The sequence below is a fragment of the Panulirus ornatus genome, chromosome 34, assembly GCF_036320965.1.
Source record: "Panulirus ornatus isolate Po-2019 chromosome 34, ASM3632096v1, whole genome shotgun sequence".
Taxonomy (NCBI): Eukaryota; Metazoa; Arthropoda; class Malacostraca; order Decapoda; family Palinuridae; genus Panulirus; species Panulirus ornatus.
The window spans coordinates 1,712,388-1,852,387 of record NC_092257.1 but is presented as its reverse complement, the minus strand read 5'-3'; the positions used below and the strand labels follow the sequence as shown (position 1 = coordinate 1,852,387).

Below are 140,000 nucleotides of genomic sequence, written 5' to 3'. Positions count from 1 at the left end.
TACAACTTGATGTTATGAAGTCAAATCTTTCACAACCAGAACCTGGTGATGCCAGCACGTCTCGTGTTCGTCCATGTCGTACTCTGAATCATTCGTATAATTAGAGGAAGTTTTAGCGCTGTGGTCATGACACTGCCCGGGTGGGAGCACATCCCCGAGCTGGGTGGCGTATATGCGTATACTCTACAAATAATGTCTACATCCCCCCAGGGCTTCGTAAGTCCTGTACCGTCCTAACGTCTCTGTAATCATGTACGGAAGGAAGTGCCACCACCGCTGTGCAGAGGAAGATCTACAACCTGGAGTTGTTGTATAAGTACGTCAGGAAATACAACACAAGTTGTAGTTTCGTCTGGTTTAATAATCACGAGTCCTTCTTGCGCCATGTTGTAAACTGCAAACCTGGGAGGCCTCTCTCGTGGAGACGTAAACTGTAGACCGGGTAGATCTATCCACTGGAGATGTAAACAAGCGTCAGATATGGTTGTTTACATGTGTACTGTAAACACCTGAGGACGGCCGTACGATCCTATGTAGGGTATGACAGCCTGGCCTTCAATCTGACCCTAAGGGCCAAGTCATAGGGTCGGTCCGCCAGCAGACCAAGGGGTCATACGGCCATACTCAAGGGTCGGATTGTCTTCCTTATGGGTCGTGCCGTCGTGCCACACGGGTCGTACCGTCGTGCCAGACGGGTCGTACCGTCGTGCTGGGAGGTGTACGTGGCCATTCTTCAGGTGGGGCGGGAACATGTGGAGTCGTACGTCGTCAACATCACCAGGGGAACAATGTGGCGTCTCAGTGAGCCATTGTGTGACTCAGACAAAAGGTATATTTATGAAATTACGAAATGCCAGGTTGTGAGGCGCCGTGTCCTGCTGCCTCTCTGTACCGTCGCATGTGGCGCCCAAGTAAGGCCGACACTCCCATCTCTTGATGATGGTAATCTCGACACTATGGGTGATGTTCATGCAGCCGGGATACACCGAGACCTCCTCACTAATGTGTGTTCTATGTACTTCTGTATAATGAAAACGGGAGACATGTTCCTTCAATGGGCTCCGGGTCGCCGTCGTCTTTATATCACGTTTAGAATTATGGAAGAAATATTTTCAAAAGTTAACTCCCTCAGCCTCTGCTGTAACGTTCCTCCCATGCAGATGTGGCCCTCCCCCACACACCCCAGGACAATGACAGACGAGGCGGTAATGGATGTGAGGTGGTCCTACCTTCGCGCTCAGACACGTTCTACTGTCGTGCTCAGGGACTGTACACCTGGCACTGAAGCGTCGTGCTGTCGTGCGCAGGGACTGTACCGTTGATGACGTATACTCGTCCCCCACTGTACCGTTGATGACGTATACTCGTCCCCCACTGTACCGTTGATGACGTATACTCGTCCCCCACTGTACCACTGATGACGTATACTCGTCCCCCACTGTACCGTTGATGACGTATACTCGTCCCCCACTGTACCGTTGATGACGTATACTCGTCCCCCACTGTACCGTTGATGACGTATACTCGTCCCCCACTGTACCGTTGATGACGTATACTCGTCCCCCACTGTACCGTTGATGACGTATACTCGTCCCCCACTGTACCGTTGATGACGTATACTCGTCCCCCACTGTACCGTTGATGACGTATACTCGTCCCCCGAGTGATGTGGTCAACATCCCAGCGGCTGTAACAGTGGCACCTCCCCACACCTACATCACCAGCACAGTAGTACACACTATACGATGAATACTTAACTCTAATTGGCAATTAGAGATGATCAACAAGGCCTGCAGGCATGTTTTTTTTTCCCCTTGCCTTCAAAGATATGACCGATACACAAAGGGACAAACTTTATGTTGAAATATAAAGAAAATTATGAAACGGAAAAAAAAAAAAAGATAAGGGAAAGTATTTATGAATTTTTGAGAAAGTGAAAGACTTGTCTTTTGAAATGTGCCAAGTCGTAGTTACGCTGGTAATGACACATCATTAACGAACGTATTTTGCACTTATGTGTTTAAATGTTACCAACGAGGTGATTCTTGTTACACGGCAACCACATCTGGTTACGGGTCTTCACAAACAAGGTCGACAGGTTAAGGAAGCGACCGTCGGCAACCTGCAGTCACTATTCAAGGTCAACATTCAAGGTCAACATTCTTTCAAGGTCAACATTTTCTCAAGGTCAACATTTTCTCCCCCTGAAATGTGAAGGCCAAACGTGGGATCGAACGGGGCAACGTGAATCATGCGTTTACTTGTGGTTGGCCGTGATTGGGGCAATCCATCACCTTTGCCAAGCCTGATCACGGGTGGCTACACCGTAAGCACCAATCATTGGGTCGTTAGTGATGAATTGCCAATTACGGGTCGTTTGTCGGCTGGATAGGTGGCTGAAGACCTGTGGATGGTGTGTGCGTGCGGGTTGGCTCCTCTAGTGTATATGTCTGCGGGGTGTTCAGGGTCAAAACCATCGAGGGAACGTGTAAACACACATACAGCGGTTGACGTACACACACACACACACACACACACACACACACACACACACAGCCAGACACCGACATGTACACATATGTTGAGTGACGTGTGTCGCACCCACCGCCTGCAGACGTCACCACGTCAAGGACCACACCAGTCGAACACGTCTTCCCTCAAGTCACAGGTTCGGGCCTCTCCCTTGTGTACACCCCAGCCCTTCCTCACCCAACACCCTCCCTCCACACTGTACACCCCAGCCCTTCCTCACCCTCCACCCTCCCTCCACACTGTACACCCCGGCCCTTCCTCACCCTCCACCCTCCCTGGCAAGCAGGACTCACTCTTCCGCAAGCAACACTGCGGCAAACTCTACCTCTACAAGACTCTACTCCCATACTGGGCATCATGACCCTCACCCTACATGGCTGGGCTGGGAAGCGAGGTCAGGGAGGAGGGAGAGAGGTCAGAGACGGGAGACAGGTCTGGGAGAAGGGAGGGAGGTCAAGGACAAACATAAAAGGTCAGAGGAGACAGGGCAGGGCCAGGGAGGAGACAGGGCAGGGCCAGGGAGGAGACAGGGCAGGGCCAGGGAGGAGACAGGGCAGGGAGAAAGTATGGAGGTCAGGGAGGAGGGACATCCAGGTCAGGTCGGGTCAGGGGTCAAGACGGAGCATGGGTCATGTAGGCGGTACAACAAACAAGTACAAGGCCGGTGCAAGAGGAGACACCATGATGATCACCTCCATCAAAAATGCAGTATGGTCGCCATGCCCACCATTGATCGCGAGAAAAGCGACCATAAACACAAACGTTCCGTAGCAACCTTGTATTATAACATCACAAGAGGTCAACTGCTGACCTGACGAGTCAGGTCACTTGATGACCGGAAGCTAATTCGATTGATGATGAATTAATCCAAACGCTACTGCGATGACACCCGAATCCCGACACTGCTTCGGATGACTCCCGAACCCCGACACTGCTTCGGATGACACCCGAACCCCGACACAGCTTGGAATAAATGATACACAACCAGATAACCTTTCCCAGAGCGGCCAACTATCACCTCCCTGTGAGTTACAGCGTTAATTAATCGAGAGCAGATTAGCAGTAATGAGACTGAGTTGCACTGAAAACGAGTCAACTGGAATGGTTCTCGTTTGTTTGACCAGTTATTGTTTAACTGTTACGGTAAACACCGACTCTGATTACTGAAGAATGTTGAGGGAGTCGTCTTCATGATGGGTGGTGGTCAGCAGGGTTAAACTGAAACGAAGTATTGATTCCAACTGCAGTGTTAAGACACGATGGTACGACCCTTGAGCATGACGGTACGACCCCTGAGCACAACGGTATGACCTCTGTGCACAACGGTATGACCTCTGTGCACGACGGTACGACCTCTGTGCACGACGGTACGACCCCTGAGCACAACGGTATGACCTCTGTGCACGACGGTACGACCTCTGTGCACGACGGTACGACCTCTGTGCACGACGGTACAGCCCTTGAGCACGACGGTACGACCCTTGAGCATGACGGTACGACCTCTGAGCACGACGGTACGAGCCTTGAGCACGACGGTACGACCCTTTGAGCATGACAGTAGGGCCCTTGAGCACGACGATACGACCCCTGAGCACGACGGTACGACCCCTGAGTATATATATATATATATAAAGGTCCAGCCAGGCCTTTTCATACCCAACGGGTCGTAGCGTCGTTTTGAAGGGCGAGACCGTCGTGTTCAAGGGCCGTCCAGTCGCGTCGCGTCCACCACAGACTTGATCAAATCAACGAGCTGGGGTGATTAATCCCAAACTATTTTTGTTTCAAAAACTTCCTGCAGAATTATCGAAGAGTTCCTGCACAAATACTGGAACTCTCTGAAAATATCTTCTCTTTCCGGTGGCATGTCTCACCCAACTGAAAATGGAATCGTGTTATCTGGAGCACTTCCAGGTAAGTAAGACCGACCTACCCACCACAGTGTGGACCCAACACTTTCCTTCATCAGTTCATACATTGTATGCCGGGGTATGTGAAGTCATCCATCCACCCCATCCCACCTATCCATCATGGGGATATGGGTCACCACACATGCAATGGCGGAACATGTTCACATGGGAAACTCAAGATCTCTCTAGAATGGACACACACAAAAAAGATTATAATAAAATAAGTTTCTCCACATTTCTAACGAATTGGGCAAAACGTCTCTCTCTCTCTCTCTCTCTCTCTCTCTCTCTCTCTCTCTCTCTCTCTCTCTCTCTCTCTCTCTCTCTCTCTACTCTACTCTACTCTACTCTACTCTCTTGGCTTCTATTGAGAACACACCACTAGCTGCTGAAGCGACAGACACTCTGACGAGCTCCCTAATTAGAGATCTTTAATTGGCCTGTTTGGACTGCTCCCACCCACTCCCCTGGTCCACCCCCCCACCCCATCCCCCTACCTCACGGCCGAGGACTCTCTCTCTCTCTCTCTCTCTCTCTCTCTCTCTCTCTCTCTCTCTCTCTCTCTCTCTCTCTCTCTCTCGTGGGCAGGAATCAGACGAGTGGCACCCGGTCCTCTGGGCAACAAGTCCAGGTTGGGGAGCCCCGTGTGAGCCAGACATCCGCTCTCCACACACGGTCGACTGTTACCCCACCTGGGGAGGTGGAGGACACGACGCGCACGCACGTGTGCCCCGCCACCACCCGCGCCACAATCGTCAGCACACGCGGCTACACAACGTGTTCAACCCTGGCACCACACTTGAAGGAGAACAGGGAGTCCCTCAACACCAACACCACCACAGCTCCAACACCAACACCACCACCACAGCTCCAACACCAACACCACCACCACCACCACCACCACAGCTCCAACACCAACACCACCACCACCACCACCACAGCTCCAACACCAACACCACCACCACCACCACCACCACAGCTCCACCACCACCACACCAGACAGCATATCTCCCTGACTATCTTGTGTTCCTCCGTAGGATCCTAACCCTCGATGACCTTAGCATGCACTCCTACCACACACACACACACACACACACACACACACACACACACACACACACACCTCCCTCCGCCTCCTGAGGTCCTCCAGACTTGCCCAGGGCGCCTCCCTCACACCTCACAACCCTCCTGCCACCAACACTGCTGACTCCCGAGGTCAGTAGCGTCCCACGAGCCACGTCACTAACCCCGGGGTATCGAACGCGGGTGTCTGCCGTGTCGTGGAGGGAATGTGTGACGACCCGACCCCCAGCCTTCTCCTCGTTTACATATAACATTTACAAGAAAATGGAAGTACCAGTTTACTGACATTGACAGTGACCAAGTGTAAACGCTTCAATCCATTAGAATCAACTCGCTAATCAAGTAATTAGCAAGTTCTTCACGCCTTAACCATCCCTCCAGGTACACGTCCACCTCGTATGGATGATGATGATGGTGATGATGGTGATGATGAAGATGATGATGATGATGATGATGATGATGATGATGATGATGATACATCTCAGAAGAGCAGCGCCCCCCCCCCCACGTCCTGCACTGCAATGTGACTTCCAGAACTTTCCCACATGAAACTTGCATAAAAATGTTCCATTTTACTCGATTTCTGACTTTCGAAAGAGTCGGCAATCCGGCGTAAAGACTCATAATTTGTGTCTTTACTGCTAATTGAAAGGAGCGATGCTGTCTGTGCTCTTCCTAGCGCAGATGACAGCATGCGGGAGAGCGAGCGCTCTCTCTCTCTCTCTCTCTCTCTCTCTCTCTCTCTCTCTCTCTCTCTCTCTCTCTCTCTCTCTCTCTCTCTCATAGCAGTAACAATAGTAGAAGTGGTAAAATTGTACTAGTAGTAGTAGTAGTAGTAGTAGTAGTAGTAGTAGTAGTAGCAGCTGTAGTAGTAGTAGTAGTAGTAGTAGTAGTAGTAGTAGCAGCAGTAGTAGTAATAGTAGTGCTAGCGGTCGTGTCCCCTCAGATCAAGAGTTCAGGTGTTCACAATACATGGTGTGTTCAACGTGTTCAGCTGCTGGTGGTGGGTCAGGAAGCTTCAGCACGTAATGACGACAGTGTCCACCAGCCAGGGACGGCTAGCTACCATACGACAACAAACAGAACAACGGTACTGCGTCCACAACAGGAAGGAGAAAACAACAGACGAAGGCCCAAGGTAAACACAAGGGAATTACTGAAGCGTGGGACGGACTGCGAGGAGAGAGAGAGAGAGAGAGAGAGAGAGAGAGAGAGAGAGAGAGAGAGAGAGAGAGAGAGAGAGAGAGAGAGAGAGAACAAGACTTGGGTGTTATCAAATCTTCGTCAAGTTGTCTCACACACGCCATACCTTCGTTCAAAAGGTCCAGAACGCAACACAAATTTCCTAGATAGATTCTAATATTCGATACACTGGATGCTGCTGACGTTTTGATCTTAGTGAAACAGTTTCTGAACTTAGCTAAGGTCTTTTATTTATTTTCTATTCCGGGATACTTTTGTGGGCCTATAATTATCCGGGAGCTGATGCGGAGGGGTTTAATTATACACCGGAAATTACAGCTATTTAAACCGTGAGAGTAAGAGTGAGAGATGTTGTTAGCTTTTAAAACGTATACAATGGAGCCGTGTTGAGACGTGGGCGGTACAGGAGCCGTGTTGAGACGTGGGCGGTACAGGAGCCGTGTTGAGACGTGGGCGATACAGGAGCCGTGTTGAGACGTGGGCGGTACAGGAGCTATGTGAGACCCACACAATACAACACGTATGTGGGTAGTATTCTCGCCAGAATACAACAACCACAACAACAACAACATAGTCGACTACATCATCCTCCCTCACCCTCCTACTGTATCGTGTCCCCCACACACACAGACAGTAACGGTAGACGGGCTGAGGTGACAGTAGAAAGACAGTAAACCCACAGGTGAGTGTATGGCAGCAGAGGTGTGTGTGTGTGTGTGTGTGTGATCATCATGTCTGTGTGGCCCAGACCGTCTCCGAGAGAGTCAGCTGCCACATACTGACGGACTCTCTCCGTCTTCTGTCATGCAAATGACCTTGGTGCAGGTTATGTTAATCAGATGGGCTAATTACCTACGTTAATTACCATTTGAATGATTTAATTAAGATAATCCGTCCGAACGTGATGAAAGAATTTCCCGTCATTTGCATATGGTGATAACGGAGGGAAAACGTGAGTGTTGAAATGACATACGATAATATTTCTGAGCAAAAGAAAAAAAAAACGCGCGTCACACACACTCTATAAAAGCTGTGTGTCATGTTCCTAATAAACTCGACCATTTATAATTTCTTGTTTTCCTCTCTGACGTCCACGGCTTAACTCGCGCGGACACCAGTCCTCATCAAGGCCAGGGGACTTACCCGGAATATGAAGAGGATTTAGTGAGATAGAGATATAAAGAGAAGAGGAGGAGGAGGAGGAGGAGACGAACTGGGGGAAACCCTTCCCTCTGGAGCGAGAGTCGGATCTTGGGTCCTCGGGAAAGCTTAGCCGCGTGAGGAAAGAAACAGACATGGCAACGGCTCACCCCAGAGTGTTTACCGAGATCTAAATATACAAAACATACGATAAAAAAAAAACTTTTCTAAAATCATTATAACAAAAAAATCCTTAAAAGGTGTTAATACTGTTCAATTAATACTTTGTATTACTTTTATTCGGTAACATTTGTCGGCAGTTTACTCCTCTGCAGTCTGTACCGAACATAGTATTGCAAGATGATGTAAAAGGCTCCTGCAGCGCTCAGGAAGGTGGCCACGTCCGACGGTCGGCACCACAGGTCATACAGTGTTGTGATATGTGTGTGTGTGTGTGTGTGTGTGTGTGTGTGTCACTGTTTTGGTCTGGTGTTACCTCCTTCACCATCAACCGTTCTTCTTATCATTTTCCACAACTTCCTCCACCTCCTCCTCTTTATTCACCGTCTGTGTTTCTGTTCCTTCTCTCTCTCTCTCTCTCTCTCTCTCTCTCTCTCTCTCTCTCTCTCTCTCTCTCTCTCTCTCTCTCTCTCTCTCTCTCTCATCTCGATTTCCACATTCTTTCACCATAACTCCGTTTTCTTCGTCACCATATTCACGGTAAACTCCTCTGTTCCGCAAGAATCACCCGGAATCAAGTTAAAAGCTCGCCCACCCTCGACCCAACCACAGTCACCATCACTCTCTCACAACCTGCTCCACCAGGAGGGGGGAAAGAAAACGGTATGACGTCACCGGGACTTCCTGTCACTTGGAATCGTCCAGATGTGTGTGGCCTGTGCGGCCGTGGTCCTGTGTCGCTCCGACCAGGGACGAGAGGCGGTCGCACGGGACGACGTACAGCAGCAGCAGCCACGACGTGTCGTCCCCAGGATGGAGAGAGAGAGAGAGAGAGAGAGAGAGAGAGAGAGAGAGAGAGAGAGAGAGAGAGAGAGAGAGAGCAAAATGGAGACAAATTAGATCAGGAAGAGAGGAAATGCGTCCGAATAGGATGAGAGATAGGGTGAGACATACGACGAGAGACAGGATGAGAGACAGGAGACAGCACGGGGTAAAGAAACAGCAATATGATTAACGTTGACAGAAAACAGAGTGTGCGTGTGTGTGTATGTATGTGTGTGTGTGTGTGTGTGTGTGTGTGTGGCGGAAGGTATTGCTGGAGAGAGTGAAGAAAGAAGAGAAAGAGGAGAAAATACGATGAAGCCGATGAAACACACAACAGAAAAGAACATCAGGAAAACTCTAGGATAAAGGCCTGGCCTATGGAAGGGCCCGGGGGGGAGAGATAAGAAGAGATAAGGATGATGACCCAGGAGACGAGAGAGAGATAAGTCGAGGTAAGGGAGTGGAGATGGTCTCCAAGGTTACCCCCGGGAGGTAGAGTCCAACTGGTCCTGATTCCAAGTTTAATTGAAGACTGGTAATGAAGGTTTATTGAGGTGGGATAATTACTGTCATGAGATTCATCCATTAGGGGGAAGGCACTCGCCCACACCGCTCATGACCCCAGGCTGGGACTCGTTCATCAAAGGAAATTGGGATGGATTTAGTCCCAGTGTTGCAGTCACGTGGTGGTCCCAGTCCCACTTCCCCGTCTCCCACTTCCCGATGTCCCACTTCCCGGTGTCCCACTTCTCGGTGTCCCACTTCCCGGTGTCCCCGGGTCAAACCATGATGTCGTCCTCCTCGAGTCTCCCTGGTGGTGGAAGGGGTAAAGGCCTCCCCTGGTGACGTCTAACGATCGAGACATCACTGGCGGTAGTTACTGGCCAGCCCCTCGTTACGATGGTTAGACCACACACACACACACACACACACACACACACACAGAGTCGAACCCATGAACTCGTCCAGGTTTTAAAATATTAAGAAGCAACACTGAATCATGAGAATCACAGAGAGAAATGCACGTACGTAAGACCTCCACAACATGGTATGCACGTACGTAAGACCTCCACAACATGGTATGCACGTACGTAAGACCGCCACAACATGGTATGCACGTACATAAGACCTCCACAACACGATATGCACGTACGTAAGACCTCCACAACACGATATGCACGTACGTAAGACCTCCACAACAAGGCATGCACGTACGTAAGACCTCCACAACATGGTATGCACGTACGTAAGACCGCCACAACATGGTATGCACGTACATAAGACCTCCACAACACGATATGCACGTACGTAAGACCTCCACAACACGATATGCACGTACGTAAGACCTCCACAACATGGTATGCACGTACGTAAGACCTCCACAACACGATATGCACGTACGTAAGACCGCCACAACATGGTATGCACGTACATAAGACCTCCCCAACACGATATGCACGTACGTAAGACCTCCACAACATGGTATGCACGTACGTAAGACCTCCACAACAAGGCATGCACGTACGTAAGACCTCCACAACATGGTATGCACGTACGTAAGACCTCCACAACATGGTATGCACGTACGTAAGACCTCCACAACATGGTATGCACGTACGTAAGACCTCCACAACAAGGCATGCACGTACGTAAGACCTCCACAACATGGTATGCACGTACGTAAGACCTCCACAACATGAAGAACGTCATAAGAATGTTGGGTGATAACATCCGGTGATCTTCTGTCTTCCATCCTGTTTAACGCAAGAATGATGACGTCAGACATCCACCAGAAGAAAATTCTTCGTCAGACTTAACGATGGTGGAAATCCAGGCGCACACACAGCCCCGGAGAAAGAACTCTTAATCTAGTTTTAAATGTGAAGAGATTTGATGGGATTACAGGAGTTGGTTGCCGATGGAGGCTTTGACCTGCTGCAGGAGGTTGGGGGGGCAGGGATGAAGAGGAGAATGAAGACATGGACGGCCATGAAGGACAGAGAGACGGAAGGGAGGGGTGAAAGAAGGACTGATGGACAGAAAGAATAACAGATGAGTGAAAGTAAAACAGAGGAATTGGTAAGGGTCGTCACAACCAGAGATGGTCACGAGAAGGGAGGTTAGGGGATAGATAGATAGATAGATGGAATAAGATGGAAATGAAGGACAAGAGAGATAGAAAACAGGAGTAAATATCAGAAAGCGCGAGTGCCAGAAGACAGGAAAACACACAAAATATCCATGAAAGACAGACAAAACTAAAAGGAAAAAGGCGAAAGAATACGGTTTGTGGTTGGGTGTTACCCCTGTTTCCACGGCCTCCAACCTCAACCTCCATCCATCCACCAGACGAAGAATCCTCCACACCTTCCTCAAGTGTCGAGGATAATGATACAACCAGGTACACTGAGTACAGGACCATGGGGAATGGATCAGAAAAACGAAACTGTAAACCTCTTGAATTACTTGTTACTTGATAATAATTATAATGATAATACTACGCTAATCTTAAATGCTAGTGAGATTTAATTACATATCAGAAATGGGAACAAAGCGTGTGTAAACAATGACTCCAAACACGATTCGTCTCCAGTGTAATCTCAAACGTTACTCCCACTTGGCGTAGCCAGACATATGTGGCGTTAAACAAGGCTGAAGCGTAGCAGAATCGAAGCCTCTGTCTCGACAAGCATCTACGAGAGAGAGACTTCAGTACAGGGTCCGACCTTAACGAAGCAGTAACGAGCAATCTGTCTCCACAAGCTGAAATTAAAAGGGTTCGGTACATCTTCGAATTCAATGAAGCTGTGCCGACTCCTCTACTTCAACAAGACAGAAACAAAGAAATGTTCGATTTAGCTTCACCCTTAACCAAGTATTACCGATCACTCTGTCCTTGACACACTGAAACTACAGGGGATCGACGCGGCTTCGAACCTGACGAAGCTGCGCGGATCTCTCTGTATCAAACAGGATGAGACGAGAGAGAGGGGGAGCGGGGGTTCGGTTGCCGCTTCGAACACGGCGGAGACCCGAGGCTTCGGGCGTGTCCCCAGATTAAACTGCGAGGCTGAGTACACGCTTTACGACGCTCAGGTCTGGAAGTGTGTGTAAAGAAAGCAGAATGAATCCTCTCTCTCTCTCTCTCTCTCTCTCTCTCTCTCTCTCTCTCTCTCTCTCTCTCTCTCTCTCTCTCTCTCTCTCCCGGCCATAAACTGACCCCCTTTCATAAAGATAGTAATTGTTTGGCCGTAAATATCAGTTCATCCCTACGTCATTGCGGGGGAAGATAATGCGGCAAGAGTGCGGCAACCTGCCACAGGGTGCGGGAAAGTACGTCAGAGTGCGGCAAAGTGGTCTCTGTGTACACAGTCCGCAGTAAAATGTATGTGTATCAAAGTGCGGCAAATCTTATAAACCTTAATGTAACCAGTTTAATACAGATATATAAACCTTGGGTTAACGAGTCTAATCTACCCATATAGACCAGGGGTTAACGAGTCTAATCTACCCATATAAACCAGGGGTTAACGAGTCTAATCTACCCACATAAACCAGGGGTTAACGAGTATAATAGATCCATTTCAACTCTGGATGAATCAGAACTATGTACAATACTCTACACTGACTCTACTGACCGAGAATGCTCGTGCAACTAGGATGGTTATGCCAGTTGTGGTCACCTGACACGGGTTAGGTCACCAGCATCACAGTGACCTTGACCGCTAACAACACCCTGAGTCAGGCACTTCCTTCGGTGTGTCGTGAGTTCATGACCGGGTCAGAGGTCACGTTACGTCCTTAACGACCCCATCAATCATACCTCTCGACCCTACCTAGGATATTCCCTCAAAGGCTCAGTCCTCTGTTCTCAACGCTACCTCGCTAACGCGGGAAATGGCGAATAGGATGAACAATATATATATTGATATTTAGTGATGCTACCGGACTCCGCTTACATGTGGTAACGAAACGAAAGAAAAGTCGCCTTAAACGAGTCTAGCATCATCGTTAGCAGACAAGACCCAAAAGCGTACAGCAAGACTAAGGTGCCCACCTTACCCTGCTCCTACGTGAGGTACTGCCTGGGAACTGCCCGAGAATCGTGAGTGGTTTTGGGGCTGCCTAACAACCACAACAACAACAACAACCATACGGAGGAGGACTAACCACAGTCATGCACTTGTGGTGTCGTCCTCACCTGACCACAACCATGCACTCACAATAACAGGCCAGGCTCAACCTCACACACGCCTCCTCCTCAACCATCGTTAAGTACTTCATCATCATTATCATCACTTCTCTTCTTCCTCCTCCTCTTCTTCTTCTTCTTCTTCTTCTTCTTCTTCTTCTTCTTCCTTTTCTTCTTCTTCTTCTTCTTCGTCTTCTTCTTCTTCCTTTTCTTCTTCTTCTTCTTCTTCTTCTTCTTCTTCTTCTTCTTCTTCTTCTTCTTCTTCTTCTTCTTCTTCTTCCTTTTCTTCTTCTTCCTTTTCTTCTTCTTCTTCTTCTTCTTCTTCTTCCTTTTCTTCTTTTCTTCTTTCCTCTTCTTCTTCTTCTTCTTCTTTTCTTTTCTTCCTTTTCTTCTTCTTCCTTTTCTTCTTCTTCTTCTCTCTTCTTCTTCTTCTTGTTCAAGGGTCGTACCATCTTGTTCAAGGGTCGTACCATCTTCCTCATGGGTCGTGTAGTCGTGCTCACGGGTCGTACCATCTTCCTCATGGGTCGTGTAGTCGTGCTCACGGGTCGTACCATCTTCCTCATGGGTCGTGTAGTCGTGCTCACGGGTCGTACCATCTTGTTCAAGGGTCGTACCATCTTGTTCAAGGGTCGTACCATCTTGTTCAAGGGTCGTACCATCTTCCTCATGGGTCGTGTAGTCGTGCTCACGGGTCGTACCATCTTGTTCAAGGGTCGTACCATCTCCCTCATGGGTCGTGTAGTCGTGCTCACGGGTCGTACCATCTTGTTCAAGGGTCGTACCATCTCCCTCATGGGTCGTGTAGTCGTGCTCACGGGTCGTACCATCTTGTTCAAGGGTCGTACCATCTTGTTCAAGGGTCGTACCATCTCCCTCATGGGTCGTGTAGTCGTGCTCACGGGTCGTACCATCTTGTTCAAGGGTCGTACCATCTTCCTCATGGGTCGTGTAGTCGTGCTCACGGGTCGTACCATCTTGTTCAAGGGTCGTACCATCTCCCTCATGGGTCGTGTAGTCGTGCTCACGGGTCGTACCATCTTGTTCAAGGGTCGTACCATCTTCCTCATGGGTCGTGTAGTCGTGCTCACGGGTCGTACCATCTTCCTCATGGGTCGTGTAGTCGTGCTCACGGGTCGTACCATCTTGTTCAAGGGTCGTACCATCTTCCTCATGGGTCGTGTAGTCGTGCTCACGGGTCGTACCATCTTCCTCATGGGTCGTGTAGTCGTGCTCACGGGTCGTACCATCTTCCTCATGGGTCGTGTAGTCGTGCTCACGGGTCGTACCATCTCCCTCATGGGTCGTGTAGTCGTGCTCACGGGTCGTACCATCTCCCTCATGGGTCGTGTAGTCGTGCTCACGGGTCGTACCATCTCCCTCATGGGTCGTGTAGTCGTGCTCACGGGTCGTACCATCTCCCTCATGGGTCGTGTAGTCGTGCTCACGGGTCGTACCATCTCCCTCATGGGTCGTGTAGTCGTGCTCACGGGTCGTACCATCTTCCTCATGGGTCGTGTAGTCGTGCTCACGGGTCGTACCATCTCCCTCATGGGTCGTGTAGTCGTGCTCACGGGTCGTACCATCTTCCTCATGGGTCGTGTAGTCGTGCTCACGGGTCGTACCATCTTGTTCAAGGGTCGTACCATCTTCCTCATGGGTCGTGTAGTCGTGCTCACGGGTCGTACCATCTTGTTCAAGGGTCGTACCATCTTGTTCAAGGGTCGTACCATCTTGTTCAAGGGTCGTACCATCTCCCTCATGGGTCGTGTAGTCGTGCTCACGGGTCGTACCATCTCCCTCATGGGTCGTGTAGTCGTGCTCACGGGTCGTACCATCTCCCTCATGGGTCGTGTAGTCGTGCTCACGGGTCGTACCATCTTCCTCATGGGTCGTGTAGTCGTGCTCACGGGTCGTACCATCTTCCTCATGGGTCGTGTAGTCGTGCTCACGGGTCGTACCATCTTCCTCATGGGTCGTGTAGTCGTGCTCACGGGTCGTACCATCTTCCTCATGGGTCGTGTAGTCGTGCTCACGGGTCGTACCATCTTCCTCATGGGTCGTGTAGTCGTGCTCACGGGTCGTACCATCTCCCTCATGGGTCGTGTAGTCGTGCTCACGGGTCGTACCATCTCCCTCATGGGTCGTGTAGTCGTGCTCACGGGTCGTACCATCTCCCTCATGGGTCGTGTAGTCGTGCTCACGGGTCGTACCATCTTCCTCATGGGTCGTGTAGTCGTGCTCACGGGTCGTACCATCTTCCTCATGGGTCGTGTAGTCGTGCTCACGGGTCGTACCATCTCCCTCATGGGTCGTGTAGTCGTGCTCACGGGTCGTACCATCTTGTTCAAGGGTCGTACCATCTCCCTCATGGGTCGTGTAGTCGTGCTCACGGGTCGTACCATCTTCCTCATGGGTCGTGTAGTCGTGCTCACGGGTCGTACCATCTCCCTCATGGGTCGTGTAGTCGTGCTCACGGGTCGTACCATCTTGTTCAAGGGTCGTACCATCTCCCTCATGGGTCGTGTAGTCGTGCTCACGGGTCGTACCATCTTGTTCAAGGGTCGTACCATCTCCCTCATGGGTCGTGTAGTCGTGCTCACGGGTCGTACCATCTCCCTCATGGGTCGTGTAGTCGTGCTCACGGGTCGTACCATCTTGTTCAAGGGTCGTACCATCTTGTTCAAGGGTCGTACCATCTTCCTCATGGGTCGTGTAGTCGTGCTCACGGGTCGTACCATCTCCCTCATGGGTCGTGTAGTCGTGCTCACGGGTCGTACCATCTTCCTCATGGGTCGTGTAGTCGTGCTCACGGGTCGTACCATCTTCCTCATGGGTCGTGTAGTCGTGCTCACGGGTCGTACCATCTCCCTCATGGGTCGTGTAGTCGTGCTCACGGGTCGTACCATCTTCCTCATGGGTCGTGTAGTCGTGCTCACGGGTCGTACCATCTCCCTCATGGGTCGTGTAGTCGTGCTCACGGGTCGTACCATCTCCCTCATGGGTCGTGTAGTCGTGCTCACGGGTCGTACCATCTTCCTCATGGGTCGTGTAGTCGTGCTCACGGGTCGTACCATCTTCCTCATGGGTCGTGTAGTCGTGCTCACGGGTCGTACCATCTTCCTCATGGGTCGTGTAGTCGTGCTCACGGGTCGTACCATCTTCCTCATGGGTCGTGTAGTCGTGCTCACGGGTCGTACCATCTTCCTCATGGGTCGTGTAGTCGTGCTCACGGGTCGTACCATCTCCCTCATGGGTCGTGTAGTCGTGCTCACGGGTCGTACCATCTTCCTCATGGGTCGTGTAGTCGTGCTCACGGGTCGTACCATCTTCCTCATGGGTCGTGTAGTCGTGCTCACGGGTCGTACCATCTTGTTCAAGGGTCGTACCATCTCCCTCATGGGTCGTGTAGTCGTGCTCACGGGTCGTACCATCTTCCTCATGGGTCGTGTAGTCGTGCTCACGGGTCGTACCATCTCCCTCATGGGTCGTGTAGTCGTGCTCACGGGTCGTACCATCTCCCTCATGGGTCGTGTAGTCGTGCTCACGGGTCGTACCATCTCCCTCATGGGTCGTGTAGTCGTGCTCACGGGTCGTACCATCTTGTTCAAGGGTCGTACCATCTTGTTCAAGGGTCGTACCATCTTCCTCATGGGTCGTGTAGTCGTGCTCACGGGTCGTACCATCTCCCTCATGGGTCGTGTAGTCGTGCTCACGGGTCGTACCATCTTGTTCAAGGGTCGTACCATCTTGTTCAAGGGTCGTACCATCTTGTTCAAGGGTCGTACCATCTCCCTCATGGGTCGTGTAGTCGTGCTCACGGGTCGTACCATCTTGTTCAAGGGTCGTACCATCTTGTTCAAGGGTCGTACCATCCTGCTCATGGGGTCGTACCGTCTTGTTCAAGGGTCGTACCATCCTGCTCATGAGGTCGCACTATCGTACTCAAGGGTCGTACCATCTTCCTCATGGGTCGTGTAGTCGTGCTCACGGGTCGTACCATCCCCCTCATGGGTCGTGTAGTCGTGCTCACGGGTCGTACCATCTCCCTCATGGGTCGTGTTGTCGTGCTCACGGGTCGTACCATCTTCCTCATGGGTCGTGTAGTCGTGCTCACGGGTCGTACCATCTCCCTCATGGGTCGTGTAGTCGTGCTCACGGGTCGTACCCTTCCGATGAGAGTCGTCAAGTCGTGCTCGAGAATGACCTAGCCTCCTGCAGGGAGGTTAAACATGACCCATTCTCGTCACTCTGGGGTCATTCTCTGGGGGCCAAAGTAACCCATCGTATAACCTGCAATAAGATTCATATTTCTTCAACCGCGTTCCTAACTTCACAATTATACTGGGGATTTGCTTTCAAAATTAGTCCTTATGACACGAACAAACAGAGTCTCTTCTAGTACCAGGCATCCGCTCCATATCATCTGGAAATGACCCGTGCGCCAGGAGGCAATAAAGTAAAAGTTCCCGCGTTGAATCTAATCGCCCTAACTGTCAAGAGCAGCAAAAACAATCTTTATGCTCAGACACATTAAGCTTCATAATCCCCCACAGCCACCACCGCCTCCTACACGGTAGATGACCCAAGCCACACACACTTTGTAGCGTGTGGTAATAAAGTTTATAATCCTGTAATTAGCGTATACTCCCTCCCCACAACTAGATAATTAAGCCAGAATAACCCCCATATCGTCACGACATAAGCTCCATTTCCCCTGTTTTTCTCGTAGGATGGGGGGGGGGGTTTGGAAAAAAAAAAAAAAACATAAGGTGGCACCTCCGGCCGCCAGCCACCAAAGTTGCCAACTCGCTGAATTAATAAAAGAATAATTTTGCCCCGGCTCGCGGACCACGACGCCTGACTAATTCATTTATAAGATGACTAATTACCGACTCTCTCACGGGCCTCGCCATCTGACGAGTAACTATCATTGTTCTACCAGCCAGTGTGTGTGTGTGTGTGTGTGTGTGTGTGTGTGACCTTGTCTGACCCTCACTGATGACAGAAAACGGGAAGAAACTCTCCATCGAAAACAGGAGGCTATTACCGCCTTGTTATGATGGCGACGCCCCTGAGGGCGGAGTGGGGCCCTTCAGCACAGCGGTATGGACCTTGACCATAGAGGTATGGCCCTTTGAAAACGACGGAAGTCCTTAAGCACGACGGTACGACCCTTGAACACGACGGTACGACCCTTGAACACGACGGTACCACCTTTGAGTGTCAGGCCACCACACACACACACACACACAGACACACACACACGGGTCTCCATCACAGACATATATAATTTAAAAAAAAAGACAACGAAAAATCTATGAAATGAGTAATTTAATTAGTGTGCAGAATGTTAAACTATGCAAAAATCTGCATAAAACTTTCATTAGGAAAAAGCAGAATTTAATTCGTGAATGCAAGTAATGAGATGGGCTTTGTGTATGGCAGGGGTCAACCACGGGGTTACGTCCTTCTTACATCACTGCAGGGAAGCGAGGTCCATTGGGGTCATAAGGACCAAAATCCATGTGATTACGGGTCATTCCTCAAGTTGTCGTTGTACATAATCCCATCAGCTCGATGATATGACGGTACGACCCTCGAGTACGACGGTACGACCCTTGAGAATGACCGTACGACCCTCGAGGACGACGATGTGGTCCTTGAAAACGACAGAATGATCCATGAGTGCGATGACTTGGCATTTGACCTGGCATGACCCTACAGGGTCAAGTCAAACCCCAGGCCATCATACCCGGGGGTCGTGCCGTCGTGCTCAAGGGTCGTACCGTCGTGCTCAAGGGTCATACCGTCGTGCTCAAGGGTCATACCGTCGTACTCAAGGGTCGTACCGTCGTGCTCAAGGGTAGCACCGTCGTGCTCAAGGGTCGTACCGTCGTGTTCAAGGGTCGTCCCGTCGTGTTCAAGGGTCGTACCGTCGTGCTCAAGGGTCGTACCGTCATGCTCAAGGGTCGTGCCGTCGTGCTCAAGGGTCGTACCGTCGTGCTCAAGGGTCGTACCGTCGTGCTCAAGGGTCGTACCGTCATGCTCAAGGGTCGTACCGTCGTGCTCAAGGGTCGTACCGTCGTGCTCAAGGGTCGTACCGTCGTGCTCAAGGGTCGTACCGTCGTGCTGAAGGATCTACAACTACAAGTGAGTAGAGGGGCTGTCTACAAGTGACCTACTCATACAAATGACAGCGGAAGATAAACAGATATCATGTATCTACGATAGACAGATATATATACCGAACGTGAGACAGGTGTACCAAACACACAGCCACTGTCTATCATGTGTCTGGTGAAACCCAGGTAGGGAACCACAGTCTACCAGGAACTGCCTAAGTAGGGAGCCACCGTCTACCAGGTACCCCCCCAGGTAGGGGACCAGGTATCGCCCCAGGTAGTCAGCCAAGCCAGCAGGAGACTAGGGAGGGTGACAAGAGAAAGGGAGGAGCCAACACGGTTCCAGACGACCAGGATCACCAGCAACCTGGCCTGATGTGGGCCAGGTTGGGGAGGAGGGAGTATACACAGAGGGAGGAGAGTGGATGATGATGGCGTCTACAACCATGGTGGGGAGGAGGGAGTATACACAGAGGGAGGAGAGTGGATGATGCTGGCGTCTACAACCATGGTGGGGAGGAGGGAGTATACACAGAGGGAGGAGAGTGGATGATGATGGCGTCTACAACCATGGTGGGGAGGAGGGAGTATACACAGAGGGAGGAGAGTGGATGATGGTGATGATGAGACAGATGGAGTCGTCACTTTACCTCTCACAAGACGGAAGATGGTCTTAAGGTAGCCGTCTGGTACTTGAACCTCAACTGTGGTGGTGTGTGGTGGTGGGTGTGGTGTGTGGTGGTGTGGTGTGGTAGTGTGTGTGTAGTGGTGGTGGGTATGGTAGGGTGTGTGTGTGGTGGTGGTGGTGTGTGGTGGTGGTTTGTGGCGGGGTGGCGGTTGGTGTGTGGTGGTAGTGTGTGGTGGCGGTGGTGTGGTGGTAGTGTGTGGCGGTGGTGTGGTGTGTGGTGGGTGTGTTGGTGGTGACGCCAGAGGGAGACCAAGCATGGACTCATTACGTGCCCCGGGGGCCGGCCCTCCAGCACGGGGCCGGCCGGCCGGCCAGCGTCAGTCCGACCGGCTCTTCCAGCGGCCGCCAGATAATGACTTCGATCAAAATGGAAATTGTTGAAAGTTCCGGGGAAATTTTCGGGGCTCAGAAAAGTATTTTAGAATATGTGGACGCCACGGTATGCACCGGAGGTGAGGAAGAGGAGGGAGAGAGAGAGAGAGAGAGAGAGAGAGAGAGAGAGAGAGAGAGAGAGAGAGAGAGAGAGAGAGAGAGAGAGAGAGAGAGATATCTGTATGACCTGACGAACGGGGAAACTTTAGTGCCTTTTTTTAACCCCCAGTCGTTCTGAACAACATTATTCTCCTCTGAAATGGAATGACGAGTCACCCTACCAAGCAACATATGTATCTCTCTGTCTCTGTCTCTCTCTGTCTCTCTCTCTCAGAGGAGCCTCTACCACCTACGTGAGAGAGAGAGAGAGAAAAAAGGGGGGTGGGGTCGCGTGACGGAGACAACGCCTGACGCGTTAATGCAGGACGGTGGAAAATAACGCCGGGCAACTCAGGGTACGGCGTGACGTCACGAGTGTTTTTCCCTCGCGGGAGCGGGATGGGGGATTAGTAATGAGAAACTCAGAAACTCGTCCTGGGAACAAAGAAATAAACACACCTCCCCACCGTACCTGGAATACGACGGAGAGTCTGCACGTTGGACGTCCTGGGAAAATAATACGAACTGAACTGGGGGACGAACAGGATAATCGCGAGGCGCAATGGCTTGTTACCACAGCCAGGAGGGAGGGTGGCTGGCTGGCTGGCTGAGCCTGGAAGTGACCCACACAGTGAGGCCAGGAAACCCACCCTCATCCCTCACGAGGAACTTGAGACGAGGTGGAACTTGCGGGAGAACCTGGAAACCCCCACTGTAACTACGGGGAGGAGGGGGGGGGCACGATTAGAAGGGGTCAAAGGGAAGTCTGGAAAGGATATGTTGAGGTTCTGGAACCCGAAGAACATGCTGGAATATACCCAGGGGGTCTTGAGTGTGAGCCACTGGAACGTACCTGAGGCGAGGATCGACCTACACGTTAACCACAACGTACCTGAGGCAGATATGTTAACCTCCACCATATTAACATGACTGTTAAAACTCCATCATCCTCGACCACTTCCAGGAATAATAATGTACAAGATGTACGTGTGTACGATTGTGTACAGTACTACAACACGCACGACGGGAGGATGAACACAAACCTGAGGTCCATCACTATAAACCTTCCATCATGATCAGTTTCCATCACTATAAACCTTCCATCATGATCAGTTTCCATCACTATAAACCTTCCATCATGATCAGTTTCCATCACCATAAACCTTCCATCATGATCAGTTTCCATCACTATAAACCTTCCATCATGATCAGTTTCCATCACTATAAACCTTCCATCATGATCAGTTTCCATCACTATACAGACTTTGCCACAACTCTTAGAGGTGGAAAAGATTACAGGGTTGCAGTAATTAGAGCCACACAGTTTCAAAAAAGCTGAAATCACCGTGATAGCTCCATGCCGAAATGGTGAGAGATTACACATACAGCAATTACATAGTTAATAGATTTCATAAGCTTATATTACAGGGATTACAAAGTAATGGTGTGATTACAGATACCTGGGCTAAGGTACAGAAGCTGATAACGTTACAGGATTTGATAAAGTTACACTGACTGAGAAAGTTACAGTGACTAGAAAGTTACAGTGACTGAGAAAGTTACAGGACTTGATAAAGTTACAGGACGTGATAAAGTTACAGTGACTGAGAAAGTTACAGTGACTGAGAAAGTTAAAGAACTTGAGAAAGTTACAGGACTTCAGAAAGTTACAGTGACTGAGAAAGTTACAGGACGTGATAAAGTTACAGTGACTGAGAAAGCTAATATCAATCAGATTACAAACTAATGTACACAGAGTGCTAGGGTACAGCGAATACAGGATTCCATATAATACATCTAAGGTTACAAGTACCACAATGTAACAGAGACTTACCTACTGATTTGTTACAGTTTTTAGCATTACAGAAAATGAAGATTTATTGGTTTACGCATTACAGGAGCTAGATTACAAAGTACAGCCTCGACTTAATACTATCGGTAGTGCCAGACTGAATGGCTACAGCTGTAATATAGAGGACGACGTGTAGATAACGAAAGGCTGGTATGTAACATGGTTACATAACCACGGGTTTACAAGCTAAAGCAATACAAGGATACAGTCCCACACGGACTGTATCCCACAGTACGTCACCCTTAATAAGGTTCAAAAGCTTTAAAAAAATTACAGAATTAGATGGATAAGACTAGTATGTATCATTCCTGATGAGAAAGATTACAGAATGACATTAATACAGTGGATTACAGAAGGTGATTCCTTGCTCGCTTCAGCTTGGGCCTAAAGCAGAAGGAAAACAAGAGACAACAGAGTTGTAATCAAACAAACAAAATACACCGGATCACCTAAGCATATTAAAGGATTTCGGGATTGACTGGGATTACCTGGACTGGGATTACCTGGACTGGGATTACCTGGACTGGGATTACCTGGACTGGGATTACATGTCTTCATGTCGGACAGAAAGTAGACAACGAACGTCAGGTCAAAGGTACAAAAGAAGATAAGCCAATAGCGCAGTTACAGGCACGTGACGTAAAAGTTACAGAACCTGGGGGGTGAAAAATACAGCTGAAAAAGACGATCCCCGGTAGCTGGGACAAGCTAAGCTTGGTGGTCGACCAAGCTGGGGCAAGCTAAGCTGGGGCAAGCTAAGCTGGGGGCAGGCCAAGCTGAGGGGGGGTCACAGACGCACGATATTGAAATACGAGGCACCTGTGTTGCGCAATCTCCATCGAAGAGTTGAATATACGACAAAGAAAATATAGCTAACGACTTCGCTCATGATGGTACATGTGTGCTGTGTTTAACATGTATCTCTTGTGTAATACATGTATGTTATATACTTCAACTTCCCATCACACACAAGACTCTCTCGTCGTAGCGTTTACCAATACATCCAGTCTCTCCTCAATCATATATGCAAATCTAGGCAGCTACCTGTGGCAGAAGGTCATCACAATTGGTCACCTGTACACGTAGTGACCCTGGCTAGAATGTCATCACAATTGGTCACCTGTACAAGCAGTGACCCTGGCTTGAGTGCCGGGTTCCCATCGTGTATTGTTGTCATCGTGAAGACAAGATTGTTGTCACCAAGACAGACACACAGGGGTGGTGGACCACCTCAAAACGCCGGATGTTATGGCCAGATGTCAGGATGTGAGGGGGAGGGTGTGGCCTCCTGGGAGGCGGAGGCCAGGGCAAGATGAGGTCAAAGATGGGTTCACCCCTGATGATCTGGAGTGTGCCGACGTGTCTGAGTGGTGACGGTGGAGGCGCAGGCCCGCCAGCCGGCTGACTGTGGGGTGGAGGGGACTGTGGTAATGTGGGGGATTCCTACAACCATGGTGGGAACTGTGGGAGGAACTGTGGTTATCATGGGGGCTTGCTAGAGCCTGTGTAGGGAGTGTGGGAGGATTGTAATCACGAGGGACGCTTCCTTTACCGTGGGGGAGGGGAGGGAGTTGGTGTACTCCCAGAGGGATGTCGTGGACACTATCGCAACTGTGGAATGAGAGGGGAGACACAGCCAGCGAGCCGGGACGCTGCCACTGTGGGAGGCTGGGATGGGTGGACGACGCCCGTCCCCCACCCATCCCACACCATGGGAGGGAGGGAAGGGGGAGGGGAGGGGGGTGGACGGCACTGTGGACTCTAATATGAGGCTGTGGGCGGGGTGGGGAGGGGGGAGGGAGGTGGGGAGGTCAGATTCCATCAACACAAGACAGGAAGGCGCAGGTGAGAGTAGTGGGGGCCGGACGCGTAGGACAGGGACCTGGGAGAGGACGAGGGGACAGGGAGCAAGAGGAAAGGCAAAGGAAATGGATGAAGTGGGACGGAGGAGAGAGAGAGAGAGAGAGAGAGAGAGAGAGAGAGAGAGAGAGAGAGAGAGAGAGAGAGAGAGAGAGAGAGAGAGAGAGAGAGAGAGACCATAAAGCACGGGTGGAGGACCTGCTTCCAGAGGTGGCAGCATTAACACAGAAAGAGATTTTATGTTGGGCATTACCAGGTGCTGTGGTGTGCGGGCGGTAAAACTATACTGAGGTGTGTGTGGTGGTGGTGGTCTGGTCTGGTGTGGTGGTGGTGTGGTGTGGTGTGGTGTGGTGTGGTGTGATGAGGTGTGTGTGGTGTGGTGTGGTGTGGTGTGGTTTGTATCGTCATGAGAGCCATGTAGTGGCATGTTGATATGATGGTGGTGCGAGACATTGATACAACACACTACACACACACGCCACACCACTGCTGTAACACACCCCTCACACAATATGGTCATCACCGCCTCACTACACGAAATACTTACATGTAATTCAACATTCCCGTGTACCCAGAGAACACACGACCACTACCGGGGACGGGACGTGATGACGTGGTTGTGAACCAAGACGTAACCAAGATGGGATACGAACCTGGACTCGATGTTATCGACATGTGTGGAGACGTGAAAATAGCAGGAGTAACCGAGTTAGCAAGATGTTTGAAGTGAAGACTGGTAGAAAATGGTTAATGTTCCGAGAACCATGGAGGACACACGAGGCCAAGAGCAGGGACGCCAAGAAGGCTGTGGGTACGAGAACCACGGAGGACACACGAGGCCAAGCACAGGGGCACTAAGAAGGTAAACCAAAACTGTGGTGCGTCTCATGATCCACCTAGTTCTGGCTGGCCCAGCTACCAGGCAGAACAGAACCATGGTTCATGTTATGGTAACCATGATGAAAGTATACTGGCCATATGTACAAGACACCCATACCTGTTGGTCATGCTTCTTTTATCAAATACGATGAACTGTTATGTGATTTCCAGCGTCTAATGCTGGAGACTCCACCGTGCAATGCGTCCCAGCTGATGTTTGATAACTATTCCTTTTCGCAAGTTAGCAGGTAACTGGAGATGCCTGGCGGGGCCTGGTCTGGGGTATCAACACAGAGATCTTCTATACGAGAGAGTTGGTGTGGCTGATTCCTCCCCATGTTCCACTACACACCACCTCCACCAACGTCTTCAGTGGCAACAACTGGCCTACACCACCAACATGACTGGAGGTTTTGAGAATCAGCTTTTGCAAGTTCTAATCGCAATGTTACACCCAGGAAGATTAGATTTCCAATCCCCAGCCACTCCCTGGCGCTCAACATAATCGTAAACCAATCTTTGCATCTCGTCTCTTCACAGTCATCCCCAAATCCCAATCGTAAAAAATCACTGTAATTCCAAAAAAAAAAAAAAAGGAAGTTGTTAATCCTTAAACTTTCCTTCATCCCCGACATGTAGAACCCCCTCCCACCCCTGGGAGTGGGGGGGGGGGGGGGGAGAGGCGGTGGGAGGCTGCATCAAGTCATGACGTGAGGGGGACGGGAGGGGAGGGGGACTTGTCTGCTGGCGACGCTCCCAACGTCCATTAACTTCTTCATATCTGGTGGGCGAGGCGAGGCGTGGCCCTGGCACCTCCTCAGACCCTGTAAGAGGGCCTTTCAAGGGGGTCCTGGCCCCCTGGCGAGCACCACATCAAGTCATCTCAACACGGCAGTCTACACGATAACCACACACACACACACACACACACACACACACACACACACACACACACACACACACACACACACACACACACACACGTTACCTTCCTTTATTTACTAAAGATATAAGACAAACACATACACACCCATATACATATACACACATGTATGTATACATAATATACAACCAAGCACAAGACTACTACACACACACACATCTCACTGACCTACCATCATCACCATCTCGACCCCAGGCTGACCCTGTGAGAGGTGTGTGATGATGACCTGGCCTGACGCACACCACTGAAAGTTCCACAGACTCTCAATAGTTCCGTGGCATGAAGACCTGTTACCACACCCTCCCTCCCTCGTCACCTTCCTACACCTCATCGTTCACAACATTAAGAGAAACGCAAGACCTCTGTGGCTCTCACCTTTGTCGAACTCCGACAAGGCGTCCCTTACCTGGTCTTCCTTCCAGACCACACCACCACCAGCCACCACCACCATCACCACCACCACCACCATCACCACCACCACCACCACCATCACCACCATCACCAACAGCACCACCACACAAGGAAAACGACGGAGGGCAAAGAGCGGAAATGGAGACGCAAGATCATCGTCGGTCTCCATCTAACACCTATCATCATGAGCAGCTCAACACACAATGGTTCTCTCTCTCTCTCTCTCTCTCTCTCTCTCTCTCTCTCTCTCTCTCTCTCTCTCTCTCTCTCTCTCTCTCTCTAATCATCATTTGGAAATCATCCAACAGTTCGGCAAGAGGCTAAAAACAGCATTCCCGCCACCCTTACCTCCCCCACCCCCTGCCACTAGATATCCCTCGTCCCCGAGTTGCAGTTCGTCACCACAATCACATCAACCCCACTGCGGATCGTATTCATAGTGCGAGCCTCAAGTTATACTTTGAATCACTGAGGCGTTCATTAACAATATCATCATTATCAAAACACACACACACACACACACACACACACACACACACACACATAGCAGTCTCTCTGAAAAATGTCGTTCGTAAAGCACTGGAAACATAAACAGAAAGCAAATGGATGACTTCCTGCACAGGTGACGCTATCTTAAAGAGAGACAACACGAATTCTGGGACAGGAAGTCAGACGTAACAAACTTCTTGGACTTCCAAACAGAGAGTAAGCTCATATTTAGGATGGCTGGACTGTCTGTATTTGGACTGCCAGAAAGCATTTCATACTGGACCACAGAGGAAGTTGATGAAAATGCTGAAGGTTCTGCCAAGAATAAGGGGAAATCTCCCTCGGCACTCAGCCAGATAATTACTTTAGTGGGAGGGAACAAAACACGAATGTCAGACGAAATGGATTGGGGTGACCAGTGTTGTGCCACATGGCTCAGTCCTGCGACCATTACAGTAACAGAGATAGGGCCCCACGAGTGTACAACTCCCTCCCCGTACAGTACAAGACATGGGGCCCCACGAGTGTACAACTCCCTCCCCGTACAGTAACAGACATGGGGCCCCACGAGTGTTCAACTCCCTCCCCGTACAGTACAAGAGATGGGGCCCCACGAGTGTACAACTCCCTCCCCGTACAGTACAAGAGATGGGGCCCAACGAGTGTACAACTCCCTCCCCGTACAGTACAAGAGATGGGGCCCCACGAGTGTTCAACTCCCTCCCCGTACAGTACAAGAGATGGGGCCCCACGAGTGTACAACTCCCTCCCCGTACAGTACAAGACATGGGGCCCCACGAGTGTACAACTCCCTCCCCGTACAGTACAAGAGATGGGGCCCCACGACTGTACAACTCCCTCCTCGTACAGTACAAGTGATGGGGCCCCCACGAGTGCACAACTCCCTCCCCGTACAGTACAAGAGATGGGGCCCCACGAGTGTACAACTCCCTCCCCGTACAAGTGATGGGGCCCCACGAGTGCACAACTCCCTCCCCGTACAGTACAAGTGATGGGGCCCCCACGAGTGCACAACTCCCTCCCCGTACAGTACAAGAGATGGGGCCCCCACGAGTATACAACTCCCTCCCCGTACAGTACAAGAGATGGGCCCCCACGAGTGTACAACTCCCTCCCCGTACAGTACAAGAGATGGGGCCCCCACGAGTGTACAACTCCCTCCCCGTACAGTACAAGAGATGGGGCCCCCACGAGTGTACAACTCCCTCCTCGTACAGTACAAGTGATGGGGCCCCCACGAGTGTACAACTCCCTCCTCGTACAGTACAAGTGATGGGGCCCCCACGAGTGTACAACTCCCTCCCCGTACAGTGCAGGTGGGTGATCACACAGGAGGCGGTCTGTGGGAGTGCTTTCAAGGAGACTCAAAAAGAAGGGCAGACTAGTTTTTCCTGTCTGTTACAGGCATTAAGACAAGCGAAATCACTTGGCTTTCAACGATTTTTGGGTGCATGGCTGGCAGCTCGCGCTGGACGAACCGGGAATTTCGTGAGAGAGAGAGAGAGAGAGAGAGAGAGAGAGAGAGAGAGAGAGAGAGAGAGAGAGAGAGAGAGAGAGAGAGAGAGAGAGAGAGAGAAGGAGGGAGGGAGGACCAGAGAAAAAAAGACATATGAAGGTTGAGAGAGTCATAGTAAACTTACACAGCTGAAGTCCCCAAACAAACTCAGCCATGCCGGAGGTAAACAATCATATACTCAAGACCAGTAAACAATTGGGCCATCTCGCCCAAAGTGTAATTCCCTGAATGGACCCAAACGGCCATAACACTGACTACACACACACACACACACACTATCGGGTCCCCTTAACAGGCCCAGCAAGACTTGGCCACTGTGGACGCTAGGCGAGCTCTTCCTGGCCACGAACACCACCTCCTCATTGTCCCAGTAGCAGATAACCACAGGGTAAGTGAAACACGACAAGTTCCCAAGTGAACTTTCGTATAATGATCACATCATCAGGGGAGATACAAGATGTGATCATTACACGAAAGTGCACTTGGGAACTTGTCGCGTTTCATTTTCAGCACCACTGTAGCTAATATTAGTAGTAGTGTGACAGAGAAAGACACAGTAATAGTAAATGGAATAAACTGTTGACGAAGGGAGAACAATAAGAGAAAATGAAGGATTGCCTCTGACTGGAATACTGCATGAAGAGGGAGGTAGAAGAGAAGAAAGTTTGGAGTTAAATCCACGGAACTCGACCTGCAACAGTCAGGACAGCAAGGAAGGTAAATAACAGGTTGTGATGACCACGGACAATCATCACTTCAAACTTTGACCATCTGGATTGAAGAGCTCAGTGTTATGTTCCTGTTGATCTGAGCTCGGATCAAAGGACGTCTGTCTGTCTTGGCTCAGTTATGATCGCAAAGTCTCCCCAGTGCTGATCTTGGCTCGGCTCTGATCGCGAGAAGTCCCTCTACGCGTTGAACTTGGCTCGGCTCTGATCAAAGGACCTCTCTCTCTCTCTCTCTCTCTCTCTCTCTCTCTCTCTCTCTCTCTCTCTCTCTCTCTCTCTCTCTCTCTCTCTCTCTCTCTCTCTCCCTGATGTTGGCTCGCCTCTGACCATAGGAAAAGACACATGGTTGAGGAGGAGTTGAATGGCACAAGTTGAAGTCTGGCCAAGTTTTATAACGGAAGCATGAACTTTTAACGATCTGGCCTGCCTCCCTCTCTCCCTCTCTCTCTCTCTCTCTCTCTCTCTCTCTCTCTCTCTCTCTCTCTCTCCACCCCTGCCATCCTACACATCTTAAAAATTCTTCCCCGGAGTGCCGAGGTTGTGTCAAAACTTTCAAAAGTTTCCCTTTTAAATGAAGTCATTACTTGCTGTGTTTCTGGAAGAGTCTCACGGCACCCGCCGCTCATATGGGGTCTTCAGGGAAAAAAGGGTATGGGGGAATTGGGGGGGGGGGGATGAGCGTCTTTGAAACTCCTCCTGAGGGTCTTTAGAATTCTTGGATGGTGTTTTTCTGGAGGGTCTTTTCAGAGGCTTCCAGTGGGTCTATGGAGGGACTCCTGGCAAGTGTCTGGAAGGGCCTCTGGTGGGTGTTGTGATGGACAGACTGGTGAATTTCTTGCCGGGGTCTTTTACTCACGTTTAATGGGTCCTTTGTTCGGCCTTTGGCAGGTCTCCTTCAGGGTTCCTTAAAGACTCTCTGGTTCGGCCTTTGGCGAGTCTCTGATGGACGACTGGAGGGCGTAATGTTGACTGTTCTTGGATGGCTCTCCACAGCTCCTGATGGCTCTCCACAGCTCCTGATGGCTCTCAACAGTTCTTGGTGGATCTCCACAGCTCCTGGTGGCTCTCCACAGCTCCTGATGGCTCTCCACAGCCCCTGATGGCTCTCCACAGCCCCTGGTGGCTCTCCACAGCTCCTGATGGCTCTCCACAGCCCCTGATGGCTCTCCACAGCCCCTGATGGCTCTCCACAGCCCCTGATGGCTCTCCGCAGCTCCTGATGGCTCTCCACAGCCCCTGATGGCTCTCCACAGCCCCTGGTAGCTCTCCACAGCTCCTGATGGCCATCAAAGTTAGGACCCGCCTCAGTTGACCAAGTCGATCCTCTCCAGTAAAACTTGAACACAAATTTCTTTTCTTCTGTATTTCTTTTGTCTCGCCTTCTGTGATATATGCCATTTATCAAAGCTTGTTTTGAATCATCATAACATTTCTTTCCCAAAATCTTTAATGTTTCTTATTTCCTCCATCACTGCATTAACACTACCGGAACTGTCTTATTGTCCGAATGTTATATTCTTTTTTTTTTGTTATATGAACAGAAGGGAGAGACGGAGTAATTACTTGCGAGTGCTTAAGACGCAATTCCGCCAAAAGGCCGGGCGAGCACGTATCACTCAGAGAGAGAGAGAGAGAGAGAGAGAGAGAGAGAGAGAGAGAGAGAGAGAGAGAGAGAGAGAGAGAGAGATTCCGTCGTTACCCAAGACTGTGCAACATCCAAATTGTTTATGTAACATGAACATCATACATTAGTCACACAAGCATCACGACATCACTCGTTGTAACCACTGTAAACCTTACACTACGGAGTCATAGTACTGAATACACTCGAAGGCTCGTATGTAACATCTGCTTTTGAAGAGCCTATAGCGATCTTGTAACACACACACACACACACACACACACACACACACACACACACACACGTCATGACAAGAGCTATCCATGTTAGGTGTGCATCACATCAGTGTTGGTGATGGTGCCTCCACGTTCATGTGTACCACGTTATCAGGTCGAGACGTGTACGTGCGCTACACTCAAGGTGCCATAGTTATCCCAGACACCATTTGACCTGTAGTGTGGCGTTAGAGCCGTACATACACGTGTTGTACACGAGAGACGCGACAATTAGTAACATTTTATAGTCAAGACGGCACGGGCAACTGAAACCCAATTCAAGGCCATCTCATTAGACTGAGCCAGGTACCCGTTTGATAGAGCCACGCCCTAACGGGAGGAGGATCGTCGAGGACGAGCTCACTGAGACTGATAAGAAACTGACCATCCAGCACGGTGACCTGGCCAGCCACAGTGTCCGTCCTCAGCCACACACACACACACACACACACACACACACCACCAACACCAGCAGAAAAGCCAAGCATTCTAAATCCTTTAAAACGTTCACGACTTCCACAAGCTCAATAGCCAAACTTTCCTCCCCTCCTCCTGCTCCCTCCCTCCCTACCTCACCCACTTGCTCCCTCCCTTCCTTCTGCTCCCTCCCACCCTCCCTACCTCACCCTCCTGCTCCCTTCCTTCCCTCCCGCCCTCTGTTCCAGGTCACTGTTCCTGGGAGAGACATGAGGAGGTGATCATACGACTGAGTAATGTACGACTCAGGATCGTACAGACACGGCTCTCCCATCACCACACCTGCAGAACCCACCACCACCACACCTTCCCCACCACATCCACCACTACCAACACCACCACACATGCAGCCCCCAGCTCCATACCTGCAGCTCCAACATCACACCTGTTCCACCACCTGAAGCCAAACATCTGCCCACATTTCCTTTCACTTGCCACAGTAAGAGTACCTCAAACGTTGCCATGGCAACCACCCTCACCTTGCCACACGCCCTGTAACACGGCAACCAACCTCGCCAAATGGCACACACGGCCAATATCACCCTACTGCAGAAACCCAGGTTCTCTACCCTTAACAAAAGCCCGTTCTCTACCCTAGCTATACCTAGGTCCTCTACCCTAGCTCCATCTAGGTCTCAACCGTAAAGGCGATATTCCCTTCTCCTACCGCCGCTAATCACAAGCAAACATGGTATAGTCATCACTAATGATGGATGAGGGAACAGATATGACTGACTTTCATACAATCAATCAATAAATCCTGTAATGTTATCTGTACCATCGCAGGCGGGCGGGTCACTCATACTGCAACCACAGAAAACGTGTCGAGGGTAGGTCCGAGGGAGACAAACCAAAAGCAGAGGAAAGTAAGAGTTGATCAAGCAAGTGATCAAGTTTACTCTCAGCCAGTCACCACCACCTGGCCTTGATGACCTTACCCTACGACTATTCAAGGTCACACAGCAGCTGGTGTTTACCATATCCGAGATATTTCTAACACAAAGCCAGGGGAAGATACGGTAACTAAACACTGAAAACTGGCAAATGTCACCTCTATGTATAAAAGAAAGGAGACCAGAAAATGCGCCTTAAATCACGACTCAATTAGCACTACGTCAGTTTTTGATATAAAGACGGAGGAGAAAATACAGTAAGACAAAACAGGTAAATTTTCTAAGTCACAATAAAAAGACAAACTTGGTTAATTAATTTCATGTTACAATACAACGTTGTTCATCACTGGAACTGAAACATAGCTTCTATATCAGGGCGCCCCACTGGAACTGAAACATAGCTTCTATATCAGGGCGTCCCACTGGAACTGAAACATAGCTTCTATATCAGGGCGTCCCACTGGAACTGAAACATAGCTTCTATATCAGGGCGCCCCACTGGAACTGAAACATAGCTTCTATATCAGGGCGTCCCACTGGAACTGAAACATAGCTTCTATATCAGGGCGCCCCACTGGAACTGAAACATAGCTTCTATATCAGGGCGTCCCACTGGAACTGAAACATAGCTTCTATATCAGGGCGTCCCACTGGAACTGAAACATAGCTTCTATATCAGGGCGCCCCACTGGAACTGAAACATAGCTTCTATATCAGGGCCTCCCACTGGAACTGAAACATAGCTTCTATATCAGGGCGTCCCCAGTGGTGTCCCTGGTGTGGAGGTTAGCCTCCCTCACCGTGACGCGTTCACGGGCCCGCCCAGGGTCGAGCGCATAGGTTCCAATCCTGGTTGCGGCGGTCGGTCCGCAGTCAATGCAGCTGTTCATCCACCTCTTGGGGACTGGTCGATAAAATGGATACCTGCCTCAGGCTAGGATATATATATATATATATATATATATATATATATATATATATATATATATATATATATATATATATATATATAGCGTTCATGAGATGACACTGATTAGTGCCTCAGTGGCCCGCGCCTTCACAACATAAATAAAAGTTCAACCTACAAGATTGCTCTGTGTGTCAGATTCACGTGGAATAAGGAATAATCTGCGTACATGTGTGGGTCAGTGACTGGCTCAGGGACAAAGAGCCAAGTGTTTATATATACACATATAAACGCCGGTCGCCTCACAGTGGCTGACCGTGAGATGTGGCGTGCCACAGGGGTTCGCTCCTCGGCCCCATTCTCCCACAACACACACACACACACACACACACACACACACACACACACACACACACCATCTAAACTTGAACCCTGCGACCCATGACCTGTAATCACCCTCACCATGGTGAGGTTCCTGCCGCTCCTCCCCTATATAGCCACTCAACGAGCCCCCATCCCCCCATACCTCCCTCTCCCTCCATTAATAACCAGTCCCCACCACTCCCATTACGACAACCTTCCCTCCCCCCACCCCATCAAGACAATCAGCGTCTCCCTCCCCCTACTCAAGACAATCAACACCCCCCTCCCTCCCCCCCTCCACTGCTGAGCAAGACACGTCGTTAACACGTCCCAGAGATGAGAGGGTAAACTAATGCTGTACACACACACACACACACACAAGCGGTACAGCGAGAGAGACGTGGGGATAATGACTCAAGTTGCCTCCTTAGTGTCAAACTCCCCCACAACCAAAGCTGTTGACGAGGGAGAGAGAGAGAGAGAGAGAGAGAGAGAGAGAGAGAGAGAGAGAGAGAGAGAGAGAGAGAGAGAGAGAGAGAGAGGTGAGTCCAAACGTATGTTGTGAGTCATAAGGAAAAGATTCGCTCGGAGACAACGACACTACATGAGACCAAACTGATAAGGGAAGAGATGTCTTACCTGATAAGCAGACGGGATGAGACAGACCCTCCGTCCGTCCTCACGTCTCTCTGACGCAACACAAGGGTCGTCCGTCGCATCTCACATCATCATCTCACAACTGTCAAAAACACAAACCTGTCGTCAACACTTTAATCATCAACACAAACTACGATAATGAGTGTTGAGTCCACGGAAGGGCCACAGTGTTGAAGATCATCAACCTTCACTTACCAGGGTCATGCAACACGCCACCTGATCCATGCAACACAACAGGCAATCCATGATCCATGCAACACAACTGGCTATACATGATCCACGCAACACAACAGGCTATACATGATCCACGCAACACAACAGGCTATACATGATCCATGCAACACAACAGGCTATACATGATCCACGCAACACAACAGGCTATACATGATCCATGCAACACAACAGGCTATACATGATCCACGCAACACAACAGGCTATACATGATCCATGCAACACAACAGGCTATACATGATCCATGCAACACAACAGGCTATACATGATCCATGCAACACAACAGGCTATACAAGATCCATGCAACACAACAGGCTATACATGATCCATGCAACACAACAAGCTATACATGATCCATGCAACACAACAGGCTATACATGATCCATGCAACACAACAGGCTATACATGATCCATGCAACACAACAGGCTATACATGATCCATGCAACACAACAGGCTATACATGATCCATGCAACACAACAGGCTATACATGATCCATGCAACACAACAGGCTATACATGATCCATGCAACACAACAGGCTATACATGATCCATGCAACACAACAGGCTATACATGATCCATGCAACACAACAGGCTATACATGATCCATGCAACACAACAGGCTATACATGATCCATGCAACACAACAGGCTATACATGATCCATGCAACACAACAGGCTATACATGATCCATGCAACACAACAGGCTATACATGATCCATGCAACACAACAGGCTATACATGATCCATGCAACACAACAGGCTATACATGATCCATGCAACACAACAGGCTATACATGATCCATGCAACACAACAGGCTATACATGATCCATGCAACACAACAGGCTATACATGATCCATGCAACACAACAGGCTATACATGATCCATGCAACACAACAGGCTATACATGATCCATGCAACACAACAGGCTATACATGATCCATGCAACACAACAGGCTATACATGATCCATGCAACACAACAGGCTATACATGATCCATGCAACACAACAGGCTATACATGATCCATGCAACACAACAGGCTATACATGATCCATGCAACACAACAGGCTATACATGATCCATGCAACACAACAGGCTATACATGATCCATGCAGCACAACAGGCTATACATGATCCATGCAACACAACAGGCTATACATGATCCATGCAACACAACAGGCTATACATGATCCATGCAACACAACAGGCTATACATGATCCATGCAACACAACAGGCTATACATGATCCATGCAACATATGCTTCATGTGATCCGTGCAACACATGATTCATGTGATCCATGCAACATATGCTTCATGTGATCCGTGCAACACATGATTCATGTGATCATCCGTGCAACACATAATTCATGTGATCCATGCAACGCGTGCCTCATGTGATCTATGCAACCCAAAATGTTTCATGTGATCTATGCTACACAATGTACGTCATGTGATGCATGCAACACAATTCATTTGGTCCATACCTGGCAGTCTGCGTCTTGTGTCCCATGCAACACAAGCGTCCTGGGCACGAACTGAAATTCAAAAGTCATAATTACTCGTCATATAATTATGCAGGATTATAATTACCGTAATTATCTTTTATGTTCGCTCTTTTCTGTCCATGAATATCAAAATGGCCCTAAATTTTGATGGCAGAGGAAGCAAACCTCCCTCACCTCCCAGATATCTGGTGGATTGTACCCCTGCCTCACCCACACCTGCAGCGTGGCCAGGACCCGCCCAACACACACACACACACACACACACACACACACACCAGCTCCCTCCTACCCACACACTCCACCTGCCTGGAACACACTGTAGGCCTCCTCCAACGCACTCTAGCAGCCATACTCAATCTCTCTCTCTCTCTCTCTCTCTCTCTCTCTCTCTCTCTCTCTCTCTCTCTCTCTCTCTCTCTCTCTCCAAGCCACGCTTAGGAGGAGGGAGGAGGTAGCGGGCGTAAGTCGTCGCTGCCGACACAACATAATTCACAAAACCATTTCCTCTTCACGGCACGGGAGCAGCACCTCGCGGAGTGATGGCGCCTCCGCCCGCTCCCATCCACGCCCCAGCCAACCTGATTTCCAATCGAGCGAGTTCCAAACGCGCCATACTTCCCGCCAAAACCTGTGGCGGCTCCCCTCACCCACCCACCTGACACTTCTGTAGAGGGGGAAGGGAAGCGAGGGAGGGAAGGAGGGGAAGTGTCGATAAAAAGAGCAGACGGCCGACCAACACAGGGTTAGAGTCGGGTCGGCTGTGAACGGCATACCCGATGGTGTACCGGCGAGGGTGGTATAACAATATCCATAACCTCGGTATGCGTATGGTGTATACATACATACATACATACATACATGCCGCCAGAGATACTAACCCGTTGCGGGCGTAGTGCGTGAGGCCAGGTGTCCCACTAACACAGCGGAGAAGGAGCGTTTCCTACCCTGCTAACCCAAGCTTCACTCCTATTTCTTCCCCAACAGAAGAGGCTCCTTCCAGACCACATCCCCAACCCCGGCCCACTGCATGACGCCTGCAACTGACTGGCCCGCTAGCAACATGCTTGCGAGCACCATGCTTGCTGGATGAGCATGCTACAACACTGGTGCTTGGAGAGAGGACTGTCCTCGCCTCGCCACTGAATGGATGTTGGTGACTGGAAGCGACCGGCAGGTGTGGTCTGGAAATTACTGGACCGCTTCCAGGGCTGACCAGAATGGATGTTGTCAAGACTAGGTGACGGAAATGGTGTTGGAAGTGACTGGTAGCCATACTGAGATCGAGTGGATTACTTTTGGAAATACTGACTGGAATAGACTGTGTCGTCTTGCAAGAAATTTTCGTCTGGAATTGTGTTGCCACAAACTATAGTGACCAACCCTCCCGGGTTTGAGAGAGTCGTCCCGGGTTTTTGAGACTCGTCCCGGATTATCAAAGCACATTCCGGATTTTTAAGACCTTCCAAATTTCGAGATAGACGTCATGCGTAGCATTAGTGCTAATTTACACGTCTGAATGCATTAGCATCAATTTACAACCCTGAATGCATTTGTACCAGTTGACAGAGGTGAATGTATTAGCACCAGCGACACATGGAGGTTCTACATACGGAATATCAAAGAGCTGATCATCAATACATGAAAAATGCAATCTTGCACTACGTTACGTCACTGCCTGCACACACTGCTCATACCGGGACGGTGAAATGAAAACTCGTTCGTTAGACACTGAGGGTATTTGCAGTGACTGGCTTACTACAGAGAGAGAGAGAGAGAGAGAGAGAGAGAGAGAGAGAGAGAGAGAGAGAGAGGATTGGAACGTTGCCTGCTGCTGTCTTGAGTCTTTATCACCAGTGCTTGGAAATGATTAGACTGGTGGTGCTTGGAAATGATTGTTACTATTCTTACATGGTAGTTTCATACACACACACAAACACACACACACACACACACACACACACACACACACACACACACACAGAGTTCTTAGTATTCCTTCTCCTCTATATCTTATATCCTTATCTCTCACGTGTTTCCCTACACCCATGTGTATCACCAGTGTTCATATAACATTATTCCATAATGATATTGTACTTACGAACGTACATCATCGGCGTGTTATTCTCTCGTTCCTCCTAAACAACCATTCGCCATTCTAACCATATCTCCATTTTTTTTCATTTCCTCTCTCTGACCATTTCTCTGTCCATACTCACCATGGTCACTCATCACTTAGCAATCATCCCAGATCCTGGTACAATATGGGACTTACATTCATCCGTAATTCATATCAACTTTGATAGTTAACCCTCGTAACGAGATATTATCATGTCATTTAAGCACCATTACATGTTAATGGAGCCACAGACCATTACCTATACACAAATCCTACCCATCTTCTCTCACGTCTATAATTCGCTGACTTTCCATGTTCCTCACCAGGCAAGAACTAGTTCACCACACATCTACTACAGCTACTAGTGACCCATCACCTTCCGTTTTCTTCCCCGGGCAGTGAGTAATGACCTACCCACCACTGCCACGCCCCTCTCTGGCCACGACGACCCCCATCCTCCTGTGTCGGTACCAGGGGTCTCTCCTGCCACTCCCTGCTGCAGCAGTAGGAGCAGCAGCGGAAGGAGGAGGAGCAGCAGCAGAAGGAGGAGGAGGTACAGCAGGAGGAGGAGGAAGAGGAGGAGGAAACATTTAAGATGGTAAACGAGGAAGAAGAAAATAGTGGCAGTAGTAGTAGTAGTAGTAGTAGTGGTGGTGGTGGTGGTGGTGGTAGTAGTAATAGTAGTCGTAGTAGTAGTTGTAGTGGTAGTGGTAGTGGTGGTAGTGGTAAACGTGGTGGTAGTGGTGGTGGTAGTACTGGAAGTAGTAGTAGTAGTAGTAGTAGTAGTAGTAGTAGTAGTAGTAGAAGTAGTGGTGGTGGTGGTGGTGGTGGTGGTAGTGGTAAACATGGTGGAGGTGGTAGTGATGGGTAGTTTCCCCTTAAGACTGGAGATAATGGACACTATTGTGTTTAAGGTGTAGGTTACGTTCTTGTTTATTGTGTGTTCGTGTGTTTGTGTGTGTGTGTGTGTGTGTGTGTGTGTGTGTGTGCGTAAGATGTTATAATGTTTGTGTTCCTGTTGTGTTGCTCAGGATATGAGTTAGGACCTAGAGTGTTGTCTGGTGCCCAGGGATGTGTTTCTCTGTGTGACCCAAGCTGTGAGCCCGCTAGTGTGTGTTCTTACATGTACAAGGAAGTGTTTCTCTTGTGTTGCTTCAGCCTGGGCACAGCAGTGTGTGTGTTGCTATAATGTGCAGGGAAATATGTTTCTGTTGTGCTACGGAGAGATATCCTCATCTAAGCCAGGCCTTGAGGGAACGTAAATACAGAAATAAATATACAAATGAGAAATACGTAGAGAATGATTTCAAGATGTGTTAAAAACGTGGAAAAGTTACCTTATGAATATGGTCAAATACGAGATGTTTGAATACACGAAAGGTAAACACTCCTCATCCTTAGCAGTGTAGGGAAAGCTTAGCGGTGTGAGGCAAGCTTAACAGTGTAGGGTAAGCTTAACGGTGTGGGGAGGTGATACATCGTAACAGATAGTCCTCCAGCTGCCAACAGCCAGCCATACTGTCATGAGACGCACTGGTTCGTCATGCACTATACCGCTAACGACACATCGATCATCAGTTGGCATAAGTAATAAAGATGAACTGTAATTAGGGGGTCACCATGCCAGAAGCAGGACTACATCAACACTGTAACGGTCATACACTAACGAGACTATGATCATTAGGACTAATGGTAACACGGCCACGCATACGGTAACGGTAACAAAGTAACGCCAGTAACAGCCACGCGAGCCTTCACAATGGAGTGTAACAGGTCGACGTTATGACAGGGGGTAACAAAGCCATATCTACAGAGTGGACAATGGCCCCATCACGTACCACGGGAGTGGTCCATACCCAGCTGTACTCTGGACAGGTACACAATGCCAGGGGAAGGGTAAGGGAGGAACAGTAAAGGCAAAAGGAAATAGAAAATCAAGAATGGAGATGAGAGAGGAAACGGGACAAAAGAGAACAGATAATAACACGGGAAACACAGGGGAACGTGTGGAAACGTTACAAAAAATAAATGTATATCTATACACAACGAGAGACTGGCACTTTGGGAGTATATTCGCGACGGAGAACTGCTCAAATGATTGAATGTGAAAGATGAAAACAAATAATAATAAAACGGGAAACTGTGAAACTATTCACACAAAAATACAGATGATCCATTCATGGTGGAAAATAGTCATTGACGGGAAGGAAGGATAACCATTGAGAAACAGTTACATACAGTCAAGAGAAAAGAGGAAAAAGTAAGAATAAATGCAATCTTGCACAACGGTGAGACACGGCGGCAGAGACACAGGGAAATGGAAAAAAGGACGGTACGGGGCAAAACAGAGCCATCCCTCAGGAACGGCTGGAGGGCAATGAAATATATTCGCAAAAGCAATAAGGGCGACTTACCCGAGCTATCGCTTTGGTCACGCCAGCCTTGAGTTTCCAATCGTCGATATATAATAAAGTTTTACCGGCTCTCGTAACTGATACGGCAATTTGCGTCCTGGCAATTTAAAATATCATTTACATCATCAATTAAGCATTATCAGAGAGACGAGCCGGAAGTCATCACCGCCCGCCTGTATTATCACACTTTATCGTTATTTACGAATTTGTGGAATTCATTTGAAAGGACGAGTCTAATTCTGCTGTGGAATTTATATACTCCCACGCCAATCCTCTTTCCGTTATGATTATGTGATGAAGATTACGGTGATCAATGTAGAATTCATTGGCCCGCAAGTATAAGGTATCAACATATGACTGAATAAACTCTCAAATATTCCATGTCACAAACTGACATTAAACTATTTCAAGGGAGTGCATGAGAGACGAAATCTGTTCTAATGCCCAGATGAACTGGAATTAGGAATACGTGAAGCATTACATTTCTCACTGAGAGTAACAAGATGGTTGTATAGCTAGTAAAATCGTTGAATGAACAAATGCATATATAACTCTATATACATACATACATACATACATACATAATGTAACTACATGAACTTAGAGATAGCTTACTCCATCTTATATACGTATGTCAAGCTCAAACTAATGACGCCTACACTGGGAAAGTGAATTTCCTCCACCTAACTTCTATAAGTCTTCCGTTCACAGCTTATCTTAGTTTACCTTTCAGTTGATTCCTTGGCATGAATGTGCTAACCTTTCACTAACACCAACAACGACATATGGATAGACCAGAACATGAAAACTAATTCAATGATTCTTCTTCAAATTCCTTGTCACCAGCGGGAGGTAGTCGGGAATATATGATGGAATAAACCTTTATTGGAATGAATCATACTAAAGTAAACTGGAAAATGCTAATTCCCCAACGAAACTTACATAGGATAACATTACATACCATATGGGCATCATTCTACCACACGAGTTCCCGCTCCACACAAACCAAGTTAAACTACCAACTGGCTGTAACTTGTTTAACCTAATTTACTGTTTTACGTTATTGGACAAACTTTCGTCCAAACTAGTTACTGTAAGTTCATTTAATATTACGGTATATTACAGACGACTGCTGAATTCCCAGCTAGACTAAGCTACATAGAAGTAATTTCAGGAAAAACTCCCTGAATATTTCTCGTTACTGCACAAGCCTTGATGGTGATTGGTGCATCAGGTCAGGGAACTTGCATCAAGTGCCTCTACCCGAACTCAGCTCTTAACTGACGGACAGAAGACGTTAAAGTTAAGAAACTTCAACTCCCTCCATCACACGGATACATTATATCATCCACTGCACATTACGTGCTGCTAACCGATTACATTAAGTCTTTATTTGATGAATGTAACTCACATAAAGATATAACCTGGCTGCCTCGTTCTGTGTTCCTGGACATTTATATGTAAGATGATACACATTTCTGAGCAGCTAAACCGACTGTTCCAAGACAGAGAACACCTGGTGAATTTACCATATTGCAGCTACTGTAAATATAATATAAAACAAATCTTCATGGACATTAATCTCGCCCCATTCACGGATCACAACATCTGACCCATAACCACGATGATTACAACCTGGATAAGAGGCGAAAGTAAAATAAAGCCTTTAATTCCTCAAACCAAAACATGTAAACAATGTTGCTCACAGGACCAGCTCAGCTCATTTCCAATGATCATCTCACAGTTTTCCAATCTGGGTTTAATAATAAAAAAAAATAATCTCTTAATTACATTTTCTCGTGATGTGAGAGATACTACAGATTGTGGAAGGTCACTTATCTACGAAAAACAATTTGTAACAGCCATACTCACAACCCGACCCACTAGCGGGGGAGGGAACAAGCGTAGTGCTCATCGTGGCTCGTCAGCCAGGCGTCTGCGGTCCTCCACACACCGGCCACCAACACCCGCCACAATGGTCATCCAACATTACCTAAAACATTTCAAATCAAAGCTAGAGAACACGTGCACTTCATACGATACAGCAATGATAATATCTCATCTTATTTTCCTCGCCAAAGATACGAAGGACAGGACAAGGGAGGTATCTTGAAGAAAAAAAAAAGGGAGGTGTTATCTTTGAAGAGATTTCTCGACGGTAATCATCACTTGATAACTGCTAGTATCGGTGGTGCCACATTACATAGCGAAGAAGTGATGTTATTGGAGCAGTCAGCTACGTAATGTGGGGTTTGGACTACCTCATATCTACCCATCGACATCTGATATGATGGTAGGAATTATAGGTGTGTTTATCACACCGTATCTGACCTATTTCAGAATAATGTTCATCTTCAACCGCTCAAATGTGTTATTTAGACTTGCTTCTCCCCACACAACAAACACACTTTATAATTTAGGTGACATTACCTATGAAGCATGACTGATTACACTATTATACCAAGTTAAAAAAAAAAAAAGACGTTCGCTGTATAGATGACAACGCTTGATAGTGGCGCATTGTTAGTAATGACGTAATATCTTGCACGTCGACAATTCTTCATGGAAACTGTGATGCATTCCGCATATACATCTGCTTCTCGCTCGTGAAATACGACTTGGTTGTCTTCTATGATTTGTATCACAGTTTCAAGGAAAGTCTTAACATAATCTTGTGCTCTAATTAACTGGACAAACAAACACTCTGGTGTCACCACTGAATTTTTTCCAAGAAATGTGATTTACTGGCGACTTCATATAAATGTAGTTTAAGGAAATGAGAGAGAGAGAGAGAGAGAGAGAGAGAGAGAGAGAGAGAGAGAGAGAGAGAGAGAGAGAGAGAGACAGACAGACAGACAGACAGACAGACAGAGAGACTTGTATACCAAAGGTGTCTTAGTTCCACCTCATCTTTGTATATCAACTGACTGTTCTAAGTCTGCTATCTCATTCTTGTATCTCCCCTGATGATATGATCATTACATAAAAAAGCACTTGTGAACTTATCGGGTTATATTTTCCATTTGGTTATCAGCAAATGCTAGATTACGTGCACCACTGTGACCTACTGCAATATATATATATATATATATATATATATATATATATATATATATATATATATATATATATATATATATGTATATATATATATATATATTCAACATGAGGTTGGAATGAAACGTGTCCGTCTGTCGTTCCTTTGTACGTAATGAACTAATTAATGGCCGTCCTTCAGTCAGTATGCACTACGTCAGTCAGTCAAGTCCTCACAGTCACTAACATAGCAGGAAGATACCTCACACGGCAGCTCCAGTATCAACACTGGAGCGGACGGCACGAAACACTAGCGACACCATCTTGCGCTGAACACTATCTTAGAAGAGCGTCTCTTGTTTTTGGAACGTTTCGTAAACCTGTCGCTTTGCCTGACGTTAATTACGTACGAATAATGAGAGTTCTCTTAGTCTCTTGCCGTAGTCTGTCCACAAAACTACCGTAAACAAACGGGTCAGAAATCATGGCGTCGTCGATCCTCACTTTCCAGTTCCAATCAGAAAACGCGAAGTGGCGCAAGCTTGACGCCTTATCATGGTGGCGGAGTGAGCCACAAGTTGTCGTAGTCAGTATCGGCCAGACGACGTCAAGGCGTGATACCCGCCATGTTGCCTTTGACGTTCGGAATTCATGACGAACTGCGGAGCATTTTATTTCCCCAAGCGACACATTTACTGACATCAGGACAACTATATAATGCCACCTGTACTTGTTGGACCGCTTCGCTCGCCGGGGCACCGCATTTCTCCCTGTTATACTGTATCTCCCCGGATCTGTATATACGGTTCCTGGTGGTAAATATTCTAAGAACTCTACCGAATTTTCCCGTGTGGTATTTGAGTATTGTGAATATTGAGGACGAGCCCCAACAGCGGAAACTTTATATGTATCCACCGGGATCCAGACGTGGCAGAATTCTACTTATGAATTTTAGGGTTAGGTTGTGAAGCGGATGTTATAATTCGAGATATATAACCGGTTTGGGCAAGAAATGTTATACTCTTTGTGGAACCGACTGAGAAAGAGGTGATACTTTTCATATGTTTTATATAAAGATGGTGTGAGAAGTGTTTGTTTAACGGAGAGGTAGTGAGGATACAGCGGTATCGTAGCATGCAACGTTCGAAGTTTATCGTGTAACTGGCAACTCATGATAACCCACATTGTTGAGGGGAACGCTAATGGCCTTCAAAACATTAAAGTCGGACTTTACTGAGGCTCGATGTATCACTGTGATCATAGAGTTGATATGTATATAGGTTCTGGATGGTTCTATGGCTAGAATGACGCAGTATAACGGCTATGATTCAAGCTGGAGTTGCAACATTACCTTATCTTACGTAGTTCCCAATCCCAGGCACGTCAGTCGATACAACTGTACTGGGTGGAGTGATCGTGCACCAGGTCGTCCCAACTGTGTTGTGCTAATATTAACGTGTCTGTACATTTGTGAGTAGTTAATATTTTTTTCATAGTAGCTGAGACGGCACGGACAACTGACACCCTAATCAAAGTCATCCTATTAACGTTGTATATATAGACCCTAGCCTGAGCCAGGTATCCACTTCATCGACCAACCCTTAGGGGTGGATGAACAGCCGGGTTGACTATGGACCGAACTGCCGCAACCAGGATTCGAACCCATGCGCTCAACCCTGGGCGACCCGTGAATGCGTCATGGTCAGAAACGCAAACCGCTACACCACGGAGGTCCATTCATCCACAAACCTATACAGATAAGTCGTAATTACTCGCGATCACCACGAGGAAAACTGAAGCACAGCAAGTCCTGAGCCACACACATGTGAACGGTCACACCACATTTCAAGGATGTAAAGTGATGATGTAATACACGAAAGTGCACTCGGGAGTTGCTGTGTTTCATCATTCCTCGTGATCTGTGATTTGTATGCATATAAGAGTCTACTTTTGTCTGAGGCTTGACTTGAATGTGGTTTTCGTGATATGAAATATTTGTAAGTTATCAAAACAACACCGACCAAGCAAGGGTGATGGTAAGTGACTACCCTGAACCCCTGTGACCCTACCCAACGCCTAGAGTCTTGGGTCAAGGCAGAAGTGACCCAGTGGTTTCGCGAGCTGAGCCGCCACAAGAGTCACCATGACGTAAGTACTGTGAGAGATCTAGCGATCACCACTTCTAGCGATCACCACCTGGCGTTTGTTGTGTGGCATTTTTAACTCTTCCGAGTCGTACGTTCGTAAATGGTGTCTTACGTACTTAACCAATCTTTTCTGATGGAGTTTTGTACAGAATTATGGATCAAGATTTATACAGAGTGGACTCTGTGATCAAAGTGGGAGTGAAATGCGTGACCAGGATCGACCATTGCACACTTGTCTCAAGGCTTGAGGGATCCCGGACTGTGTACGCAGGATTCGAATCTGCTCAGCAGAGTTGAGGATATTTATTGGGTTTACTGAAAGCCTTTTTGCCTCCAGGGAAGGCCCCGTTCAACTTTACCCACTGTATCTTAACGGTCGTTAGCCGGCCCGTTGTCCAATATCATTCTTTATGTACAAAATGATGATAAATGTGTGTGTCACACAATCAAGAAAATTAGGGTGTCCATTTTGACGGAAATGCGTGTAAACATATGGGGGTTGGTGACCTGACTTGTTAATGTCAGGTTAAAAGCTATGGACGAAGCCAGGTCTGACTGGCTCGGTAAACCCAAGAGTCAAAGCGATTTGCTCGAGATTTGAATCACGAGATATATTTAGATAAGCCTCCTGGTGTTTTACATCAATCGTAAAGGTCATTTGAAAGGTCAGGTCATCACACTCACGGGTCGTACCGTCGCACTCAAGGAGTAAAGTTTGTATTACGACACGACTACTGAACGTTCAACATCTCTCTCGTGTTGATCAATACAAAGTCAAGTGACGTATTACGAACGAGCAAACTGCTCATCATTCTGATTGGTGGGTTGGGTCACGTAACATGGATGAATTAATGAACCAGGAGCCTAATTATAATTACCACTGATATTTACTTCCTGTCCCAGGAGAGGTGGGGGTGTACCCACTACCATGACGTAGTTCATGCATTACCCAGGAAGCTGACCCTTTACTGGATCCGACCATACACACACCTTGGCTATAGTGGCGTGACCTTTGACCTGACCGTTAAAGTTTAGGGGCCAAAGGTCAAGCCAAACCGAAGGGTCGTACCGTATGGGTCAGAGGTAGTAGTATCGTCGTGCTCCATGGGTCAAGGAAATCAATGTAGGACAACATTTAAATGTCTGCCGCTCGGGGTCAGCACAATTAGATCCTTGATGGCATTCAACCGCGTGGGGTCAGTACAATTAGACCCTTGATGGCATTCAACACCATCATCAGTGCAGACTCTCTGATCGCTTCCGGTGTCTGGCCGGCCTAGCTAGCCAGACTTCCTCGCGCTCGACCGTCGTGTGTGAAGGGCAAGTGCTTAATGCAGAAGGCAGGGAAGGGAGAGAAGCTTCACTACCCTACACGTTCCACGGACAGACGGACGGACGGACCCCTACGAGGCTTCCATTCGCTCCAGATAATAAATACATGACGTGTGTGGGTCAACCTACAGTTACAGCCCTTCCCAGACCTACGCTGTGTCGGTATGTACCAAGACCCTGTGTTTACCAGAGGATCCTGCTGCTCTGTGATTGCGCTACGCTCTGTAGCAGGGAAGAGATGGACTCCTTCTAAAAGCGAGGATTTCTTTGACGTGACAACTCTTGCTTCGTCAAATGGCGAATAATACAAGCTTCTCCAACGATAGCTAATCCTTTTTCTCTACGTTGGTTAAGTTAGGTCAGGTTTTGAAGTTTAAGTAGGTTAGGTTAGGTTTTTAAGTTAAGGGAGGTTGGGTTAGATTAGGTTACGTTTTAAAGTTTAGGTAGGTTAGGTTAGATTTTAAAGTTTAAGTAGGTTAGGTGAGGTTAGCTTAGGTTTTAAAGTTTAAGTAGGTTAGGTTAGGTTTTAAAGTTTAAGTAAGTTAGGTTAGGTGATTCAGTTTGAGTCATATGCTCAAATTTAGGTTCTGTTAGACTGGATGGTCGAGATTAGGTTAGATTAGGCGGTTATATTCCATTAGGTTAGATGGGTTGATGTCTGTTAGATTATGAGGGGGTTGTTTTTGTTCTGTTAGGTTAGAGGGCTTAAGTTAGATGGGGTAAGTTAGACGGGTTAAGTTAGCTGGGGTAAGTTAGACGTGTTAGGTTAGGGTAGGTATAAGGAGGTAAGTGTGGCGCCACCAGAATCCAGCACACTGGTCCACCTTCCCTCACGATATTTAAGAAAAAAAGAATATGAAAAGAAATACTTGGCTTCGTCAGAAACTCAGCCAGGCTTCAATGTGTGATAAGACGTGAATGGAAAATTTGATACGTGATCTTTTTTAGTTATAAAATTTTGAAGAAATTTATAGCTTTTCTCTCACTGAGGAACAACTGGTTCATAACTTGGTTGTGACTACATTAACAACTCTTGAGACTAAATTAGAGGACATGTATGAAACAGGGTCTGATCTTAGACTCATAAATGCAGACTTGGGCAATGTATTGTGATTGTTGCCTGGAGATGCCAGGCGTGCGTGTCCAAAGCGTCGTACGGCACAAGATAAAAAATGCACATCTTTGGCACGATTTACGATCACACAAGCGATGTTACGTTTGTAATAACGACGGGAGTTCTACCGGAAGGACGTAAATATTACCGGAACTTGTAAAACCAAGCTACGGGGAAAGCCTGCACACAATTCGTTCGGGGGAATTTCGGTTTGGCTAAAGGGTGTGTGTGTGTGTGTGTGTGTGTGTGTTGGAAGTTTACTGTGGTCGTTAGTGGTGGCTACGCTATGCGGTAAAACAAGAGAGCATCGCACCGCTGGCCCAGTTTATTACAGGCAAAAGGGCGCAGATATTTACCTGAGGCTCTGTCCCTGGACGGAAGATGTATAAAACATTGTATTATTGCTCGCCTGGAATAATACAATTTAGACGAACTTTTGTCTCATGTCCGTCTGGAATACAACATCCCCCCCCCCCCTTGTGCGCCCCCATTTTTCCGAAGGTCCCGGTCTGGGGAATTTTACTGACAAGAGCTTTTTTGATCAAAGCGTCTGGCATGTGTGCAATCTGTGTCAGTCACCGGTACAGATATGTAGCGCTGGGGGGGGGGGTCTTTTCCTTTCGTTCCCCTGCGAATTATTCGAACACACCAGGACGTAGGACTGTAGGGAGGAGCAGTAAGATACGGGGACGATAGATAGCAAGGTACGGGGGGGTGATAGATAGCAAGATACGGGGGGGCGATAGATAGCAAAATACGGGGGGGCGATAGATAGCAAGATACGGGTGCGATAGATAGCAAGATACGGGGGGGCCGATAGATAGCAAGATACGGGGGGGCGATAGATAGCAAGATACGGGGGGGCCGATAGATAGCAAGATACGGGGGGGGCGATAGATAGCAAGATACGGGGCGATAGATAGCAAGATACGGGGCGATAGATAGCAAGATACGGGGCGATAGATAGAAAGATACGGGGGCGTTAGATAGTAAGATAGACAGCTTGACGGAAGCCACATGAGGAGAAAACTGTTGCCGTGTGTGTGTGTGTGTGTGTGTGTGTGTGTGAGAAGCAGGGCATGTGGGAGCGCTGCCCGTTTTTTATATAACAGACATTGGTAGTGGGTCGGTGTCTGGATGATGGTGTGAACACGAGGGAGTGAGGGGCAACAACACTGGGTTAGTAGTAGTTAGGTCACAGGGTCGAGGTCAGGTCAGGTCAGGTCAGGTCAGGTCAGGCCTTCAGTAAATACCGCAGGTTCAGCCACCCACCCGATAATGCGTTCAGCGGACTGATGAACGAAAGCCAAAATGAGCAGCCTTAACTGAACGCACTTACCCAGCTGCTGCGCGGAGTGCGCCCTGATGACCCTATCGACCACACCGACGACGTTCTGTTTATTGTGAACGTGGAGAGTCCGGGACCCGTTTTCTTTAAGAACCGGGCAGCTGTGTCGTGGCGATCCGTCCAACGTTTTTTAGTGTCTAAATTACACCCACAACACAGGTTGCGGGAAGGTCACTTGTATAAGAAGGAAAGAGTAACAAGATGACTCACTCCCTCAGTAGAAAATGGAGGGCGTGACCCCCTCTCACCCACCACTACCACGAATATTCTCTTGGCAGCGAAGCCGAGCAGATTTCGGCCGGATAAGCAAGTATGAATTTTGAGCAAGATATATTTTCAAACTTGAGGAGTCTGAAAAATGGCTTTGAAATTGCTGCATGGACTGGAAACTTTACCCCCCAGGACCTGAAAAATGATCCAGAAGGTATATATATATATATATATATATATATATATATATATATATATATATATATATATATATATATATATATACATATATATATATATATATATATATATATATATATATATATATATATATATATATATATATATATATATATATATATATATAATCCCTGAAATGCATCATTTTAAATCATTTTAGTCTTGTGTACGTAAAATAAATTTTCTCTTACAGCTCCTCATCCTCAAATGGAGTACGTAAGGCAATACTACCACAAAAAAATCTCAATATATCTGAAAAGGTCTTTCCAAAAAAAAAAGGTCTGACCTTTGACCTTGCGATAGATGGAGGAAATGATCCTGAGGAACTGGATGAGAAGATGACCAAGCCAAACCACAGGATGGTAGGTCACTATATATCTCACATACGATCCTACGTGGCAGACACACAAGGCTGGTAGGTCATCAGATGTCTCACACACGATCCTACGTGGCAGACACACAAGGTAGTGTGTGTCTTACAATAACATGGTGTTGTGGGAAATAACATGGTGTTGTGGGACATAACATGGTGCTGTGGGAAATAACATGGTGTTGTGGGAAATAACATGGTGCTGTGGGAAATAACATGGTGTTGTGGGAAATAACATGGTGTTGTGGGAAATAACATGGTGTTGTGGGAAATAACATGGTGCTGTGGGAAATAACATGGTGTTGTGGGAAATATCATCATTGCCGTCGATAAGCCATATATCTTCAGGAATAATTCATGCGGTGTAGAAGATTAATGACGACATGAATACACTTAAGAACGTTTGGCTCAACTGCTCTCATGTGCAGCGGAATACTGAAGATAAGATGCCAGTGGAAAGATAAATTGTGCACAGATATATGTGTTGTGACTGATATCATGTTATCTGTCGTCTTATCGCGATGAGGGGAAAAAATGACTACGAAAAATCACGACTGATCAATACGTGGAAGCGAGAATGAAGATTTGTGAAGTTTTTTGGGGGGTAAATAGGAAACTATGTCTGTGAGAAGAGAGTGGTGGGAGTAATTGAGCTTGGAGAAGAGACTCGTGTGAAGGAAAATGAGGTGAGACTGAGTGTAGGATGGGAAAAGGTGAGAGCGAGACATGGACTATAGATAGGGTTGTGCGGAGGTGGGTGGATGTCTTGGAAATGAGATGTCTGATGACAATATGTGGTGTGAGGTGGTTTGATCAAGTACTAATGAAAGAGTAAGAGAGATGTGTGGTATATAAGAGTGTGGTTGAGAGAGCAGTAGAGGGTGTGTTGAAATGGTTTGGACATAAGGAGAGAATGAGTGAGGAATGGTTGAGTAAGAGGATATATGTGTCAGAGGTTGGGGGAACAAGGAGAAGCGGAAAACCAAATTGGAGGTGGAACGATGAATTGTAGAAGATTCTTAGCGATCGGGTTCTTAACAAGCAGGAGGGTGAAAGGCGTGCACGGGATGCGAGGGACTGATAGAATTGGAACGATGTGTTATACCGGGGTCGACGTCTTTTCAGTGGACTGAATCAATGCATGTGAAGAGTCCGGGGTAAACCATGGAAAGGTCTGTGTGGCCTGCTTGTGGATAGGAAGCAGTGGTTCCGGTGCATTACACATGCCAGCCAGAGAATGGATGTGAGCTGATGTGGTCTTTCAACGTCTGTTCCTGGCGCTAACGCGGGAAACAGCGATCAAGTGTGAAAATCTACACGTAATTATTAAGTGTTCACGTTCTCCTGGGATGGATCAAGTACGTACAGCCGGACTGCAGCTTTTATGGAAATTACTCTTGCAGAACCTGGGGAGGGGGGAGGTTCTCGTTCCCAGCCTGGCTGGAGGCAGGGATGTACTAGAGTAAATCCTCATTACATATATATCTCTGTAGCGAGGTAACTTCTCATGGCTGAAGCCTTGCTAATGCAAACGGTTACGTTATACCAACAATTCTCTGTTATCTTAATCTTCTGTGGCACGAGAACGTCATAAGATTCAAAAAGACAAGACACACAAAGTAAGAAATGGAAATGATTACTCATATATATATATATATATATATATATATATATATATATATATATATATATATATATATATATATATATATATATATATATATATATATAATTCTAGGATACAGTGTTTATGTGTCATAATGACAAACATGATCAATACTCTAGTAATGGCGCGAGGGCAATAACACACTTTATATTTCACACGAATTCGTTACCAGGTCATAAATATTCAAATTCACATCACTCCTTCTATTGTAAAAAAAAAAGAATTATTGTAATAATCAGGTTAGCTCAGTATTCATACTAAATTGGTATTTCAGTCGGTGGAAATATATAAATTCTTTTTCTTGACATCACAAACTGGCTACAGAAACGCAAATGGATTTGAATGTCCAGAACAGGGTTGTTGCTGTAACAGCTTTCGTGAAAGCAAGAAGCTTGGGAATGCGTGGGTTGAGAGAGAGAGAGGCAGGACTGGCAGAGAGGTCCTTCTTTTTGGTTAAGTAGCATAAAACTTAAAACTGAAAATATTGTGGGAATCGAGCGTTCTGTGGCGCCCTGGCAATGTACGAATCCTGCTTCGATTCTCATTAAATGGCAGCCACCCAGACCGCCAAATATAATCACACGGGTTGGTGGCCAAATACATTTTCTTGTTTTACTTCTCCTTTACTGAATTTTTCCCTCCCGTTGTTGTTTGGCCTAAAATATAACGAACACCAGAAAACGAACGAAGGATAGTGAAACGTTCGTTGGACGTCGCCAGCCCGGAATCAATATGTCTGTTTTCCCTTTCACCTCCTATTCGAATACGTTTAATCATTCCCACCATATTACTCTAAAGACATGCGTAAATAAAGAGACTTTATCATGCTCATAGTTGCATATATACATCTGTTTACTCATAAAACTTAAAAAAAAGTTTCATCGTAAGCGCAGTAATGGCGAGTCTTGTGATGTCATCGTGCCTCTGGCAGAGAAGACTAGCGTTCCTGGCTGCCAGTGATTCAGTTCAATGTTTATTGTCGTTTAGTGAGGAAGGACTGTTGGCCCTCGTCCATGGTAAAGACTTCAGTGGCACTTACTCCAACACTGCTCTTATGAAACTTAAGCTCTGATTTTGGTAAAGAAGTTGCTCCGGAAAGGACGTGGCTGCCAAGTGTGGTAGGTGAGGTGTGTTAAGCTGACTACGGCCCGACCGACCCAGCCTTGGTGCAGCCTCATGCTAGATCTGTGGACTGTACGCAGCTTCCACACCGCCTCCGTGGGCTCCAGGACAGTGCCACCGTGGCCCCAGGTCGTCCGGCAAGTGGAGGATGTAGTGAGGATACCCGGATACGAAAGACAGTAACATTACAGAAGGCAGAGACCAAGGACTGAGTTACCGACGAGCAGATTGGAGGACAAGATTGAAGACGCCTCTACAGATGAATTGTACATAATAACATTGAAGTAATGATGAATTTGTAAGACCGAAGGGTTAGTGAATTATTTCCCGCCATACATACCTGTGAAATAGATCCAATTTTTGGGTTTAAGAATATCGGGGATGATGTAGCTTTAGAAACGATGCTTCATGATTCATGTCCTCCGTTCACGACACTGTTGGTCGGGTCATTAAGACAGAGAACCACGCAAAATGAATTTACAGTGATGGACTTGGAGGGAGTCTTGCGATAGATAGATAGATGGCAGTGAACGTTCATGAACATCAGCCAAGAGGAGATAGATACAACATCGGCAGAAATACATGGTGGTATGAAGAAGGTCTTGAGGAACATGAGCTTCGTCTGAACGGAGGGAACGCCGTCTGTGAGCCTTTCTCCTGCCGTTCAGCACATCGTTACCATGGTGCAGGTGAGCAGGTGAACGTAACACATGGTGTGTGCTCCACTCGCATGGTGTGAGGAGCAAGTCGTATGGTGTATGTGCCCGATCATGCAAGCGTGAAACTAAATGTTCCATGGAGTTTTGTTCAATATGTGGTGCGTTAACTATTCCTGTTGTGTGTGAACCAGAAACATGGTTTATAGGGGATGGCACAGTCTGTGTGTGTGTGTGTGTGTGTGTGTGTGTGTGTGTGTGTGTGTGGGCGTGTGTGGGTGGGTATGAACTTTTGCATTTCAAGTTCAGGTGGTGTGCGAGCGACACATCCGATACATACTGTGTGGGCGGGGAGTAATGCCATGAATACAGCCTTGTATATGACCTGACACTTCATTTTTCCTGTGTTTCAGCGTGACACTGGCGTTAGTGTGATTTAAGACGTGCTGGGTTGAGAGTGTGGCGGCGGTATAGAGTGTGGAGGCGTGACAAATCATGATTATTGTGATTAATGGTGTCTGAGCATGGAAGTTGGTGACTGCCACACATGCCGTGGGAAGATCATGTGGTCCTTGTCCTAAGTTGTGAGGGATGGTAGCATTACAACATAGCTCTGTGTGAGACACACACAACATTTGGTGGACTTAAAACACTGATCTTTTTGCTGTGTTGGTTTCACGCCAGAGCTGCTGACCACATGATGCGGGTAAGTCGATGTGACTCAAGCTTACTACAGTGTGTGGTTGAGTGTCCCCTCGCCGCCTGGTTTATGGGCACGACACATTATGTAGCAGCTGCGTCGATTTGCCTTTAGTCTTCCCACAAGGTGCCACATATTCCTGGGGCTTGGTGTGTGTGTGTGTGTGTGTGTGTGTGTGTGTCATTCATAGTGTTCTGCATCACTCATGTTGAGGGGAAGTGTGTGGTGGTGGTGGTGGTGACATTACGTGCGTGTTTCCAAGAAGGTAGATGACCACCTTGGTCTAGAGAATGATCTACAAGGGTCAGGTCAAAGGTCAGGCCGTCGTCGTTCGTGACCGTCGTGGTTAAGGAGAGAGGGACAGTATATCAAGGCCAGAATGACGGAGAAAATTGCGAGGCTCTGTGTTGTGTACATCGGCTAAGCGAACTCTCGTCATCAACTCCGAGAGGATTACAACCTTCTGTGACCTGACCTCGTGTACCCAGTGTCTACCTGACAACTGTAGCTTCTCCCATGCTGGCCAATCTGGGGGGAGGGCACCCCACCTGGAACATCCCCTCTGCATTATCTTCACGTCGCTGTTCGAGCCACTCCCTCACACTCCAGTCTTCAGCTCCACTCCAAAAACCCACCATCATAATTCCTTAAGTCTCCACCTCCAAGACTTTGGCCATCTCCTCGCCTCACCCTCCTACGACACGAGCAACTTCCTCGCCCACCACTTACTTTAGGGCAGGGGAGACGTGGTATCCCCCGTAACACCACTTGCAAACCCATTTACTTGTCTCCGGACCTACGACTCGAAGCATTTTATCACCCTCGAGGGAGAGCTCCTGCCTCCACTCCCGCCTTCATTACCAGTCCAGCCACCCCACCCAAGCTTTCACATCTATAAACACTCCTTGATCCACCTCCCGTCTCCAGTCCCGGCATTTCGTTCGAAAATACTGAATGGCGGTTGTGGAGAAGCAGAAATAAGGCTTACTTTTCCTTACGTTTTGTGTGGTACAGAGACGAGAAACACTTGGTACTACTCGAGATCTTAGCCACTGAATGGTGAGGCCACCAGCCACACGAGGATGGACCGTGATGATGGTATGTGAGGCCACCAGCCACACGAGGATGGACCGTGATGATGGTATGTGAGGCCAGCCACACGAGGATGGACCGTGATGATGGTATGTGAGGCCAGCCACACGAGGATGGACCGTGATGATGGTATGTGAGGCCACCAGCCACACGAGGATGGACCGTGATGATGGTATGTGAGGCCAGCCACACGAGGATGGACCGTGATGATGGTATGTGAGGCCAGCCACACGAGGATGGACCGTGATGATGGTATGTGAGGCCAGCCACACGAGGACTGACCGTGATGATGGTGTCTGAGGCCACCAGCCACACGAGGACTGACCGTGATGATGGTGTGTGAGGCCACCAGCCACACGAGGACTGACCGTGATGATGGTGTGTGAGGCCAGCCACACGAGGATGGACCGTGATGATGCCTCTCTCTGTCCTCGAACATCGGAAATGGGGGATTCTCCTGCATGGTGTGCCTTTCCCCTCTTCCTCCAACCTTTCTACTTGCAAGACCCAGGTCTGCACACCTGAGCAACTAGATTCTTTTTTATAGTTTTATTTTCCTTTTCATAAAAGATGGTCATGAGAAGGACACGTTTCGTGGTCGTGTTGTGTCACCTTTATACACCCAATATAACAAAAGGACGCAAGTCACCTTTAAAAGCTAACAGTTGAGGACTGGTACATACATGCGAGGGAGAGATGTATGTAATGAATTCAGCGCGAGGGAAAGATGTGGTATTGGCGGCTAGTGTGTGTGTGTGCTGCTGGGGTGGTGGGGGAAAATAACGTGAGTTGGGGCATCGTTTATGCCGAGCTGAAAATTTATGCAAGCCATGGGAGGAAATGTGTTAGTGAGGAGAGATGTGCGTTAAGGAGGGAAGACACAGACGTGTGTGTGTGTGTGTGTGTGTGTGTGTGTGTGTGTGTGTGTGTGTGTGTGTGTGTGTGTGTGTGTGGGACGAGGGGGGAAAATGATTCTGTGTGAGTCGATGTGCTGTGCCTCGGGAAGGAATGTAATGTTAGGATGGGAACATACCAGGCAAGCACAGTTTGTGGCTGAATAGGAAAATGCGTGCTAAGTCGAGTGATATATATATATATATATATATATATATATATATATATATATATATATATATATATATATTTATTTTTTAATTTATTATACTTTGTCGCTGTCTCCCGCGTGCGCGCGAGGTAGTACTAGGAAGAGACAACAAAGGCCACATTCGCTCACATTCAGTCTCTAGCTGTCATGTATAATGTACCGAAACCACAGCTCCTTTTCCACATCCAGGCCCCACAGAACTTTCCATGGTTTACCCCAGACGCTTCACATGCCCTGGTTCAATCCATTGTCAGCATGTCGACCCCGGTATACCACATCGTTCCAATTCACTCTGTTCCTCGCACGCTGAGAATGGTGGAGGGTGGGAAATATGTATCAGAGGGAGAACATAAGCGGAGGGAGGGAGGAAATGTGAGGTAGGATAGGAAGTTTGTGAGGAAAGGAGGAACATATGGGTCTAGGAGGCGGCAGTCAGGAGGAGGGAGGAGGAGGAGGAGGAGGAGGAGGAGGGACGATATCGGAGGAGGTGGACAGCTTGTCCTCAGGAGGGACTTTAAGTATGGAGGGGAAAGGAAAGATTGGCAGGGGATGTGAACTATGAGTTACGGCTGCGCGCTTGGTCATGAGGGAAAGAAGAGGGAGGAGGTAAGGAAGGAAAGTATGAGGGAGGTTGAGGAGAGCATGTTCTGGTATCAGGGATGGTATGAGGAGGATGAGGGAGGTAGAGGAAATCATGTTCTGGTATCAGGGATGGTATGAGGAGGATGAGGGAGGTAGAGGAGAGCATGTTCTGGTATCAGGGATGGTATGAGGAGGATGAGGGAGGTAGAGGAGAGCATGTTCTGGTATCAGGGATGGTATGAGGAGGAGGATGAAAAACATGGGCTGGTATCAGGGAGAGGGGGCGGTGGGACCCCGCCAGCGTAATCCCCGCCCACGTACAATACAAATTGGTAATTACCTGAGAGAGAGAGAGAGAGGAGATAGCGAGTGTGCTGACGCTATAGCGAGTGTGCTGACGCTGTAGTGAGTGTGCTGACGCTGTACTAAGTGTGCTGACGCTGTAGTGAGTGTGCTGACGCTGTAGTGAGTGTGCTGACGCTGTAGCGAGTGTGCTGACGCTGTAGTAAGTGTGCTGACGCTGTAGCGAGTGTGCTGACGTTGCAGCGAGTGTGCTGACGTTGCAGCGAGTGTGCTGACGCTGTACTAAGTGTGCTGACGCTGTAGCGAGTGTGCTGACGTTGCAGCGAGTGTGCTGACGTTGCAGCGAGTGTGCTGACGCTGTAGTGAGTGTGCTGACGCTGTACTAAGTGTGCTGACGCTGTAGTGAGTGTGCTGACGCTGTAGTAAGTGTGCTGACGCTGTACTAAGTGTGCTGACGCTGTAGTGAGTGTGCTGACGCTATAGCGAGTGTGCTGACGCTATAGCGAGTGTGCTGACGCTGTAGCGAGTGTGCTGACGTTGCAGCGAGTGTGCTGACGCTATAGCGAGTGTGCTGACGCTATAGCGAGTGTGCTGACGTTGCAGCGAGTGTGCTGACGCTGTAGCGAGTGTGCTGACGCTATAGCGAGTGTGCTGACGCTGCAACGAGTGTGCTGACGCTGTACTAAGTGTGCTGACGCTGTAGTAAGTGTGCTGACGCTGTACTAAGTGTGCTGACGCTGTAGAGTGTGTGTTGACGTTGTAGCGAGTGTGCTGACGTTGCAGCGAGTGTGCTGACGCTGTACTAAGTGTGCTGACGCTGTAGTGAGTGTGCTGACGCTATAGCGAGTGTGCTGACGCTGTACTAAGTGTGCTGACGCTGTACTAAGTGTGCTGACGCTGCAACGAGTGTGCTGACGCTGCAACGAGTGTGCTGACGCTGTAGTGAGTGTGCTGACGCTATAGCGAGTGTGCTGACGCTATAGCGAGTGTGCTGACGCTATAGCGAGTGTGCTGACGCTGTAGTAAGTGTGCTGACGCTGCAACGAGTGTGCTGACGCTATAGCGAGTGTGCTGACGCTGTACTAAGTGTGCTGACGCTGTACTAAGTGTGCTGACGCTGTACTAAGTGTGCTGACGCTGTAGTAAGTGTGCTGACGCTGTAGTGAGTGTGCTGACGATGTAGCGAGTGTGCTGACGTTGCAGCGAGTGTGCTGACGTTGCAGCGAGTGTGCTGACGTTGCAGCGAGTGTGCTGACGCTGTACTAAGTGTGCTGACGCTGTACTAAGTGTGCTGACGCTGTAGAGTGTGTGTTGACGTTGTAGCGAGTGTGCTGACGCTGTAGTGAGTGTGCTGACGCTGCAACGAGTGTGCTGACGCTATAGCGAGTGTGCTGACGCTGCAACGAGTGTGCTGACGCTATAGCGAGTGTGCTGACGCTGTACTAAGTGTGCTGACGCTGTACTAAGTGTGCTGACGCTGTACTAAGTGTGCTGACGCTGTACTAAGTGTGCTGACGCTGTACTAAGTGTGCTGACGCTGTACTAAGTGTGCTGACGCTGTACTAAGTGTGCTGACGCTGTACTAAGTGTGCTGACGCTGTACTAAGTGTGCTGACGCTGTAGTGAGTGTGCTGACGCTGTAGCGAGTGTGCTGACGCTGTAGCGAGTGTGCTGACGCTATAGCGAGTGTGCTGACGCTGTAGTAAGTGTCCTGACAATGTAGTAAGTGTGCTGACGCTGTAGTAAGTGTGCTGACGCTGTAGTAAGTGTGCTGACGCTGTAGTAAGTGTCCTGACAATGTAGTAAGTGTGCTGACGCTGTACTAAGTGTGCTGACGCTGCAACGAGTGTGCTGACGCTGTAGCGAGTGTGCTGACGCTGTAGTAAGTGTGCTGACGCTGTACTAAGTGTGCTGACGCTGCAACGAGTGTGCTGACGCTGTACTAAGTGTGCTGACGCTGCAACGAGTGTGCTGACGCTATAGCGAGTGTGCTGACGCTGCAACGAGTGTGCTGACGCTATAGCGAGTGTGCTGACGCTATAGCGAGTGTGCTGACGCTGTACTAAGTGTGCTGACGCTGCAACGAGTGTGCTGACGCTGTACTAAGTGTGCTGACGCTGTAGCGAGTGTGCTGACGCTATAGCGAGTGTGCTGACGTTGCAGCGAGTGTGCTGACGTTGCAGCGAGTGTGCTGACGTTGCAGCGAGTGTGCTGACGTTGCAGCGAGTGTGCTGACGCTGTACTAAGTGTGCTGACGCTGTACTAAGTGTGCTGACGCTGCAACGAGTGTGCTGACGTTGCAGCGAGTGTGCTGACGCTGTACTAAGTGTGCTGACGCTGCAACGAGTGTGCTGACGCTGTAGTGAGTGTGCTGACGCTGTAGTAAGTGTGCTGACGCTGTACTAAGTGTGCTGACGCTGTAGTAAGTGTGCTGACGCTGTAGTAAGTGTGCTGACGCTGTAGTGAGTGTGCTGACGATGTAGCGAGTGTGCTGACGTTGCAGCGAGTGTGCTGACGCTGTAGCGAGTGTGCTGACGCTGCAACGAGTGTGCTGACGCTGTAGTGAGTGTGCTGACGCTATAGCGAGTGTGCTGACGCTGTACTAAGTGTGCTGACGCTGTAGCGAGTGTGCTGACGTTGCAGCGAGTGTGCTGACGCTGTAGTGAGTGTGCTGACGCTGTAGAGTGTGTGTTGACGTTGTAGCGAGTGTGCTGACGCTGTAGAGTGTGTGTTGACGTTGTAGCGAGTGTGCTGACGCTGCAACGAGTGTGCTGACGTTGCAGCGAGTGTGCTGACGCTGCAACGAGTGTGCTGACGCTGTACTAAGTGTGCTGACGCTGTACTAAGTGTGCTGACGTTGTAGTAAGTGTGCTGACACTGTAGTAAGTGTGCTGACGCTGTAGTGAGTGTGCTGACGATGTAGCGAGTGTGCTGATGCTGTAGTGAGTGTGCTGACGCTTTTGTAAGTGTTCTGACGCTGTAGCGAGTGTGCTGACGCTGCAACGAGTGTGCTGACGCTATAGCGAGTGTGCTGACGCTGTAGTAAGTGTCCTGACAATGTAGTAAGTGTGCTGACGCTGTAGTAAGTGTGCTGACGCTGTACTAAGTGTGCTGACGCTGTACTAAGTGTGCTGACGCTGTAGAGTGTGTGTTGACGTTGTAGCGAGTGTGCTGACGCTGTAGCGAGTGTGCTGACGTTGCAGCGAGTGTGCTGACACTGCAGTAAGAAGGCCAGCACGGTCGGACGTAACCCTGGGCGTGGTGTACATCTTCATCAGGGTCGGGAGTGTCACATTTGCATATCAGCGTTACGTACGGCGCATTATCTCTAGCGATGCCTTGCTGATGCTGGCCTGGGAGAATGTCCCCCGGCCACTGCCGTGAATACATTATATTGTATAAATACAGCAATGACTCTCCTGTCGTGACAGTTATGCTGTAGCCCTGCAGTAGTCGCCTTGTGTATGCGGAGGAGAGTCCCAGAGCAAGACACGAGTGGACTACGTCTGTGTGAGGAGAGTCACTCTTTTATGTGTAGAGTTCCGAGTGGAGGTTTTGTGAAGGTTTTATTTGGAAATGAGTTTTTACGATGCGGATATTGCTTCCTGATTTACCTACCGTGTGTGTGTGTGTGTGTGTGTGTGTGTGTGTGTGTGTGTGTGTGTGGTTGCCATAGTCCTGAGGGGACATGGATGTGCCTCGTCCCGCTAAACCAACTTCACTTTCATCCCACAACACAATTTCTCACACACAGTTTACCTTGGGAGAAAAAACTAATATTTTTTCATGTCCTTCTTTATGATTTCTAGTTTATTCATAAATTTCATGGCATAAATGTTGGATTTTTAGTTATATATCAACACAAATTCTGTATATATACGTATATATGTGTTTTATATTCCTGATATCATTTTCTTCATTTCATGACATTAATGTAGGATTTTCAGTGATATATCAACACAGATTCTGTCGATATATATATGTGTTTATATTCCTGATATCATTTTCTTCATCTATATTCGTATTTCTTCATTTACATTCGTATTTCATTATTTTTTTTCATAACGTTGAAGAACGTAGGCTCCTCACATTATTTCTATGAGGGTAACTTGATGTGCACAAGTTTTATCATAATCCGATCTTATACCTTATATCTAACCCACGTTAAGCTGGTTCTCATCTGATCTCACATGTTCTATAGACGGTGAGGTTACTCTCGTCTATACTGAGGTGACGTCACACACGATGACGGTCCAGAGTTCAGGTTTTGTGGGGAAATGTGGCAACACGCTACCACCAGAATGGGTCACGGGAGAGAGAGAGAGAGAGAGAGAGAGAGAGAGAGAGAGAGAGAGAGAGAGAGAGAGAGAGAGAGAGAGGCAGGCACGGGGAGAGGTAAGCCCCCTGGATGGAGGCTTCGAGAAGATAAAGTCAGAAATGTTAAGACAGTCAGGCTCACGTCACGGGGTCCCACAAGGGGGATTACTCCATGAAAACACAACTGGAAGAGGATGTGACCTTTGACCCGCTGAAGGGGTTGATGACGAGATTTCAAAGCCCCGGATGTTATCTAATGGTTAATTTGGTCGGTCCTGTTGTAACGGCATCTGTTTTTTCCGTACAATTAATTGCTTCATTGTGTTATAATTAGACAGTGGGTGTACGACTTATTTGGGATGCAATATCCAGATGGTTTGGTCCAACTGTTGAACGGAGAACTGGTTTTAGAAGTGGGGTCAAGTGATGACCTTGTGCTAGGAGAGGTAATGGTAGTTCACGGTCATATAACCGGCAGTTAGAATGAGTTAATGGCCTTTTACTTACACTTAAGACTTCCTTATGGCCATTCTGTTGACTTCTAATTACCTGACGACTATTTACTTAGGTTTTAATGTGTTAAATGGCCCCGTAGTTAAACATTCATTAAACGTCGGTCATTTACCGGGAACTGCAATTAGTTGCCGGCAATATATGAAAGAAAACGAAGTATGTGACACACGACTGGCTGGCCACCTGATGTGAAGCACGACTCGCTGAAGGACTTGATCATCACACGTAAACTGGTTCAGTAAGTAATACATCTTGCTGGAGTGCCGCTGAGAGAGAGAGAGAGAGAGAGAGAGAGAGAGAGAGAGAGAGAGAGAGAGAGAGAGAGGACAGAGACAGACAGAAAGAAAACGAGAGGAAGCCTGGACAGATAGAGAGAGAAAAAAAAAAAAAAGAAAACGAGAGAAGCGTGGATTCCCCCCCCCCCCCCCCCCCCACCTAAGCCCTGCAACCAATAAAAGAATTCAATTCTGTCGTCAGTCGTGTGGAATTGCGAAAGTCTATTCATCCAGAATTCCTTCTTAGTTATAGAAGATAAGATCATCTTGTCAACACTTTACTGGCGTTCCAGGTTCGAACCCTCTGGAAATGTTGCATTTTTTGGGGGAATGGCGGCCATTAGGATTTCCTGGAATTTCGATGATTGGATAAAATTTGAGGCAGAATATAGGTATTTTTTTTTGGGGGGGGGGGCTAGAACCGAAGGTGGTCCATCGTCACCACGACTCTTGAGCACGACGGTACGACCCCTGAGCACGACGGTACTACCCTTGAGCACGACGGTACGACCCTTGAGCACGACGGTACGACCCTTGAGCACGACGGTACGACCCTTGAGCACGACGGTACGACCCTTGAGCAAACTGTCTGCTGGTAAATATTACAATGGCCTTCGAGTACATGGATAAGGAAGTATTCATCAAGCCCTTGATATCCTACATACATCAAGTCAAAACTAAAATACGTATTTTGTGTGGTCACTGCACGCAGAGAGGCACACAGTGGTCATAAATGTGTAGAGGAAGGTAACAGAGATGGTGTAGGAATTAAGACTGCCGAGTTACAAGGAAAGATTACAAGCCTTGATTTCGCCCGCAATGAAAGAGGGAGGAGTGAGGGGTGACCTGATTACAACCTTCATGTTCTTAAAACAGACGATGAAGACAGTCGACAAATCCTTGGGAGAACCAGAGATGGCACAACCAGGGGACATAACATGAATTTAAGGAGAAGAAAGATGATGTGAGGAAGTAATTTTATGGTGTACAAGTGGTGGATGAATGGGAGAAAATGACTGAGGACATGGTTGATGTGAGGAGTGTACTTACACTGATGAAGTTACACGATTAAGGATGGTGGAGAGATGAGAGCCCAGATGTAGAACTCCCTCCCTGCTCACTACGAGTAAGTAATCACACGCACACGCACACACACACACACACACACACACACACACACACACACACACACACACCTGCAGACGAGGTTACCTTTCCACTTTATGGAGGTAATTCAAGTCAAGATTACCCCAGCCAGTGGGGCATTCTGGACCCAGACGTCAGGTGGCGTGGGGAGGGTTTGAACAGTGTCTTGGGACTCGTTCTCGAGACAACGGCTTGTTCTGAGCCAACACAAACAGCCTGATGGACCCGAGTTACGCTGATGTACGGATAATGGAGGAACTCCCTCGCCACCTCCTGAATGGGTCATTAACTGGGATAATAACTTGGTCTTGTAGCGTCGCACAATTTAGATCTTGTGTTCTCGATGATGTCTCCCTTCATCTCATTCAGTCGTCATTAATTACTCTTCCCTTCTACAAGGTACCTGTACTTGTACAAGGTACCTGTACTTGTTGACGATCATGGGTTGTGCACGAGTCTGTCTTACATACCGATACTTTCGCCTGGATTTGGGTCTCTTTCACGATCTACTTTTGTTACTTTTAAGACGGTTTAAAAGTAAATCTCTCTTCCCAATACGTATTTCAGGGCCCTCCTACGTACGCTCACTTATATAAATATCTTGTTGTGCAAAGAGACAACCGTAAATTTCATAACAGTGACGCTTCCTCTTATGACAGGGATCACATTCATGACCATAAAGGTGTTGTTCACTGTAGTGAGACACCCTCCCTCACAAGGCCGCCTACCAGCTTCGGACAAAGAAAAGAATCCCTGAAAATCCTTTTGAGAGCAAATGATCAGCTCCATCCTAAACTACGCCTCACCTCCCAGGTCATCCACTCTCTCAAAAGAGACTGCAAGCCACACACACACACACACACACACACACACACACACAGCACTCATAACAATCACGAGCTGTGGTGTTTGGCAACCATAATATGTACCTGCATAACGAAACAAAAAAGGCTTCCTGTACAGGAAGCCAAAGTACGTTGTTCTTTGAAAATAGTTACAATGATTTTCATATCCTTTTCATGTTAAAGTGCGTTAAATACCCACCAGGTTCTAGCGATTAACAAATTTCCCCCTTCCCCCCCCAAAAAAAAAAAAATCGTCCAATCATCATGCTTGGTAACTTGTCATTTGCAACCCTCCACTTCCAGAATCCACTCTATCACGAAGGACCAAACCCTGAGTAAGAAACTCCTCCTTGCCTCACGCATCAACAACATGCTTGCCACCTCCTCCTCCTCCTCCTCCTCCGCCTCGACACAAAACATTTAGACTATTGTCATGACGAGTAAGACACTGGACAACCGTCCCCTTAATCTCCTTGTTACAACTCCACTGCATCAGATATACACACATCTTAAACCTACCGCAGGGGAGGGGGTGTGTCTCATGCCCACGATGCAGCTCCACCCTGCAGCTGTAGTCTTCATGAGGGTACAAAAAAAAAAAAAAGAAAAAAAAAATAATCTTACCTCACTTCTTGATCTGTGGTTCCATTCGTTAGACATGGCAAGTTCTCTTCAGTGTTGTGGGAGACCCATAGAAAGGACTCGTGTGGCGGGGAAAGAAGATGAGGTATATAGTCTCTCTCTCTCTCTCTCTCTCTCTCTCTCTCTCTCTCTCTCTCTCTCTCTCTCTCTCTCTCTCTCTCTCTCTCTCAACAGTAAGCCAGTGCACGTTCTTCCTTCCCTCCCCCTCTGTGGAAAATTTACTTTTCATCTCTCGATCTTTGTGATGCGTACGCGACGCTCGCTCCTGTTGTTGCCTCCCGTTGCTGATATGCCGTTAGTCGCCAGACTTCCAGCGAGGAAATTCCCAACTGTTATAAACAGGAGGTGAGGAATGCAACATTTAATGAGTGTGAGATGAAACGTGAGGGCGCGAGGGACAGACAAATGGAGCGGACAGATGAAAGAGAACTTCATGAATAAAAAATAAGTTTAGAGGAAACTGATGAAAGACGTTAAGAATAATTGTGATAAACGTAGAGAAAGGTGAATTTGCAGAACAGTTAGGGAGAAGAATACAGGATGATTAAATTAAGGAACTAATTAGCAACAATTAACCACTCCTTCACCAATGTAATCTCAAGAAAATTATCTCAACTATAACACTGGGTCGTACCGTCTTGCTCAGTGGTCTTACCGTCGTGCTTAATGGTCGTACCGTCGTGTTCAATGGTCGTACCGTCGTGCTCAGTGGTCGTACCGTCGTGCTCAATGGTCTTACCGTCGTGCTCAAGGGTCGTACCGTCGTGCTCAAGGGTCGTACCGTCGTGTTCAAGAGTCGTACCGTCGTACTCAAGTCGTACCGTCGTGCTCAAGGGTCGTACCGTCGTGCTCAAGTCGTACCGTCGTGTTCAAGGGTCGTTCCGTCGTGTTCAAGAGTCGTACCGTCGTACCGTCGTGTTCAAGGGTCATACCGTCGTGTTCAAGGGTCGTACCGTCGTGTTCAAGGGTCGTACCGTCGTGTTCAAGGGTCGTACCTTCGTGCTCAATGGTCGTACCGTCGTGCTCAGTGGTGGTACCGTCGTTCTCAGTGGTCGTACCGTCGTGCTCAGTGGTCGTACCTTCGTGCTCAATGGTCGTACCGTCGTGCTCAGTGATCGTACCGTCGTGCTCAACGGTCGTACCGTCGTGCTCAGTGATCGTACCGTCGTTCTCAATGGTCGTACCGTCGTGCTCAACGAGTTTATAAGAAATAATTACTGAAGACGACACGGCTGAACGAAGTTGGTTAATTAAACAGATAATTTGTTTGTAATAATTAGAAGGCGAGGGAGAGAATCTTACAAGGGGGGTACAAGTTAGGTTAGGCTCCAATATTCTGTACCCGAGCATAACTCACATTTGATTATAATGATCTTTATGAATATCTTTGTGCTCACTGTACACACACACACACACACACACACATATATATATATATATATATATATATATATATATATATATATATATATATATATATATATATATATATATATATATATATATATATATATATATATATATATTAAATCAGCATTGGAGGACATTTCTGTCTGCGATCAAGAAGCAAAGACCTCATACGATGGCCTGTTCTACGAGCGAACATGGCCTGCGGTAAACACAGTTTCCTTACCTCCTCAATAAACCTTTTTACAGGATACAAAACTGTACCGATTTACAGTTTCCCTAAAAAATATATTTACAGCCTATATATATATATATATATATATATATATATATATATATATATATATATATATATATATATATATATCCCTGGGGATAGGGGAGAAAGAATACTTCCCACGTATTCCCTGCGTGTCGTAGAAGGCGACTAAATGGGGAGGGAGCGGGAGGCTGGAAATCCTCCCATATCTTTTTTAATTTTCCAAAAGAAGGAACAGAGAAGGGGGCCAAGTGAGGATATTCCCTCAAAGGCTCAGTCCTCTGTTCTTAACGCTACCTCGCTGACGCGGGAAATGGCAAGTAGTATGAACAATATATATATATATATATATATATATATATATATATATATATATATATATATATATATATATATATATATATATATATATATATGCGGTTGTTGGCAGAACATGCCGGGTGGGAAGGAGGAAAGTAACGGAGTCAGAAAAGTTTTTTATATTGACACGTTTTTCTGTTTTCTGGTGTTGAGAGAGCTTGGAAAACGTCGTGCTCAGGGGTCGTGCCGTCGTGCTCAAGAGTCGTACCGTCGTGCTCGAGTCGTACCGTCGTGTTCAAGAGTCGTACCGTCGTGCTCGAGTCGTACCGTCGTGCTCGAGTCGTACCGTCGTGTTCAAGAGTCGTACCGTCGTGCTCGAGTCGTACCGTCGTGCTCGAGTCGTACCGTCGTGCTCGAGTCGTACCGTCGTGTTCAAGAGTCGTACCGTCGTGCTCGAGTCGTACGTCGGCTCGGCGTCGAGTCGTACCGTCGTGCTCGAGTCGTACCGTCGTGCTCGAGTCGTACCGTCGTGTTCAAGAGTCGTACCGTCGTGCTCGAGTCGTACCGTCGTGCTCGAGTCGTACCGTCGTGCACCTGCTGAAGGTCAGCAGTGTTGTGACAGTAAGGAACCAACGTCTTAGACAGGGTTGCCAACAAGACCTGCAAGTCCTACAGGGCTGACAGCCAGATAAGCAGGGATGCCAACCTGCAGTCGGTGTCAGCAGGGCTGCTGACCATCAGCACTCACCCTCAACATGGCTACCAACTGCTGGTTCACCAGGGCTGCTCACTCCTGATCAGCAGGTGGGCAGCAGTAGGTACGAGCAGGTTTGCCCGCCACAACCCTCCTACTCAGCAGTGATGCTCAGCAGTAGCCTCCATGCTCAGCAGTGATGCTCAGCAGTAGCCTCCCTGCTCAGCAGTGATGCTCAGCAGTAGCCTCCCTGCTCAGCAGAGATGCCAATCACACCCCTTCAGTTCAGCAGCGTTGCCATCTACAGTGTTACCAGTCGTGTAGTAGGTAGCGGCAGTGTTGCCAACGGCGCTGTAGGTAGCGGCAGGGCTGCCAACGATGCAGTAGGTAGCGGCAGTGTTGCCAACTAGTACACATGTGGTGGCGGGCGGGCGGGCGGCCAGCAGACTGTCAGCCATGGTGTCCTTCCCTTTAGAGTATTGATATACCTTCACCATCCCTCCCTCCCACTCACTCCCTCACCATCCCTCACCTTCACCATCCCTCACTCCCACTCACTCCCTCACCTTCACCATCCCTCCCTCCCACTCACCATCCCTCACCTTCACCATCCCTCCCTCCCACTCACCATCCCTCACCTTCACCATCCCTCACTCCCTCACCATCCCTCACCTTCACCATCCCTCCCTCCCACTCACTCCCTCACCATCCCTCACCTTCACCATCCCTCCCTCCACTCACTCCCTCACCATCCCTCACCTTCACCATCCCTCCCTCCCACTCACTACCTCACCATCCCTCACCTTCACCATCCCTCCCTCCTACTCACTCCCTCACCTTCACCATCCCTCCCTCCCACTCACTCCCTCACCCTCACCATCCCTCCCTGATACTCCCTCACACATCTACCTCACCACACACACACACACGGGGCCTCACGGGCGTCAAGACTGGTCGTTACATATAAACAAGTGATTATAAGTAGTTAATTAATCACACACGCCTTCCTCAATCTATAATTGTTTCACAAACACAAAAGACACGAAACTAATTTGATCCATCTTTTCTTTTTCACATATCAAATTGTAAAACGTTTCTAGAATTATCACCTCTAATCTAACTTTACTCAAAGGAGATATTCCTTTACAGTCTTCCCACCAGTTCTACATCACAGTAAGCCTAAAGGCGCGAGAGCATACGGTCGATAGTCGAGTGCCTCGCGCAGTAATCATTCTACACTATCTTGAGCCCAAACAAGTGGGGACATACGGTCGACAATTGAGTGCGTGGTTTGACCAGGCACAAAAAGATAAAAATAAGTATACAAGGGAAAAAAAAAACACAAATGTTATGAGGGACAACAAAGAGGAGGTGAGCATGACTGTGTGTGAGTGACTGGGGAAGTAGTGACTGGGGAAGTAGTGACTGGGGAAGTAGTGACTGGGGAAGTAGTGACTGGGGAAGTATTGATAAGAGATTACGAGATAGGAACATGATAATGACGGGGGGGGGGGGGGAGGACAGGACGTTAACGAGAGAGGGAAAAGACAATAACACAGAAGTAGGAAAGGGGATGAGAGAAGATTGGAGGAAGAGAAGAGACAGGAAGGTGGGTGGTTATGGAAGACGGAAGGAGGTGATCGCACGGCGCTAGTTTGTATGTATGTAGTCGAGGTGGCTAGTGAGGCCTTAGACCAGGTTAGTGTGTCTTTACGGTCGTTAGCCAGCGGTGGTTCGTAAGGTAATTACAGTAGGTCAGTGGCATGTATGGCAGTTGGGTCATACTACAGGACGGGAGTCTTATATTATCGTAATGTTCCCCTACCTTCTAATATCTAAATCCCCTACATTCTAATCTCTAAATCCCCTACATTCTAATCTCTAAATCCCCTACATTCTAATCTCTAAATCCCCTACATTCTAATCTCTAAATCCCCTACATCCTAATCTCTTAATCAATGTTCCTTGCCTAACTTACCCTGTCTGAGAATGTATACAATTGGACAGCTCATTCCCAGCCAGTGTACGGTCGGTCGACCGGGTACTCACTCCCAGCTCTCGCCCCTCTGAGCCAAGGCTGGGGGCTCATACAATATATATATATATATATATATATATATATATATATATATATATATATATATATATATATATATATATATATATATACTGACGTGGAACTAAAGTGGTTAGCAGGAGATATACCGGGGTGAGGTATCATATAGAATGTCTTGTTTCGCTTTCCTCCTCCCACGTTAATGGGTCTCACACATCATTACGTTGAATGTCACTATTTTCAGCCCAAGGTTCTAAGGTCACGACGCTGTCTTGAGCGTAATGGAAACTTGTATGAGTCAGGAGGGAAAACTGGAGTTCCTTCTATTTAACTGGTAGGAGTAGGATCTTAGGGTGTAAAGGTCACGACGCGTCTTAAACTCATGGGTCAGGTCAAAGGTCAAGCAGCGTGTGTGTGTGTGTGTGTGTGTGTGTGTGTGTGTGTGTGTGTGTGTGTGTGTGTGGCGTCGTTTCTCGTGATGGTCTGTTCTCGTCACATACAGGCTAAACTTTCGCCATTCTTGTATGACCTCGGATTCTCTCTCTCTCTCTCTCTCTCTCTCTCTCTCTCTCTCTCTCTCTCTCTCTCTCTCTCTCTCTCTCTCTCTCTCTGCCGCCCTGGGTAATGTGCGCATGAAAGGCGTCGTCGCAGGACATGTATGCCAGTCACCAGCTCCTGCTGGAGTCGGGTGGCACAATTGAATTCTAGACTCCGGGAATCGAATCCCGAGCGCGTGTGTGGCCCCCGGCAGGTACCGCACTCGCTCCACACGGACCACCTCCATCTTGCTTCAGAACACGGGGGCAGGGGTCCCCGCTGGCCAAAAACACTGGGGGGGGGGGGGGTTACCCTAACGTTAATGCCTCCCCCCCCCCCCCCCATACCAGTTCTCGTTTCCTCACCATCTTGAGGAGCGTCACGGGTTCCCTCAGTCTCTGTTCATCCAGGTCACCTTCTCTTCCTTCCAGCTGAAGATCTTTTCTCTCTCTCTCTCTCTCTCTCTCTCTCTCTCTCTCTATATATATATATATATATATATATATATATATATATATATATATATATATATATATATATATATATATATATATATCCCCCTCACCCCCAGAGGCTGTTGCTGCCAGCCACCCCCGCGACCTTTGACCCAGGCACGTACCGTACTCAGGGATAATCCCATGTACACGCCACTCCTGGCGTACAACACGTACATAACTTACAGAGGGAAGCGATGTACACCAGCTGGCCACGTACATTCCTCTGTCTGTCTGGCTGTGTTGTGGGTGTTCTGATGGAGCGACATTCCTGACGAAGGAGGAGGAGGAGACGTGTCAGGGTGGGGGGCGGGAGGAGCAGGCTGTGGCTTCCAGCACGTCATCCTGGTGTTGCCCTGCGGGAGTGGTCATCGTCTTCACTCCGTCCCTGCGTACTGGTCAGTGGTCCTCCTGAGTGATGATCCTCCACGGCCTCAACACACTGTACATGTAGGTGTAGCTGGTAGAACCAGCCTGGTCGCGGACACTAGCAACGTACCAACCCCCGCGCCTCACCTCTACTAAATCACCCCCTCTCGTTCACCCAGCAGCAGTAACATCATGGTGTGGTACCGAGTGTAATTTCCTGAAGAGGAGAATAATGTGTGCATATCTCGCTACAACTGAGATCATTCCTGGCCCACACGGTGTTTCCCAGGGATGCTCACGCCGGTGGGAGGAGATGGGTGTATTCAACAAGGGACAGGGAGAGGAGAGGAGAGTGTGGTGGGGGCGTGGATGTCCAGGTTGGTGAGTCGCCCTTTCCGACCTAACTAACTGGCACATACGATTTTTCATACAGGAAATGTCAAGGTCTGGGGGGAATGTGTTCGTGCTCTCGTCGTCTTCCCCTCTGCTTTCTTCTCTTCTGTAATGACTTTTCTTCCCATTCTTTTCCTCCTCTTCTCATTAGACTCTTCGTAGCCGAGTGACGAATGAACGTGTCATTAGCGTGGACACTGGTCGTCTGCACGGTGTTAATGGTCACCTTCATAACCGGCTTGTGTTGTCGCTCTTGTGTTGTGAGGCTGGAACACTTGGCCAGTGGAATACTTGGCCACTGGAACACTTGGCCACTGGAACACTTGGCCACTGGAACACTTGGCCACTGGAACAGGTGGGACGAGGGAATGGAACGCCTGGAGACTGCTGTAGGTGGGGTGGGTGAGTGGCACATCATCATGTATTTACCTTCCCATGCTCTCCTTACAGATGCTGTGCAAGGTGTGGGGCGTGGGCATGTTCAGCATCGTGGCGCTGACCACCAGCAACATCCTGCTGACGCTGCGGCTCATGCACGGCCGTGAGGACGCAGGCGGCGGCGGTGGCGGCTGCGGCGCCGCAGGCATCATCCCCGAGTCGGTGCCCCGAGCGTGGACGGCGGCGCTCTCCTCCACCAACCACTCGGAGTACCTGGCCTTCCTCAGGTCGGCCGCCGTCAACACCAACCCCGAGGGCGTGAAGCCTCAGCAGCACCAGCAGGAGGCAGCAGGAGGAGGAAGTCCCCCGGTGGTGGTGGTGGGCGGTGGGTTCAAGGTGGACCTGACCCTGGGTAGATGGGACGCACGGAGACGGTACAAGACCCACGACCATGTGTTCACCGGCCCACAGTACGGCCGCCTCACGCGACTCTCGCCCGTCTGCCTGGCCACCCAGACCTCCGTAGACAGGCTCTTCTGGCTGACCCAGGTGGGTGTTGGGTGGCACCCCTGGGTGGGCCCGTGGGTGGTTGAGTGGCCTGTGGGTGGGTGAGTGGCCCGTGGGTAGGTGAGTGGCCCGTGGGTGGGTGAGTGGCCCTTGGGTAGGTGGCCCGTTGGTGGGTGAGTGGCCCGTGGGTGGGTGAGTGGCCCTTGGGTAGGTGGGCCGTGGGTGGGTGAGTGGCCCGTGGGTAGGTGGCCCGTGGGTGGGGTACAGGGAGGAGATTATAGAACAGAAGACCTGATGGTCTGTGAGGAGGTTATGCAGCCGGAGGATGGTGATAGGATAATTCAGTCACAGATATATAGAGGTAAGGAGGGGAAGTAGAAAGCCACTGCAGCACAGCTGGTGGGAGGACATGACCTACTGAGCCACACATGATGAAGTACACTTCGTAATGACGTGGTAATTACATAGTAAAATGATAAGTGGTAAATACGCAATGACAGCCGCGGGATATTGTGCCAAAGACGTGTGTATTAATACTCTCATTAACGTGTGTATTAATACTCTCATTAACGAGTGTAACTACTCATAACTAGTGCTGTTGTAGTACATGTGTGGCACTGTCGTAGATGTACCACAATCGCTTCCACGTTAGTTTATACACCCACGTATATATTGTAGGTGTAAGGTACTCAGTGTGCAGGTGGTGTAGGTGGGTCACCTGGCTGGCTGGTGAGTTTCAGTGGTGAGCCAGTACCAGCGGTTAACAACAGGTGGGTGGTTGAGGGTGATTAGACGTCGTCAGGGGGGGGGGGGGGTGTTAATGAACACCATCACTCACCTGGGCAGCATCAATCAGCCAGGTAAATGTGTACTTAATATGATGAGCGCCATCTTGCTTATTAAGGCTCTTGCTACCAACAAGGGGTGATGAAAAGCCTTGTTATACCAGGGATGGGGGGAGGGGGGGGTGATGTACTACGTCAGCTGGAGGTACGTGGAGGGGGGAGGGGAGGGGGGAGGGGCAGGTCGTCAGAGGCGAGGATACGTAGTTGGGCAGTTAAGTAACGGGGTTATGTACAAGTGTACGTAGTGAACCTGGAGGTGTGCACACTTCACCTAACATTTTGATATTTTGTTTTAGATTTTAAAATTTTTGTGTTGATAACAAATGTATCAAATGTGGTGATGTATTGAGATTATGGGAGGCGGGTGCCTGGTTTTGTGATTCATCCCTGCTACAGAAGGCGAGGTTTGCATCTGTGAAATATTCTAATGTTTGCATGTCAATAACGCTGGATTTTCCAAACACAGGACACGAAAAAGGATTTTCGATTTAAAATCCCTCAACAGTAATCCCCCATGAACACTGCAGGCTCCAACAGTAATCCCCCATGAACATGGTAGGCTCCAACAGTAATCCCCATGAACATGGTAGGCTCCAACAGTAATCCCCATGAACATGGTAGGCTCCAACAGTAATCCCCATGAACATGGTAGGCTCCAACAGTAATCCCCCATGAACATCGCAGGCTCCAACAGTAATCCCCCATGAACATGGTATGCTCCAACAGTAATCCCCCATGAACATTACAGGTTCCAACAGTAATCCCCCATGAACACTGCAGGTTCCAACAGTAATCCCCCATGAACACTGTAGGCTCCAACAGTAATCCCCCATGAACATCGCAGGCTCCAACAGTAATCCCCATGAACACTGCAGGCTCCAACAGTAATCCCCCATGAAGACTGCAGGCTCCAACAGTAATCCCCCATGAACATCGTAGGCTCCAACAGTAATCCCCCATGAAGACTGCAGGCTCCAACAGTAATCCCCCATGAAGACTGCAGGCTCCAACAGTAATCCCCCATGAAGACTGCAGGCTCCAACAGTAATCCCCCATGAACACTGCAGGCTCCAACAGTAATCCCCCATGAAGACTGCAGGCTCCAACAGTAATCCCCCATGAAGACTGCAGGCTCCAACAGTAATCCCCCATGAAGACTGCAGGCTCCAACAGTAATCCCCCATGAAGACTGCAGGCTCCAACAGTAATCCCCCATGAACACTGCAGGCTCCAACAGTAATCCCCCATGAACACTGCAGGCTCCAACAGTAATCCCCCATGAAGACTGCAGGCTCCAACAGTAATCCCCCATGAAGACTGCAGGCTCCAACAGTAATCCCCCATGAACACTGCAGGCTCCAACAGTAATCCCCCATGAAGACTGCAGGCTCCAACAGTAATCCCCATGAACATGGTAGGCTCCAACAGTAATCCCCCATGAAGACTGCAGGCTCCAACAGTAATCCCCCATGAACACTGCAGGCTCCAACAGTAATCCCCATGAACACTGCAGGCTGCAACAGTAATCCCCATGAACATGGTAGGCTCCAGCAGTAATCCCCCATGAAGACTGCAGGCTCCAACAGTAATCCCCCATGAACACTGCAGGCTCCAACAGTAATCCCCATGAACACTGCAGGCTGCAACAGTAATCCCCCATGAAGACTGCAGGCTCCAACAGTAATCCCCCATGAACATCGTAGGCTCCAACAGTAATCCCCCATGAAGACTGCAGGCTCCAACAGTAATCCCCCATGAACATCGTAGGCTCCAACAGTAATCCCCCATGAAGACTGCAGGCTCCAACAGTAATGAACCACACGCCTCACACAGGTTCCACCTGGCTAACGTAGTTCGCCTGTGTGCCGCAGGTGGCGCGCTACTGGAACGCCCCCATGTCCGTGGCCGTGTTCACGCCGGATGTGGAGTACGCCATCGCACGCGCCTACCTCACCTACCTGGTCACCTGTTTCCCCTTCCTGGGCGAGAAGGTGAGCTTCCACTTCACCTACCCGAGGGAGCACCTGCCCAAGGACCTGCCCCTCGTCATCGATCACCTGGAGCACAAGTGTGACCAACCGCTGGCCGTCCTCAAGGATCTACTCAAGCAGAGAAACTCCAAGGTATGGATCCGGGTTGTGTAGTGGTGGTGGTGACGGTAGAGGTATGGATCCGGGTTGTGTAGTGGTGGGGGTGACGGTAGAGGTATGGATCCGGGTTGTGTAGTGGTGGGGGTGACGGTAGTGGTATGGATCCGGGTTGTGTAGTGGTGGTGGTGACGGTAGAGGTATGGATCCGGGTTATGTAGTGGTGGGGGTGACGGTAGTGGTATGGATCCGGGTTGTGTAGTGGTGGGGGTGACGCTAAGGTATGGATCCGGGTTGTGTCGTAGAGGTGACAGTATGAGTCACTGTATGTACTGTCGAACGGGTGGTTCAGGGTCGAGCTATGGTGAAATGAGCAGGCCCGGGTTACATAGCAGCGGTTATGGTAGTGGGAGGGTTATGTAGCGGTGGTGGTCGTGAGGCGGGTTGACCACTACAGTGTGGTACAGCTATGTAATCGCTGGTGTACCCGGATGATCGGTCAACAACAGTGTGATGCTTGTACCACGTCTCCGTACGTCGCCATGTGTACGTCCATGTGTCCGGGTACGATCGTCGGTGTACAGAAGAAAGGAAACGTGTGTACGATGTTTGGCAGATAGATAGATATATAGATAGATAGATAGATAGATAGATAGATAGAGATAGAGAGAGAGAGAGAGAGAGAGAGAGAGAGAGAGAGAGTGGGGGGGGATCAGTAATATATCGTCAGACCAACTCACATCACAACTCATAACCCAAACAAACGAGTTGTTTGCTGAGCGCCGGGCAAACAAGCTTGGTTTCTAGTGAGTCAGGTCAGGTTTCATTCAGTGGTTTCTTCTGGTTTGCCACCTCATGTTTCGTCTCCACTGGTTTCCGACGGACTTTTGTTTTCTTCTTGAATGGTTTCTAGTGATTTTTATCGACTCTGGTCTGCAGTCTCGGGTGGGTCTATAACATGTGGTCTGCAGTGTGAGGTGGGTCTATAACATGTGGTCTGCAGTGTCGGGTGGGTCTATAACATGTGGTCTGCAGTCTCGGGTGGTTCTATAACATGTGGTCTGCAGTCTCGGGTGGGTCTATAACATGTGGTCTGCAGTGTCAGGTGGGTCTATAACATGTGGTCTGCAGTGTCAGGTGGCTCTATAACATGTGGTCTGCAGTGTCGGGGGGGGGGGGGGGGGTCTATAACAAGTGGTCTGCAGTGTCAGGTGGCTCTATAACATGTGGTCTGCAGTGTCAGGTGGGTCTATAACATGTGGTCTGCACTGTCGGGTGGGTCTATAACATGTGGTCTGCAATGTCGGGGTGGGTCTATAACATGTGGTCTGCAGTGTCAGGTGGGTCTATAACATGAGGTCTGCAGTGTCGGGTGGGTCTATAACATGTGGTCTGCACTGTCGGGTGGGTCTATAACATGTGGTCTGCAGCGTCGGGTGGGTCTATAACATGAGGTCTGCAGTGTCAGGTGGGTCTATAACATGTGGTCTGCAGTATCAGGTGGGTGTGTAGTCACCCCGCGCCCCGTCTTTGCTCCCTCCATCTTTCGTTACGTTCGTCAACTAAGACAATATGGCCGCCTCTCCTGGCCACGTGTGACGTCATCAACATATCCCAAGCAACGGCCCCGCAGAATACAGTTTCCCATAAGACCAATGCGGCGTCTTAACCCTTATGGCGGGGGGTGATAGGGACGTAAATACTGGTGCTTGAGTCGAAGTGCATCTTCCCCGTGCGAGAAATGGGGGCATTATGACCCTTACGCCAGCAGGTGATAGAGACGTGAGTACCGATCCACGAGAGGGCAATCGAAGTCCCGATGGGAGAGATATGGCATAATGAGCCATATAGCCAGGGGGTGATAGAGACGGGAATACCGACCCACGGGAGGCATTCCAGTTGCGTTAAGAGAAGCGCCGCACTATGATCCTTATGGCGGGAGATCGTAGAGACGTTAACGGCGATGCTCTGACGGACACCAGTGCTACATTACTACCAAGTTATAACACGGTTTTTTGTCTCTCTCTCTCTCTCTCTCTCTCTCTCTCTCTCTCTCTCTCTCTCTCTCTCTCTCTCTCTCTCTCTCTCTCTCTGGGGGTAAGAGGCAGGAACGCTGACGTAGGTGTCATTCGTGGAGGAGCCCCATGGTGGGTTGTGGTGCCCGGCCATGATGTGGCTCCGGGGTTGTGTGGTGTGTTGCTCCAGGGTTGTGTGGTGTGGCTCCGGGGTTGTGTGGTGTGTTGCTCCGGGGTTGTGTGGTGTGTTGCTCCAGGGTTGTGTGGTGTGGCTCCGGGGGTTGTGTGGTGTGTTGCTCCGGGGTTGTGTGGTGTGTGGCTCCGGGGTTGTGTGGTGTGTGGCTCCGGGGGTTGTGTGGTGTGTTGCTCCGGGGTTGTGTGGTGTGGCTCCGGGGTTGTGTGGTGTGTGGCTCCGGGGTTGTGTGGTGTGGCTCCGGGGTTGTGTGGTGTGTGGCTCCGGGGTTGTGTGGTGTGGCTCCGGGGTTGTGTGGTGTGTGGCTCCGGGGTTGTGTGGTGTGTGGCTCCGGGGTTGTGTGGTGTGGCTCCGGGGTTGTGTGGTGTGTGGCTCCGGGGGTTGTGTGGTGTGTTGCTCCGGGGTTGTGTGGTGTGGCTCCGGGGGTTGTGTGGTGTGTTGCTCCGGGGTTGTGTGGTGTGGCTCCGGGGTTGTGTGGTGTGTTGCTCCGGGGTTGTGTGGTGTGGCTCCGGGGTTGTGTGGTGTGGCTCCGGGGTTGTGTGGTGTGGCTCCGGGGTTGTGTGGTGTGGCTCCAGGGTTGTGTGGTGTGGCTCCGGGGTTGTGTGGTGTGTTGCTCCGGGGTTGTGTGGTGTGGCTCCGGGGTTGTGTGGTGTGGCTCCGGGGTTGTGTGGTGTGGCTCCGGGGTTGTGTGGTGTGGCTCCAGGGTTGTGTGGTGTGGCTCCGGGGTTGTGTGGTGTGGCTCCGGGGTTGTGTGGTGTGGCTCCGGGGTTGTGTGGTGTGGCTCCAGGGTTGTGTGGTGTGGCTCCGGGGTTGTGTGGTGTGTTGCTCCGGGGTTGTGTGGTGTGGCTCCGGGGTTGTGTGGTGTGTTGCTCCGGGGTTGTGTGGTGTGTGGCTCCGGGGTTGTGTGGTGTGGCTCCGGGGTTGTGTGGTGTGGCTCCGGGGTTGTGTGTGTGGCTCCGGGGTTGTGTGGTGTGGCTCCGGGGTTGTGTGATGTGTTGCTCCGGGGTTGTGTGGTGTGGCTCCGGGGTTGTGTGGTGTGTTGCTCCGGGTTGTGTGGTGTGGCTCCGGGGTTGTGTGGTGTGGCTCCGGGGTTGTGTGGTGTGTTGCTCCGGGTTGTGTGATGTGGCTCCGGGGTTGTGTGGTGTTGCTCCGGGTTGTGTGGTGTGGCTCCGGGGTTGTGTGATGTGTTGCTCCGGGGTTGTGTGGTGTGGCTCCGGGGTTGTGTGGTGTGGCTCCGGGGTTGTGTGATGTGTTGCTCCGGGGTTGTGTGGTGTGGCTCCGGGGTTGTGTGGTTGTGTGGCTCCGGGGTTGTGTGGTGTGGCTCCGGGGGTTGTGCATGGTGTGGCTCCGGGGTTGTGTGGTGTGGCTCCGGGGTTGTGTGGTGTGTTGCTCCGGGGTTGTGTGGTGTGTTGCTCCGGGGTTGTGTGGTGTGGCTCCGGGGTTGTGTGGTGTTGCTCCGGGGTTGTGTGGTGTGGCTCCGGGGTTGTGTGGTGTGGCTCCGGGGTTGTGTGGTGTGGCTCCGGGGTTGTGTGGTGTGGCTCCGGGGTTGTGTGGTGTGGCTCCGGGGTTGTGTGGTGTGGCTCCGGGGTTGTGTGGTGTGGCTCCGGGGTTGTGTGGTGTGGCTCCGGGGTTGTGTGGTGTGGCTCCGGGGTTGTGTGGTGTGTGGCTCCAGGTTGTGTGGTGTGGCTCCAGGGTTGTGTGGTGTGTTGCTCCGGGGTTGTGTGGTGTGGCTCCGGGGTTGTGTGGTGTGGCTCCGGGGTTGTGTGGTGTGGCTCCGGGGTTGTGTGGTGTGGCTCCGGGGTTGTGTGGTGTGTGGCTCCAGGTTGTGTGGTGTGTGGCTCCAGGTTGTGTGGTGTGGCTCCGGGGTTGTGTGGTGTGGCTCCGGGGTTGTGTGGTGTGGCTCCAGGTTGTGTGGTGTGGCTCCGGGGTTGTGTGGTGTGTGGCTCCAGGTTGTGTGGTGTGGCTCCGGGGGTTGTGTGGTGTGGCTCCGGGGTTGTGTGGTGTGGCTCCGGGGTTGTGTGGTGTGTTGCTCCGGGTTGTGTGGTGTGGCTCCGGGGGTTGTGTGGTGTGTTGCTCCGGGGTTGTGTGGTGTGTTGCTCCGGGGTTGTGTGGTGTGGCTCCGGGGTTGTGTGATGTGTGGCTCCGGGGTTGTGTGGTGTGGCTCCGGGGTTGTGTGGTGTGTTGCTCCGGGGTTGTGTGGTGTGGCTCCGGGGTTGTGTGGTGTGGCTCCGGGGTTGTGTGGTGTGGCTCCGGGGTTGTGTGGTGTGGCTCCGGGGTTGTGTGGTGTGTTGCTCCGGGGTTGTGTGGTGTGGCTCCGGGGTTTTGTGGTGTGGCTCCGGGGTTTTGTGGTGTGGCTCCGGGGTTGTGTGGTGTGGCTCCGGGGGTTGTGTGACGTGGCTCCGGGGTTTTGTGGTGAGGCTGGGGTTTTGTGGTGTGGCTGGGGTTTTGTGGTGTGGCTGGGGTTTTGTGGTGTGGCTGGGGTTTTGTGGTGTGGCTGGGGTTTTCAGGCTTCGTGGCTAGTTTGATGATGATGCGGGCGAGATACATGAGTTACACCTGTGAGATAAAGCAGAAAACGGGGCTGGACGACAGAACGAGAGAACATGGGGAAGGGCTATGTCTCCTAGAAAACACGAAGGGTGAAAACAAAAAATAGAGGAGAGGCTTGTAAGATACAGACATAGGAGAGATGGTAATGACAAGGATAAAGAAGAAGAAAACGATATGAGAGGGGTAACTTGGGTAGATAATTAACCTAACATCACTGACCAAACGTCTATATTTACGTGTCTTTTGTTCCTCATGTCATCTGCCAGAGATTACAATGGGCATCTCACATCTGTGTCTCCCTCCAAGTTCTGTGCATCTCTCTCTCTCTCTCTCTCTCTCTCTCTCTCTCTCTCTCCACGACCTCATTATCAAGACTTTTGTCATAATGGAAGGTTCCACCTACTACAATGGCCAGCCCCATGGTTGGGCCTTTTAGGGAAAAAGAAATGGAGACGCCATCCATTTTTTCTGGTGATGACAGAGCTGCTTCTTGAAGGAAGACGAGGTGTTGGAGGGCCACCTTGAGGACGACCAGGTGGGGGCGTGTGGAGTAGGCCGCTCCTCTGGTTGCCAACCTTCCACGGATACGAATGTGACGAGGTGGGTGCTGACTGACCCAACGGGGGAGGAGGAGACACGAGAGTGGACAACCCAAGAGTGAGGCGAGTACACCCATGGCGGGCGGGGGGGGCGACACGACACATGTCCACGGTGCGACGTCGTGTTTGGTGCGAGGAGACAATTCACTCGTCAAACCCCTGATGGTTCATTGTGTTCCTTCTGTGTCGGAGAGTGACCAAGCAGGGGCAGGGTAGGAGAGGCGCCACCCCAGCTTACCCCGTCACTCGTGTGTGTGTGAAGCACCACCACCACAACCCCTCCTGGCCCTCCACAGTGCCACCCAGACACAACCACCCACCGCCACACACTCACTGGTGAGGTGGTACTCAACAGCCACTGTCCGTGGTTCCGTCGTGTGTTTACTAGTACACTTAACGGAGGTCGTCGTATTCTCGGGGGAAACTGGAATGAACCAGTCTGTTCCACTGAAATAACCCTCTCTCTCTCTCTCTCTCTCTCTCTCTCTCTCTCTCTCTCTCTCTCTCTCTCTCTCTCTCTCTCTCGGATAAGCTACGGTAAGTCAGGCTTCCCCGCGAAAACAAGGACGAGAGAGAGAGAGAGAGAGAGAGAGAGAGCGTTGTTGTGTTCCATGCCAGTGTGGGTGAGGAGAGGAGAGAGCCCACAGCTCGGCCAGTAAGCCATCAGGAGGCGAGGGTCGGGTGCCGCTGGGCCACAGCGACCCCTCTGGTCAAATTGGAAATTAAATAAACCAAGACTTGCCCTCGAGTTACCTTCCCTCCCTCCTGCCTTTCAAATTGCTCCGCTTACGTCAGCTACTGCCGCAGGAGATGTGTTCAGGGAGTCTCTCTCTCTCTCTCTCTCTCTCTCTCTCTCTCTCTCTCTCTCTCTCTCTCTCTCTCTCTCTCTCTCTCTCTCTCTCTCTCTCTCATCTAATACATGGCATCTATCCATTTTATGAAACTCTTCTTCTAGAGCGTTGTTGAAGATTTTTCTCTTCAAGATCAAGTTTTTGAAGATTTTTTTTTTCTTAAACTCGTTTAAACTTTCTTGAGACCAACTACAGCTTGTGTATCAGACATTTACAGAAGGGAGGGAGGTGGGTGGTGCTGGGCTGGGCTGGCTGAGAGGGCACATAACTAGCATCAGGTTTGCTGTATAGTATTTTCGTGTGAGTGTCCAGGGCCGTGCCCTCTATTGATGGCTGGACCCTCTGTTGAGAACTTGGCCGAACTTGACCATCTGTTGAGAAATGGGCCATGTGACGGGTCATAGTCGAGGCTTCGTTAATTTCTGTGAAGGTTCTGGAGAGTGGAGTGGTTGACGCGAGGTTGTGTGTACCTCCCTGTGTTGGCGGTACTATGGCACAGACGTGAGCAGGACTGCCTCTCAGACGTGATCAGGACTGCCTCTCAGACGTGAGCAGGACTGCCTCTCAGACGTGAGCAGGACTGCCTCTCAGACGTGAGCAGGACTGCCTCTCAGACGTGAGCAGGACTGCCTCTCAGACGTGAGTAGGACTGCCTCTCAGACGTCAGCAGGACTGCCTCTCAGACGTCAGCAGGACTGCCTCCCAGACGTGAGCAGGACTGCCTCTCAGACGTCAGCAGGACTGCCTCCCAGACGTCAGCAGGACTGCCTCTCAGAAGGACGCCTGCAGGACCGTGGCAGGATCAGGGGGGTCTTTGACGTGAGGACAGAGGTTGACAGACACTTAATGTGGTTTTCAGCCTTACTGAGCAAGACGGTACGACCTATGAGCACGACGCTACGATCCTAGACGACAATGGTATACGATCCTCGAGCACGACGGCAGGGCCCTTTGAACCCGTGGGTGCGACCCTTACCCTGTATAATGGCGTGGCCTTTAACCTGACCACGAAGGGTCGGGTGAAGGGCCAGGCCATCATACTCAAGGGTCGTACCTTCGTGCTCAACAAGTCTCTAAGGGAAGGTAGAATGATTAAACCATATCTGACGGCAGACACAAGAAAACCACGAGTGTTCGATATGTATGAGGATGGGAGACAAGTGGTGGGAGGCAGAACTCAGTACGTAAAAAAATATGAAGAAGAGGGAGGGAAGTGAACTGTGGAAACCACTGGAATGGAGGAAAGTATTCCTCGTCACAGTGTACTAATAATGTGTTCTGTGGCACGTGAGGGGGGCCACATGTTTCTGTGGACGTACACATTACACAGACTCTGTGAGTGAGTTAGTGGCACGTCCATCTGTGGGTCAACGATGGACACACGGTGACTGGCATGGGGTGTGGGGAACTCTACCCTGATTGGATAAGTCCAGTGTGACCATTGTCTAAGATGTTTATATTTGTTTGTCAGTAGTACCAAGTTGTGTGTATATGATGTTAGTAGTCTCGAATGTTTATACATGTCTGTATCTAGTCTCAGATGTTTATGTCGGTCTTCATAATGTCTGATTTGTTGATACACTTTTGTTTATAGTGACAACGTTACTTAAACATGTCAGTATATAGTCCAAAGATACATACATACATGTCTGTATGTAGTCTCAGATGTTTATACATATGTGTATGTAGTCTTAGACATTTATGCATGTTTTGTTTAACGCTAGATATGTATAAACATGTGTACACATATGTACGATTTCAAATGCAGACACAGACATCTCAGATGCAATCAGTGGCATTTAGACAAACATGACATATACTGATTAAACCTCTGGTATTCAGGTCACGAGTGAGGGAGTTCACTGGCAAATTATGGTACTGTAAAACTAGCTAAGTCTCAGCAAACAGAATTAAATGTTTTTTCTAATCTAAGGTGGTCCGAGTTTGTGGGTTACGACCTCCCGCGGTGCTTTGACCCGTATGTCGGGGGTACATAAGGTTTATTTCATGTCGAGTCCCTTTTTCTGATTCTTTCTCAGCTTCGCTGAAGTTCTGACGTTTCTCTCTCTCTCTCTCTCTCTCTCTCTCTCTCTCTCTCTCTCTCTCTCTCTCTCTCTCTCTCTCTCTTATATATATGTATGTATGTAATATGATCATGGGTAAGCACAATCCCCTCTGGACCAAACTAGCGTCTGTACGAGGAGGGAAAACAAGATGATAATGGCGTGCAGTATGGCAGAAGACACCCCACCCCCTGGTCCACAACACCAGCGACAGCGGAAAACAGGAATGCAATTCCCTGGCTCATTCCTGGCCGGTTGTGACACCCGTTCCCCGGGAACACAGGACGCAACAAACAGCACTCGCGTTCCCCCGTTGCCACACGTCGGTCCAGCCTTCGTCTGGATCCCCGGAGGTGATTTGACTCTTTCTGGTCTCCAATGAAGAGCTCCAGTCTGGTCTGTTCTAGACGCTCATATTACGTCTAGATAACTCAGTTACGTCTAGAGTATTCTAGACATTCTTAAGTTATACCCAGACGCCATTCCAGACATACCGAGGCAGGCAACCATCCTCACATATACCAATTCCCAAGCCATCAATTATATATGTGTCAGTACTTCCAGACCCGAGGTAATGACCACTAGATATATTCCTGGACTTAACTACATACATGACAGTGAGTCACCACCTTCACGATATATATTGCTCCGAATCCACACACACGAAATATATATATATATATATATATATATATATATATATATATATATATATATATATATATATATATATATATATATATATATATATATATATTAATCCTACTGCGATATGAAGGGTATCGTAGTAGACATATACTTTAATATATATTGTGATAGACATTGTTGAGAGCCAGCTGTGGCCATCTCACACAGCTGGTCGACTTTTACCCAGCTCCATATCTCGCTCTGTTAGGGAAACAGATAGGAAGAAAGTCTCCCATGTATGTCTCTCTATGTCCCTTTCTGTTCCACACTGCCCGCCTTTCCCCTGAGCTACAGAACCCGGGAACTTTTGTCCCCCCCACCTTCTCAGCCTGGGTCCCCAATACCTCCACACACACACACACACACACACACACACACACCTAACTCCCTTCCTCCTCCACCAAACTTTGTCCAGGCCGGTGGAGGGAGGGGTGATGGAGACGAGAAGGAGGGAGAGCCATGAATGAAGAGGGTGGAAAGAGTGAAGTCTTCAGGATGATGGTGAGGGAGATGGAAGGCAAGAATCAAACCCGTTGTTAGGCTGGAGGGATGGTACAATGGACCATACCACACTGCTGGTACAACACACTCGTACCACTGATGGTCATCACTGATGCACAAGGTCATATGACCAGAGTCGTACACATGGTGTGTGTGTGTGTGTGTGTGTGTATGTGTGTGTGTATGTGTGTGTGTGTGTGTGTGGTTATCTCCTCTGTCTGTATTGTGTGTTTGCTTCTTTCTCTGTTGTGTGAACATATGTTCCTCTCGTCTCTCCATCTGACCTTTGATCTTCCTGCCTTACTCCTAGCACCGCTCCCTTCCCCAACCCCACCTCACACGTCTCCCACGCACCTTTCCCCTTCCCTGTCCGCCCCCCCCCCCCTCCCCACAGGGGGGAATACCGCACCACCTGCTCCACAATGATAATAGTTTCATGCTTCCCCAACTGGACGTTGTTAAGGTTTTGTGGTGCGTTCCTCTCTCTCTCTCTCTCTCTCTCTCTCTCTCTCTCTCTCTCTCTCTCTCTCTCTCTCTCTCTCTCTCTCTCTCTCTCTCTCCGCTTCGCCAGTCGTTGGTTTGCGTGTGTGTGTGTGTGTTAATGATGTTTGTTTACACGTTGGGTACCCTCGTTCACCAATGTTAACATCCCCACATCATGTTAAATGTTGACATCTGCCTTGCAGGGGGAAGGGGGTGGTGTCCGCCAGTCGTATATGTATGTACACATATGTATATATTTTCTCTCCTGCTCGTGTATGTTGCACGTGGTGTGGCAGATGCTGTCGTGGCGGGAGCGCATGCCGTACCCGCAGAACGTAGTGAGGAACGTGGCGCGCAAGACCTGCGGCACAGACTGGGTCTTCCTGGCCGACGTCGACATCGTCCCCATCCCGGGACTCTCCCAGGGCCTGGCGGCCTTCCTCACCTCCAAGGGCGCCACCACATGCAAGAAGTGAGTCTCTCTCTCTCTCTCTCTCTCTCTCTCTCTCTCTCTCTCTCTCTCTCTCTCTCTCTCTCTCTCTGTTTACATAATCCTCGTGTTTTCCTTTTTTTTTTCCTTCACTGTTTCCTGGTGTCTGTAGGACTTCCGGAGCTGCAGGCTCACTCCCTCCACACTGCCCCTCCACCCTCTTACCCTCCACACTGCCCCTCCTACCCTCCACACTGTCCCTCCACCCTCCACACTGCCTCTCCTACCCTCCAAACTGCCCCTCCATCCTCCTACCCTCCACACTGCCCCTCCACCCTCCACACTGCTCCTCCACCCTCCTACGTTCCACCGTGCCCCTTCCTTCATAACTCCTGTGGGAAATACTCCCTCTACTTCCCGTCTTCCATCTGTCTTCCCTCCCCCTCACAGGCAACATGATAAAGGCCCCACACCCTCCTCACGGCCAGTCGTGTGTGTGTGTGTGTGTGTGTGTGTGGCTACTGTCGCTGGCGGAGGGTTGGTTGCTTGGCTCAATAGGCCTTGATTCGAACGTGTCTGAGGTTAACCCTCAGACCGGAAGATCGGGTTGTGACCTGGGTCTCCCCCCCCCCCCTCCAGCCCCAGGATGGGAGGAGGGGGGGTCACTGTTGCCCCTCAATCAAAGTAACGGGCCTGAGTTCGAGTCTCGAACGGGGTAGGTAGGTAGCCAGCCAGCCAGCCCACAGTCAACCCAGCCGTTCATCCTTGAGTGGTCCACGCGTGGGTACCTGGTGTGAGCTGGGGTTATATATATATATATATATATATATATATATATATATATATATATATATATATATATATATAAGTATGACATCACAGTATTATACAGGGTTATACAATGATCCTTTGGTCACAGTAATTTGGCATCTACTTTCATGTATACTTTGCGAGTCAAACTCCTGAGGTCAACATTTTAGTTTTGAAAGTCGAGCGTTTTTAATTTTTCTTTAGTCTGAGCGAGTCATGAATTTTGCCCTCCCGTCCGACCCCCTAATATCCGGAGGGGGCGTCGCCCCAGCCTTTCCCATTTGTCTTCCCGTTTTCCATTGTGTGGGAATTTCTTGAAGAATTAAAGGCAGTTACGTAGTGTGAGGCTGGCTGGCAGGTACCGCTGCTCCTCTGTTGTGGTCTTATTAATTATACGCCTCCTGGAGGAGGAGCAGCATCATAGCGGCTAAGACCTAGCTCCCAGCACTGGTGGAGCTAGGAGGGGGATGGGAGGGAAGAAAACGGATGGTGTTGCGTATTATTATGGTAAATACCGTTATATCGTGTGTATTACCAGTCTGCTTCGTGGTAGAATAAACAGCCAGGATAAAGTTGAGATAAGAATGTTGTTGAAGATGATAGATTGACTCACTCGAAGGACGAAAACTTCCTAAAGTCAGCCAAAAAAAACAAAGATATAACGAATTTATAATTACGTGAATTGCCTGGTGTTCGCTCGTTGCCATCAACCGCTACATTGTTCATTACTGGTAGCAGCTTGAACGTCATGTATACACACAAGATGTCATCCTCCCTCCTAGACCTGGTCACTGTCAACCTCGAGGTTAGCCTAGGTTGGTCAGACGAACCAAAACTTGTACTATATACACGTCAACTGTAATCCACGTTGGTAGGGGCTGCTGGCAGCTGTGTGTGTGTGTGTGTGTGTGTGTGTGTGTGTGTGTGTTCTCTAGCGTGCAGTAGATTTATATAGCAATGTTCTATGTTTCATGACTTAATGAATGGTTCATCATGTCTTCATGCTGGGGTACGGAAGACCAGGGACAGCGTGGGCCAACTGCCTCCTGCATGACGTGCACAGTGAGGTGCAGGGAATGGTAATCCTCTCCTCCTGTATTATATCCTCTCCTCCTGTATTATGACTCTTCAAAAGAAGGAACAGACGACTGTGATTTGGTTTTTTGTTTTTTTTTTTTCCTTGAAGGCTCGTCAGTTATGTGTTCCTGGTGATACTTGGTTAAGGAAGTAAACAAAAGACAGGTGTTTATATGTATGTACACACACACACACACACACACACGTTTCCGTGTTTACACCGTTAGCGAGGAGTCGAGAGCCCTCCCGTTTTGAAAGAGTCCACCATTTCCCAGCTCCCGCACGGAGCGCAGCTTGAGAGCTGTAGAAGCCTCATGGTCGGGATCCCATGGTGGCACAGATTAACAACGTAATGATGATAAAGTCGTCATGATGATGATGATAACAGAGATAACATTGATAAATAAAGATAATGATAAGAATAAATGAATGATAATATGAATGTGCACAGAGGGCCGGACAGATGTGTAAATAACCACATGTGTTGACTGATTCTGATAATTCTTCTTCCCTGGGGGGGGGGGGGGTCCACAGTGTGTGCACAGATAGAAGATAACAAGAGGGAGTGAGATAATGGGTGAAGGGAGGAGATAAAGGCACGGTGATTAGAACAGGTATGGGTGGACAGTGAGACGGATTAGGACAGGTATGGGTAGACAGTGAGACGGATTAGGACAGGTATGGGTAGACAGTGAGACGGATTAGGACAGGTATGGGTAGACAGTGAGACGGATTAGGACAGGTATGGGTAGACAGTGAGACGGTTTAGCAGTACTAAAGAGTTACCGGACTCTGCCTGCATGTGGGTCACCCCACACGTGTGTACAGATACTCTCTGCCCGGCTGTGTCATCGCCAGTGTACACAACAAGGAGTATACCATAGCCTGGTCGTGGAACGTCTCGCTCCAAAGGAGTCCATCATTTCCCTGCTTCTGATGGTAGCGCAGCGGTCACTGGGTTATATAGAAGTATGAGGAGTATATTCAGTGTTTCAGTTCTTCAATATATAGTTTTAATTCGCCCAGTATATCTATAATTCTCTCTGTTTCCTCTTTAATCTTACTGGCTTTCCAGGACGTCGTATTCCATCAAAAATCCGTATATTCTGATGAATTTGAAGATTCGAATATTCTTGTGTGATTTGGTAAGATTCATACAATTTCTTATACATTTTATCACAAGAACTAGACAAGAATGACAGGAAACTTAATTTGGTAAATCTATAGCATTATTACTATTATTATTATTATTACTACTACTACTACTACTACTACTACTACTACTACTACTACTACTACTACTACTACTACTACTACTACTACTACTGCTGCTGCTACTACTACTACTACTACTACTACTTCTACTACTACTACTACTACTACTACTACTACTACTACTTCTACTACTACTACTACTACTACTGCTACTACTACTACTACTACTACTACTACTACTTCTACTACTACTACTACTACTACTACTGCTACTACTACTACTACTACTACTACTACTACTACTACTACTACTACTTCTACTACTACTACTACTACTACTACTACTACTTCTACTACTACTACTACTACTACTACTACTACTACTACTACTACTTCTACTACTACTACTACTACTACTACTACTACTACTACTACTACCACTACTACTACTGTTACTACAGCAACTAATAATAATAATGATAATAACAGTAGCACTAAAATGTTTTCACAAAATATTATTCCCACGATATTCTGTGAATCTTGTCCTTCATCATACGATTCCTGGTGTCATCAAGTGTGTCAAAGTAAGTGAAGACATGAGTGATACAAGTGCAGGTTGTTGTGTAGTACAGCAGTTAGCGTGACTGATGGGTGTGTTCCGTGGTGCTGCAGGTGTGCCTTCGTGGTGCCCACATACGAGGTGGATGAACGTTCTCCCCTCCCACACAACCGTTCCACCCTGCTCCACCTGGCCAGCAAGGGACGCGCCAGGCCATTCCACCAGAAGGTCTTCGTCCACAACCAACACGCCACCAACTTCTCCAGGTGGGTAATAGATTGTGTTTCTTCAGGTTATAACAACTCAAGGTGGGTTATATATTGGTTGTGTTCCTCTGGTTATACCAGGTTCTCCAGGTGGGTTATAGATTGGTTATGTTCCTCTGGTTATACCAGGTTCTCCTGGTGTGTTATAGACTGGTTATGTTCCTCAGGTTATACCAACTCCAGCAGGTGGGTTATATATTGGTCATGTTCCTCTGGTCATACCAACTCCACCAGGAGGGTTGTGTTACTGTGGTTATACCAGCGTCACGTGGATGGTGCCCCTAGTTGTAGGACACTGGTTATACAGGTTCGGGTGAGTTGTACCTGGTTATACCTCTCTGGTTATACCTTCCTATAGATGGACATCCTCCACAATGCTTCAGTTGTATTTACCAGAACCCATTTATTAACTTTTTTCTCCTTCGAAAGACGGTAAATGTGATTTAGATATAATGAAGGAATATTTATTCATTATTTCAGCAGTTACTTCAGTTCATTTCCAAATGTGGGGAAACTAAAGCGAATCTTGGAGAAACTGGGGAAATAATTGTGTCCATATTTCGAGATCAGTGTACGAGGCAGAGCGAGGCGTCGGCCAGGGCCCCATGCTGACGTCATCCACTGAGCTAACTGCCAATTATAAGCAACCATCGTGATTACCATCTTAACTAGACCTCTAATTTGGACACTGACTAAAGTCGTATTAAACATCAGCCGAGTTGGTCAATTATCACTCCTGTGAAGCTCTACATTAAGGGTGTAATTTCCTGGTGTTATTCATGGGGTCTTGGGGCCCCTTGTGGGTGGGTGAAGGTCGTTGTTGTGGTAACGACCACGTGGTCCCGTTGCCTAAGGGTCGTTCATGTGGTAACGACCACATGGTCGCGTTGCCTGAGGGTCGTTCATGTGGTAACGACCACATGGTCGAGTTGCCTAAGGGTCGTTTATGTGGTAACGACCACATGGTCGCGTTGCTTGAAGGTCGTTAGTGACATCGAATGTCGGGTAATGACGACCACTGACCACTAGAACGACCCTTGTCCTCCCCAACTGATTACAGGACCTGGAAGGTAATTACCTGGACTGTAATCAGGATCTGGATGGTAATTACCTGGACTGTAGGAACGACGGTACGACCCTTGAGCACGACGGTACGACCCCTGAGGACGCTGGCATTGACGACACGACCCCGGCGTACTGAAGTACGACTCGAGCGCGACGGTACGACCTCTTGAGCACGACGCGTCAGTACGACACTTGTGGGTGTGCGGCCTGATGTTTAACCCAGCCCAGCCCTACCGTGCTCAAGGGTCGTACCGTCGTGCCACAGAGCCGTACGGTCGTGCCCCAGAGCCGTACCGTCGTGCCGCAGAGCCGTACCGTCGTGCCACAGAGCCGTACCGTCGTGCCGCAGAGCCGTACCGTCGTGCCACAGAGCCGTACCGTCGTGCCGCAGAGCCGTACCGTCGTGCCGCAGAGCCGTACCGTCGTGCCACAGAGCCGTACCGTCGTGCCGCAGAGCCGTACCGTCGTGCCACAGAGCCGTACCGTCGTGCTCCGACCGTTAACCTTCCATAACACTCGAGAGGTAGGAAGATGGAAGGTGGTTCCTCCCTTGCCAAGTGTGAGGCATCCGGGAACTTAGAGATATGGTTGTGCCAGACCACGTGAACTCTGGCCACACGCTCGCTGGGAGAACTGAACGCCAGGCAACCCACAGCAGACAATGTGACCCCTGAGAAGAAAACGGGAGGCCAGATAAGAGAGATAGCGAGGCACCTCAGGCTCTGGGGGAAGGAGGGAGGCCAGACAGATAAGACATACCGATGCAAATCACGCTAGGGCAGAAAACGGAATGTCACACCAAGAGGTAACGATGCAACTACCTGAGTGGCTGGTCGTGGGTCAAACTACCACACAACGAATAGGGGTGATTGCAGAGTGGAAATGTTGAGGAAATTCATCCTTATGGTGCAGACTACAGTTACAGTCCATGGTCGATACAGTATCAGTGGTACAGTATTTGGATGATGGTAAATGTCATTATATCATTTTGTGAAGGTTTCACTCAGTAGTTACGCCAGTCTATCGAGCCTGGGTCGGGTGTGGAGGTACTGCGCCATGCTTGAAGCCAGTGTGTGCCTCTATGTGAAGCAAAGAAAACGGGGTGTACATTTGTAGCGTTCCCTGCACGAGAAATGACGACTGGTTATTATTACAGGTTATTATCACGACCAATTTATTATATTATCACAAGTAAACGCGTTAAGAAGACAGTGTTACAAACGGCTTGCCCAAGACGGTCACCGTTTTGAAAGTACAGTGTTACAAATAGCGCTGAAAAAAAAAATTGAAGTCCATTATAACAAATAATTTGAAAATAATAAAAGAAAGTACGCCAACTCTCTGAAAAAAGTTACAAATGACTTCAAAAAAAAAAAGTTAACGTTGTTAAAGACCAGCGTTGCCAAAGAGCGTCATCACAAGCGCATGTTTTGTTCTCAGAACACAACATTGTGGGTGCACCTTTCCTCGTCCTCTTGAGTTGTAAAGTTTTAATGACAACAGAGGCGTCCACCTGGATATAAATAAGCTCCAACTTAGTGGCTGGAAATATTGCCTTGTGTTATCGCGGTTGGAAATTGTTGCCAGAGTTCGCAATATTTGGTTTTTCTTCTCTGGGAAATTTGAATTTGTTCAAATTAAACGTATTGTGTTGTGAGGAGCAAGTTTCGGGCCAGTGTTGGAAGGAAGGTTTTTTTTTGTCTTCAACTATTCTGCTCTGTAATGAATTCTGGGAACACACATAAGTTGTTCCACGTAAAGACTGGATTTGTCTGTAAACCTGACTGATTTTTAATCAAAAATAGAAAAACTTAGGAAAAAAAACGATGTTTATAATAAGTGATCATGTTTTGGGAAATGTCTTGTTTAATATATATATATATATATATATATATATATATATATATATATATATATATATATATATATATATATAGGCGTGTGTGGACGTGTATGTATATACATGTGTATGTGGGTGGGTTGGGCCATTCTTGGGAGACAGCGACAAAGTATAATAATTAAATATTATACTTAATCGCCGTCTCCCGCGTTAGCGAGATAGCGCAAGGACACACGAAGAATGGCCCAACCCACCCACATACACAGACTTATACATATATATACATGTAGATATTCATACTTACTGCCTTCATCCAATCGCGTCGCCACCCAGCCACACATGAAATAGCACCCCCCCCCCCAACCTCCATGTATTCCCTGCGTGTGGTAGAAGGCGACTAAAAGAGGATAGAGCGGGAGGCTAGAAATCCTCCCATCTCGTTTTTAATTTTCCAAAAGAAGGAACAGAGAAGGAGGCCAAGTGAGGATATTTCCTCTAAGGCTCAGTCCTCTGTTCTTAATGCTACCTCGCTAACGCGGGAAACGGCGAATATGTATAAAAAAGTATAAAGTATATATATATATATATATATATCCCTGGGGATAGGGGAGAAAGAATACTTCCCACGTATTCCCTGCGTGTCGTAGAAGGCGACTAAAAGGGGAGGGAGCGGGTGGCTGGAAATCCTCCCCTCTCGTTTTTTTTTTGATTTTCCAAAAGAAGGAACAGAGAAGGGGGCCAGGTGAGGATTTTCCCTCTAAGGCCCAGTCCTCTGTTCTTAACGCTACCTCGCAAACGCGGGAAATGGCGAATAGTATGAAAAAAAAAAAATATATATATATATATACATATATATATATATATATATATATATATATATATATATATATATATATATATATATATATATATTGCAATCTTAACGTTGAGCCAGAATTCTTGTAATACAAGTTCCAGATGTTCTCTCGTCCTCGGCTCAGAGAACACACCGGGTTTACAAGAACACAAACATCTCGCTGCGTGACGGCCAGTATAATAATTGTTGAAGGCAGATGGGGAAAACTCCGGGGGCTTCGTATATATTACGGCCCCGTGCCGCGCTGGGAGCCCTGCCAGGGTACCCGTCATGTCCCCTGTATCTCCTTCGTCTTATCAGTTCTCGTTCTGACTGGAACCTGGAACTACTTAACCTCCAGATTTTATAACGTTAAATCTGACTATTTACACGCAGTGTCTTACTGTGAAAAAGAATGAGTTTCGCTGTTCCTTGACGCGTTACGCTGACTGAGTGGGTCGCGGACATTATTGGAACAGGCGCCGGCTGGGCCCGGCGTCACTGGCGTCTCGCGACAGCATCTTGAATGCTCGCCAATTTTTCGTTACATCAGCTTTTTCCTATACTGATAACTTACGTCTCGCTCTTGACCGTGAATAGTCATGGAAATGAGCTTTAGACAAGCAGCTTTAAGCTCAAAGCTTCAGTGAAACTATCGCATATATATATATATATATATATATATATATATATATATATATATATATATATATATATAAATATTGGAAAGGATCAAGTATATTCCTATGAGTCCACGGGGAAAATGAAACGATAAGTTCCCAAGTGCACTTGCTTGTAATTATCACATCATATCAACTGACATATTTCTCTCTTGTATCTCCCCTGATGATATGATTATCACACGAAAGTGCACTTGGAACTTATCGTGTTTCATTTTCCCCGTGGACTCATAGGAATATCTTAATCACGCGCAAAACTGTGATAAGGTAAGAGAGATGTGTGGTAATAAAAAGAGTGTGGTTGAGAGAGCAGAAGCGGGTGTTTTGAAATGGTTTGGTCACATGGAGAGAATGAGTGAGGAAAGATTGACAAAGAGGATATATGTGTCAGAGGTGAAGGGAACGAGAAGTGGGAGACCAAATTGGAGGTGGCAAGATGGAGTGAAAAAGATTTTGAGTGATCGGGGCCTGAACATGCAGGAGGGTGAAAGGCGTGCAAGGAATAGAGTGAATTGGAACGATGTGGTATACCGGGGCCGACGTGCTGTCAATGGAGTGAACCAGGGCATGTGAAGCGTCTGGGGTAAACATTGGAAAGTTCTGTCGGGCCTGGATGTGGAAAGGGAGCTGTGGTTTCGGTTCATTATTACATGACAGCTAGAGACTGAGTGTGAACGAATGGGCCTTTGTTGTCTTTTCCTAGCACTACCTCGCACATGAGGGGGGAGGGTGTTGTTATTACATGTGTGGCGAGGTGGCGATGGGAATGAATAAAGGCAGACAGTATGAATTATGTACATGTATATATGTATATGCCTGTTTGTGTATATACATGTATACGTTGAGATGTATAGGTATGTATATTTGCGTGTGTGGACGTATATGTATATACATGTGTATGTGGGTGGGTTGGGCCATTCTTTCGTCTGTTTCCTTGCGCTACCTCGCTAACGCAGGAGACAGCGACAAAGCAAAATAATAATAATAATAGAATATATATATATATATATATATATATATATATATATATATATATATATATATATATATTGTGTGTGTGTGTGTGTGTATGTGAGGGTTCGAATCCTGGTCCTGGACGTCGGAGGCTACGACCATAACAAGACCACTGGTCAGCCGACTTCGTACCGGGAGGGTAGGCAGGTTTGCCTCCCTCACAACCATAGCTCCGCACACACACACACCCCCTGGGTCGTCCTCCTTCCCCTCACCTTATTTGCATCTTATTACCCCGTCGCGCGGTATGGCACACCAGCAGGCCGCCAGCAACAAGCTCACTGTACTGGAAATCGGTGCTGGGTTAGGTTGCTTGGCAGAATAACGGTTACAGAACCCGGGTTTTTGACGTGTTGCTGCTTAAGGATAAGGTTACGGTACTATAAATTACCATAAATAGAAGTTATTAAATCTCTCGTAGCGAATGTTGGAACTTGTTTTGTTTATGTTGGTTCAGGGGTTAGGTTAAATGGGTGGGTAGAGAACGCTTAAGCTTAAAACTCCTCCAACTTATATATATATATATATATATATATATATATATATATATACATACGGGAACCCACCAAGTTTAAAAATCTCTCGCCGTACTATTAAAAAGGTAATTACAAACACACACACACACACCTTCTCACAACCTGTTTCCCCAACAGCTGTTGAACATGTTAAACACAACTTCAGAAACAGGAGCATGGCTGCTCTGCGCTTTGTAATACCTTGTCACTTGACAACTTGTGTTCCCTGTTCTCTGAAGTGCTTGGGGGCGAGGGTAAACAGAAAATGGTAAGGAGCTTATTGTGAATTATTTGTCAGACTGAGATGTTTACCACAGCGGGTGAGGGTAAGTGAGGCGCCTGTGTCACACTTGGGCTGGCGTGGCACACAAGATCTGTGACTTTACCGCCACTAACAGCTTCTTAGATCACAGCTTACCTGTCTTAAATCACCCCGTGAATGCATATGGGATTTAGCCTCAAGCTTTTTGACGTAAATCCGGGTGGGGGGTTAGGGGATTTACGGGTTGCTACGGGGACATTTGGAGGGATTTAATTAAAACTTTGGGGGAAGAAAGTTGATGCGGTTTCAGGGGAAGTGGCCCACATTCCTGGTGATGATGAATGTAAAATGGTGACGAATATTTGGCTGCTGCTGCTGCTGCTGCTGCTGCTGGTGTGTTTACTAGTGTTATGGTGGAACTTGAACCATAACCTTCGGGCGGCGTATGTCGAGTGGAACTTGAACCTAACCTTGGGAAGGAGAGGTCCGGCAAGTGGGTTTTTTTTTTTTTTTTTTTTTGTTCCTAAAAGTTCCGCGTGTCAGAAAATGTTGTCAGGATTTTCACATTACGTCAGACTGGCTGGAAACACACCGTGAGATTTTCGTCCATGCAGAATGTCCGTCATAACCTTTTCAGCTTCGGGTGGGAAAGCAGTTCATAACTTTGGACCAAATATAACTATCTTAACTACAGAAGTAGAGCCATTCCATGTTTGGTGGTTAGCGTGTAACTGGTCAGGTTCAAGCGTTGGCCCGTCATCATAAGCAAGGGGTCCAGGGCGTCGCCGTGTTCAAAGGGTTCAAAATGCTTTCTTCAGATGAACAAGTTTGATGTATCATTTATGGCGACGTATTTCTCTCTCTCTCTCTCTCTCTCTCTCTCTCTCTCTCTCTCTCTCTCTCTCTCTCTCTCTCTCTCTCTCTCTCTCTCCTGGGCCGCAGCCTCGGCCACTGTGACGCACGGAAGCAGCTGCAAGAGTCTGGTGGTGGTGGTGGAGTGGTGGTGGTGGTGGAGAAGCTTGAGGGAGAAAGTAAGAGTTCCTCTGAGAGCTTCTCCCAAGGGGGGGTTTTGAGGAGTGCCTGTGACCCCCCCACCCACCCCTGCTGCAGGAGACAAATGAACTACGAACAAAAGGAAAATCAATTGAAACAAAACACTGGTTGACATAACCAACCCATTCGCGCGCGCGCGCGTGTGTGTGTCTGTACGTGTGTGTGTGTGTGTGTGTGTGTGTGTGTGTGTGTGTGTGTGTGTGTGTGTGTGTGTGACCCTCAGTCTTTGTCTGCCTCCGTGACCTCTGTCTGTGTGACCCTGTGTCTGTGTGTCTTTGTCCCTTTGGGGAAGTACTCAAGAAAACGGAAGGAAGAGGGATAGCGGTGAAGAAAACGGAGGAAGAGTGGATGGGTAGAGAGACAACTGAGGAAAGCAGTTAAGAAAACGGGAGGGAGCTGGCTAGAACGAAAACGTAGAAAAGAAAGGGAGGATACAAGGCTAGGCCTCACATTGTGACTGTCAGTGTGTGTGTCTGCTGTGGTGGTGGTGGTGGTGGGCAGACCAGACCAGACCCACACAATCCAATATAGGATAAAATCTGTCGTGGACGAAGCAGAACCTTCTCCTGTTCCGTCGTGAGACGCAGAAACAACTTTACGTAACCCCGTCTCTCTCTCTCTCTCTCTCTCTCTCTCTCTCTCTCTCTCTCTCTCTCTCTCTCTCTCTCTCTCTCTCTCTCTCTCTCTCTCTCTCTCTCACGTTAATCCCCCTCCTCTTCCAGTACCCGTCTGTACGGGTTGGAAATCCCTCAATCTCCATTAATCCCGTGTGGTAATCCCGTCCGGATTTTCTCAGGAAGGGAACCTTCCCCCCCCCCCCCCCCCCCCCCCCCCCCCTGGCAGGAATCCCATCCCCGAAACTCATTTAAAAATTGATGGTCTCGTCAATCGTCTTCAGTTAATCCTCTCAACCGTCAAAAGTAAATCCCCGGTGTGCAGACGATGATGAACGATCCATGTTGCACATACCATTATGACTCTCTCTTCTCTCTCTCTCTCTCTCTCTCTCTCTCTCTCTCTCTCTCTCTCTCTCTCTCTCTCTCTCTCTCTCGTGGCTTTTACTGACCTAAATCCCCAGGAAATTCCCTACCTTCAAACCCTAAATCCCCTTAAGGAACCTCTACCTTAAGACCCCCTCCCCCCCCCTCATCATACTGCGTATAGAGTGAGGTAAATCCTGGTCCGTAATCCCCCTTATGGCCTGTATCGTGCTGGTTAATCCTTCTCTATGGGTTATCCAGGTGCTATTAATCGCCTCTGGTAAATCCCGCCGTGACTGGCCGCCCATGTAGAGGTTCCAATTCTCCGGCCGCTCGTAAATTCCTTTTCACATAAGACCTCATCATGACCCCCGTGTCTTTCCTCCTGTGGTTCTGTCGTGAGCTACGACACTTGATCCCTTCTAACACATTTCAATGGTCTTGTACGGCGTACATCCCATCCCTAACTCTCCTTGAGCGACACACACACACACACACATGCCGTGCATTCTCTCTCTCTCTCTCTCTCTCTCTCTCTCTCTCTCTCTCTCTCTCTCTCTCTCTCTCTCTCTCTCTCTCTCCCCACGGATTCACCAAGGGTTGGTTCTCAGCTCGCCAGGGGGGGGTCACCTGAGCCGGCACGACCCTGCATATCCTCCGTCCCCTAACCATTCCCTGGCAGTGTTGTCCACAGGACGCAAGAGTTGTTAAGCCCTTAAGAAGAATGAAAAATGTTGACCTCTGTGGTCACCCGGCGCAAGGGTCATGTTGACACGCATCCATGTTCTTTGATACGTTCCTCTCCGTTGATCACGACGGTACGACACTTGTTTACACTCCAGACATTCTTACAGTTCCTTCACAAATATTGTTGTAATATCTACGCCATAAGGACCACTATTACTGTAATATTGACGTTGTAATTACCACTGTTGTAATATTTACGCCATAATGACCAATATTACTGTAATACTGACGTTGTAATTACCACTGTTGTAATATTTACGACATAATCACCACTATTATTGACACATTTATGGAATATTGGTCAATTTAATGTTACATGGTTTATCTATTATTTACAAAAGCATTATCTATTCCTACCTTCACATTTTTCTTCCTTTTCCATCATTTTTATTCCTTTTCGTACCATCGTCTAACTCGACGCCCAAAAAAAAACCACAGTAAAAATCTTATACCCAGCGAGCCTCAATACAGGCGCCGGCTGCGGGAGCAACACCTGTTGTGTTTTCAATATGCACACGGTGTGCGCCGCCCGTGTAAATCGGCGTAAATGAATGTAAATATGCGGGGCATACGACACACCTGGTGTTGACGTGATGCTGCCTGCTGTACCGTACACCCACCCGCTGCTCACGTCCTGGCCATTATTGTGTCTGTGCAACAAATGGTCATTGATAGTTATTGTTAATGATGCACAGAGGTACGACCCTTGAGCACAGAGGTACGACTCTTGAGCAAGGAGGTACGACCCTTGAGCACAGAGGTACGACCCTTGAGCACAGAGATACGACCCTTGAGCACAGAGGTACGACTCTTGAGCACAGAGGTACGACTCTTGAGCACAGAGGTACGACTCTTGAGGACAGAGATACGACCCTTGAGCACAGAGGTACGACTCTTGAGCACAGAGATACGACCCTTGAGCACAGAGGTACGACTCTTGAGCACAGAGATACGACCCTTGAGCACAGAGGTACGACTCTTGAGCACAGAGGTACGACTCTTGAGGACAGAGATACGACCCTTGAGCACAGACGTACGACTCGAGCACAGAGGTACGACCGTTGAGCACAGAGGTACGACCCTTGAGCACAGAGGTACTACTCGAGCACAGAGGTACGACCGTTGAGCACAGAGGTACGACCCTTGAGCACAGAGGTACGACTCTTGAGCACAGAGGTACGACCCTTGAGCACAGAGGTACGACCCTTGAGGACAGAGGTACGACCCTTGAGCACAAAGGTACGATCCTGGAGCACGGAGGTACGACCCTTATGGTAACTCCAATCCAGCCAAGTCGTGCCCACGACTCGTACCGTCGTGTTCCAGGATCATACCGTCCTCACGGGCGTGCTGCCGTGTTCTGAGGTCGTACCGTCGTGCCAGAAAGTTAAACAATAATAACTTGTTGACATTAGTCGTACTGCCACCCACCACTGGTCCCTGCCACCCACCACTGGTCCCCGCCGCCCACCGCTGGTCCCTGCCACCCACCACTGGTCCTTGCCACCCAGCACTGGTCCCTGCCATCACCCACCACTGGTCCCTGCCGCCCACCACTGGTCCCTGCCACCCACCACTGGTCCCCGCCGCCCACCGATGGTCCCTGCCACCCAGCACTGGTCCTTGCCACCCAGCACTGGTCCCTGCCATCACCCACCACTGGTCCCTGCTGCCCACCACTGGTCCCTGCCATCACCCACCACTGGTCCCCGCCGCCAAGCACTGGTCCCCGCCGCCCACCACTGGTCCCTCCCACCCAGCACTGGTCCCTGCCATCACCCACCACTGGTCCCTGCCACCCACCACTGGTCCCTGCCACCCAGTAATTTTCCGCCGTAGTGAGCCATCTAATCGGTGATGAAGGAAGATGGCGGCGACCTGGACGGTTCCTCCTGCTGGCTCCTCCTCCTCCTTCCCTGTGACCTGGTGACCTGATGACCTGTATAGCCTGGTGACCTGTATCACCTGGTGACCTGTATAGCCTGGTGACCTGTATAGCCTGGTGACCTGTATCACCTGGTGACCTGTATAGCCCGGTGACCTGTATAGACTGGTGACCTGTGTCACCTGGTGACCTGTATATCCTGGTGACCTGTATAGCCTGGTGACCTGTATCACCTGGTGACCTGTATCACCTGATGACCTGTATAGCCTGAAGACCTGTATGACCCAGTCACGAATATACCGTTGCTTGGTAATGGTTCTGTATACCAGAGCAAACCATATAGTCCCATACTTGTGTTCTAGGTAAGTACGTAACGGTGTTGTATGTATAACATAGTGTATGATACAACACCTACACGCACACAGCTGGTGCTGTGGCGGTAGTGTTACACTGGTAGGCCCGTCCGTGCCAGGGCTTGCTCACACAACCCACCTCCTCACTCATGTCTCTCTCCTCCTCCTCCTCCTGCTGCTGCTGCAGGTGGGAGGCGCGGGAACAGGAGCACCCTAGCGAAGGCACCGTCACCATAAGCCACCCCGTCACCAACTTCGAGTTCTTCTACGAGCCATTCTACGTGGCCAAGGACGACGCCCCGCCCCACGACGAACGCTTCCTGGGTTATGGCTTCACGCGCAACACCCAGGTCAGTGTGGGTACACAGTGGGGGTGTACCACACCCACGTCAGTGTACACAGTGCGGGTATACCACACCCGGGTCGGTGGATGTACGAGGCACCTTAGTTCAGTGTACATGGATGTAGAGATGCTCAGTGTAGTACGTGGGTGAGAGGCATCACCTCAGGGTAGGGGGAGAGGAAGCTATGGGTGAGAGAGGGGATTCATGGGTTGACCTGAGGAAGATTTGTGTGTGTCAGTATTTGATAATGATAAGGAGGAGGAGGGTGTGTTGTGAGTACTATGTAGTTATGTCTTTACTCCTGTGTATGTATGCATACGTATACACACTGTAAACATTGTGTGTGTGTGTGTGTGTGGTGTGGTGTGGTGTGGTGTGGTGTGGTGTGGTGTGGTGTGGTGTGTGTGCGTGTGTGGGTCAATGCACGAGTCAAAACACATTACTCTGGTTGTTCAGATGTCTGGATCTTTGTGGTTTATATTAGTCGTAAGCCGCAGGAGCCATCTTGGTTTACCCACCTCACACATATACACGTGCTCGCAGGTGTACGAGATGCACGTGTCTGGCTACACGTTCCACGTGCTCTCGCCCATCTTCACCCTGCACTGGGGCATGCAGCTCAAGCGCTCCCGCCCCGCCTGGAGGGAGAAGCAGAACAACGCCAACCGACGCCTCTTCGAAGGCTTCAAGAAGGAGGTGTTCGCGCGCTACGGCAAGGACCCGCTCAACATGATGGCCGCCAAGAAACCCCGCAAGACGTAGCGCACACCGGACTTCGTGCTCACGACGGCGACGCCCCCGCCGCTATTCTGACGCTAGGGTAGTAAGTGGAGGGTGAGGGCCAGGCTGATCAACATCACCCGTGTTGTCTGTCCCCTCACGCTGCAGGAGGAAGCCCCACTGGGTTCACACACCTGGGGTCATGATCATCCCTCTGCCGCCAGCCACACGGGAGGAGAGAAGGAACTACCCAGTGGCAGTGATGGCCGCAACCCAGGCTCCTCTACCTGCGTGGTGCTGGTGCTGGTGGTGGTGTGGGAAGGAGATGGCGACCCACCCGGCTGTGGGGAGTGTGGAGGACCTGCAGACTCCAGTTAAACAAGAAGTGTTCTCAGCTGTGTGTATGTGTGTGTGGTGGAGGAGGACGTGCCTACCTCGCTACCATGTGTACCACACAGTACAGGTCGTGTGGTGTGTGTGGTACCACATCGCGCTGCGTATATTCCATGTAAATGTATAATAATGTTAGTTTTATATCCACTGTTATGTATCAGAACTTGACGAACCATGTTACAAGACAGTGAGTCAGCCCTTCGTGTGAATCTGTACCAAAGATCATGCATGGGACGACTGTGTACATAACTACAGGGAGGAAGCCGCCACCACACCGCGTCACATGCCCGTGCAGCAACAACCAGGGTGTGATTTGCAAACTACGACACGAAAGTCTTAGTGCTAACCCCAGGTAGGGGGGTCACCAGGTCTGTCAGTGAGGGGGGGCGGTCATGTGTCCCGCGGGGGCATCTCAAACTGAGTTAGTTCACAGGTGTCTGTCTGGCAGTCAGAATATATATCGCCTTTGGTCAAAGACGACATCGGTGAGGTCTCCCTCGGCGTCCATAACCCTGCACGTTGTACGGCATGACTGAGTGTGTGTGTTCCTGTGTCTGGCTGCGTTACATAACGACGTGTGGTGGACGTGTTCATGGTGCCAGTGTTCCCCCCAACTCGAGGCAGTCGTTACAGTGTAAGACGCGTCCAGCGAATCTCGGGGCTCAAGTGTTGAGGGTCATGATACACCAGATAACTACCAAACCACTTGGCTGTGTATTGGATACGTTAACAATGGCTTATCACACACACACACATACACACACACTGCTCCAAGGTCATTAGTAACAACACTAGTCCTCCAGGATTGGTCAGTAACATCGTACAGCCTCCAGGATTGGTCAGTAACACCGTACAGCCTCCAGGATTGGTCAGTAACATCGTACAGCCTCCAGGATTGGTCAGTAACATCGTACAGCCTCCAGGATTGGTCAGTAACATCGTACAGCCTCCAGGATTGGTCAGTAACATCGTTCAGCCTCCAGGATTGGTCAGTAACACCGTACAGCCTCCAGGATTGGTCAGTAACATCGTACAGCCTCCAGGATTGGTCAGTAACATCGTACAGCCTCCAGGATTGGTCAGTAACATCGTACAGCCTCCAGGATTGGTCAGTAACATCGTACAGCCTCCAGGATTGGTCAGTAACATCGTTCAGCCTCCAGGATTGGTCAGTAACACCGTACAGCCTCCAGGATTGGTCAGTAACATCGTACAGCCTCCAGGATTGGTCAGTAACATCGTACAGCCTCCAGGATTGGTCAGTAACATCGTACAGCCTCCAGGATTGGTCAGTAACATCGTACAGCCTCCAGGATTGGTCAGTAACATCGTACAGCCTCCAGGATTGGTCAGTAACATCGTACAGCCTCCAGGATTGGTCAGTAACACCGTACAGCCTCCAGGATTGGTCTGTAACACCGTACAGCCTCCAGGATTGGTCAGCAACAACGTACAGCCTCCAGGATTGGTCAGTAACATCGTACAACCTCCAGGATTGGTCAGTAACATCGTACAGCCTCCAGGATTGGTCAGTAACTTTCGTCCGACTGGAAGAGCCTGGTCACGTGCTCTGCTGTATCACTATTCTCGACGATGGAAATATTCTTAGTTTTGTTGTTGTTGTGGGGGAGGAACCAGAGATCCTGATGTTGACATGACGTCATTCTCTCATTTCATTACTATTTGGTTGGCAGTTCCGTCTGCTGGGATTCAGTTAACATTACAAATGTTCTGAGAAAATACGAGAAGACCATTGTAGGTTTACGTATATAAACAATTAGAATTCAGTCTGCTCTGTTTATGCTGATACAACTTTAATGGGTAAATATGAACTTATTTGTTAAATCCCTTTTCAATGGGTAAACCACCATATTAACATTAATTTAACCAGTTATTAACCCGACATTACCAAAGCCCTGTAAGGAAGAGAGTGTTACTGTGTAATGCTGTGTAAGCTAGGCTGCTAATCTAGGTCACTGTAATATGTAAAATAATTTTTTTTTTTCTATAAGGAACAAAAGCTGAAGATGTATAGGGTTAGGTTATGGTCAGGAATAACATGACGTAAGGGTCGTACTGTCGTGTTCTGAAGAGGTGAAATTTATGTGAGACAAACTCGTTCTGACCAGCATTACATTTTCTCTGAACTGTTGACATAAAAAACGTTGCTGTATTTTCTGACCTCGCCAGTGGCGGTCACAGATGGAATTTGCCAATTACTGAGGTCAGGTTAATAATCAGGCTACCAAGAAATAATCCTATTATATAGGACATACAATACTGTTAATCTTGATTCAGTCATATATATATATATATATATATATATATATATATATATATATATATATATATATATATATATATATATATATATATATATATTACATTTGCCCTGTGTGAGTCATTTGTAATATGTGGATATAAAGAAAATATGTACTGCCAACCTCTTCTGGTTTTCTGTAATGCAAAACTTGCAGTCCTGACCAAGGTGTTCATCATCAGTGGTTACTTATGTAATGCCACGCAACAGGTCGGCTAAACAGATAGATTGAACGGGTAATGACCGCGGTGTGATCATTAGGCCAGGTAACATCACATAAACTGACCTAACTATCAAACACTTTGTTCACTTGATGTGTAACGCCTTTCTCAGAAGGGCCCAGAGATGTCTGGTCAGGGGGTTTACAGCCTTTGAGTGACTCCGAACACTTTAGGATGTTTGTATCATAATTGTTTGCTATAGCTTAACGTAGACGACCCTTGACGATTCATAGAGTCGACAGACCCAACCTCAATATAAACAAATCAAAGAGATGGACTGTATCAACGCGTGCAGGTGTCAGGCATGGAATGTAATGCCATATACAAAACAGAGGTAAATGGTATATGCTCGTGGAGGTAGACCAAGACGTGCAGGGAGCCACATGTGTCCGGAGTCTCGTGGAGGAGACAGCCAGTCACACGGGTTGTGCAGGCCCGAGCAACAGGGTCATTCCCTGGTCTGGGTCAGACTGTCTCTCTGTCTCAGCGTCTTGCATAAAACCAAGCAACACACCTGTGTATACAAGTATACCTCACCTACCACGCAACACACCCGTGTATACAAGTATACCTCACCTACCACTAACTATTTACAGTGTAAACTTAAAGAGCAAGGTATTGAAATCATTTTTCCGTAAATATTTATGTAAATTCAAAACAACTAATTGTTATAACTGTAAACTGTCCCAACCACCTAACTGCTTGTTCCACTTGAGCGAGGTAGCACTGGGAAAGAACGAACACTGGCGGCAGTTGTACACCACTGCATAATTACCTCGACCAGAGCCCACCACCCAAAGCCAAGCCCAACGGGTTATTCTGTGGTTCAGCCCGCGGAAGGCACGTCGCCCACCCTACACCACACCGACCCAGTCCATTTTATCCAATGCACGCCTCTCTTCCTTCTGAATGTTCAGACCCCGATACCCTAAAGCCTCCTTCCCTCCATTCTCCCATCTTCTCACATGTACATCCCCTCAGTTGAGTCATTCTTCGCCCATCCTCTCCATATGTCTGCACCATTTCAGCAGATCCACCTCCCACCCTAACCCTACCGCACACCCGCCCCTCGCTCTGTAACTCTCACGTCTACCCCCATACACCACCTCGTGAATGAACAGATCAAACTGCCACGGTGACATCCCTTATCCTCAATACAGACCCACCACCTTCACCGGGAACCACTCACCACATGGCGTCTGTGTCAACCCCATCATACACTTCCTCCTGATCCATAAAACTCACCATATAATTCACTTTTCTCACACCAACTCTTCAAAACAACACCGCACATCCCCTCCTGAAGCCACGAGATGTTTCTCCCCTGTCAGATGTTGTGTGCGCGCCACACGCTTCACACATCACCATTCTTGAATACGTAAACCAATCCAGAACACAACACCAAAGACCCATTCTGTAGAAGGTAACGTGAGATGAACACCACATTATATATCCTACACTGCTAAATATCAACTTTATTTCCCTGTTTGTGTGGCACAATCGTGACGAGTTGGTGTGCTGAGTGTGTGGTAGTGAGGAACGGCCAACCTTGGTGTTTGTATACATTCATTATGACATGTGGTACATGGTGTTCTCTTGATCATTCCACTGTGGACGATATGAAGCAGGTTATCTATTGTCGTCGTGCACAAACATCATTGTGCATATCTGGATATAACACAGCGGCCGCGGACGACAGTACGACCCTTGAGAACGACGGTACGACCCTCGGCTCTGATGACCTGCTCTGTTAAACCCTCAAGGTTCTGACCGCCATATTTAAGGGTCGTACCGTGGTGATGGGGGTCAATATTACGTCATGGGTCCCAGTGAATGACCTGCATGACGCCCATACTCTGACCATTATTCGTAAACGATCTTTTTTTTCTGGATGTAAACAAGTGTAAGAAAAAAATATCGGCTGTACACCATGTAAAAAAAAATGATGTAAAAATAAGTGTCCACTGACAAGTCACTTAATTATTTACCATTTAATACTTATGCATGTACCCAAGTGTAAATATAAGTGAATATTTTTGTAGTGTTGGTTTCATTTTTAACCTAAGAATGGGGAAGACGTTCTCACTGCCCCGTGAACGTCATGATCCGACCATGGCCAGGTATCAGTACCCACCAGGGTCGTGTGTAGCCAGCACGACCCACGACCACCATGGCCAGGTATCAGTACCCACCAGGGTCGTGTGTAGCCAGCACGACCCACGACCATCATGGCCAGGTATCAGTACCCACCAGGGTCGTGTGTAGCCAGCACGACCCACGACCACCATGGCCAGGTATCAGTACCCACCAGGGTAGTGTGTGGCCAGCACGACCCTCGACCATCATGGCCAGGTATCAGTACCCACCAGGGTAGTGTGTGGCCAGCACGACCCACGACCATCATGGCCAGGTATCAGTACCCACCAGGGTAGTGTGTGGCCAGCACGACCCACGACCATCATGGCCAGGTATCAGTACCCACCAGGGTAGTGTGTGGCCAGCACGACCCTCGACCATCATGGCCAGGTATCAGTACCCACCAGGGTAGTGTGTGGCCAGCACGACCCTCGACCATCATGGCCAGGTATCAGTACCCACCAGGGTAGTGTGTGGCCAGCACGACCCACGACCACCATGGCCAGGTATCAGTACCCACCAGGGTAGTGTGTGGCCAGCACGACCCTCGACCATCATGGCCAGGTATCAGTACCCACCAGGGTAGTGTGTGGCCAGCACGACCCACGACCATCATGGCCAGGTATCAGTACCCACCAGGGTAGTGTGTGGCCAGCACGACCCTCGACCATCATGGCCAGGTATCAGTACCCACCAGGGTAGTGTGTGGCCAGCACGACCCTCGACCATCATGGCCAGGTATCAGTACCCATCAGGGTAGTGTGTGGCCAGCACGACCCACGACCATCAAGATGGTAGGTACAGTCGTCCTTACAGTAGCCACGTCTGAGTGGAGTAACAGAGTAACCCCGGGTCCCGCCTTCGACACCCGTATGGTCCAGGTTGAGTCCCGGGGGTTGTGTTGTTTTCAAAAGTCGCTCGACCTTATCAGAGCGGGGATCTTGTTTTTTTTAACCCCCTACCCTCCACCCGTCTTCCTTTAAACAGTGTGTGTGTGTGTGTGTGCGTAGATATACGCATTATCATTATTCATGTACGTGCAGGTACGGCTGTGTTTACGGATCTACCCACATACATGAACGGTTCTGGCTGGTAAGTCAACTAGCGGTAAAAAGAAAAAAAATAAAAGCCAAGAAATCTGAGTTAAAAAAATAAAGTATCAACTGTAGAGTATGTAGTGGACTCAGGATGATAAACTAATGCCCAAATCCCGTCACTTCTGCAGACTTACCCGCCCGATATAATCACGATTCTAGTTGTAAATTCCCGATATAATCAAGATTCTAGTTGTAAATTCCCGATATAATCAAGATTCTAGTTGTAAATTCCCGATATAATCACGATTCTAGTTGTAAATTCCCGATATAATCAAGATTATAGTTGTAAATTCCCGATATAATCAAGATTCTAGTTGTAAATTCCCGATATAATCAAGATTCTAGTTGTAAATTCCCGATATAATCAAGATTCTAGTTGTAAATTCCCGATATAATCAAGATTATAGTTGTAAATTCCCGATATAATCACGATTCTACTTGTAAATTCCCGATATAATCAAGATTCTAGTTGTAAATTCCCGATATAATCAAGATTCTAGTTGTAAATTCCCGATATAATCAAGATTCTAGTTGTAAATTCCCGATATAATCAAGATTCTAGTTGTAGATTCCCGATATAATCAAGATTCTAGTTGTAGATTCCCGATGTAATCAAGATTCTAGTTGTAAATTCCCGATATAATCAAGATTCTAGTTGTAAATTCCCGATATAATCAAGATTCTAGTTGTAAATTCCCGATATAATCAAGATTCTAGTTGTAAATTCCCGATATAATCAAGATTCTAGTTGTAAATTCCCGATATAATCAAGATTCTAGTTGTAAATTCCCGATATAATCAAGATTCTAGTTGTAAATTCCCGATATAATCAAGATTCTAGTTGTAAATTCCCGATATAATCAAGATTCTAGTTGTAAATTCCCGATATAATCAAGATTATAGTTGTGAGTTTATTTTTATTCTGCACAAATCCTTCCAGCAATATGATCCACATTCACCACGAATGGTGTATATAACATTGATATGACATATGTTACACCGATCTTGATGGCACCACTATCCCCAACACTCTCCTCCACCACTATCCCCAACACTCTCCTCCACCACTATCCCCAACACTCCTCCACCACTATCCCCAACACTCTCCTCCACCACTATCCCCAACACTCTCCCTCACCAATACCCAACTCTCCTCCACCACTATCCCCAACACTCTCCTCCACCACTATCCCCAACACTCTCCTCCACCACTATCCCCAACACTCTCCTCCACCACTACACCCTGCCATTAGACCCGGAACAAACACTTGCCGCACCGGACCAGGAAGATAACGCCTAGCTGGCAACCCCTCTGCCACCAAGGGGACAACAAAGTGCTTCTCCCTGAGCCAAATAAACACACAGTAATCGCCTCTAATGGCCACCATAAGGAGCAAATTCCTGTAACACTCCACATTTTCCAGCGAAAATCTTGTAAAATATATAATTGTGACTTTAACAACAAACTACCTAATATGCCACAACAAAGCTATTTATTATTATTATTATTTATTTATTTTATTTTTTTATTATACTTTGTCGCTGTCTCCCGCGTTTGCGAGGTAGCGCAAGGAAACAGACGAAAGAAATGGCCCAACCCACCCCCATACACATGTATATACATACGTCCACACACGCAAATATACATACCTACACAGCTTTCCATGGTTTACCCCAGACGCTTCACATGCCTTGATTCAATCCACTGACAGCACGTCAACCCCGGTATACCACATCGCTCCAATTCACTCTATTCCTTGCCCTCCTTTCACCCTCCTGCATGTTCAGGCCCCGATCACACAAAATCTTTTTCACTCCATCTTTCCACCTCCAATTTGGTCTCCCACTTCTCCTCGTTCCCTCCACCTCCGACACATATATCCTCTTGGTCTATCTTTCCTCACTCATTCTCTCCATGTGCCCAAACCACTTCAAAACACCCTCTTCTGCTCTCTCAACCACGCTCTTTTTATTTCCACACATCTCTCTTACCCTTACGTTACTCACTCGATCAAACCACCTCACACCACACATTGTCCTCAAACATCTCATTTCCAGCACATCCATCCTCCTGCGCACAACTCTATCCATAGCCCACGCCTCGCAACCATACAACATTGTTGGAACCACTATTCCTTCAAACATACCCATTTTTGCTTTCCGAGATAATGTTCTCGACTTCCACACATTCTTCAAGGCCCCCAGAATTTTCGCCCCCTCCCCCACCCTATGATCCACTTCCGCTTCCATGGTTCAATCCGCTGCCAGATCCACTCCCAGATATCTAAAACACTTCACTTCCTCCAGTTTTTCTCCATTCAAACTCACCTCCCAATTGACTTGACCCTCAACCCTACTGTACCTAATAACCTTGCTCTTATTCACATATACTCTTAACTTTCTTCTTCCACACACTTTACCAAACTCAGTCACCAGCTTCTGCAGTTTCTCACATGAATCAGCCACCAGCGCTGTATCATCAGCGAACAACTGACTCACTTCCCAAGCTCTCTCATCCCCAACAGACTTCATACTTGCCCCTCTTTCCAAAACTCTTGCATTCACCTCCCTAACAACCCCATCCATAAACAAATTAAACAACCATGGAGACATCACACACCCCTGCCGCAAACCTACATTCACTGAGAACCAATCACTTTCCTCTCTTCCTACACGTACACATGCCTTACATCCTCGATAAAAACTTTTCACTGCTTCTAACAACTTTCCTCCCACACCATATTATTATTATTATTATCATTATTATTATTATTATCATTATCATTATTATTATTACTGTTGTTGTTGTTGTTGTTGTTGTTGTTGTTGTTATTATTCGTTTACCTCTTAAACTCGAGAATACAAGCCATACGTTAGACAGCCTGACCTTTGACCTAATGTTTAATGTGGAAGGTCAGTTAACACCCCCAACGGGGGTACATCTATACTACACTGCTAACGCAAAATTTCGTTACCGAGGTGGTTGGTAACTGTTCATTCCGTTACCAGAGGGGTTGGTAACTATTTATTGTTACCGAGGTGGTTGGTAACTGTTCACTGCGTTACCAGAGGGGTTGGTCACTGTATTCAATATCAGGGAATCTTGCGGGTTAACAACGGCGCTGTCTGGCTGACAGTAAACAGACGTGACAGAAAAGCAAGTGTGGGAGACGGAGAAGGACAGACGGGAGAACGAACACACAGGGGAGGAGGAGCGGGTACACGTACTCAAATATAAAACACCGCAAAAAAACACATGACATGAACACAGTACAGAAAACAGGTCAGGGAATATCCTTCTCCCGTTGTCATCTCCATAAAATTAGAAAGAAAAGAAAACGGAATTCATCATTTCCAAGGGCGCCATGATCACTGGTCAAACTTTATAAAAGAAAAAGGAAAGGGGAGAGGACGCCATAGACCCAGGGAGAGAGAGAGAGAGAGAGAGAGAGAGAGAGAGAGAGTGAGAGATGCTAACCAGGCCCTGGTAACAGGCTGGAAGTCGGCCACAACCCAGACATTATTGACCTCCCACGTCACAGGTCTGACGTCTGGTCCCAGCAAGACTCTCCTCCTGTATAATGACATATTACCTCCCCCCCCCCCACCCCCCGCTCCATGATTTGTGGGGGGGGGGGGTCGGTTTTCCACGCAATGCGATGTTTATTGACCCTTAGACGCGTAGTGCTGTACGGCAAATGGAGGAGGAGGTGGGGGGTCAGCCTACTTGAGGGGGACTAAAAATGCGTCTGTCGCAGTGATGACGTAGATCCAGTGTTCGTCCGCGTCCTAACAACCTTGGATGACGTAACAGAGCGAATCATCCAATCATGGTAAAGGTCGTCCCAGATCTGGCCCTTAAGGACCAGCACGGCTGGGCGAACACCAACAAGGAGGGCGCCCCACCACCACCCCCACACGACAACAATGGTCTCCCGGCACCACAACCACCAGGGGTCGTTACTTCAGATCCCATACAAATGTAACGAGCCTGTTGGGTCATTACACAGGGTCCCACACGACCTGAATGGTCGTTCTCCCATTGCTCTGTGTACAGCTTTACGACCACTTGGTCCGGGGCTGTTACGCCCCCATCCCACAGTTCGGGGGGGGGAGGGGATAATCATTTGCTTCCTGTCGTCTTGTACAGCCTCGCTAACTACCATACCATCTCCCATCTCTCGTAATTGACCCATGTGTTTTAGGTTTTAACATCTGATTATTTGCACCTTCCTGTACACAACCAGTCAGTCTCTGGACAACCAGGGAGATTTGTCTGTGTTTACTGGAAGATGTATAATATTGACCCCATCATACACTGTCGTACACGACCTTTCTGGTCCTCGAAGGATCAGGTCAGACTTCAGGTCACCATACCCAAGGGTTGTACCGTCGTGCTCCAGGGTCGTACCGTCGTGCTCCAGGGTCGTACCGTCGTGCTCCAGGGTCGTACCGTCGTGTTCCAGGGTCGTATCGTCGTGCTCCAGGGTTGTACCGTCGTGCTCCAGGGTCGTACCGTCGTGCTCCAGGGTTGTACCGTCGTGCTCCAGGGTCGTACCGTCGTGTTCCAGGGTCGTATCGTCGTGCTCCAGGGTTGTACCGTCGTGCTCCAGGGTCGTACCGTCGTGTTCCAGGGTCGTATCGTCGTGCTCCAGGGTTGTACCGTCGTGCTCCAGGGTTGTACCGTCGTGCTCCAGGGTCGTACCGTCGTGCTCCAGGGTCGTACCGTCGTGCTCCAGGAGTTACGACTACTTCTGAGCCGATGCTCAAGTTGCACATCTTAATAAAACCCAATTTCCCTCTTCATGGAGGGAGCGCCGCTGTTGAGGAACACGGGCCAACCCACATACGCCAATACTCCACCCAAACTGCTTTATTTACTACGGGTAGAGAGGGAAGCCCACGACGCACCTCTCCCCGCCGTGTCTTTACGACAGAGACACTAATTTAATCTCGGGCTCCAAAACGCTAATATTACGGCTGTTGGACACAGAGAGAGAGAGAGAGAGAGAGAGAGAGAGAGAGAGAGAGAGAGAGAGAGAGAGAGTTCTACTGGGCCACGTGGCGTCAGGCTGGGCCTTGGGTAACCTCGCCAGATTAAATTTCCGTTTTCTTTCACAGTTTCCGGCGAGGGTTGCCAACTGGCGCCAAAGTTATTCCTCCAGAAGGGAAGGAAGACCTCCCTCCTCCCCCTCCCCTCCCCTCCCTGACTTTAGAAATGCCTCAGCTGGCGAAAGTTTATTAAGTGGAAATAAACTCGAGTTGAAAACATGTGGTGCGTAGCTGACCACAAAAAAAAAAAAAAGAAGAAAGAAAACGCGCGGCTGACATCATCTGTACGACTCGTAATCACCCTCAGTATCATCACTATCATCACGCTCATCATCACTATCACCACCCAGCCTCGTCGTGACCGTCACCATCCCATACAGCTGGCGGTGTGCATCACCATCACCTGACACTGGGGGAGAGTTACTGCACGAGTCCTGCAGCAAAAAGCAACTCCCATGTTTGGTGGAGGAGACAGTTGTAGGAAAGAGGGAGGGAGGAGGAGGTACGTGATGTAGTGATGATGTTGGCGGGGGAGTCGGGCCGTCGATGAGTGGCGGTGATCATAATTCTGATGCTCACGTAACCCACCCTGGAGGAGGAGGAGGAGGAGGAGGACTGCTGACCAACGAGAGGACACGTCAGTCGTGGACTCAGCAGCCACCAGGGGTCGAGTACAGAGAGCCAGGCCTGGTCGAGTACAGAGAGCCAGACCTGGTCGAGTACAGAGAGCCAGGCCTGGTCGAGTACAGAGAGCCAGGCCTGGTCGAGTACAGAGAGCCAGGCCTGGTCGAGTACAGAGAGCCAGACCTGGTCGAGTACAGAGAGCCAGGCCTGGTCGAGTAGAGAGAGCCAGACCTGGTCGAGTACAAAGAGCCAGGCCTGGTCGAGTACAGGGCCAGACCTGGCGTTCCCTGGTCGTCCGCCCATCTCTCCTCCTGAACCAAACATTTCTCCCAAGACTCGCTCATTAAACTCCTGATATAATGAATCGCCCACAAAAATAATACATCAAAGACAATCTCGACCATTGTATTTTTTTCGCTCTCTCTCTCTCTCTCTCTCTCTCTCTCTCTCTCTCTCTCTCTCTCTCTCTCTCTCTCTCTCTCTCTCTCTCTCTCCTCGTCAACCATTATTTTTTTGAGCTTCCTCGAGACTTATAATTATTCACGTGGAAGATGTGATCCGTCTTCAGCGGGCCAGGCTACGTGTCACCTGCTCCACACAAAACGCGAGAGGAATATTTTTTCCCCACTTGAAATTCTTGAAGTGTGTCTGGCGGATGTGAAGATCCGCAAAACTTAAGTCTCCTGCACTTCATTCATTCAGTCATTCAATATTTCTTCAGTGTTCTTCATTCACGCAACATTTATAACGTGTGGTAATGAATGTTAATGTAATTCATTCAGGAACGGCTTATGAAACGAAAAGATGTCCACAGCAACACCCACACAGCCTCGGAGACCCACTGGGATCTCACTGTCTCCCGTCTTCTGTATGATATTTTTGGAGAGAAACACAGAGCAGTCATCCCGCGGTGCAACCACACACGAGCTTTCCCGCAACACAATAAGCAAATCAAATGCTAATTTGGTCCAAGTTTGAAGTGCCCGGGCGCACTGTGTTGCCCCTGGTCCCAGGTCCCCGCACTGTCTTGCCCCTGGTCCCAGGTCCCCGCACTGTGTTGCCCCTGTTCCCAGGTCCCCGCACTGTGTTGCCCCTGGTCCCAGATCCCCGCACTGTGTTGCCCCTGTTCCCAGGTCCCCGCACTGTGTTGCCCCTGGTCCCAGATCCCCGCACTGTGTTGCCCCTGGTCCCAGGTCCCCGCACTGTGTTGCCCCTGGTCCCAGGTCCCCGCACTGTGTTGCCCCTGGTCCCAGATCCCCGCACTGTGTTGCCCCTGGTCCCAGGTCCCCGCACTGTGTTGCCCCTGGTCCCAGGTCCCCGCATTGTGTCGCCCCTGTTCCCAGGTCCCCGCACTGTGTTGCCCCTGGTCCCAGATCCCTGCACTGTGTTGCCCCTGGTCCAAGGTCCCCGCACTGTGTTGCCCCTGATCCCAGGTCCCCGCACTGTGTTGCCCCTGGTCCCAGATCCCCGCACTGTGTTGCCCCTGGTCCCAGGTCCCCGCACTGTGTTGCCCCTGGTCCCAGGTCCCCGCAAAGTGTTGCCCCTGGTCCCAGGTCCCCGCAAAGTGTTGCCCTGGTATTCGACGCTTGGCGAGGCAGAATAACGTCTTCAGCTATGCTCAGAGCCTCGAGAAATACATAATCAACCATCTGATCAAACATTCACTACACAACACATCTGTCTTTCACTGTTCTTAAAACAAGATAAAACAGTTCCCTCGTCGTATTGGTACATCGCTTTCCAAGTCGATGATCTCCTCCCATCCTCCTTCCTGCAACAATACCACAACACACACTCTTCAACTCTCTCTCTCTCTCTCTCTCTCTCTCTCTCTCTCTCTCTCTCTCTCTCTCTCTCTCTCTCTCTCTCTCTCTCTCTCTCTCTCCGCCGTAGTGTCAATATGGCCCTAAGTGTCGTGTCTTAAGCCCTTGGACCTTGAAATAACCTGTGTCCAGTCACAGGCCAGGTCACCACACCTCAGGGCTGTAGAGTAATCAAAGGGTTAAACATGGCATCCGGACACCTTCCTCACATGTCTTATTCATACATTACCTGTTCCCGTACAGTGAGACGTTGGCTATCCAGCACTACTGCCTCTAATTCTTACAGTCGAAATTACGTTGCCAGCCACGCAAGACCCTATGGCATTACACCTCCTCCCCACTACTGTTGCTCTCACCTCCCACCTTCACCTACCTACACCCGTCCACACCCTCAGGCTCTGCCCATGTCAACACTGATAGTACCTCCCTCCCATGCCCTGCCTCTCCTCACACACCAAGACACTGACTGACCGTGGGGCCCCGCACTTGTACTAGAATGCGGCAGTTTCCGTTTTTCCTCCGTGGGATGGCCGTGACCTCCACACACACACACACACACACACTCACACACACACACTATCTCAAGACGTCCTCTACTGACAAGAGAGATATATCACCACTGGTGATTATAAACAACCCCGATGCACTAACCCAAGTTCGTGACAAACATAAACAAATCATCGACCCAACCGCAATATAACCTGGGAATAACATTATCCAATGCCTCATGCAAGCGTCTGCAGCCACATATATTGTACCATGATATTGACAACACACAAGTCAACACCTGGACGCCTCCTAAGCTTAGCAAGTCCCAGCGTTATCTTAGCAGCCATGCGTGCGTGTGTGTGTGTGTGTGTGTGTGTGTGTGTGTGTGTGTGTGTGTGTGTGTGTGTGTGTGTGTGTGTGGTTGTGTGTGTGTGTGTGTGTGTGTGTGTGTGTGTGTGTGTGTGTGTGTACAACAACAAATAAGTGGTCAGAGAAGGTGCACAATGATAACAAAAGCTCACAATAATGACGTTACCTTGATGGGACGAGTGGAATCATTCCTCATGCAAGTCAGGCCTGGGTTAATAAGCTTACTTTTAACTACAGTTGTTACAACGTGCACGCACGCACGCACGCACGTACGTGCGAAGTAGACGTACATGCATCATTAGCGTGATGTAATGTAGTGTGGACGCCACCACCTCAAGATGCCTTACTCTTCATACTCAAAAACCGACTTTTACATAAGAAATTACAGTGCATGAGTACCTAGACGTTATTCTTGGAAACCTTAATCAAGCTTGTAATTACAATGTAACGGCAAACTACTGCTTCTGCGTATGTGGAAAAAATATCTGGGGGAAAAAGACTCCTTTCTTGTGTACAGTTATGCCTTCACACGCAAGATGGCCACTTTTATATTCCAGTCGACACGCTCACAAGAAAACCTTAACTTTACTTTCAAACTTCAGCTACCGTAATGCAGATTTAAACCACGATGCTAAAACGTGCCATTCAACAGTAATCACGGTTCACTCGGACGCCCGTTTTCTTTCAGCTATTCTTTTACATGGCAAATGCACCGGTTAACTTGCTCGCTCTCTGTCTCTAGCCTTACACCTGCTAGATGGGAACGTGTGTGTGTGTGTGTGTGTGTGTGTGTGTGAACAACTTGCACTCTTTAGAGTTCACGGTTTTGTGAAGATACGTAAATGGTTAAGTTGGATAATGGTGTTCAAGGAGGCTAACCACATTCGCAATAATCATGGCGTTATCCTCGGGTCTGTTGGCTCATCACAAATATCCAGTTGGCCCACAAATATCCAGTTATTTAGAAGAAAAAAACTCTGGAAAATCTGTATCTATGTTACTAATACGTAAAACACCTGAGCAGTTGCTGATGTTCCCGAGATCCAGGGGACAACGCTTAGAAAACCTGGTCAGTTGGGTTATCAGATTGGTCGTGGAGGTTAACAAGCATGTTAGAGCGTGTTATCTTACCGTCAGGGGTCAGGTGGTGCCCGAGCGGGGGGAGGGTCAGGTGCACCACCTGAGAGGTCTCCTGCTTCAGGGCAACTACGATTTCTGGACGGAGCCGAGAGCCGTCGGTGAGTTCCTTGTGCTATAAACTTCCTCGTCAGGCGGTTCTCAGGCGCTGGTAATTACCTGCTGGGGTGAAAGGTGATAATGACATTTAGTATGACAGATAATGGTGTCATGTGGTGTGACAACAGTCATCTGGTATGACAGATAATGGTGTCATGTGGCGACACAACACACATTCCCTCCCTCTGGTCAGGTCATCCCGTGGACATCATGGTCCGCGCCTTCCAGTTGCCGCAACTGAAGAAGACAGTCAGGTTGGGCTGAGGTACACCGTGAAGATCAGCAACGTGGCATTTCTGCTGGCCAAGGAGAGGACAGCCCAGGAGGCGGCCAGAGCCAGCGGCTCCCGGGCCATGGACTGGACCTCCTACCACACATACCAGGAGGTGGGTCTGCCTCCACTCTCGTACCTACCTGGTCTGCTAACGTCGAGCACCATCTGCCAGCGGTGATATTCAGTCCCCTCTCTTCTCCTGTTATCTTTGGCTTCTACGACCCTCAGGAAATGAGGACAATATTCCTTTACCTCTCCTCATATAAACTTACTACCTTCAAGGGCCTATTTTATATATATATATATATATATATATATATATATATATATATATATATATATATATATATATATATATATATATATATATGTATATATTATCCCTGGGGATAGGGGAGAAAGAATACTTCCCACGTATTCCCTGCGTGTCGTAGAAGGCGACTAAAAGGGAAGGGAGCGGAGGGGCTGGAAATCCTCCCCTCTCATTTTCATTTTTAATTTTCCAAAAGAAGAAACAGAGAAGGGGGCGAGGTGAGGATATTCCCTCAAAGGCCCAGTCCTCTGTTCTTAACGCTACCTCGCTAACGCAGAAAATGGCGAATATTATGAAAGAAAAAGAATATATATATATATATATATATATATATATATATATATATATATATATATATATATATATATATATATAAAGCAACACCGTAAGACTTTTCTTTATACTTGCTAACTAGGTTCACATGCAGTTATTCGCCACCAACACAAAATACAAGTAGGAACCTTCTCTACCAGTTTACGAGACAAATGTCGGATTCTGAAACATCATCATATCTGTACGAGGAAACTTAATAAATAACATCTCCAGGAGTTTCATCCTTTACCAAATATAAACAATAAGCCAGTTTGGAGGGGGGGGGGGTTGGATGTCGTTTCGGTGAATGCATGAATATACGCATTCCATAAAACCCCAAAAAATCTCTGTACATTCAACTTCAGAGACCTGCTCTCAATAAATATCTTGTATGAATACATAATGGACTGGCTGGAGTTGTTGGCGACCATATCATGAACTAACACCCTCCACTCCGGGCAGTTCTGGCTCTACCACTGGGGCTGGACCTCGAACCTTCCCAACGAATGGCAGGACCTGGTGAGTTGCCCTTCCCTCTCTCTGCATCTCGAGCACAACAGATCATGTCCCAAGATTCCGCTTACGGGTGCCAATGAGTGAATTCTAATCTGGACTTCTGAGACATCTTATTTTCGTTACAATTTTGTGACATCAAAATCATTCACGCTCGTCAGATGAGCGTGTTTCTTGTGCCTTGAGCACGCCAGCACGACCCTTGAAGCAAGACAGTTATGATAACGTGGTCTGAGTTGAACGTCAAGTCAGATCAAACGCCATTCCATTATACTCCCCGTAGTGGTGCTGAGGGGAGAAAACAATGCTTATATGCGTGTCATTCTGTATACAATATGGTGCAACAATGAAATAATTATACCAGATGCAGACATTTAGGATGTTCTTGCAAAATTCATACATTTGGTGAATTCAATGTTTCATGTCCATGATTTTCCGTCTTGCTGTACAGACGCTTCTGCTGGCGGGTCGCATGACTGGGTCAAGGGCATGACCAGTGCGAAATACGCCTACATGGTCGAACTCCATGACAACGGCAACTATGGCTTCGACCTCCCTCCCTGCCAGCCAGATCAAACCATGTGGAGGAGACCTTTGAGGCACTCGAAGTTGTCGCCAACTTCAAGGACAATTACTAGGCAATCTGTCCCGCAACATGAAGTACATCAATGCGACTTCAAAAATTATTAGACATAGGCAAGTTACGCTATCTGTCAGGCAACCAATGCGCCTTGAAAAATCACTAGGCTTACGCTATTAGTCACGTAGCTTGAAGTACGCCAGTCTGCCTTGAAAATTTGCATGAAGTACACAGCAATGCGCCTTGAACTTCCCTGTCATTATTATGACAGAGCCACTGACCCACGACCCTGACACGTGAACACAGTCAGCTATGGTACCAACACTTAAACTAAATATGTCAAGAATAATCCGATTTGGATTCGTGAATAGAACGTTTCCATATGAATAGAATCTAAAAATGAAATTTACTCCTCTACAGAACCCTACATGTATTCAAAATGTACTCCTCGCTACTACGGAAACCTTACTATCTATATGTATCATGCACGTATTCCTCACTATCTATATGTATCATGCACATATTCCTCACCATCATTTTGGGAAAGGTTTTTGGAGGTGTGGTGATCAAGAAGTACATCTCTCCAACTATATGAAAATTCACATTCTCTCCACAGTCACCTACAAAATTTGGCTAAAAGTCCTATTTTAAACAAAGACCTTCATGTATGCCTCCTTTTATAATACCCTTTCATGATATTTCTAAGAAAATAATTCATGCCTAACTTATTATCATCCAATTCGCATTTTGTTTTTAAATACATGTGATCGTGTCCCAACACCAGCTAGTCTAGCAACAAGAATCTTAACTCAGGTTCAGATGTACCCGCTCATACTTGCTGGTTACTGAAAATCCTTCCTCCTGGACGCACGGCATACCAGGGTACTTCCCTGACCACTAGGAGTAACGTATAAGCAGAAGTAAACGCCATTGATGAAAAACTCTTATCACGTCAACAGCTGAGGGTGGGGGGGGGGGGGTATCAGTTGCACATAAACTTTGTACTAAATCCATCAGCCTTTCCCTTTGCTCCAGGACCCAAAAACAAAGACACTTCTAATACTTTACAGTAATGCCGAACTGTAAGTACATATAAATCTTCAGGTGGGGATATAGGTACACATTTCTCCCCTACCATAACACACGTCGCCACAAGTGATCACAAATCTCTCTCGTCAATGTTTATTCAGTTTATCTTGCTACTCATCCAAGGACATTAATTTCATCTGTTTCCCAAACATCACTACTCACCAGTCTCCCATTAACTCTTGCGTGCCTGGTCCTTGATGAACTAAAATTGTAAATTCTACGGACAAATATCACCACCCACCAACGTCTATCGCACAACAGTCGTCCGAGCAAGATGTCCTCCGCACCTGATAACACCACCACCGCCTAACAAACTAGGTCTCGGTTATGTCCTGTCGAAAGATAAAATTATGCTACCCTCCTACATAACGATATTGAAAAGTCAGTGGGGTAAATTCCCTTTCTTATCTCAGCTTAAATTAATGGTTGAATGATCCAGATTATTATTATCATTGTTGTAATGATTCAGAAACCAAAACAGTTTTTATGAATCGCCGAGAAAAAAGTTCTTCAGCTCTGGCATATATATATTGTGTACACAGAATATCCATATTCACATCCTCACACGTAGGGCCATGCACAAAACATAAACACACACTGCTCTAAAACATGAAACACGATAACAAAATTTCCATCACATCCATATCCAATTTAGCAAGAATACAGCGACTGTACACTAACATTCCGGGGGAGTATAGTTGTATGGGATATACACGTTATACACACACAGTATTTCTTGGGTAAAGGAGGGCACCAGGGTGTGGAAGGCTGGACGCTGACGGGCACGGGAAAATATTCTAAAGGCCATGTTGAAAATGGGTTGAGAGTGCTGGATAATCTAATGACTGACAGGGAACAGCTTCATGACGCGAGATTGAGAGATCCCACTCTCTTTAAGTGTTTGGGGAGGAAACAGGGTAGTTAGAAGAGGCCAAAGAATGTAAAAAGTAAAGATGGAGAGGTAATAAAGGAGATAGGAGAAAGGGGGGATAATGGAGGACACTGATGAGTGATGTTAAAAAATAATTGTGTTAAGGGCAGAAGTTGGTGAATAACATTGAGAGCTGACTGTGTTTACGGTACATGACCAGGATTTATGTACAAGTACTGTATTAAACTTGGGAAACTTCCCCCAAATCCAGCAAAAATACCCAGTTAAGACCTTTCGTAGACCCGCCAACGATGCTTACCGGAGTCTGTTGATAAACCCATCAAAACTAACCTAAGTTCCCTCACAGAACCACCACCCCTGCACACTAAAAGGTCAGTCAAAATAACCCAAATGAAATGAAGCGGGAAAAACGCACACACTGACCAACCGATGATCTAATAATGCAAAGATCAAACCTCCCTTAAACCCACACAAGACTCCATATATCCCCCACCAAAGACCCAACAAAGACTCTCCTCTTTATATATAAAGTAAAGGGAACCCACAAATCTTGGGGAAGACCCCCTTGGTCTTTGTCGGGGGCGACAGCCTAGGTCTTTCAGGAGCGGAGACTTTGATCCAAACACAGGACCCGCCAGACTTTTGAGAAAACTTTCCTCTCAAGAAAAGAATTTTTTAAATGTGCGAGGACAAGGTGCGCGGCATGAGAGAGAGAGAGAGAGAGAGAGAGAGAGAGAGAGAGAGAGAGAGAGAGAGAGAGAGAGAGAGAGAGAGAGAGAGAGACTAACGTAGATTGAAAACAAAGGCAATTTAGAACTGTTTCTGGTCCTCTCCAACAGTTTTTTTTTTGTCTCCTTAGACATGACCTTGTTGTCCTGGCTCCTCCGTGGTGACTAAACTCACTCTCTCTCTCTCTCTCTCTCTCTCTCTCTCTCTCTCTCTCTCTCTCTCTCTCTCTCTCTCTCTCTCTCGACGTGAAAGTTCAACTCCGGTAAGAGGAATGAGGAGGCTCTCCCTCCCATCCCCACCCTCCTCCTGCAGTTGCTGGGAGGTGGGGGAAGGGTTCGAATCCCGGGTTTAACGTTCAATTCAGCGGTACGAGAGTGGCAGGTGAGGAAGGTTCCCACGGCCATGTCTGTGCTCTCTGTTGCTAGGCTGGAGGGAGACGGAGAGAGGTGGAAAAATATGCTCTCTCTCTCTCTCTCTCTCTCTCTCTCTCTCTCTCTCTCTCTCTCTCTCTCTCTCTCTCTCTCTCTCTCTCTCATAGGTACATCAGAACTATCTCTTCATCCTACATCAAACATTTGTTATCCTTACGAGTCTTTAGGAAAGGACTGTCACTGGGTCGTACGAATTATAACTCTGCTAAGCTACTGGTCACCTGGGAACATTGTTTCTACAAATCTATAAACCCAGTAAACTTCCAGATCACCATAGGAGACGTGTACCTATATTTCCAGATGAAATAATCAAACCTGTTTCTTCACCCTTCTAAGAGATGTCGAGTCACGCGATATATATACACACACACACACACACACATATATATATATATATATATATATATATATATATATATATATATATATATATATATATATGACACCAAGTCGTAGTGCAGGCATTTGCCTGGGTCAGTGTATTCAGGTGACAGAAATATAAACGTAGAGAGACAGACAGGCAGACAGATTACTACAAGGTAGAAGAGCTTAACATAGCACTTACTTGTCCTCTGACTCACAAGCCTCTGTGGGTCAAGCCACACTCCAGTCCAAAGACTACACACCTCTAATGCTCTCTGCTCCAGTCCTCAGAAGTCAGTGGCTTAACTCCCTCTTACACACTCCCTCTGATCTGTCATTTTAATCTATTTCGTCCCCTCGCTCACTTTCATGTTTAATCCATTCGTTTTTTACGGTTATGTTGACATTTTCCTTACAATCTATCTAATTTTCTTTTACTTAATTTCCTTTTTTTCTTCCCCATTGTTTTCTGGCACAATTTCGGAAGAGTTTAGTTTCACCCACAGATCTCGAGGTAGGACGGAAGGCAATATGGCGGTCAGGCTTTATCATCTCACATCTCGTCTCTATGTTCCAGTCGGATGGTGAGTAGCAGTCAGAAATGCATACTGAATCAAATCTAAGTTTTTAATGTCTGAAATTCCTATTACCTCTGGTGGAAAGTATTGTTAAAGTTGGTATTGGTTGTCCCAAGTGATAGTAAACAACTTCGCGATATCTTTTTTTTATCAGCAGCTACGAGATGGTGGAATGTCTTCAGGAAATTTGGTTGTGAATCTTTGTGACTGTTATATACGCATAGATTGCCTGTTATAATTTCTTTGACCTTTTGTATTTATGAGAAATGTGACATGTAACGCCATAAATTCCATGGATCTCCTTAGGAGGGCGGCACGACCCCTGGGTAAGACGGCCTCCTGACCTTTGACCTGGTCAAAAGCCGGGCCATTATACCCAAGGGTCGCATTATCGTGCTAAAAGGGTCGTGTTGTCGCGCTCCATGACCTTACCGTTGTGATCAAAGAATTAAGCTGCTCTGGTAAGGTTAAAGGTTATCAACAAAATTTAGTTTTGAATATCTACCCTCAGAAAAAGTATTCACTGTATTGATGTGAAAATTGTAGGGTAATATCAGATGACATGAATGTCATTTCTAACTATAATTTTTTTTTTTAAATAACTACATCAAATATTTAGATATAAATTTTGAATTAAATTTTGAAATTCTTGGATAACAGAAAAGATTTGAGAATGTTAACTAGAATGGAGTCTTCATGTCCATCAGTTACGTTCAAGTTATTCAAGATTAGTTCTCATCTTATTCATTTACTTTTCATTAACTCAGTACGTGTAGCCTAGCCAATTCCTACCTAGTATATTTTTTGGCAGTAATCCCGAAATTTATCGTTTTAGTTCGTCTTTTAGTAATAAATCATATCAGTTTACATCGTTCGACTTTTCCTATAAAAATATACGCAATAAAGTTATATATTGATAAAACAGGGTATGCATAATTAGGCTCTATTTTCTTGAGTACATGTACGAAGATGAATTAAATCAAGTATTTCCAATAACTGACACTTTTATTTTCATATTTTGAAATAATTTGATTTCTTGTTTTTGTCAATTTTAGTTTAATATAAGTAATGTATATCGGTTGTAATGAATTTAATTTTTTGAGATATATCTATTCTGCTGGGAATTGAAAAGACGTATCAAGCCAGTCTCAATATTTCTTTTGCGTGAAAATATCAAATACTTTATTTTCATGTCTTAAATTTCTTATGGTCATCTGTAAAATTCACAGTTTCTGGTGAAAGTTCTCTTAATTCTTTCTCAATAAAAATAACTGATCTGATATTTGTTCGTTTACTCATTGCTGATATAGAATTTATCTACAGTAGGTTCATTACGCATCAGCTGGAAGTTTAATTTATTGGACAAAGGACAACGCTTCAAGATCTTAACTTTAACATTTTCTTGTTCAAACCTACTCTAACAAAACTTACCTTAATTTTCCCAAACGTAACCTAACCAAACCTAGCCTATCCTTACCTAACCCAGATAACCTATCCGACACTAGCCTAACCAGGCCATTGAAGTTTCTATACTGTAGTATTAAGTACATTATGTTTATTTAATGTAACAATAAATTGAAATACCGTAACTGCTTTACCCTGAAAAATTGAATTAACAAACCTCTGTAACTTAAACTACCGTAACTTACAAAACTAACAATCTTTTGTAAACTTTCTTAAACCTGAACTTTTGTATCCTAACTTAACTGATGTAAAAAAATGTAACCTATAATACTAGACCTAAACATTTATAACCTATGACATAACAATAATTCATGTTTTGTAACTTATGACATTAAACTGAAATTCTATAACCTATGACGCTATATTAACCTACATTCTCATAACCTTACTGAAATGCATTTTTGTAGCTTAACAGTACTAACCTTAAATTTTGTAACCCAGTTTAAACTAACGGAAACTAATTAGAAAGTTTAGAATTCGTAACTGTGGAAGCTGTACGTACATAAAGTAATGTTGGTAGATGTGTGGTCAGTGGTGGCCCGAGCCTTTTGACTGCCCTAAGCCGAGTCTCTTTTAGGGGGGCCCCTCCACCCTTCAGCTCCCCCCCTAATTCGCAAGCTCTACGGGGCCCCAGGGGATTACCCCCTGAAAAATGTCAAAAGTTTGGTTGTCTGGAACAGCATTTTGTGCTTACCGCAGGCTGCCATATAACGATCGGCGCCCTACACTCCGGGCATACACAGCGTATAGGAAGGGCCCGCCCTGGGTGCAGTCGTTAGTGGAGCCAGTAACAAACATAATAGACTAAGAAATTGTTGGTTTGCAAATAATAGTTACGGTTAAATAAATTTCACCCATGCTAACTATATTTTTATGCAAATATAGTGAATGATTCATGAAATTAAACATTTCAAATCACAGTTGAAATACTTAGGCTATATTCATGAAGTATGATATACTCCATAAAGCTGAGCTATTCTAGTCTTAGTACTGGAAGTCATTAATGATAACCGTAACAAAAATATTGAAGACTTGAAACCATAATAGTCATTATTTTCATTTCCACTTGCCCTCGACGCGTGTTTAGTTTCATTCAACGGCCGTTTTCAGATTTTGATCCTTACTGATACTGATACGTGAGATCCTATCTCTTTCGATTGTGTTGCCTTCCACGTATTTGTTTTGAAATGACGTTAGTAAACCACTGGCACTGAAGAGAATCATATTAGCTACTGTTAATTTGCTCAGGTAAAGTTACTGTTCTCATTAAATCTCACGGAAAGAGCCGTGCTGGCATTCTGATTCTAGTCATTTATCCGTACCACTTGCGTCTGCCCACTTTCCTCTTGAGTACTTACTACTTCACTAGGTTCTCTTCCCTTGCCACTGACATTACACATTAATATATTATCATTGTCTCAGGACCTTGCCTTCTTCCCCAGGGGTGTGCGTAAGCTTGCCGACGGTGCAGGCTCGGGTGCTGGTGCTGGTGGAGGCACCGGAGGCTCCATAAGGGACGCCGGCGGCGCCCTCGGCAAGAGGGCGGTCGCTCAGGAGGAACAGTACTTCAGGAAGCTGGTAAGAGCTTAGTTATCTGTAGCCGGAGAAAACAGAGTATTCTGCTTTTAGTTTGGGGGTAATCCACCTTGCTTGACTTCATGTCGTCAGAGATTATTAACCCTCCAACTTTAAGTGTTTTTCCTCGTCAATCTTGTAGTGCGACGAAGCCTATCACAAACTCGTGGGTTTGAGCTCCAGTGGTAGAGTTGTGTGTTTTGTGGAAGTACAACTATTTATGCCTACATCAGAGGTAGGATCAGTAGATGATAAGGGTTGAAGTGGTCAGCGAACTAAGAAAAGTTGCACTGGTTGAGAGAGGGCATTTTTAGTGGTTGATATGTGAATGTACTATGGTGCTTGGTAAGAGGTCTTGAAGTTGTGAAGAATCAATACAAACTGGATTCAGTGGTTGTTGAAATCTAGTGGTGTAGAGGGGCTGTGTTAAGAAGGATACATGGTGGATGAGGAGTGAATGAAGATGAGGGAGAGGCGCTAGGATGAATACCGATAATGGCTAGATGCAGATTCCATTTGTGGTTGACGGGGAGGACAGTAAAGGTGGCCATGATCTGCATTAACATGCTTGAAGATTTCATTGATATGAATCGCTCACTTGAAAGCTTAATTCATTGTTTATTCTAATAACGAAATATTTTCAGAATATGCGAAGTCCACCGAATTTCTTGATTCAGATTTCTGAATATTTAGTTTCATCACTGAGAGAGACCTGCACTCAGTTCATTACTACATATTCAGGGAAATTTTTTGATTGAATCATAAAAATTTCACTTTGAAACTTCAGACGTTTCTTCTTAACTAAGTTACACAACATCCCGTTGCATCAGTACAGTCTGTTGCAGTTTTATTAAAAGAATCAAACTGATTGAAAGGGACGGATTTTAAGAAAACAATTTCGTTTTATATACCTTGAACCATATGAAGGACTACACAGTCTGGGTGCCTAGTATTCTCAAAGTTCAGAGAACGACATGAAGGTAGGTGACAGGAAAGAAAAACAAGCACATCCAAAACCCACTGAGGACACAACCCTTGGCTTGGACGGCCAGGCCAAAATCCACACCTTCACCATACTCTCTCCTCTTCCCATACAGGAGCGAGAGCAAATGGAAAAGTTGAGGAAGGAGCTGCACGATAGCCCTTCCCTCTCCCGGGAAGCCAAGCTTAATGCCTACCTGGACAGGATCTGTTCCCACGAGGAACACATCCGGGACCACCAGCAGGAGGCTGACTTCCACAGAAACCTCGCCCTCACTCACCAGGCCAAGTTAGAGTACCACGAAAACCAGATCCACCAGCACCAGGCAGCTGTCGCCAAACTTCAGGATGAAATACGAAAGTTTGGCGCTTAAGTGCACCACGTCACACACTGAATGTTGACTACCGCCCCGTTTATATTCTTTATTTACGTATTAGGTTACAGTTAACAGTATTCTTTATTTACGTATTAGGAAACTGTTAACAGTACTCTTTTTCTTTAATCACCCGTTATATTAAGTATTTTGTCTGCATTAAGGTCATGTGACATTCACAAGAGTATTAAAGGGCTTTCTTCTATGATAATTTATTATTAAATTCATCAGATATCTGTCTATAACGACTGTGTTTCAGCTGTTACATTGTACACCTTTCATGAGAATGAATGTGTTTACCAGACAGAGATTTAATTCTTAGTGTAACCAACATGGCAAAGGCAAAACATGTGTTAATTAAGGCCATCTTAGGTAAAAGAAAAAAGAAAGAAAGTGTAAATTAATCAGGTCTGCACAAGTGTTTGTCCACTTGCTTCTAAAAGGAAGAGAGGTTATTTGAAGATGGGAAGACAAATGATGTATAGTTAAATGGAACTATCGTATATAAATGAACATTTATTTTTCTCTATCCTTTGGATAACATTGCCACAAAAAACTATGATATATTACATGCAATAGTTCATCGAACTAACTTCTCCAATGAAGGAAATATTCAGTGATTGGTAACTTAATTGTACCATTATTAGTGACATTTTCTTCGTCCTTATGTAATTGCATTTTGTACGGTACAGGAGGGGAATTCAGCATTCTCTGGGGCCTCCATCTCTTGCATATCCCTTTGTTTTTTTACTAAGAATAACAACCCAACAGCACAGGGCTGAGGAATGATATGTTAATAGAAGCCTTTGGAGTACGTAGTTCTTTGACGAAATCCACAACCATACAAACCTCCCCAGAGGAGAATTTTCACTTGCATCGTAATCTCTTGCAGATAGGGTCCGGTAGCTCTCTCTCTCTCTCTCTCTCTCTCTCTCTCTCTCTCTCTCTCTCTCTCTCTCTCTCTCTCTCTCTCTCTCTCTCTCTCTCTTCACAAGCAGGCGAAGTCTGGTAATGATTATATATATGCTTCCTTCACTGTTACATCTTCGTGATGCAAGAGTGGAACAAACATGAGGAATTCCAATTAACATGTTGCTTTGATCACATAGTCATGCATCAGTAACTTAGATGGAGTGTTGTAATGTCAAAATAACAAACATAATGGAAATGTCACTTAAATGATGCTGCCAGCAAACCTCGCTGGGTGTCAGAGAGCGTCTCTCGGACCGTGGATTATGTCATGCAGATACAGACTAATGAATATGTAAATCGTAGTGCGTTAAAAGGATTGCTTGCAATTGTTGGATTCTGAGATCTGCTGATCAAAAGGAGGCCGGTAATCAATGCAGATTGGCTCCAATGACCTAATTATATGAGAACAGCGAGGTGGTAACGCTTCAGATTTATATAGCTTCCAAGTGATCATCATGTCCAGGCTGTCTGTTCTGCGCAGGTGTAAGATGCGAGAAGAATGCTTTTGCGCAAATTAACTATGTAATCAGCTATGTGTTTGTGTGTAGAGTTACTTGGAAATACTTGTTTCTGTAGTTCTGGAGAGAGTTCACTTGTGTGGCCCACTTTGTGTGCTACGGTTAGCCATCATGAACGTAACATCGGTTCGAATCCTGGTTGCGGCAATGGGTCCACAGTCAACCCAGCTGTTCATCCACCAATAGGCGTACGTCGATAAAGGCCTTTATATATGAGTGAGTGAGGAAACATTGACAAAGAGGGTATATGTGTCAGAGGTGGAGGGAACGAGAAGTGGGAGACCAAATTGGAGGTGGAAAAATGGAGTGAAAAAGATTTTGAGTAATCGGGGCCCGAACATGGAGGAGGGTGAAAGGCGTGCAAGGAATAGAGTGAATTGGAACGATGTGGTATACCGAGGTCTACGTGCTGTCATTGGATTGAACCAGGGCATGTGAAGCGTCTGGGGCAAACCATGGAAAGTTTTGTGGGGCCTGGATGTGGAAAGGGAGCTGGGGGTTTAGGTGCATATACATGACAGCTAGAGACTGAGTGTGAACGAATGTGGCTTTTGTTGTCTTTTCCTAGCGCTACCTCGTGCACATGCGTGGGAGAGGGTTGTCATTTCATGTGTGGCGGGTATGGCGACGAGAATGAGTAAGGGCAGACAGTATGAATTATGTACATGTGTATATATGTCATTATATATGATGGGATATATATATATATATATATATATATATATATATATATATATATATATATATATATATATATATATATATATATATGTATGTATATGTGCGTGTGTGGACGTGTATGTACATACATGTGTATGTGGGTGGGTTGGGCCATTCTTTCGCCTGTTTCCTTGCGCTTCCTCGCTAACGCGGGAGACAGCGAATATCATATATATATATATATATATATATATATATATATATATATATATATATATATGTTCTTTCATACTATTCGCCATTTCCCGCATTAGCGGGGTAGCGTTAAGAACAGAGGACTGGGCCTTAGAGGAAATATCCTCACCTGGCCCCCTTCTCTGTTCCCTCTTTTGGAAAATTAGAAAAAAGAAAAAAAACGAGAGGGGAGGATTTCCAGCCACCCGCTCCCTCCCCTTTTAGTAGCCTTCTACGACACACAGGGAATACGTGGGAAGTATTCTTTCTCCCCTATCCCCAGGGATAATATATATATGTATTATATATATATATATATATATATATATATATATATATATATATATATATATATATATATATATATATATTTACTCTTAACTTTCTTCTTCCACACACTTTACCAAACTCAGTCACCAGCTTCTGCAGTTTCTCACATGAATCAGCCACCAGCGCTGTATCATCAGCGAACAACAACTGACTCACTTCCCAGGCTCTCTCATCCCCAACAGACTTCATACTTGCCCCTCTTTCCAGGACTCTTGCATTCACCTCCCTAACAACCCCATCCATAAACAAATTAAACAACCATGGAGACATCACACACCCCTGCCGCAAACCTACATTCACTGAGAACCAATCACTTTCCTCTCTTCCTACACGTACACATGCCTTACATCCTCGATAAAAACTTTTCACTGCTTCTAACAACTTGCCTCCCACACCATATATTCTTAATACCTTCCACAGAGCATCTCTATCAACTCTATCATATGCCTTCTCCAGATCCATAAATGCTACATACAAATCCATTTGCTTTTCTAAGTATTTCTCACATACATTCTTCAAAGCAAACACCTGATCCACACATCCTCTACCACTTCTGAAACCGCACTGCTCTTCCCCAATCTGATGCTCTGTACATGCCTTCACCCTCTCAATCAATACCCTCCCATATAATTTACCAGGAATACTCAACAAACTTATACCTCTGTAATTTGAGCACTCACTCTTATCCCCTTTGCCTTTGTACAATGGCACTATGCACGCATTCCGCCAATCCTCAGGCACCTCACCATGAGTCATACATACATTAAATAACCTTACCAACCAGTCAACAATACAGTCACCCCCTTTTTTAATAAATTCCACTGCAATACCATCCAAACCTGCTGCCTTGCCGGCTTTCATCTTCCGCAAAGCTTTTACTACCTCTTCTCTGTTTACCAAATCATTTTCCCTAACCCTCTCACTTTGCACACCACCTCGACCAAAACACCCTATATCTGCCACTCTGTCATCAGACACATTCAACAAACCTTCAAAATACTCATTCCATCTCCTTCTCACATCACCACTACTTGTTATCACCTCCCCATTTACGCCCTTCACTGAAGTTCCCATTTGCTCCCTTGTCTTACGCACCCTATTTACCTCCTTCCAGAACATCTTTTTATTCTCCCTAAAATTTACTGATAGTCTCTCACCCCAACTCTCATTTGCAAGGTTATTAGGTACAGTAGGGTTGAGGGTCAAGTCAATTGGGAGGTAAGTTTGAATGGAGAAAAACTGGAGGAAGTGAAGTGTTTTAGATATCTGGGAGTGGATCTGTCAGCGGATGGAACCATGGAAGCGGAAGTGGATCATAGGGTGGGGGAGGGGGCGAAAATTTTGGGAGCCTTGAAAAATGTGTGGAAGTCGAGAACATTATCTCGGAAAGCAAAAATGGGTATGTTTGAAGGAATAGTGGTTCCAACAATGTTGTATGGTTGCGAGGCGTGGGCTATGGATAGAGTTGTGCGCAGGAGGATGGATGTGCTGGAAATGAGATGTTTGAGGACAATGTGTGGTGTGAGGTGGTTTGATCGAGTAAGTAACGTAAGGGTAAGAGAGATGTGTGGAAATAAAAAGAGCGTGGTTGAGAGAGCAGAAGAGGGTGTTTTGAAATGGTTTGGGCACATGGAGAGAATGAGTGAGGAAAGATGGAGTGAAAAAGATTTTGTGTGATCGGGGCCTGAACATGCAGGAGGGTGTAAGGAGGGCAAGGAATAGAGTGAATTGGAGCGATGTGGTATACAGGGGTTGACGTGCTGTCAGTGGAGTGAATCAAGGCATGTGAGGCGTCTGGGGTGGACCATGGAAAGCTGTGTAGGTATGTATACACGTGTGTGGACATGTGTATGTACATGTGTATGGGGGGGGGGGGGTTGGGCCATTTCTTTCGTCTGTTTCCTTGCGCTACCTCGCAGACGCGGGAGACAGCGACAAAGTATAAAAAAAAAAAAAAAAAAAAAAAAAAAATATATATATATATATATATATATATATATATATACATATATATATATATATATATATATATATATATATATATATATATATATATATATATATATATATATATACATGGATATGTACATGTGTCTATACACATGTACATACCCATACTTGCTGCCTTCATCCTTTCTCGTTGGCACCCCATTAATCTTTTTCATGTTCTTTAATTTTGTCAATATCGTTCCATGTTGAGAAAATTAGAGAACATGACAAAGAAGATTGATAACTGTAAATGTCGTATTCTATGTGCATTAGAGAAAACTTGCTTCCAGCGTACACTGATAATGGGGTCTTTGTTGTCTTTTCCTAGCGCTACCTCGCACACATGAGGGGGGAGGGGGATGGTATTCCATGTGTGGCGAGGTGGCGATGGAAATGAATAAAGGCAGACTGTGTGAATTGTGTGCATGGGTATATAGGTATGTGTCTGTGTGTGTATATATATATGTGTACATTGAGATGTATAGGTATGTATATTTGCGTGTGTGGACGTGTATGTATATACATGTGTATGGGGGTGGGTTGGGCCATTTCTTTCGTCTGTTTCCTTGCGCTACCTCGCAAACGCGGGAGACAGCGGCAAAAAAAAAAAAAAATATATATATATATATATATATATATATATATATATATATATATATATATATATATATATATATTATTGGCATTTCATGTATGGCGGGGTGGCGGCGAGAGTGGATGAAGGCAGCAAGTATGAATATGTGCATGTGTCTATATGTATATGACTGTGTATGTATATGTATGTATACGTTGAAATGTAGAGGTATGTGTCTGTGCGTGTGTGGGCGTTTATGTATATACATGTGGGTGAGTTGGGCCATCCTTTCGTCTGTTTCCTTGCGCGAACGCGGGAGACAGCGAGAAAGTATAATAAATAGATAAATAATCATCCCTGGGGACAGGATAGAAAGAATACATCCCACGTATTCCCTGAGTATCGTAGAATAAAAAAGAAAAAAACTTGTTCCCTCCTGGTCCGTCAGGCACGTGATCAGCTGTAATCTCAACATTGGTAGAATCAGCCAATCATTGGTCACCTGATAGCGTTAGAATAACGATGCAAGTAGTATGCATAGATGTGTGCGTATCTACTTGTTTGTAGTGCATATAAATATTTATAGATATATACACGACTGTGGTTGAAAATTCATGAAATTTAATGAGCATTGATATACTTCAGGTGGTTAACATCATGATCTCATTGGCTGGTGTGGCGGCCCCACCTCCCCAGGCTGGACGGCCATTGGTCGGCATCGTCAGCTGAGATTACACATGTAAACATGGCTGGCAGGAACCCTGGAACTGACCTTGGTGAGATTGTTTTGCTTTTATATATAGATTCAGGAGCATGATAGGTTTATATATTGACTCAGAGGAAATAGTTCAATATACTGATATGTTATGTGTATTCACAGTGGTGGAATTTATTGCTGCAGTGTTGGCAATGACCATTTAATCTGGTGCATCTCTGGTCGTCCAAGATTTTGATAGAATCATATTTAACTTCCCAGCATTTCCTGTACATCTTAATGATATTGGAGTGGTTATATGAAGATAACAAAATTGCTTATTTTGTAGAAGTACTTGAAGCGAAGGCTATCTTGATTTTTAAAGTTTGGAAGTTTTAGCCAGTAGTTATATGGTAACTTATCAACCCTTGGATTTACGCAACAATTTTACTTAACAGAAACTAAGTAAATCGTGCATATTTCCAGGATGATTTTACATATCGCCCTTTTACATATTACCGTGTAGGACATTGACAATAAGAGGAAAATGTAGAGCTAAAATATAAGACAAAAATATGTAGGGATGCACATTATTATATTTTTCTGGATAATTATATATGGCACCACTTTAATAACTTTTGGTTATCATTTATTTCGGTTTCTATTGACATTATATATGATTGAAAGTAATATGAGACCAGGGGAGCAAAATTTGGGGCTTACATTATCATGTGTCGATAAAAGAGGCAGTTGTGGGGATGGCTATGAAGTTCCAGAATGTGTCAGGTAATATACTTATTAAAGATATTTACATAACTTTGTACTCAGTAGTCATCATACAGTTCATTATTCTCGTCGAAATATATGTCACACCCAAGAAAATGGCACCAGATATCAACAAAGAAATGTCATGGCAAGTGCCCATGTGATCCCAAGAGCAGATGTATTTACTCTGCCACTCTATTTCCACATGCTCAAACCACACACACACACACACACACACACATATATATATATATATATATATATATATATATATATATATATATATATATATATATATATATATACCTCGCTAATGCGGGAAATGGCGAATAGTATAAAAGAAAGATATATATATATATATATATATATATATATTATCCCTGGGGATAGGGGATCAAGAATACTTCCCACGTATTCCCTGCGTGTCGTAGAAGGCGACTAAAAGGGGAGGGAGCGGGGGGCTGGAAATCCTCCCCTCTCTTTTTTTTTTAATTTTCCAAGAGAAGGAACAGAGGGAGCCAGGTGAGGATATTCCAAAAAAGGCCCAGTCCTCTGTTCTTAACGCTACCTCGCTAACGCGGGAAATGGCGAATAGTTTGAAAAAAATATATATATATATATATATATATGTATATATATATATATATATATATATATATATATATATATATATATATATATACATATTTATTTTATTTATTTTGCTTTGTCGCTGTCTCCCGCATTTGCGAGGTAGCGCAAGGAAACAGACGAAAGAAATGGCCCAACCCACCCCCATACACATGTATATACATACACGTCCACACACGCAAATATACATACCTATACATCTCAATGTACACATATATATACACACACAGACACATACATATATACCCATGCACACAATTCACACTGTCTGCCTTTATTCATTCCCATCGCCACCTCGCCACACATGGAATACCATCCCCCTCCCCCCTCATGTGTGCGAGGTAGCGCTAGGAAAAGACAACAAAGGCCCTATTCGTTCACACTCAGTCTCTAGCTGTCATGCAATAATGCCCGAAACCACAGCTCCCTTTCCACATTCAGGCCCCACACAACTTTCCATGATTTACCCCAGATGCTTCACATGCGTTGATTCAATCCACTGACAGCACGTCGACCCCGGTATACCACATCGATCCAATTCACTCTATTCCTTGCCCGCCTTTCACCCTCCTGCATGTTCAGGCCCCAATCACTCCAAATCTTTTTCACTCCATCTTTCCACCACAACTTTGGTCTCCCACTTCTCCTCGTTCCCTCCACCTCCGACGTATATATCCTCTTGGTCAATCTTTCCTCACTCATTCTCTCCATGTGCCCAAACCATTTCAAAACACCCTCTTCTGCTCTCTCAACCACGCTCTTTTTATTTCTACACATCTCTCTTACCCTTGCATTACTTACTCGATCAAACCTCCTCACACCACACATTGTCCTCAAACATCTCATTTCCAGCACATCCACCCTCCTGTGCACAACTCTATCCATAGCCCACGCCTCGCAACCATACAACATTGTTGGAACCACTATTCCTTCAAACATACCCATTTTTGCTTTCCGAGATAATGTTCTCGACTTCCAAACATTCTTCAAGGCTCCCAGGATTTTCGCCCCCTCCCCCACCCTATGATTCACTTCCGCTTCCATGGTTTCATCCGCTGCCAGATCCACTCCCAGATATCTAAAACACTTTACTTCCTCCAGTTTTTCTCCTTTCAAACTTACCTCCCAATTGACTTGACCCTCAACCCTACTGTACCTAATAACCTTGCTCTTATTCACATTTACTCTTAACTTTCTTCTTCACACACTTTCCCAAACTCAGTCACCAGCTTCTACAGTTTCTCACATGAATCAGCCACCAGCGCTGTATCATCAGCGAACAACAACTGACTCACTTCCCAAGCTCTCTCATCCCAAACAGACTTCATACTTGCCCCTCTTTCCAAAACCCTTGCATTCACCTCCCTAACAACCCCATCCATAAACAAATTAAACAACCATGGAGACATCACACACCCCTGCCGCAAACCTACATTCACTGAGAACCAATCACTTTCCTCTCTTCCTACACGTACACATGCCTTACATCCTCGATAAAAACTTTTCACTGCTTCTAACAACTTGCCTCCCACACCTTATATTCTTAGTACCTTCCACAGAGCATCTCTATCAACTCTATCATATGCCTTCTCCAGATCCATAAATGCTACATACAAATCCATTTGCTTTTCTAAGTATTTCTCACATACATTCTTCAAGCAAACACCTGATCCACACATCCTCTACCACTCCTGAAACCACACTGCTCTTCCCCAATCTGATGCTCTGTACATGCCTTCACCCTCTCAATCAATACCCTCCCATATGATTTACCAAGATTACTCAACAAACTTATACCTCTGTAGTTTGAGCACTCACTCTTATCCCCTTTGCCTTTGTACAATGGCACTATGCACGCATTCCGCCAGTCCTCAGGCACCTCACTATGAATCATACCTACAGTGAATAACCTTACCAACCAGTCAACAATACAGTCACTCCCTTTTTTAATAAATTCCACTGCAATACCATCCAAACCTGCTGCCTCGCCGGTTTTCATCTTCCGCAAAGCTTTTACTACCTCTTTTCTGTTTACCAAATCATTTTCCCTAACCCTCTCACTTTGCACACTACCTCGATCGAAACACCTTATATCTGCCAATCTATCATCAAACACATTCAACAAACCTTCAAAATACTCACTCCATCTCCTTCTCACATCACCACTACTTGTTATCACCTCCCCATTAGCCCCCTTCACTGAAGTTCCCATTTGCTCCCTTGTCTTACGCACTTCATTTACCTCCTTCCGAAACATCTTTTTATTCTCCCTAAAATTTAATGATACTCTCTCACCCCAACTCTCATTTGCCCTCTTTTTCACCTCTTGCACCTTTGTCTTGACCTCCTTTCTCTTTCTTTTATACATCTCCCACTCAATTGCATTTTTTCCCTGCAAAAATCGTCCAAATGCCTCTCTCTTCTCTTTCACTAATAATCTTACTTCTTCATCCCACCACTCACTACCCTTTCTAATTTATATTTATTTTGCTTTCTCGCTGTCTCCCACGTTTGCGAGGTAACGCAAGGAAACAAACGAAAGAAATGGCCCAACCCACCCCATATACACATTTATGTACATATACGTCCACACACGCAAATATACGTACCTATACATCTCAATGTACACATATATATACACACACAGACATATACATATATACACATGTACATAATTCATACTGTTGCCTTTATTTATTCCTATCGCCACCTTGCCACACATGGAATAACATCCCCCTCCCCCCCTCCTGTGTGTGAGGTAGCGCTAGGAAAAGACAACAGAGGCCCCATTCGTTCACACTCAGTCTCTAGCTGTCATGTAATAATGCCTGAAACCACAGCTCCCTTTCCACATCCAGGCCCCACAGAACTTTCCATGGTTTACCCCAGACGCTTCACATGCCCTAATTCAATCCATTGACAGCACGTTGACCCCGGTATACCACATCGATCCAATTCACTACTCCTTGCCCGCCTTTCACCCTCCTGCATGTTCAGGCCCCAATCACTCCAAATCTTTTTCACTCCATCTTTCCACCTCCACTTTGGTCTCCCACTTCTCCTCGTTCCCTCCACCTCCGACACATATATCCTCTTGGTCAATCTTTCCTCATTCATTCTCTCCATGTGCCCAAACCATTTCAAAACACCCTCTTCTGCTCTCTCAACCATGCTCTTTTTATTTCCACACATCTCTCTTACCCTTACATTACTTACTCGATCAAACCACCTCACACCACATATTGTCCTCAAACATCTCATTTCCAGCACATCCACCCTCCTGCGCACAACTCTATGCATAGCCCACGCCTCGCAACCATACAACATTGTTGGAACCACTATTCCTTCAAACATACCCATTTTTGCTTTCCGAGATAATGTTCTCGACTTCCAAACATTCTTCAAGGCTCCCAGGATTTTCGCCCCCTCCCCCACCCTATGATTCACTTCCGCTTCCATGGTTTCATCCGCTGCCAGATCCACTCCCAGATATCTAAAACACTTTACTTCCTCCAGTTTTTCTCCTTTCAAACTTACCTCCCAATTGACTTGACCCTCAACTCTACTGTACCTAATAACCTTGCTCTTATTCACATTTACTCTTAACTTTCTTCTTTCACACACTTTCCCAAACTCAGTCACCAGCTTCTACAGTTTCTCACATGAATCAGCCACCAGCGCTGTATCATCAGCGAACAACGACTTACTCACTTCCCAAGCTCTCTCATCCCCAACAGAGTGCATACTTGCCCCTCTTTCCAAAACTCTTGTATTTACCTCCCTGACAACCCCATCCATAAACAAATTAACACCATGGAGACATCACACACCCCTGCTGCAAACCTACATTCACTGAGAGCCAATCACTCTCTTCTCTTCCTACACGTCCACATGCCTTACATCCTCGATAAAAACTTCTCACTGCCTCTAACAACTTGCCTCCCACACCATATATTATTAGTACCTTCCACAGAGCATCTCTATCAACTCTATCATATGCCTTCTCCAGATCCATAAATGCTGCATACAAATCCATTTGCTTTTCTAAGTATTTCTCACATACATTCTTCAAAGCAAACACCTGATCCACACATCTTCTACCACTTCTGAAACCACACTGCTCTTCCCCAATTTGATGCTCTGTACATGCCTTCACCCTCTCAATCAATACCCTCCCATATAATTTACCAGGTATACTCAATTCCACTTTTATGGT

The 140,000-nt window shown here is 47.4% G+C and overlaps 2 protein-coding genes across 3 annotated transcripts; both read left to right on the top strand.

Moving 5' to 3' along the window:
• Positions 1–52,124: 52,124 nt before the first annotated feature.
• Positions 52,125–103,432, top strand: LOC139759754 (beta-1,4-glucuronyltransferase 1). 2 transcript variants are annotated; one of them, XM_071682194.1, is made up of 7 exons: positions 52,125–53,785; positions 72,232–72,708; positions 75,383–75,634; positions 85,837–86,012; positions 89,745–89,897; positions 101,314–101,476; positions 102,014–103,432. In XM_071682194.1, the coding sequence occupies exons 1-7, from the start codon at positions 53,777–53,779 to the stop codon at positions 102,230–102,232; spliced, it is 1,449 nt and encodes a 482-aa protein (XP_071538295.1). In that variant the 5' UTR covers positions 52,125–53,776; the 3' UTR covers positions 102,233–103,432. The 2 variants fall into 2 exon arrangements, with proteins under 2 accessions (XP_071538295.1, XP_071538294.1); XM_071682193.1 differs by lacking the exon at positions 52,125–53,785 and having other exon boundaries at positions 71,085–72,708.
• A 20,528-nt stretch (positions 103,433–123,960) lies between these two features.
• On the top strand, positions 123,961–128,623 carry LOC139760011 (uncharacterized). The gene is made up of 3 exons (XM_071682756.1): positions 123,961–124,030; positions 126,931–127,066; positions 128,161–128,623. Exons 1-3 carry the CDS (start codon positions 123,978–123,980, stop codon positions 128,416–128,418), a joined length of 447 nt encoding a protein of 148 aa, XP_071538857.1. The 5' UTR covers positions 123,961–123,977; the 3' UTR covers positions 128,419–128,623.
• Positions 128,624–140,000: the final 11,377 nt, after the last annotated feature.

Coding starts and splice junctions, on each gene's coding strand:
- LOC139759754 (XM_071682193.1), top strand. CDS start 72,217: ATGCTCTCCTTACAGATGCTGTGCAAGGTGTGGGGCGTGGGCATGTTC. Junction 86,013..89,744: donor GGCGCCACCACATGCAAGAA/GTGAGTCTCTCT, acceptor GTGGTGCTGCAG/GTGTGCCTTCGTGGTGCCCA. Junction 101,477..102,013: donor GCTTCACGCGCAACACCCAG/GTCAGTGTGGGT, acceptor ACGTGCTCGCAG/GTGTACGAGATGCACGTGTC.
- LOC139760011 (XM_071682756.1), top strand. CDS start 123,978: ATGGCGGTCAGGCTTTATCATCTCACATCTCGTCTCTATGTTCCAGTC. Junction 124,031..126,930: donor CTCTATGTTCCAGTCGGATG/GTGAGTAGCAGT, acceptor CTTCTTCCCCAG/GGGTGTGCGTAAGCTTGCCG. Junction 127,067..128,160: donor AACAGTACTTCAGGAAGCTG/GTAAGAGCTTAG, acceptor CTTCCCATACAG/GAGCGAGAGCAAATGGAAAA.